Source organism: Lygodium microphyllum, chromosome 3, assembly GCF_053477565.2.
Source record: "Lygodium microphyllum isolate KBCC chromosome 3, Lygodium_microphyllum_v1.1.10, whole genome shotgun sequence".
Taxonomy (NCBI): domain Eukaryota; kingdom Viridiplantae; phylum Streptophyta; class Polypodiopsida; order Schizaeales; family Lygodiaceae; genus Lygodium; species Lygodium microphyllum.
The window spans coordinates 21795350-21939528 of record NC_141137.1 but is presented as its reverse complement, the minus strand read 5'-3'; the positions used below and the strand labels follow the sequence as shown (position 1 = coordinate 21939528).

At 38.7% G+C, this 144179-nt stretch overlaps 2 protein-coding genes across 6 annotated transcripts; both read left to right on the top strand.

Moving 5' to 3' along the window:
• Positions 1-86832: 86832 nt before the first annotated feature.
• On the top strand, positions 86833-139482 carry LOC148038142 (wall-associated receptor kinase 1-like). 5 transcript variants are annotated; one of them, XM_087669439.1, is made up of 4 exons: positions 86836-87155; positions 87289-88164; positions 88316-88513; positions 137067-139476. In XM_087669439.1, exons 2-4 carry the CDS (start codon positions 87363-87365, stop codon positions 138260-138262), a joined length of 2196 nt encoding a protein of 731 aa, XP_087525565.1. In that variant the 5' UTR covers positions 86836-87155; positions 87289-87362; the 3' UTR covers positions 138263-139476. The 5 variants fall into 5 exon arrangements, with proteins under 5 accessions (XP_087525579.1, XP_087525571.1, XP_087525559.1 ...); XM_087669453.1 differs by having other exon boundaries at positions 86833-88164; positions 88316-88426; positions 137304-139482; XM_087669445.1 differs by having other exon boundaries at positions 86833-88164; positions 137304-139481.
• On the top strand, positions 95798-120393 carry LOC148038143 (uncharacterized). Its single transcript, XM_087669464.1, has 2 exons — positions 95798-119463; positions 119582-120393. The coding sequence occupies exons 1-2, from the start codon at positions 119401-119403 to the stop codon at positions 120005-120007; spliced, it is 489 nt and encodes a 162-aa protein (XP_087525590.1). The 5' UTR covers positions 95798-119400; the 3' UTR covers positions 120008-120393.
• Positions 139483-144179: the final 4697 nt, after the last annotated feature.

Genomic DNA, 144179 nt, shown 5'->3' with positions numbered 1-144179 from the left:
ATGTATGAAATGTGAACTGGGCTTTTTGGATAAGAGAAACCTACACCTTCTCGTGTTTCGCACATCACTTTTTTTTTTGATACATTTTTCATCAAAGATCATTTATGTCATGAAGTTGTACAAGTCTCACAATAGAACAATGGACATCTAGCAAATCTCAAATCTTATTCTGAATGAGTTCAACCCTTGAGAGGAGACCTATCTAAATATTCAAATCCATAATATTTAAATCTTATCCACAATGAAATCAAATCTTGTGGGACTTTCAGTTTGAATGCCAACATCAATATCTAAATCTCAAACTGAATAATCCATTATTAATATAGTTGATGCACTCATAATTATTACCAACATCATTGGAACTAAAATTATCCTTCTATGTGATCAAGCTCTATTGATCCATGATTGTTTATGAGGAAACTTGGATTCCTCCTAACGTTTGAAACACGAGATGACTACTGTCTATGGGCAGAGCCATGACTAATTGTGTTTCATACATCAGGCTCTTTTTGGGAACATTTAGCAAGATTTGTTACACTGATACATAGCTAGCTTAGATTTGTCAAAAGACTTATATTTTTTAGGCCTTGACGCATATGCTAGGCGACGATGAAATCTTCCCAAGTCGCCTTGCGCTACGGAATAATTTTGAGTTGTGACCAACTTAGCCTTATGTTGGTGTTATTGAGCATAGAAAGAGCTTTATCTTTTTAAAAATCTTTTGTGATCCAGAAATTGGGTTTAAAAGGATCTTTGTTTACACATGTGGCTACTGTAATGCGTAGTTAACTTGACACATGCAATGGGTACACCATTTTTACCTCAAAACTTTTGCCATGTGTCACTAACATTTTTGGCATGATAATGCTTTAATGGCTCTAATTTTTCAAGGTAAAAGATACTTTCTAGTTTTTTCTTTTTCATTTTAAACACAACTCTTATGAATGAGTGGACAGTACTTCTCAAACAAACGTGCGGTGACCATTGGCATATATATACAACAACTTAGGGTCGAGTTTATGTTAATTTTTTTCCACACATTTTGTTTTTTCTTCCACAAAACATTTATTTCATGTGCATCGCAAGGCCAAATCGGGTGTATTCCTACAAAAACCCATTTATTCTTAGCAATGAATATAATTCTTAGGTATCAAACTTTTTCTTGTCACTTTTTCTCTCCAATCCTGAATTTTGAGGCATTAAAGATGATCAAAATTGTTAGTTTTCCTTTGAAACGATTCACTGTCATATGAAACGCGATCTTGCCATTTGCAAAGAGTGTTGGAATATTGTTATCGCATTTTATGAGTCTAAAATGTTAAAATTTTTTATCAATGAAATGCAAAATTGCATGCCTCCTCTGCTACTCAAATAGTCAACTTGCTTTTTAAAAGGCACTGCTATTGTATTTTGATCAATTTAACATGTGTGATATCTTAGGGATTTGGACATGCAAGATGAATGAAATAATGTGACATTGTTGGACATTGTTCTGTGTTTGTTGGTTTAAGAGGAGAAAGATACATCAGGAAGTTAGAAATTCCATAAAGGGTTTGACTAATTTTTTCTATCAATCATGGTTTAATCTTGTACATATGTTAAATAATGTGGTTTTGATGTTCTAGATGCATTATCTTATACAAATCCTTTGGATATGTGAAACACGATTTCGTCAAATTTTTTGGATTGACTGATGTATGAAACACGATTTTATCAACTATAAAGTGGTTTGGATCATTGTTGTCGTGTTTCATGAGTCTTAAATGAAAACAAAATTTGATCGATAAGAGGTGAAATTGTGTGCTTCCTCTATTTCTCAAAGAGCGAATTCGCTTGTTACAAGGCACTGCTATTGTATTTTGACCAATCTAACATGTGTGATATCTTAGGGATTTAGACATGCAAGATGAATAAAGTAAAGTATCATTATTGCATATTTTTCTTTCTTTGTTGGTTTAAGAGGAGAATGATAACATTGTTTTGTGTTTGTTGGTTTAAGAGGAGGAAGATAACATTGAACCCTTTCTCAGAATTTGTTAGTGAGCATGTCATATATAAGGAGTGTAAACTTTAAAGCTAAGAGTGAGTTGACAGAATATCAAGTAGTTAGAAATTCTATGAAGGGTTTGACTAAATTTTTCTAGCAATCTTTTTTTAATATTCTGGATGTGAGCAAATGTGGATTGGTATATTGTGTCCCTAAATTTACTTTGTTGTTTTTAGGATTTGGTTTTGTGAGTAATCAAGATGACTAAAAGGAAATTTTCTTTAGAGGGAATGGAGGAAGAGGATCTAGAGGATACCTGTGATGAAAAACTGTTTGATGTTGATTACATCAAAGATACGCTCAATGTTCCCTTTGATTTGCAAGAGCTCTTGAAGGATCTTGAAGACAAACTAAAGGATTTTAGGGAGTTTTATGATAGACATGTGGAAGGCTTAGAGATTGAGGGATTTGTCCATTATAGTGATGTAATGGAAGCTACCAATGCTACTAGAACAACTTTGCAAACAAGGTTTAGCCTTATTGATGAGGAATTCAAGAAGTGGAAAGCAAATTGCCATTTTCATCAGAATCAACATCAATGTCTTCTTGTACAAAAGGATATTGGATTTCTTGCATATCTTCAATATATGAATAGTTGCTCTTCAGGTACAACACAAGAGAAAAAGATAGAGAATATTGCAAGCAAAGATAAAGAGGTTGAAGAGAAGGGGAAAATTTTTCAGAAGGATATTGAGAACCAGTTTTTACTGTAGAGATTTGATGTTGCTTTGTTTAAAAGTGAGAACATTACAAAAGTGGAAGAAAAGGAGATAGAGTTGAGTGTAGAGATTGAAACATGTCCTCTTGAACGTGTCGCAACATTTCCCAGTTCTCTCATCAACAGAAAGAGATGTGTATTGCTGAATTATATTCAACACCTTTTTGATCTTAGAAAAGATTACTGCTTGGCAATCCTTGCAGTATGGGGTCAAAATGATAAGAATTTTATAGATTATGAAGAGGAATTGCTAGCAAGCCTTGATGTCAAGGGAGAGAATTTTCAAGACAGCTATGTAGCCTTTCATTCATGTATTAATCAAATCATGGAATATGAAAAGGGGGGATATCTACAGAGGAAGAGTTATTACAAATTCAACAGAGACTTGGATTGATAACATGGGATATGAAGAGAAACTGAAGTCTCCATTAGAGGAGAAACCAAAAAGTTCAATAAATCTTTGTGATGGTAGTCTTTTTGAGGAAGATGAAAACCCTAAGGTATGAAAGATAATTATAAGATATCCATTGTGGTTCATATTAGAGTATGTTATGCATTATAGACAAATATTATTGGATATCTATCTACTGACATCTTATACTATTGTGGTTTATTGTGCAGATAGAAATTGAAAATGCAAACTTTCTTGGAAGAGCCAAGGGCTCAAGGCCATTGAAGGTTTTGGCAAAAGTCAAGGCCTTGGTCATTATGTTGGAAGCTTAAATAATCAAACAATTGCAATTTATCATAGCAGGTTGTCAAGATCTCCAAGCTTGCCAATGATGGCTTTGAAAGCTATTTCCAAAGTGATTGGATTCCAAGTTTTCAATAAAGGTTCAAACAATATAATTTTGGTGGAGAAGGAAGAAATTGTAAGAGTTTTTGGCTTCATGCCTGGATATAGTGAATCTAGGGCACGATACTTTAGAGTTCTTGGCTCTTATTTTCTCTCCCATGTAGGAGATGCCAAGAGGTTGAAGCTCCTTCCAAGCTATAGGAAACAAGAGTTCCTGAAATGTAGAGGTCTCATTGAGTGGAATGAAACAAAAGATTCCTCTAGAGGACCTAGTGAATTGCTTGAAACTAAAGACTCTTCTGCATAACAGACTCAATCTAAAATATGTTAAGGGCTTCTTGAAACCCATCTTTTTCCATCTCTTTGTCTAGTTTGTAACCATTTTGAAAATCTTTGATTTACACAAGAGTTTAAATATTCCTCTTTTCTTCTTTGGGTAATAGTGGATATAGTCCTTGCCAAAGATGACGCATTACATGATGTGGTTGTATCTTTGAGCTTGAATTTGTGCGAAAGTTGTCTATAGAACCATTGAAAGAGCTCTAATAAATTATTTGCTTTGTATCTTCCACCTTCATGTCTTGTGTGTCTAAAGTATTTTGTTCTTGCTTGTGATAATGCGATTTTTCCATACCTTGGGTTGACCAAATAAATAGAGATCTATATTTCTTGATAAAATATGGAGTATAGTTATATAGAATATATTGCATAATTAATAAATAATGAAAGTCAATTAAAAAACCTTATATGAGTTAGACAATAAAGAGACATATATATGCAAATTTCTTATCATATAGTGAGTGAAGTGTTGATTATCCCAAGCTTCTGTCATTGTCCTTTTAAAAAGGTTCAATTGGTTTTTTAATTCTTGGAGATCATCATCATTCCACTCAGTTTTATCACGATAAAATAATACTTTGCCTAGTTTTTTCCAAACATTGGCTTTTCTATTCCGAGCTTGTCCATTATCAGCATGATCCGTAATTGCATTATGTAGGGACTTCCACTGATTGTATCTAATGGTTAAGTCACCATTCCTAGAGTTTATCTTACCCATGAAAGCATAGGAACCTTCTAGCCTTCACTTCACTAATACATGACTTTTTGGGGACACAATTGCCATCCTTAGACTTTTGAAGATCTAGTTCAATAACAACATTACCACCATGCAGACTAATTGCAGATAAGACTTTTTCAATCTTTGTTATAGCATGTGTTCTAGTTGATAATGGCTTCAGTTTCCATGCAAATCCTATATAAAGATGAACAAGCTTTTCAATTATCTTGCAAAGTGCATGAAGTGTATAGATATGAGCATTCATTAAAGGAATATCTAAGACTAGCTTAAACTGTGGATCCTTGTTGTGCCTAGAGGGAGCTCTATTCCAATTGCTTGAGTTCAACTCTATGGCTAGGGATATCCAATATGGCCAAGGAGATCTGGAGTTGGCTTCCTTTAATACATTGTACATACAGTTGAGTGTCTTTAAGTTACCAGCTATATGCCACTCAATCTTATAGTTTCCAAATCCTTCAACAAATAGTTATTCTCCTGTTTGTTGTCTCTTAATAATATCATGTATTGGTGCTCGATGAAAAACGCAACACAATATATCAAAACCCTCTATATCTACTTTGGATGCTCCTAACCACCAAATGTTGTGTTCTGATTGAACACTAAATGACATTGAGTGATTGCAATGATCTGATGAAAGTGCTCTATTCATCAAGGTAATAGAGACCCTCTCTAGTTTTGTGCATTTTAGAATCTCGCTTTCATCAAGTTTAACCACAAGTCTAGCCACTCTTTGTGCCTCTTTTAGTGAGAAGTCATAGAATCTAATCATTAAACAGGCGTTTAGATAACCCTAACATTTTCGAGAATGTGGGTAGGATCTTTGGGATCGAAAGTCTTAAATCGGCATCCCAAGTGCGATACTAGGCAGAATTTTAACGTATCTTAACCCTTCCTAGCACTTTGAGGTGATCTTCATATGCAATCTAATTGTACCTTTATAATTTTCATGTGAGCAACTCAACTGTACGCGAATTACTTAGTTGATTAACTAACCCACGATTAGAGACGATCATCCCTTTTAAAGATGCAAATACTTCCTTCTAAATTAGCAAGTACTTTTCTCTAAAAGATGCAAGTAACTGGAAGATAGGTGAGATGCATCATTCCATGCGAGTATGCAACTTCAAACCATAGACCTTCTACTTTTATGTGACTTCGAGAGCATTCTTTTCCTTACCTTATACTATAATGATTGACATTCAGAGCTAACTCGTATAACCCTACGTTTAATGCATTGATCTCAAGCTTTAATATGAAGATGCATCCTTTCCTAAATACAAACTTCAATAAAAGGACTCCATGCATGATCGAATGCCATGAGACCATTATTGATTTAATCCATCCTTTAGCACTTAACCTGACCCAAAGCGTAACTATCATCGCATGTAATTTGCAGGGTACATAAATCCTTTCCATGCATTTCAAGTATTCGGACATCATTTAATGTCCGTCCATGATTACCTTAATCGCGAGACACAACCAAGAACTAATTACATAAATGCGTTTCGAGTTATATGTCCTATCCTTTTCGAGGTGCGCCTTTGCACAATTCCGACTCTGCATCATGCGTTCAGGATTGCATCTTGACCACGGAAGTGCAACAATTGCAAATGCACGACATGCAACTAAATTTGAAAATCAGGCGAGCAAATAAAATTTCCAAATGTATTTAAACTTGCCTACGATAATTAAACATGCTTAATGCATCCTTTTCATGCAGGAAATTTATCAGAACCTGGGCGTTAAGATTTGAGGTGTTCACTCACGTACTCAAGGTGGGGGTCACTTTCGCGTATCGGATCCTCTCTATCCAAGATCTTATCTTTCGCACATGACATGGCCCTTGCAGATACGGTTTTAAGAAAACCCGGGGAAGGCACGGGAGAACAGGGCTTATGGAGGCTTTAATAGAAGCTTCCAAGCTTCTATCCCAAAGGGAATGACATGGAGAGAGAGAATGATGATTGGAAAAATGATGGGGATGGAGGTGAGGATGATGACAATAATGATTATGATGATGATGGTGGTGAGGACTGAGGCGGCAGCCTTGGCAGCGTGAAGGCAGCATGGCGGCGATGGCAGGCAACACAGCAGCACAGCCCATCCTTCCTCTCTCCTCCTCTCAAGCTTGAGAGGGGGAGGTCATATAGATTGAAGGGGGGGGGGGGGGGGGGGGGGATAGCCACACATGTGGCTAGTTGCATGCTTCCTCTCCCCCATGCTCTCCTACTCCACACCCACTCCTCTCACAGTCCCTCTCCCCGCCATGCATCGGCTGAAGGGGAGGGGAGTTTTTTTTTTTAATTGCCAAAAATTTATCCAATTGCTTTTCCCGTGAAGGGTGTTCCCACATGGAACTACGGCTTTTGAGCCACAGCCTCTTATGCACAACGCAGGTTGGAGTTTGCTAGTGCACACGGAGGGAGCACTTAGCCCAAAATTTTATTATTGCGGGAGATTACTTTAAGTTCCTCTTGCGCGGGATGTGTGGGGTCTAGGATCATTAATATTTTGTGTGGAAATATTACATTCTCTCCCCCTTAGAGGAATCGAGAAGTCCTCATCTCAAGAAGATCTGGGGGTATTGTTGGTTGAGAGTACTTTCTTCCATCCAAGTGGCATCCTCTTCGGGGTAATCTTTCCACTGGACGAGGTATTCTCTCAAGGTTCTGGATCTCAAATGCCTCTCCCTAACATCTAAGATCCTGTCAAGCCGTAGCTCAAGGACTCCTTGGCTAGGCATTACAACTTGTTGATCGTCAAGCATGTGACTAGGGTTAGGCACATACTTTTTCAATAGACTGATATGGAATACATTATGAACTTTTAGGTTTTTGGGGAGTTGTAATCTGTAAGCATTAGGGCCCAGGCACTTGAGAATCTTGTAGGGTCCACAATACCTTGGACTTATCTTTTTGCATTCACCCAAGGATAGGGAACTCTTCTTTGGGCGTACACGAATGAAGACCATATCACCTTCAACAAAGGATCTATCTTGCCGTTTTAGGTCCGCATAAGCCTTCTGTCTGTCCTTGGCAGCTTGGATGTCCTGTCTTATTGACTTGATTTGGTCATCCATTTCTTCCAGCATCTGCTTTGAAGCTTCAACCCTCAAGGTGGATCCGAAAAGTTTAAAGGACTACGATAATCGTGCCCATACAATGCTTGAAAATGGGTCATTTGAATGCTTTGTTGGTAAGAAGCATTGTAGGCAAACTCAACCAGTGGCAAATATTGAATCCACTTTTTGGGTTCGTGACAGCAGTGTGCCCTAAGCATATCTTCAATGACTTGGTTAACTCGTTCTATTTTACCATCAGTTTGGGGATGATAAGCTGTACTGAAACAAAGCTGAGTCTCAATGGCCTCCAAGATAGCCCTCCAGAAGTGTGAGGTGAAGAGAGAGTCATGATCACTAATGATTCTTCTGGGTAATCCATGCAGTTTGAATATTTTCTTGATGAATAACCTTGCAATGTCTGAGGCTTTATAGTTTGTCTTAACAGGGATAAGATGTGCAACCTTGGTGAGCATATCCACCACAACCATAATGGAGTTGTATCCTCCCTGAACCTGGGGCAGGCCAACAACAAAGTCCATGCTAATGAATTCCCATTTCATTTGGAAAATGTCAAGTGGTTGCAATTTCTTTGGCATTTTGACATGTTCAGTCTTAATGCGTTGACAAGATAAACATTCCGTGACATATTTGAGAACGTCACCTTTGAGCCTATCCCAATAATAGCTCTTCCTGACTGCATTAAGGGTCTTAGCATAGCCAGGATGTCCTGAGAAAGGGGAGTCATGGGCTTCCCAAAGTACCTTCTACTTAAGTGATTGGCTTGCTGGTATACATAATCTCGTCCTATAGTAGACAAGTCCACTATTGATAGAGAATTCTTGATACTTTGCATATAGCTTCGGGTCTTGATCCTTCATGGGGATCTCCCTTAGCAATTTCTGATAGGTTGGGTCATGGCATGCCTCTTCTCTAGCTAGCTCAAGATTTGGGTTGTTTGGCATGGATACCTTTGTGGCTAGAGATCTTGCTGTTGATGGATCTTGCAAAATCAGAGATTTCAGAAATGCCTTGCAACTGAGTGTGTCGTTTGGACGATCCTTCCCTTACCATCGAATTCAGGTGGTTTGATCTACTTGAGAAGGAACTTCTTCTCTTGGATTACAACTGTACTTGGTGTAGGGGTCGGACTAGGAATCTGCACTTGAGGTTGTGCCTGGGCATTAAGATTCTTTACATTAAAAACTTGCTAAGCATTTCTCACATTACATTAACATGCCCAGTTCAGCTTTTAGCCAAGTGACCTAATCACTTAACTCCTTTATCAACACTTATAGCCAAGACAGATAGTGATAAAAATCTTATTCATTTGTGTGGGCATAGCCCTTTTGAGTACATTTATTTAGGAGGGTAGAACAAGCTGATACATTAATTTGGGGAGAATAAGATTGTGTTACATTCAGCTACGGGAACTGAGTAATAATATGGAGTGGGGTCATGGATTTTCAGGAATCAATAGGTCATAGGAAGCGCTTAGGGTATCCCTTCCTTTGATACCCGTTCTTCTCATAACGTCCCAACACCTTGATTCTGTTGGCAGGGATTATTCGAGTCACTTCCTCGTACACATACTTGTTCTGCTTGACCTTTCGTCTACCAACATGTAGGGTAGCATTTGCGTGAGCCTCGACAAAGATGAACAGCTTCACGATCTTTAAGTCCTCCATCCACTTGATTCTCTTCAAGTTGGTCTGAAGGTACGCAAGTCGGTGGGCAGCTATGTAATAAATTCCTGAATCACCCGTCCATCTCCGTTCCACATACAGAGGTGAAGGATTGTAGATGCGGTCTAGGATATTCATCATACCTAGCCTTCATCGATAATCCGAAGCACGCATTGCAGTCATAAACATAACCTGGAACACGAAGAATTTGTTCCATGCTTCGCGACTTTGCAGGCCAACATCCATAACTAAATAAGAAAATGTTATTAATGGCAACATTGCTCTACTTTCCCTCATTAAGTTCCCTTGTAAATATTAGATCCTCGTCGGTTTGCTCTGATACCAACTGTAACGTGTCCCCCTGTCCATTTGCAGGACACGTCTTAGCAGCCCATCAGGAAGAGAGTCTAGAAAGCGCCGCCTGGCACTCCCAAGGAATGTCACGGGGTTTGGAATTTAGGTCTTCCCGAGTCTACCACGAAGCGGAAGCATTCCGGCTGTTCCCACTTAGGATCAACCTGAATTAGGGCTTCCTTAATGGTCAAGTTCTGAGAATGGTAGCTGGTGTCGAACCCCATACAAACTACTTTATGTAGAAACATCAAGGTCGAAGCGGATTTATACTACACTTGGTTTAAGGAGAATGGGAAACGAGAGGGATGCGAAGCTCAACCTCTCTGCCCGTAAGGCATAGTCCAATTTTGTTCCCCTAAAACAGCACAAATCGGGACTCTAGCTCTAAAGATTCTAGATCATCGTTTACCTTGCTGCCAATTCCTTTGAGAAAAGTTTCCGGCCAACTGGGACCACCCTTCCGTAGGACGGACCCAGGGTCACATCCACCGCACTTTCCTAAGGTTGCTTTAGTTATCTAATTACCTACCACATTTAGTTTGACAAGCAAAAACAACTTCCTTAATTAACCAATTAGTCACTGGTTCCTTCATGTAAATTAGGCACTCACATAGAAAAACAATGTCAAGCAAGTTCATTTTCAACATTTGATCTTTATTTATCAGTTTTTGGAATATATCATATAATCCACCCAAAGGCTAATCCATAATTCGCCCGAAGGCAATTCCAGCAATCCTCAGGGATCGCTATTCCAAGTTCCACCCGTTAACTAGTATGTGGGCCTCGAGATCCAATCTTGAGTCACGTCGGCCTCTTGTGTAGGATCCGGAGGCAAGGGATTTATGACCAGAGCCCCCCCTGGCACCCAAGCATCCTCCTGCTCCAAGTAGCACCCACGGAGAGACCTCTCGCGGCAGGTTCGATCCACGTACCCGACGCAGCTAACAACCCCCTTGGATAGGGTCAGGCAGACAGTCGGGGGTAATTGATGCTGCCTCTCCCTCCAGGCTTTCAACCTGAAGCATTAGTTATTTTCTAGCATTAGTTCCTTGAGCAAAGAAGAACAAACAGTGCTCCTAAGTGTACAAACACAAGCACTCTAGTGGTCGTTTATACGGCCAACTACTAAGGTGTGAATCCTTCTCTCCAAATACATCCAGCATTCGATCCAGGATCAATTGCAACTTGGCAAGATCCCAAGGGTTTCGTAAGCTGAGTTGCTTGTTTACCCTTTTTCCTTGGGTTAGGGTTTATACCCTGTTAACCCAAATTGTCAATACTTTAGGCTTCCATATATTATGGTCAATAAATCCTGGACAACCCCGTTGTCCTCACTTGATTTGTCAATTGCTTGCTAGGCAATTCATAATTACCCTAACTTGGCAAATCAGCCCCAAGGAGGGGTGATGTAGCAGGATGACTACTCATCCTCTAGAAAATTAGACTTCTACTTAGAACTCGCCAACCTTGTTCTAAGGAGTGGCAATACTATTTTGATTTAGGCACAAAATCATGCGACGTTGCAACTTGTTGCGCGAGATAGGTGTTGCACCTAACTTGTGGGATTATTTCTCCCATCACATGGTATCCCTTCGTCAAGAATACCTTTGATCGAGATATAGGGTTTGGGAGTCCTATTGACCCAATCCAACCCTAACCCTACTAGGCCGATAACGCTTTGGCCCTAGGGTTCCTAAATTCATAGGAGGTTTAGTATTTGGTCAATTTATCCCTAGGGTGAGAACCCTAGATCATTCTTGCATGGGCGTTTAAATAAACCTAACATTTTCGAGAATGTGGGTACTATCTTTGGGATCAAAAGTCTTAAATCGGCATCCCAAGTGTGATACTAGGCAGAATTTTAATGTATCTTAACCCTTCCTAGCAGTTTGAGGTGATCGTCATATGCAATCTAATTGTACCTTTATAATTTTCATAAGAGCAACTCAACTATACGCGAATTACTTAGTTGATTAACTAACCCACGATTAGAGACAATCATCCCTTTTAAAGATGCAAATACTTCCTTCTAAATTAGCAAGTACTTTTCCCTAAAAGATGCAAGTAACTGGAAGATAGGTGAGATGCATCATTCGATGTGAGTATGCAACTTCAAACCATAGACCTTCTGCTTTTATGCAACTTCAAGAGCATTCTTTTCCTTACCTTATAATAATGGTTGACATTCATAGCTAACTCGTATAACCCTACGTTTAATGCATTGATCTCAAGCTTTAATATGAAGATGCATCCTTTCCTAAATACAAACTTCGATAAAAGAACTCCATGCATGAGCGAATGCCATGAGACCATTATTGATTTAATCCGTCCTTTAGCACTTAACCCGACCCAAAGCATAACTATCATCGCATGCAATTTGCAAGGTACATAAATCCTTTCCATGCATTTCAACTATTCGGACATCATTTAATGTCCACCCATGATTACCTTAATCACCAGACACAACCAAGAACTAATTACATAAATGTGTTTCGAGTTATATGTCCTATCCCTTTCGAGGTGCGCCTTTGCACAATTCCGACTCTGCATCATGCGTTTAGGATTGCATCTTGACCAGGAAGTGCAGCAATTGCAAATGCATGACATGCAACTAAATTTGAAAATCGGGCGAGCAAATAAAATTTCCAAATGTATTTAAACTTGCCTACGAGAATTAAACATGCTTAATGCATCCTTTTCATGCAGGAAATTTATCGCTAGGCAGTAAGATTCGAGGTGTTGTCCACTCGCGTACTCAAGGTGGAAGCTCCCGCGTATGCTCCTCTCGCCTTTTGTTTAGGAGCCATTGACATAGTAATTTCATTTCAGCAACTCACCCTTGGGTCACTTTCACGTATTGGATCCTCTCTGTCCAAGATCTTATCTTCCGCGCAGGTCACGGCCCTTGCAGATACGGTTTTAAGAAAACCCGGGGAAGGCACAGGAGAACAGGGCTTATGGAGGCTTTAATAGAATCTTCCAAGCTTCTGTCCCACAGGGAATGACGTGGAGAGAGAGAATGATGATTGGAAAAATGATGGGGATGGAGGTGAGGATGATGACGATAATGATTATGATGATGGTGGTGGTGAGGACGGAGGTGGCAGCCCTGGTAGCGTGAAGGCAGTGTGGCAGCGATGGCGGGCAGCACAGCAGCACAGGTGATCCTTCCTCTCTCCTCCTCTCAAGCTTGCGAGGGGGGGGGGGGGGGATAGCCACACATGTGGCTAGTTGCATGCTTCCTCTCACCCATGCTCTCCTACTCCACACCCACTCCTCTCACACTCCCTCTCCCCGCCATGCATCGGCTGAAGGGGAGGGGAGTTTTTTTTTTTAATTGCCAAAAATTTATCCAATTGCTTTTCCCGTGAAGGGTGTTCCTGTGTGGAACTACGGCTTTTGAGCCACGGCCTCTTATGCACAACGCGGGCTAGAGTTTGCTAGTGCACGCGGAGGGAGCACTTAGCCCAAAATTTTATTGTTGCGGGAGATTACTTTAAGTTGCTCTTGCACGGGATGTGTGGGGTCTAGGATCATTAATATTTCGTGCGGAAATATTACACCATTAGTGCTACCAATTCTCTTTGTAGGGTGTACATGTCCATGTGTGCTTGTTTTATGTCAGATGTGAAGGTTTCCTTTTCCTTCTCAACTCCATCTTTTGCTATCTTTTGTTCTTTATCTTGTTTGTCCCATTGCTCTTCTCATTCCTTTAATATGCCTTCAAAGTATTCCAATGGACCTTGGGTGAGAAGAGGCATAGAGGTGGATGGACCTTCTATTCTTGGCATTTTCTCTATTCTCTTCTCTAATTCTACCTCCCAAGCTACTATTTTTTTAACTCCAGAAATCACCAAGTCTTCTAATCTACAAATTGTGCTTCTAACTTATGTAATCTATCCTCTAGCTCACTTCTACTGCTACTTTCCATTATAGTTGCCTCAATTGGGGGAGTGATTGTCATCATGGATGGGGGTAGTAGTAGAGCCTTGGCTTTGACAATTATCGTGGATACACTACCATGCTAGTTATACTCAAGCTTGGTCTCCCACTAGTTCCAACTTCTATTGTGGCTTGGATACTAGGAACCATGAGTGCCAATACTTTAGCTCTACTTGGTTGCTCTATTGATCTCAGGATGGCTAAGGCCATCGTTTCCTTTTCCTTCCTTCTAAGCTCCTCCTCTTCGTCCCTCTACCTTTGCATCCTTTGATCTAGTTGTTCATAGATGTGAGCACATAGGATGAAGTTGTTATCAAGCTATTTAATATACATGATAATATTTTTGCTCATGTTGATAGCAATATTTGCCACCACTAGTTCCAAGATAGAAGGTCTTTTATAAGAGGATCATAGTCCTAGAGATAGATTCAATTTAGTAGTACATACTTGGTTGATAGGACTATCAAATTTCATAGGGAGTTCACTTAAGATTCTATTTATACATCCTCCTAAATAGATGAGCTCCTTGTTTTCTTCAATTATCATTCGGCCTGATTGGCTATTATAGATGAAATGTTAACCCTTAGTGATTGTGCATTGGGGCCAATATAGGAAAGTTTTCAATGATTAAAATGATTTGGGGCAACAAGGAATCATTGAGTTTTCTTCATGTCTCTTCTTGTCTTTCTTAGCCTTTGTTATCTATGTTTGCTAAAGCTTCAAGCTTTGTCTTATAATTCACTACTTGCATGAGAGTACCTAGTGAGGTGTAATGAAGGATATGTGCTAATGGAAAATGGTTTCAAGATTCCTTTTTATTAATTTTGGAGAAGACAACTATTGGAGAAGATAGGAGCGATGTAAGTGAATGTAGAGAGAAGTATAAAAGGGCACTTGGTGTTGTTATAATGAGCTTTTACTCATTTTTCAAGCAATTAAGAACTCATTCACCTTTATCATTAGTTACTTCTCTTGTATTTCATATACCACTCATGGCTTCATTGTGCTATGATTAAGATGAATTTTTCCATGCCATGACCATGCTTCACCATTTCATTGTTCAGTTTGTTGCTTTCTAAGAGTAGATACTAGATGAAATCTTGTTAGAACAAGTCTTCTTTACATTGGTATCAAAGCAATAGGTAAGATCATGTCAAGAGTCATTTTCAATCTTTGGATTTAGTTTTAAAGCATTCAATTGGCTAGGAACCGAGTGTATCATGCATGGACCAAATACATAGAGGTCCATTACCATTTTGTTTGGGAGTGAGTTCTAGTAGGTTATATTGACTTGGTTTTATGTTAGCACAAAGGATCAAGCTACTCATATTTTCACCAAGGCCTTAAGAGTTCTAGTAGGTTATATTGACTTGGTTTATGTTAGCACAAAGGATTAAGCTACTGATATTTTCACCAAGGCCTTAAGAGCTAAGAAGCTTCAACGTTTTACCAATAGTTGGGTGGTCCCAATTAGCTGGGAGATTTTCTAAATCAACGACAAAAATAGAAAAACGATAAATTGATCAACTAGTTGCAAAGTAGAACCAACTTGCATTGTTTTAGGGGGCCAGAATGGGATTTTGCCTTATGGGCATGAGGGTTGACGTACCGCACTCCCCTCCATCTCCCATTCTCTTTGAACCAAGTGCAATGGCAAGTCCGCTTCAGTTTCCAGTGATCATCTAAGAAGTGGGAGCTCAAATTACTGATGTTAGCTGGTTTTTAGGAGACCTGACTGATTTTAGAAACCCAAAATTCAACTCAATCCTAGTGGTTTCAATCAAAACTCTTCCGTTGCGATGTAGACTCAATAGGATCTAAGTGACAACCCTCATGATACTCCAAAGGAGCACCGAGCGCGGTGTCACTTGGAAAACCTACAAATGGACCACTAAAGGTGCCACACCTTGGAATGAGCTTGACATGCACCTTATAGGAATCTACCTAGTGTTGTAGGTGGCTGAATTCTTACCCCTGGAGGATTCAATGCATGAATGCTCAATATTAGCTCTTTATTTCTAAATGATGTTTTTCCTATTGCATAAGTGGTATGAGTATTCATTTCTTTCCTATAATCCCAAGCTATAGGTTAAGGTTACAAGGTCAAAATGACTATTTTAATTTAGATCTATCTCTATTTTCTTTATTAGCTATTTGTGTTATCCCAAGCTATGGGTTAAGATTACAAGGCTGAAGTGACTATTTTAATTTAGATCTATCCCTATTTTCTTTATTAGCTATTTGTGTTATCACAAGCTGTGAGATTTGGGCAGTGAGCTTGTCCAATGATTCCTTTGTAGAAGCACTGAACTTATCCAATGAATCTTTGGTAAAGTGAGCCATTTGCTCCATTGCTTCCTTGTTTTAGGCATTAGATTGTACCATCTACTCAAGTACCTCTTCCAATTTTGAAATAACCTCCATATGCCTAATTGAATGCCTAGGCCCATGATTATATAGAGTAGCATTTAATTACTATACACCCCATATTCTTGAGAATATTCTTTCTCATGCTATGGCTCAATCATTGTATCTCTAGATTCCTTGATCTGTTGCTAAGCATCCTCATTTTCCTTGTTCTTTTCCATGTTCCTTGTATGTTGTTGTTCAAACAACCCACCTGTCAGAAAAATGGCTATAATTTTTAACTCCAACATGAAAACAATCTATTTAAGCCAAGGATGGGCTCTTTGAGATTAGCTATCAATAACTTTGCTAGACTTAGGATATTGTGGGAATATTCTTTTGTGGTTGTATTAAACTACCCAGTAACCTAAAAATGCCTTGTTTTAGTGTTCCAACCACATGTAGGTTCAAAATAAGATGTCTAAACTCCGTAGCAACCTCTATATGACCTGTGGGAATTCAGTACAACCTATAATGATCTGTAATAAACCTGTATATGCCATGTAATAACCTATAACACCTACAAATGGATGGGAATCACCCCCAAAATAGCATCTTATCCCCTATTTCATGTGTAGGCTCTTGCAACATGTTTTTAAATATCAAAATAACCTATAAACCCTGTACGCTAATCAATAAGCACCTTATTTTTCTACTCTTCAGCTAAAGTCTTCAATATCTTCAATGCTCCACTCGTGGTACTTATGTGAGGTATAAAGTCGTATGACAAGCTCTCTACATGGGCTCCGAATCATTGGGAGATAGACAATATTCACCATGGGTCATTTGATTGCACCCCTTCGAGATCTTTGATAGTGAGAGAGGGTCACCTCTCTTTTGTCCCACTATCTCACTTGACATCCACCTTTTTCCTTAGTGGAAATATTCTTCATGGCAAGAGCATGCTAACCTAAGAAATCATGGATGATATTCATTTTAGGAATTGAAGTTTTCAACCTTTAATGAAGTTCATGGATCAATTGGAAAATGGAATTGAAATGGAAGATGAGATGAGGGTCTTATTGTTGCAACTCAATGATTCAACGATTGCATTAGCTTACCTTTTGACAATATATTTTAGGCAAATGAAGATCCAAGAACAAATTAGGGTTATTCAATGAAAGCAATGAAAAGATTAAAATATAATTGCAATTCAATGGAATTTAATGCTGATAGTTGATCAAGAAGATTAAATCAATATAAAAGAGGCATCTATCTCTAATTCATGGTACATTAGAAGCCTAATACCATAATCTCCCATCAACAAGTGGATAAGCTTCAACATTTGATAGCTTTAAGAGATTTAGATGAGTGAATCATCTCTTTTAAAGACTGAGAAGATTGATGATTCAATATGAATCAAGCCTTGGCCTCAAGGTAAAATGAAAACCCCAAATTGCTCCATAATGCCCCATAGCCACAATGCCCATTGATCGGTCCAATCCAATGCTTGTAGAGTATAAAAGCCTTGAAATAGAAGAGTTTTAAATCCTTTTGAAAGCATATTGATAAGAAATTTGAGCTCTAAGCATGAAATCCCCAAAATCTTGGTCCATAATATCCTCTTGATAGTCAATGACTTCAATTATTGCAATCTTCAAGGTATCCCTCCTCATTATCTTCTTAAGTTGTGTCCTTTGCCTTTAATTGTAAGTCTTCTTGAAAATCTTCAAGTATTTATGAGAAATTCAACAATGCTTTGTAGTCCATGAACATTGGAAGAAGAAGGCTCATGGAAGAGGGGAAATGACTTAATCTTGGTAGATAAGGAAGCCCATGGATAATAGTTATACCTCATGAACAAGAATATGTAAAATACATTTGTATTCTTCTAGATTTTTCACAAGAAGAGTTGACGCCCTATTTTTGCCATAGTTAGGGTTTGCAAAGGTGAAGAAGAATACTCAAAGGATGAAGAAAAAGGTTCAATACATTCCAAGAATGATAGCCATGGCAATGGACAAGTATCAAAGCAAGATGGAGCAGTCAAATCATGCAAAAGATGTGGCCATGACCTACAGTGTGCAACACAAAATGCACGAAAAATTATGTTGAAATACTTGCCTTCTTCTCAAGCTAGTATCTACAATAATTTTCTCCTCTTGCTAAGCATCTCACAAAGATTGTTTTCCCCAAGGTTAGATGATGAAGAGAAAGGATTGAATATTGGCCACCATGGAAGTGTGGAAAAGAACTTGAAGAAAGAAGAGATAGAGAGAGTCTTTTCAAAAAGTAACTAAGACTTAAATAATGACTAACTCTAGTAACCTCTTCTTTAGCTAAAATACATTCCAAAATGGCATGCATATTGATGATGACCTGCTAATTTGTTTGTCGTGCCTCCAACTTTGCCTTCTAGAATAAGTTTCAACTGAGCTATCTTCCTCACTTGAAGGACCTTTGGTCATTGCAGCAATGGATCAAGAGTTGTACAACTTGTATCTTTGTGATCTTAGATTGACTATTTGAAAATGGAAAAATTTTGGTTAGGATGTGACTAAAAAATGGGATCAAAGACAAGTGCTCTGATACCACTTATCAAGGAGGAGACTAGGGAGGAGAGAGAAGAGTGTAGATGAGAGAGAAAAGAGGAGAGAGAAGCTATGAAAGCTTAGAGAAGAAGATGAGATGAAGAGACTATTCTTGTGTATTACTAAATAATGAAAAATTTACAAGTCTCTACATCTTAATATCTATGTTAGTGTGACATGTCATTATTTCACAAACACACTAACAATAAAAAAAATTAGTTTCTTTAAAAAAATAATCTTTATTTAAAAATAAATATGTATATAATAAAAAAGAAAAGAAAAAAATAAAAAAATAAAAAGAAATAAAAAACATTTGATTAAGGCTTACAAGGAAGCCTAAGGGGGGGGCAAGAGAGCCTTCCTCCTCCCCCCCTATCTTCTCTTCTTTTCTTTTTTTTGGAGAAAAATAAGAACAATGAGCATTAGAACTATCTTATATCCACCTCCCAAATAAAATAAAATCCCCTTTTTTCAAAAAAAAATAGGATTGACTCTTGAAATGAACTTAGGCTATATCTTGAAGTAAAATACCAAGAAGATCAAGAAAACACATCTGAATCAACAAGCTATAGTCATGCCATAGTTGGAACTTTGTATTAAACTACAATACAAGATAGTCACATCTGAATTATATCAATGAACAATGAGAATCAAGATGAAAGACTGTAGCAAGAAATCCACCCCTTACTATGGTGGGCATTGAGTATCCACCCTCAATGTTGGTGGGGAAGGTATGAAACCCTTAAGCTCCAAGAATAGAGAAGTTTACAAATGTGCAAAGGATATGTTACATTGACACCCTCTTTCCTTTTATACTCTAGTCTAAAATAAGTTGATTCCCTAAACTAAGGATATGAAATTTGCTTTATTACAATCCATCCCTACTCAAAAGTTTTGTTCTTAAAACTTTAAAGAATGAAATGGTAAATATATGGTAAAATGAGAATCCAATACTAATGTAGCCTTTGTAATATTTTCATTAAATTAAAAGTTAGTTGGTTAGTTCGAAAGTAAAGTTTGTTAAGAGTTAGTAAGTAAGTAAGTTAAACAATAAGTTAGTTAAGTCAGTAAGTTAGTAAGTTAGTAGAGTTACTAACTAAAGACTAACTAAGTCTAAAAACTAATAACTAACTAAAACTAACGTTAGAAAAAAACACAAACGATTTAAAACTAACATTTTAAATAAACAGGGGGTGGCCATCAAATTGACATAAATTCGAGTAACAAGCTTTGTAAGGCATAAATTCGAGTAATACGAGTGCTTGTTCATACGAACAACCCCGAATTCGATCTGATACCCGTCGGACCTTATTAGCTGACATACGAATATTTCTTAACGAAGCTTTTGCTTCTATTTCTGATTTGTACTTGGTTTCCATAAGAAAAAATTCCTCTATTATCGACGAGATCCTCTATCATTCTTGGAATGACCTCGAAAGCTTCTAGTAGGTACAAATTCTCCCAATTTGTGACCTACCATTCGGTCAGTTACATAAATGGGCAGATGTTCCTTCCCGTTGTGAACGGCAATAGTATGACCAATCGTTGTAGGTACCACTGAAGAAGCGCGGGACCAGGTTATTATAACCCTCTTTTCCCTCCGCAGATTCAGATTCTTAATGGTTCTTATTGAATGATTAGCTACAAAAGGGCCTTTTTTTAGCGAGCGTACCATAAAAAATTACCTCTTCCTATATCCCATTATCAATCAATGAATTTTACGTCGACGAAGAATAAGTGGATTACTATATTTCTTAACTTTTCTGCTTTTTTTCCCTAGTGCAGCGCAACCCCAGGGTGTTAACGGTTTCTTTCTACCAATGGGTGTTCTACCCTCCCCCCCTCCATGGGGATGATCTGTGGGATTCATGGCCGTGCCCCTCACGGTTGGCCGTTTACCTAGCCAACGCTTAGACCCGGCTTTTCCTAAGCTTTCGTTATTAGTATCAATGTTTCCAACTCGACCAATAGTTGCTAGACAATTTTGAGATATTGAACGAACTTCTCCAGAGGGCAATCTTAATGTAGCCAACGAACCTTCCTTTGCAATTATTTTTGCTACAGCACCGGCTGCCCTGACTAATCGTCCGCCTCTGCCGGGTATGGTTTCCACATTATGAATAATAGTCCCCAAAGGGATTTTGGATGAAGTAGGTTTCTTTTCTTGAATAAAAAACTATAAGAAATCGAAAGCCTCTTCCCAAACTGTACAAGCTCCTTTCGAAGCATACAGCTTTCTGGATACAAAGTACGAGATTCTTTGTATTTTTCCAAATACATTGGAAAGTTGTGGACTAAATGAAATCCCCAGATAAGAATCGTCTTTGTTTGCATGTACCCTCGGTTTTTTTTACCGGCACCTGGCTTTCTTTTTCATTTGGTTTAGCAACAGGTTAATGAATTTATGGACTCGCGCCAACATTACTAAATGTTATGGATAACTTAGGAGATGTTTTTTACATATATTTGACAAACAAATATTTCATCAATGACATCATCTTCTCCATCATCGACATCCTCATCATTGTTATCATCATATTCATTTTTTTTAATATCCTTTATCATAAAATAAAATCTTCTTTATCTCCATAAACATGCATCGATAGCCTCTCAACACCCCTCTTTTTTTCTTTAAAAAAATAAAATAAAATAATAAAATAAAAAGAGAAAGAAGCTTCCCACTCTAAGTGGAGGAGCTGTCTTTGCCCAAAAAGGGCAGAAAGGGAGGGAAAGGGAGAGGCAGCTTGCACTCTCTTCAACCTGTAAAAAGGCATACCCTGTACTGAGTTGTTTAGGGAGGCACAAGGAGACCCCAAGAGGCTGCGAGAGGAAGGTAGAGAGAGGGAGGTAGAAGGATACCCCTCCAAGAGGCTAGAGAGGGAGCTACAGAGAGAGAGAGAGAGATTGGAGTTATGCTGAGAGGCTGCGAGGGAGAGAATTAGCTCAAACCCCCTCCTATCTCAGTCTTTGACTAAGCCATTTTCTCTTACGCTCTCCCATCCCAAATTCATTCCTCCTTTATCTCTCGAATCCACTTGCAAACAATTGCTCCAAAGTGACAAGGTTGAAAGAGAACGGGTATTGGTGGAGATATAGGAGTCCTCGAGGATATCAGAGGTTGAAAGACCATGAGAACCACCACAACTGGTCAAAGAACGGGTATTGGTGGAGATATAGGAGTCCTCGAAGTTATCGGAGTTGCCACTACCAACAGAACATCGAGTATGGCAAATGCCAATGCGACCAAAGATGAAATTCCCAATGTCTGCGTGCTGACCAGGTTACTCACAACTCAGAAATAGGCTAACATTTTCATATCGCCACATAAAATAATAAGATTTTTGCTAAAATTTTACCTAAAATGTTAGCTTTTCCATTAAATGGTACAAGATCTACTTGTTAGATCGCATCAGCATCCATATAAGAATTAAGTACATAAAATATTAACTTCCATATTTTTCACTTACACGAATTAACAGTTTCATCTAGAGAGTGTATTAATACTTGCATAAATAGTTAACTACTACCTATGATTTGTAGTTAGATTAATTAAGATTATAATTTGTAAGATCATGATGGAAATAGTTGTAGGAGGATATTGCACGAAATGAGTAAAAGACTATATGCACACTCGAGATTAATAAAACAACTCGATATATTGTCAACGTGATAAGGTTAAGGTTGATTAACACTTGTTATGAAAAGTGAATGTCTATTTAACAATCTTGTAAATCATCTTGTTAAATTATTGTCACAATATTTTTTCTAAAGAAAATTTGCTTATGTTGTGTAAGCTAGCCCCAAACGAGAAATTCATGTCTTGCTTAACATGTTGTAAGAGATGTACTCAACAATTCTATATGGGGAGAAGAATCCTCGTTAGAATGTAAGGTTACCTTAGGATAAGGTCTACCTTGGCTATATGAAGCTCTAAACGATAGTGTGATTGTCATTGTTTGAAAGGATTTTTTGTGTTTGCTAGAATCTAGATCTCTGATTGAAAACATTAGCTAGCTACGAGACCCTACTCCAAGGGGGTCATGGTTATTGCTTCGAGAGGCTTAGACCGACTCCATAGAAAAAGGTCTGTCTGTAGGGATATCCTCAAGAAGTAGGAAATGTGGATGCCAGGGGGGCTCTGGCCGTAACTCCTAGAATCTGACAAGCCCCTTGGTGACCTAGGATGAGATCTTGGAACCCTAAATACTAGTTACAAGGGTGGAATCTTGGTGGGCAGAGTACCCTCGTGGAATTCTGTATATCTTCCATGTCATGAAGGAAAATACAACATTAATATTTGCACCTTGGATTAATTCCAGCTTTTGTAAATTCAGCCCTAGCCTATGTGTACATGTGTGAACAACCCTTAAGTTTGGAAAGAGGGTTAGAACAAAAGGGACTAGAGGCCAAAGGCAAGACATCTTTTGATCATTCAATAATCTTGGCTTTACCATCTTCTTGGAGTTAGCTTCTTCTTAGCCTATGAAGCACTCAGCCATGGCCGTCATGTATTCTTGAATCCCCAACCATTAATACATGATGAGGATGTCTTGGTGCAATAGACTTGTTAATTCTTTGTTGTTGCTTAGTTAATTTTCAATTTCAGTTAGATTTCATTCCATGGTTGATTGCTTTCTTACATTGGTATTAGAGCAGTAGCTTAGATCCTTGCAGAAGTCATTTTCAAGTACTAGATTCAGTTTCTTAGGCTAGGGAGAGCAAACCATAGTTAGGAATTTGAGTGACAGGACTTGACAGGACATGAAGGCTTCAAACCGGAGTTACATGTGAAGGTCTGCTACAAACAGGGATAAAGATGGTGATTCTTGGCATTACTAATGGAAGAAATGGCGGGCTCCAGCCAAAATAGTAGGTCGTGACCAAGATTTGAGCCAAAAATTGGGGTAAGTGGACAAATTAATGGTTATAGGACTTAGAGGAGGGAAAAGTTAGAGTTACTTTTCATGAAACAAGGGTTTCTTCTCTTTTCCTTCAAGCTGTCCACAAGAATCCATGGCCAAGACAAGATCAGATCTTCTCTCTCTCACTCCTATCATGAGAATGGATTACATGACCTTCTTCCCTGCTTCAGGAGCTTCATTTGGAGTAGCTAATATAGCTACTTAGCATTGTCTTGGACTTTTCATACATGAGTATGTCCTCACGCTGTTTGCGCCGCCTGCACACACTCCCCTACTGCATGGAAAATTCAGAAATATGATGGCCTTTGAGCATTGCTAATGATCCTCTAACCCTGGGCAAGAGGTCTCTCACAAGCTTCTTCAAGATTCTTACCATTTTGGAGTTTTTCCTCTTCTTCAAAACCCTAGCTATGACAGTTTGGGACAGCATCAAAGATTCCTGAAATTTTTGAAGCAAATCATGGGGCTTTTGTGGGCAAAGCATCTCTGAAGCTTCCTCAACCATTTCCCCTCAAGAATCCATCAACATTGAACCGACATTGAAGGAGATTGAAGCCAATGGAGGTCTAGGTATTCAATGGACAGCATGAAGCTTTTATGCCATTAAATTTTGGCATTCCCTCTCAAATTTCGGGATCTCTTGGACACATTGAAGCCCTCTCTATTACCTATTGCAACCTACTTCAAGTAGAGAAGGTAATCGGTCTTCATCAACCCTCATTTGGAGCAAATTGGAGCATTCATGGAGTCATGGAGCTTTCATGGGATTAATGAAGCTGAAGCTTATTAAGGAAGGGATTATTCTTGAAGATTGAATATCTCTTGGATTAATTTTAGAAGGATTATCAAGCTCAACTCACCTATGTCAAGCATTATGGATTGAAGGTCATTCCATCAACAATGCTCTTCTCCAATCAATCAAATGAGGTACTCTAGTCACTCTTAATTTCTCTTTACATCCAATTGCTGATCTCATTTCCAATTGTTGAAGAGAAATAAGAGGATTAATAAAGCTTTCATTCATAGCCTAATGCATTACATGAAGCCTATAGGTTATTCAGTCATTGTCTTTACTAAACCTCTTCAATTTACTGAAATGGCCATCTCTAAATGTCTCAAACTCTTCCATAATGAATGAGCATTACCCATCTACTTTCATTCACTGAAATCAGTAATTTCTTGAGCTTCATTACTCAATCTTTATTGCCTAACCCTAACATGAAATTGATTGCCTATTTTGCCTCTTGATCATAAGAAAATCATTATCCAATTGGTAAGTGAGAAAAGCTTTGTAAGCAGTGAGTCACTGCTGAGGTAAATACCTCTCCATTTCTCATTTACATTTCAGCCTTTTCAACCCAAAAAATACAAGAATAGACGTGATAATAATTCCATCGCATATTCGCTCTCCCCCCCCCCTTGGGATCAAAGAGCGATTCTATGCAAAATTTTCTTAATACTTGTATGCACAATTCTTAATGGCATTCTTTTTACGATTATGCTATTCATAACCCCTGACCAATTGCTCTATCAACGAATAAGCCATACGCAACTAAGGGCAATTAACATCCCTTGATACATGCATTTTGCAAACTCTATCTTTCAAATATATGCAAAGAAGCCTATTCCTTCCCATGATCTATTCTCGTACATCATAATATGGAGCCTAATGCATCTCATGCGAGAATCAAAGCAAACATCTATCAATTTAGAAATCCATTACTTACGATCGGAACCACATTTGGATTGACAGTGATGCCTTTACCTGAAGCTTCATTATTGGTTGTAGGATTGTCATCCGCACATGACATTCTTCGCTGGAAGCCATCGTCCGCAAGTAGACTCAAAAGATTAAGAAGGCGGAATAGATTCGAGATGGAAGAGAGTAAGAGAAGATGGCTAAGTCAAGGATCGAGATAGAGGGAATTGAGCTAACTCTCTCCCTTGCAGCCTCTTGAGATAGCTATTCTCTCTCTCTCACTCACTCACTCACTCACTCACTCACTCACTCTCTCTCTCTCTCTCTCTCTCTCTCTCTCTCTCTCTCTCTCTCTCTCTCTCTCTCTCTCTCTCTCTCTCTCTCTCTCTCTCTCTTGGAGGGGTGTCCTTCTCTCTACCTCTCTCTCGTAACCTCTCGGGGTCTCCTTATACTCTCTTGTGCCTCCCCATGCCTCATATTTATAATGAATTAGAGAAGAGGGGATGAGGCTGAGAACAAGAGTTCTTGGTAGAGGGACTCTTAGAAAACTCAGTGATCTGATGCTTAACTCATGACTCTCTTTATCTTTTTCTTTTTATAAAATCTCCAAAACTAACTAAAACATCACTTGTCTTTTCTTTTAAATGACATCCAATTCTATCTTTTTAGGATAATATCTAAAATATGCTAGTTTTTTTGCCCAAAAATCTAATAATTTTTTTACCATCCATACTATACATATTAACACTAGTGATTAATATGGCTCATAACTCTCATTCATGTTGTAACTTCCGGGAAGGGTGGTTATGGTCCTTGTTAATCCGAGAAAAATGTCAAATTACAACTCTTGGTTTTTCTTTTAATATATATTTTATTTAAATTAAAAAATTAGCTATTAACGTTAGTTAGTCTTTATCTTAGTTAGTCTTTAGTTAGTAATCTTACTAACTTATTAATTGACTAACTAACTTTCAAACTAATCAACTTTTATTGCGTGGAAATATTACACTTAGGCTAAGAACTATAATATGATTGTTCGTGAAAATGTTGATGAGAAAAAAATTGAAGATCAAAATGTGATTGGACATGCTGATATGGAAGATCTTGATAAGGATCTTGAGCAGCAAGATCAATTTTATGATCCGTTAGATGGCCTTTCTTTTTATCCAAGTAGAAATGTACTTGTAATATTTCCCCCCTTCACATAAGAACCCCCTTATAATTTCTATTAAAAGTAGTTGAAATTTTTTTATCCCCCCTGTCATCGCCCAACAGGTGGCAGGGGGAGGAAGAAGGAGTGGATGACATCGATGAGGGAGAAGGTGATGATGACAAGGAAGATGAGGACAATGACACGATGATGTCGATGGGAGGAGGGGCACACATGTGCCACCTCCCTCCCCCCCAACGTCGACTGTATGGCAGTGAGCCAAATCTGGCTGCCCAGGTTTGGAGGAGAGGGCCTACATCACGCCCCCCAATAATACCCCTCCTTCTCCCAATAAAACCCCCCCTTAAGAATGATGTATACCACTTCTTTCCCCTTGTTGCCAATGGAGAGAGAGGCGGAACAAAACTCTACACAGAGTGAGAGAGAGAGAGAAAGCTCTAGAAGATTCCTTTTTTCCTCTCCTTAGAGGGTGACCACATGCAAGTACCCTTTCCCTCTTCTCCATGAACTTATTCCCCCCCCCCATCAAAGGAACGAGAGGCCTTGGCACGCTGATGGGCAAAGAGAGAGAGAGAGAGAGAGAGAGAGAGAGAGAGAGAGAGAGAGAGAGAGAGAGAGAGAGAGAGAGAGAGAGAGAGATCTTGTTCCCCACGAGGGCTTGCTATCTAAGAGAAAGCCTGTCAAGCCATTCTAGGTGGTCCATTGAAGAACCACATACTGCCATGGCACAAAGAAGACATAACTCTAACTTTGTGGGAGTTGCAACGAACTCAAGGGAAGGTGTGACAAGAGCCGATGGAACTACGAACAACACCCTAATAAAGTATTAAGCATCGATAAGTCTTCGATTAGTCTTTACTTAGGACAATATTGTTTAAGGCTCACAAGGTTACCTTTAGTGTTATACACATAGATGGTACGTGCATGGGAAAGATTATATAAAACATACATCAATGGTACATGAAATGATCTTGCATTAAAAGTCTTGCATCCATCCTATGAAGGTTTCGCATTAAATAATGGTTAAAGAATTTACCTTGTGCTGCCAAACCATGAATTGATTACAACTTGCATAATAATTCGGGAATTGTTTTACATTGAAAGATAGTCTTGCATCGTATAAGAGCTTATAATTGTTACAAATTTTTCTCGCATTCTTTGCCTTAGGATAAAGGAAGATAAAGTTAAGTTAAAATGATGTATAGTATTGCACTAGGGAAAGGCTAAGAGACAAATGTCACTTAGAGAGGAGGCATAAATGCTCTTGCCATATTGATTATCTCACATTGAAATGATAGGACTTACATGTTGTACAGTTGTAGGAGACCTCATCATATGCCTTAGCGAAGGGAGTGTTAAGTAAAATTTTGCATAGTATCACTCTTAGATCCCAAGGGGGAGAGCGAATATGCTATTGAAAATGTTATCGCATCTATTCTTGCATTGTTTGGAAAAATACAATTGGTTTTGTTGGTCGATCAAGCAACATCCTAAATGCTTTTACATTCAATTAATTGTTGGAATGTCATTTGGATGATTATTCCAAGTGCTTGTGATTGATGGTAAATTCATGGTAGGAGTCTGTGATGAAAAATTATCATGGGAATAAAGGAATGTTTTCTTGGAAGATGATATTTGGGCTGACTGCCTTGACTGTGCTTGATTCTTAAATGAATTTATTAAGGAAAGGTTCTTTGCATGGGTGGATCACCTCCAAGATCGCACCGCGGATCAACCCGAAAAGGGCACTGCTTGATTCATGGGCTGAAGGTCGAGTGGTAAAAAGGCCAACCCCACAGAAATGGTGTTTCACTCCTATGTAGCTTGTGGGTCAGGTAGAGCTAAGCTTTGGATAACCCTTGTCAAGTCCGAAACAAAGTTAAGGACCTCTGTGGCCCCAACGTCTATGGTATTGGAAGATCCTATTCTAGATAAAGGATGGAATTTGTGGTGCCACGTGATTTGGACCATTACTTCTGCAAGGTAGAAGGGACATATAATTTCTCATGTATGGGCAGGAGACAAAGATTAACTTGTAGATAAGTTAAGGAACTTGTTTGTCAAAAGGACTACTTGCTCTGTATTTGTGTCTGTGCTATAAATTGCGCAAATGAACCTTGGTTCCTAAAAGGCTTAACTAAGGAAGTTGATTTTAAATGTCACACATAAATGTGATAGGACCTAATTAAATAACTAAAGAACGCCTATTGAGGGAAATGGATGAGCGAAACATCTGACGGGTCTGTCCTACGACAGGGTGGTCCCAGAGAACTGGGAGCCTTCTCACAAGGTTCTACCGACGACCAATCCTTAGTAACTGTTAGGTTAGAACCTCGATTCATGCCGTTTTAGGGGACCATAATGGGACTGTGCCCTATGGGTAGAAAGGTTGAGTGGTGCATCCCTCTCGTTTCCCATTCTCTTTGAACCAAGTGTGGCATGGATCTGCTTCAGTTTGGGTATCTCTGCGTAAAGTAGGATGTCCAGGACCCGGCACTAGAATGTTGTCAAAAAACCTCGACCACTAGGAACCCAAATTTCAAGTCGATCCCAATGGGTTCGACCATGAATGTTCCATTGCGAGGTGGACTCGAGAAACCCTAAGCAACAAACCCCGTAATATTCCATGGGAGTACAGAGCAGCATCGCTTAGATTCATCTCTTAATGGACCGCTAAAAACATGCCTAGGTAGTCGACAAGTGGGTACGTTATAGTATCATTTGATCCAAGTGGGACTAATCTACACACTGCTACCACTACACTTTGCTCTATCTCTATAGATTCCTAGATAGGTTCTAAGAGCCCCATTACACTTTATATGTAGGGTACCATCCATGAACAGTTGTTGATAGGCTTAATTATATTTTCATAGATTTACAATAGCCCATTAAGATGCAAGTAGCCAATGGTGAAGAGAAAATTAGCACCCAACTGTGTTCACAAGTTCATATATAGTTGGCTAAAAGTGAACTTGATCACTTTAGAAATAGGAGCCATAGATGTTGTACTTGGGTGTGATTGATTGATGACATTGGGCATGATTGCTATGGATTTTTTGTAGTTGTACATAAAGTTTGTCATTGATGGATAGCCTATCCATTTAGAGGGAATCCATAGAAAATGTAATTTTTAGCTTATCACTATTAAAGAACTCAAGAAGGAGTACAAAAGCATTGTCTGATATTTTCATGACATGTGAGTAAAGAGGTAGCAGATTAGTCCAAAGACTTAGTGGATAATTCAATATTGAACGCTCACCTTGAGGAGTACTCAGGTGCCTACATTACTACCTTCCAAGAGAGTAGTTGACCACTCTATTTATTTTGAGCCTCACTTCAAGCCAATCAATAAGACACCCTATACATTGTCAAAATGTGAGTATGTAGAGGTTGCCAAGAAAATCAAATAGCTATTAGAGATGGGTTTCATTGAACCTAGTTTTTCACCGTATGCATCACTAATCTTGTCAGTAAAGTTAGGTGCATTCTATACCAATAGAATAAGGATAGCACTCATAAGCCATGTGGTTTGTTGTAGCCTTTACCCATTCTTGAAGAAAAGTGAATGCATATAACAATGTATTTTACTATAGGCTTGCTTACAACTAAGAATAGATGGAATAGTATCTATGTGGTGGTGAATAGACTCACCAAGGTAGCCCATTTTATTTCCATGAAGACACAATTTACTACATCATAGGTGGCTAGTCAATTCATGGAGCACATCTTCAAGTTCCATAGATCACCTTTGATTATTGTACATGATAGGGACTCTAAGTTTATGAGTAACTTTTGGCAAACAATATCCAACTCCATGGGTACAAAGTTGGCAACCCTTCACAGCCTATCTATCATCCACAGATTGATGGCTAGATGAAAAGGGTCAACATATGGTTGGAGACCTGGCTTAGATACTTCTGCCATGATGTGAAACATGGTTGGATACCTACCTTAGACACTTCTATCATGATGTGCAACATGGTTGGAGACCTATCTTATACACTTATGTCATGATGTGCAACATGTGTGGGACTCTTAGCTACACTTGGCTGAGTTTGCCTACAATAATTCTACCCATTCTAGTATTGGATTTTCTCCCTTTGAAGCCTTGTATGGCTATAAAGTGCCCCTTCCCAAAGTTCTCTTCAATGAGAAGATTAACTCTCATTGAAACAAAGAGTTAGAGGGGATGCAAACCCTTCTTCAACAATGTAAAGTGAATCTTGGAAAATATCATGAGTGGGTAAAGTTATATACTGATGAGAAGAGGCATTCTATGGATTTCCAAGAAGGAGAGTTGGTTTTGTTGAAAATGCCCACGTCTCGCTACTCCACTTTGAAAGATGACTCTAGCAATAAGCTTGCTCATAGGTTTGATGGGCCATAGGATTCTTAAGCGCATAGGAAATTGGAACTTCCCCTTTCCACTAGGATTCAAATATTATTTCATATGAGTTAGCTCAATGCTTTCTTTGGCACCCACAAAGAAAGAGCTACCTCTCCCAATGATGAAGAAGATCTTATACAATATGTCCCTAAGAAGATAAAAAAGAAGCTTCGCTACTCGAGGTCCATTATTGAGTATTTACTTGATTAAGTGGAGAGGATTACCACTTTAAGAAGCTTCTTGGAGGCTAGCATATATTATGGATGAGTTTCTTTACCTTCAAGATGTGTTGTGAAGTATAGTCATAGTTTGATAGGCCAAATTTATTACAGATAGTACCCAAACAACAGTTTATTTTAGACCAGGTTTTATTCTACCTAGTTTTTAGCCTCTTTTTAGCAAAGTCCCACTTACATAGGGTGAAAGTACTCTTTGAGAGTTTCATATTAATGTGTGGCATGCCCCGTTTGGACCAACCCTTGAAGGGTCATGGCAATTTTTTTGTTGTAGAGTATGTTATTACAACAAGCTATTTACTTAACTATAGAAATCTTTCCATGAAGATTTTAAGGCTCAAAATCTTTCTCGAAGAAATCTGGATGTTGTACACTATAGAGACTACTCTACCCTAGTTTTCATCTTAGCCAAAGACATAGCGTGTTTGAGAAATAATGCCATGTCATATTGACATATGTATTAAGATGTAGAGACTTGTAAAATTTTCATCATTTAGTAATATACAAGAACAATGTCTTTATCTCACCTGCTTCTCCGACCTTTCATGGCTTTTCTCACCTCTTTCCTTGCATTCTAGTATTTCTCTCCTCTCATTAGTCTTTCTTTCTCCTCTTTTCTCTCTCTTATGCACTCTTTTTTCTCCTCCTTGGTCTCTGCCTTCACAATTTTAGTTTAAATAAAACTAAAAATTAAGACTAAATCCAAGGCATTTTGAGAGTATTTGTGGTAAAAATTTTGAATACTTCTCCTAAAATTAAAAGAATTTTTATTAATTCTAAAAATATTTATAAATTAAAATAAGCTACCATCCTACAAGTGCCTATTACAAAGCATCAAGGTAAATCTTTCCAATTTCTCATTGATTGTGGTGCTAATGATTGCTTTATATCTCTTAAGTATATAAAGAAATCACATCTAGAATCCAAACCTATTAGGGAATTGACAATCAAACTCGAAAGATTATCTTTAATAATATGAGAGGGATCTTAATCCAGGCTCATGGAAAGGCATGAAAACCTAGATTGTAGTTATCCAAAGCTAACCTACTGCTTAAAAGTCTAAGGAAAGGACTATCTATCTATCTGATCAAATTAAATAAGGTAGAACCACCCACGGACCCTAAAGAACCTTCATAGCTTAGTAAATATACCAATGTGTCTCCATAAGATATAATGGAACTAGCCCCTAATAGTAGCTATGAAGTAGATCTGGTACCATGTGCTAGATTCACAAATAGAATCCCAAAATCACTAATAAACATATTTTTTAAATTAAAGAGGAGGATGAATGCTCATTATCTTTAAAGTCGTCCATCTTTGTTGACTACAATTCATCCATCTCTTCTGGTTGTCCATTGATCTCTTTGCATCTTGCATATGATAGGATGTGTGGGCATGGTGTAGCATCATTTCCATAAATAGAACCCCAAAATCACTATCAACATATTTTGTCAACAATCAAAGAGGGAGTTCATATTCTCCTTTTCTAAACAAGTAATCATAGGTGACTTTTTGGGATTCCATTCTCCATACATGCTAATATAATCCATTGTAATTCAATGTGCTTGACGCATACACCCTCAAGCATGATCACACAAATATTTATTTTTTTGCTCTGACCACATCGAGTAATGATGTCTAGTAAGGTTTCATCATCCATATCACTAGAGGGGGAGGCTCGTGATACTAGTGTAATATTTCCCCCCCTCGCATAGGAACCCCCTTATAATTTTTAAAATTAGTTGAATTTTTTTATATCCCCCTCCCCCCTTGTCGTCACCAAGCAGGTGGCGGGGGGAGGAAGACGTCATTGATGACTAGGAAGAAGTAGATGGATGACAATAAAGAGGAAGAGGAAGTGAAGAAGAGGATGATGATGATGTTGATGGAGGGGGAGGCCATGTGGCCTACCATATCCCCCCTGGCTACCACTACTCCACTTGTCCCCACCTCTCCTACTATAAACCCCCCCATCATATGTAGAAGCTGAGGAACGGCACGTTGCATGGCACAGAGAGAGAGAGAGAGAGAGAGAGAAGGTTCTAGAAGATTCTTTCTTTTTCCCTCCTTAGAGGGTGACCACATGCATTTACCCTTTTCCTCTTCTCTGTGAGCTTATCCCCCCCCTCCCCCATCGCAATAGAAGAGAGTCGCCCCGACACCCTATCTCTCTAACAAGAGAGAGAGAGAGAGAGAGAGAGATTCATAAGTTGGAAGTATGACTCCAAAACGAAGGGTGACACGCACCAACGGTAATCCCGCATCCAACAATAGAGCCACTAGCTAGGGCGTTCAGTTAATACGAATACAACATTGGGTATGGATAATTCATCTCCGAATACCCAGGTATATGTTGTAGCTTGCTTGCACACCTGATGGATTGCATGGTAAGCAGTCTAGCCTAAAGGAAATTCATGTTAAGAAACTCTAGGTCATTGCCCAAGATCTTGCTAATGTCATGAATTGATAGCCCAAGTTGATAGTTTGGAATCTTGATGATGTGCATAGTTAGTACAAGCATTGATCATAAGCATTAAAACTAAGATGCCTTGAGATCTGTCTATTAATTACTAGGTTCATCAATCCAATTCAGAGTTAGGTTAGGTACAAACAACAACTCTAGGCCTCAAAGGCAAGTGGAGAGTTCAAGGATTAGGAAACCCTAAGTCAAAGGAAATGTTGCTACTTTTACACTTGTTTGGGAAGAAGGTTGGGTTATCGATCAATGTAAGTGATCAATAGAACTTACATAGTTGTAGGAGACCTCATCATGCGCCTTAGCCAAAGGAAGGGAGTGTTAAGTAAAATTTTGCATAGTATTGCTCTTAGATCCCAAGGGGGAGAGTGAATACGCAGATGGAAATGTTATCGCGTCTAATCTTGCATTGTTTTGAAAAATACAATTGGTTTTGTGGGTTAATCAAACAACATCCTAAATACTTTTACATTCAACTGATTGTTGATTTATCATTTGGATGATTATTCCAAGTGCTTGTGATTGTTGATAAATTCATGGCAAGGGTTTTTAATGCCAAATTGCCATGAGGATAAAGGAATATTTTCTTGGAAGATGATATTAGGGTTGATTGCCTTGACTGTGCTTGATTCTTAAAGGAATTGATTGAGGAAAGGTTCTTTGCATGGGTGGATCACCTCCAAGATCCCTCAACCCGAAAAGGGCAATGCTTGATTCATGGGCTGAAGGTCGAGTGGTGAAAAGGCCAACCATGGAAATGCTGTTTGACTCCTAGGCAGCTTGTGTGGATCAAATGGAGCTCTGGACACCCCTTGCCAAGTCTGGAATGGAGTTGAGGACCTCTGTGGCCCCAATGTTTGTGGCATTGGAAGATCCTATCCTAGATAAAGGATGGAATTTGTGGTGCCATGTGATTTGGACCATTACTTCTACAGGACAAAAGGGACACATAATTTCTCCTATATGGACAGGGGACAAAGATTAACTTGAAGATAAGTTAAGAAAATTGTTTGAACTTATTTGTCAAAAGGACTACTTGCTTTGTTTTTGTGTAGGTGCTACTGTAAATTATGCAAACAAACCCTGTTTCCTAAAAGGCTTAATTAAAGAAGCTAATTTTAAATGTCACACATAAATGTGATAGGACCTAATTAAATAACTAAAGAATGCCTATTGAGAGAAGCGGATGGGTGGAACCCAACGGGTCTAACCTATAGGAGGGTGGTCCCAGAGAACTGGGAGGCTTCTCACCAGGTTTTGCCGATACATCGACTCTTAGGAATTGTTAGGTTAGAACCCCGATTCATGCTGTTTTAGGGGACTGGAATGGGACTATGCCCTACAGTAGAAAGGTTGAGCAGCGCATCCCTCTCGTTTCCCATTCTCCTTGAACCAAGTGCGGCATGGATCTACTTCGGCTTGGGTATCTCTGCGTAAAGTAGGATGTCCAGGACCCTACGCTAGAATGTCGTTAGGAGACCTTGACCACTAGGAACCCAAATTTCAAGTCGATCCAGTGGGTTCGGCCACGAATGTTCCATTGTGAGGCAAACTCGAGAAACCCTAGGTGACAAACCCTGTAACATTCCATGGGAGTGTCGGGCAGCGATGCTTAGATTCGTCTCTTGATGGACCACTAAAAATGTGCCTAGTGTTAGGCAGGCACGTTACAACTAGGGACCTATTTCATAAGGTTATGGACATCTTCCTTATAAAACCAATGTTCATTGCTAAATTATAGTTTAGAACAAACTCTATTACTTTATATCAAATTCACCAACGTGTTAAGCTACTTGTTCCTTTATTGTGCATCCATGTTTAAATCTACATGCAACATTGCATTTAATTGCCCCATAAAACACAAAGTTAAACATTGTGCATTTAAAAACCTCTTTCTCTAGGAACAATATCGAAGCTCATTTTTGCTATACTACATGGGAGAGTAGAAGACAAGAAGAAAGAAAGATGCACATGGGAAAAAGCCTTACCTTTTGCAATCTACACATGTGAAGAGCCCTTCCTCTTCTTCTTTTCCTTCTCTCCATCTTTGAAAGATACACAAGTTGTGCTTTTTAATGATTTTCTTCTCTTTAGCAATGATACATGAAGCTTTGTCACTCAATGACTTGTTTGTTATTGTTTCTCCTCCACTGTTGTCTTTCTTGTTTTTGTCCTTAGTTAAAAATAAAAATTGTACTCATATCTAAACTTTATAGTTGAACATGGCATGATTTCTTATCCGTGATTAGATAGGAATTTGGTTTTTTTCATTGCAGAGTAAACTTCAAAATGTAGAAACAATTGTATACATGCTTGCCCTATAATTTTCATGTAGAGTTAAATAAGTCAGTAAACTCTTGTTTAAATAGTATTGTAACCATGTCGTTCAACATGCTAAAAAACATATTGTTCAACTTAGTTTTTCACATGCTAAAAGAATGTGTCTACAAATTCTCTTTTTATTATAGGTTATCCAATCTTTTAAATGTGCACATAAGCATACTTTGCAACAGAATCAAAATTATTGTTACAAAGCTCAATAATAGTATTTCAAAGACGAATAGTGTTTCCATGTACATGATGGTTACAAATAAGTAATGATAATTGTACATTCTTATGTGAATTGTTTTACTTATGTTTTATATTTGTTGAGTAATGCATGTGTGTTTGCTTGTGCATCATCTTGTTCTTCAAGCACATGACAATGTATGATTCGGTCTCCTCTACGTTTCTTCCATTCACATATACAAAAAATTAGTAGTATTTGTAGTTCTACTTTACATTACACATTACAAAGTATCTTATGCATGTTTATTCATAAATGCATGTTTTTTTGTTTATTGTAACATATAGATACCATTAGTTTCATCATTCCAGAATTTCAATTGGGAAGAGATGATGGTAGAGATGTAACGTTACTTTGGGTGCCTTCCCACCTCTAAGGAGGTGTTTGACAGAGTGCATAACATCTATTTCACAGACTGTCGCAAATCTTGAAGGGCTTACATCTAGATCTTCTAGATCTTAGCAAAGCCACAATGATTGCTCATGTGTATCCTTGACTATCTTGATCAGGGATAGTTGTAAGGCCTTTCCCATGAATGCCTTGAGCATGTACATCATAGACAACCACATAAATTTGTGTTGTAGGTCCTCCTATCACATAAACTCCTCTATCCACAATGCATGTGTCTTCACCCACTCCTTGAGGATGTCACACTAGGAGAGTGAAATAGGTGAAGGATCCTCAAGGATTGTAGGGAGATCAGATATCTCTTTAGAGCCAATTGAACCCCCTAAGGAAGGTCACACATTCTATGACCTAGATGCAAATGGTAGCATCAAATTGGATGTGCAGGAAGGGAGATAGTAGCTTACCTTCATGGTGTCATATGTGCCACATACAAAGATTATTTCTTATTCTTCAACCAGAAAAAACCAAGATTATTGGTAGAAATCATAAATGTTATGCATAAGAGATTTTCCAATCCTAAGGATAAAAGGTTTATAGATAGACGGGGGCTAGAAATAGGGTGCCAAGCGTTACAGGCAATCAAAGATCATTGATGCACCATGCAAATGCCATTAGAGAATGATAGAGCAAGGGATTCCTTGACTAGAACAACCTACTAGTCCATGGGGGGGAGTGGAAGTGAAGAGATTGGCAATGGAAGAGATTACCTGATGTTAGTAATGTAAAGAGGCACAATACTTTCAAATGGAACAATACAGATCTTCACACTATGGATTGGGAGGATGAGCATCATCAGAGGCTGATTTTGTAAGTATAATCATTTTGATTCATTAACGTTATGTGTTTATGAAATTAATTGCATCTTCTAATACATGTATATGTTACTTTACAGTTGGATATTGTGGAATGACTTTCTGATCAAGTTGGAGACAATATATCATCATTGACATAATGGGTGAAATATATGCAATAAGCTCTTTACAAAGGTGTGTGTGATTGCCTCTTTAGAGAGGGAATAGTCAATGAGAAACAAAATTCTAATATAACAAGAACATCAATATAGAAAGAGGTATTTGTAATCTATTATATCCTTTATTATGATTCAGCATTGTTATCCTCCTTTCCATTATCACATACATACATACATACATACACGTGTGTGTGTGTGTGTGTGTGTGTGTGTGTGTGTGTGTGTGTGTGTGTGTGTGTGTGTGTGTGTGTGTGTGTGTGTGTGTGTGTGTGTGTGTGTGTGTGTGTGTGTGTGTGTGTGTGTGTGTGTGTGTGTGTGTGTGTGTGTGTGTGTGTGTGTGTGTGTGTGTGTGTGTGTGTGTGTGTGTGTGTGTGTGTGTGTGATACAATATGTTATGATTTGTTATGTTAAGATTGCGATCACTTTCCTATTGTAGTATGCTCTTTTATATAGAGACAAGAAAATCAAGAGGTATAAGGGAAAGCAAGATCAACCAAGTTTAATGCTTCAGCCAAGGGCAATGGAACTAATGATAGTGGATCTCAGGAGGGTTTACCAATGCATCAAATGCACCGTCTTAGATTTGAGTTGTTATGTATAAAAGATACAATATGTTATGATTTGTTATGTTAACATTGCGATCACTTTCCTATTGTAATAGTATGCTCTTTTATATAGAGACAAGATAATCAAGAGAGATAAGGGAAAGCAAGATCAAGCAAGCCTAATGCTTCAGTCAAGGGCAGTGGAACTAATGATAGTGGATCTAAGGAGGGTTTACCAATGCATCAAATGCACCATCTTAGATTTGAGTTGTTCAAGTTTGTATTGCAAGACAAAAAAATTAATTCTCTTATCTCATGATTCAAAAAAAATTGTGATATTCTTTTAGTTTCAAAAAGCCTTTTTGAATCAAAAGAGTTCTTTTGATTCATAAAAGGCTATCAAAAACGTTCATGAAATTTTTTGCAAGCTTCAAATCCTCTTATCTTATGATTCAAGGAAAATTTTGGCTTCCTAATCTTTATGAAACCTTTTTATTTTGTGATAATTCAATAAGATCTACCGTTTAGATGTTCACAATCCTTCTTTTATATTCGAAGTGTACATTTTCTCATTCTTCTCTTATATTCACATTGTACATTTTCATGCATCAAGCTACATTCTTGCTTGTAGGTTCTTTTGAGGGGGTTTAGTTTTGGTTTACTTTTTATAAAAGTAATTCTTACTTTAGTTGGGAGGGGGAAAAAACAAGGACCTACATGATTTCTTTTTGCCTACATGTAGTGCATTTATAAGAGCATGTATAATCATGTTAGAGCTGTAAATACACAAAGTTTAAATTTGTGTTTAGACTTATACTTAAGGACACATGAAATCTTGAATAAAAGGCAATTTCAATTCAAATTTCATGTCATGCTTATTTCTCATTAAATGTGCATGAAACTATATGTATGTCTCTTGATACAATCTTATATATGAGTATAGAAATGTATGTAAGAGTTTTTAAAGTTCACAAAATGCATGTTTACCCCACTATAAGGTTGAAATCTTGTAGTGGAGGACAAGAAGCTTATGTGTATCCATTGACATAAATGAGAGGCTAGTTTCCTCATATATCTGGCCATTTTTTGGACATGTGACATGTAGTCAACAAGAGGATTAGTGGGATGATGATGATGATGTGGAGATATATATAGGTAGTGATGCTTTTGATGATTAGTGAGGATGTTACCCTTATGGATGGATGTGTGTGTGTGTGTGTGTGTGTGTGTGTGTGTGTGTGTGTGTGTGTGTGTGTGTGTGTGTGTGTGTGTGTGTGTGTGTGTGTGTGTGTGTGTGTGTGTGTGAATACTTTTGACGATTAGTGAGAATGTTATGGATTTATAAATGAGTATGTTTTAAAAGTAAGAAGCATTGCAAATGCCTTAGCAGCTATTAATGCAATGCCTAATGATGATGATTTGGTTTCATCTACTTTGAGTGGCCTTAATGAGAAGGCTTGGAAATCATTTGTTACTTTTTTGTATATATGAAAGCCATTTTCTACTTTTGATGAGTTGGTCTCTCTCATGATCATAGAAGAGATCAATATGCAAGGTGAATTATCTGAAAGAAGTGGTGAATATATCAAAGAATTTTACTCGAGTTCAAGAAGAGGACGTGGCTAGTCCTCTTCAAAGAGACCATGGCATGGAACATATTGGTGATAACCACAAAACATGTTAAATCAATAGTTCGGTGAAATGTAGGTTTAAGGAGGCTGTGGCAACTTTAGAGGCGGAGGGAGCTCTAGAGGAAGAGTTGAATGGCAAAATAGAGGTTCTAACAATTCTAGTATTGTTTGTCATTATTGTGGCAAAATAGGTCATATTGTAGCCCAGTGTTATGCACAAAAGGATTATATCTACAATGGTAAATTGTAGCAAGGAACTATGCATCATCTTCATCCCGACAGAATGAAGATAAAAATGAGCATCTATTTATTATGCAACATATGATAAATATTGCTATAAGAAAGGAGACACGTGATGATGTATGATATACTGATTTAGATGCATCTAACCATATGACTAGCCATGCTGAATGGTTCACAGAGATGCAAGATTTACAAAATTAGTTATGTATAGGTTGAGATAATTCATGCCACCCAATTTTTCACATTGGAAAAGTTTGCTTGTCCTTGCATAATGGTTAGCCAAACAAAGAGTTTATCACATGTATTGTATATCCTATCTATCACAAAGAATTTAGTGTCTTTTACCCAGATGATAGAGTAAGGGTTGTAGGTTTAATTTAATACCGAAAGTTATTTTGTGGAAGACTTTAATGATAATTACAGGTTGGTGAGAAAAGGAAGTAGAGTTGGTTGCACATTTACTGCCTACTTTTAGAGTTGTAGAATTTCATAAAGTACATGAAACATGTTAGTTTGTAAGCAAGCAAGGCAACTTTTTCATATGATAGAGATGTGAGTAGGAATGTACTTGATGTTGTGCATATAGATGTTGAAGGGTTGACATAGAATATATCTCTTGGTGACAGTAAATATTTTGTCATGTTTATTGATAATTGTTTATGAAAACTATGGGTGTATTTCATGAAGGAAAATAGTGATGTGTTTGAGTAGTTCAAAACTTTCAAGACTTATGTTAAAAGAGAAATAGGCTTAAAAGTTAAGTGCTTGAGGTCAAATGGAGGGGAAGAATACTTCTCTAATGAGTTCAGTGACTTATTGAGGTCTCATGGGATAAAGAAATACTTTACTTACAGGTATACCTCACAGCAAAATGGGGTTGTAGAGAGGAAAATTACACATATTAGAGAAGTTGCACAAGCATTTATGGCTGAAAAAATTTTGCTAAAATGATTTTGGTCTAAAGCTATTCATATTTCCAGCTATATTATGAATGGGTAACCCATACATGCAGTTCATGAAATGATTCCTAAAGAATGCAAGAAAATAGTCTGATGTATCACACTTGAAAATGTTTTGTTGTATTGCATATGTTCATGTGCCAAATGAGCTACGAAAGAAGCTTGATCCAAAGGCTTAAAAATGTATTTTATTTGAAACTTTTTACAGAAAAAATGGTATCTTATTATAACCTTGTCACATGTGAGTTTAGAGTGAGCAGAGATATTATTGTTAATGAAATGAGCAGTTGGTATACATCTAACAATGATGCATTGGATAGTGATGATGATCATGATAGTTATTTGTAGATAGAAAAGCAAGAATCACAAAGCCTTAGTTGAACAAAAACGTCATGTGGTACGACATCTATAATTAGCCCTTGGTCTAGGAGACTAAGGAGCAACCTCACTTATTTAGGTGCATAATAAAGTGTTTGATGGTAATGATGAACTAAAGCTAATTGAGCCATTAGACCCTTCATGTGGGAAATGAACTTTCCCAGGTCTTCTCCTTGCTTGTATTCCAAGTTGAAGAGCTTTGTTTTTAGGAAGCTTTTGGATTATTGCGATAAAGACATTTTGACACATGGATGTTGACTTTATGATAATTAGATCTTTCACTCTCCATAAGTGGAATTTTTTACTTTATTTTTCCTTATGGCTTTCAAGAGTATTGCAATGGCATGTTCTTCAACAAACTAGAGCTTGAATTGAAGTTAATTGAGCCCTCTGACCCTTCATGTGGGAAATGAACTTTCCCATGTCTTCTCCTTGCTTGTATTCCAAGTTGAAGAGCTCCTTTTTTAGGAAAATTTTGGAATTCTTTCCTCTTGCACCATACAATTTCTCGAGCTCATCCCACTTCTCTTTTGCAATTGCAAGCTGGTCAATATGATACATTGAGGATTCATCCAGATCTAACATTATTATAGCTTGGACTCTTTCATCATCCTCAGCATACATAGGGTTGGATGGATCAATGGCTTTGGTCCCTTTGATGAAAGCTAGTCCATCATTTTATATTTTACAAACACCTACCATGGGTGGAAGTCTCTTCCATCAAACTTGCATATTTGAGGCTTCACATCAACATAGACCGTGATAGGAAGGTCTTACTAATTGCACAAGGTAATGGTAGTGTCTAATCTTTTACAAGCTAGGCAATACAAGAGGACACAATTAAAATGATGTTGTAATCCAAGTGAATAGCAATTTGAAAATAACTAATGTGTAGTTAGACAAATAGATTAGATGAAGAGAAAGAAATGTTCTATGGGTTTATTGTTGGCACGTAGCCTTGACATGATCAACAATGAGATTATCAGAGTTAAGCACTTAATGGAGATGCTTAGGTCCTAAAAATCTTCAGTTTGTTGAGCTTAACCAACAAGCAATGATTAGTAGTTTAATCAATAGTATTTTAAAACACTAGTTTCCAAGCTTAGGTCCCAAAAACCTTCAAATTGTTACACTTAACTAGTAAGCAATTATTACTAGTTTGATCAGTAGTATTTAAAAACACTAGTTTCCAAGCTTAGTGAAGTGCTTGTTCCACCAATTGAATGTCAGCTTGGGAGTCACCTTTGGGGCAAGAAGCTTTGAGTTTTGAGCTTCCAGGTTTGCAATGAACTTGAACCTTGCTTGGTTAGTGATTCGAATCATAGTTCATGACTTCAGTGTGAGAAGAAAATTGAAGAAAACCAAGCTTCAAGCTTTTTGGCTATGGCTACTAGCAGGGTATACAGTTAGGGTTTTCTCTATGTGAGAAGTTGAGAAGAAATTTCAGGAAATTATTTTAGGATTGAGTAGCCCACATTGGGGGCTACCAAAGCCCTATGGTAGCTGCCATGGTTATGCCGTCTACAGGTCATGTCATTTCTTCAAACTCCACATTGTCCAAAACTGTGCCAATTTGGGGAAAATGGCAATGTTGAGCCCCTACATGCCCAATATCAACCCTCATGTGCCACATTGATGCATGCTAAGGTAAGGAAGAGATTCCTATAAGAAACTAGGGCCTAACATGCTCTCTTTTTCTCTCTCCCCAAGTCCTCCAATAGAGGTAGGTATGGCAAACAACTATAGAGATTAAGAGATATGATGAAGAAATGAAACTCTCATGTACACTTAGTGTGAGATGGAGTTGAAGGGAGCTTGTTGGGACATTCTTTTAAACATTTGAACGCTATTATGGTACTATATTTGTGAGGAAGCATCGATATTATAATATCATATTTTAACTCTACATAGTGATTTTTATAACATTTTGATAGTGGTATATGCATTATTGTTGAGCAATGGCTCATTTTCTATCTTCTCTCAACTTTGGTTATATTGACTATGTGTTATAAAAAATTGATTAATTTTGTGTTGGAGTTTGTTGATTTTTTTGTTATTATCACTTGATAGTTAGTTATTGTTTTATGAAATTAATTGCATCATTTGCAATGGATAGGGAACTTTATAACGTCATAAATTTTGATGGTACTAAATTCAATTTGTGGAAGGAGTATATCCAAGATGTCTTATTCAGAAGAAGCAGTTAAGGCCCATAAAAGGCATAGATACAAAAACAATAGACATGTCTAAAGACGATTGGTCAATGCTTGATACATTGGCCAAATTTACTATTAGGTTGCACTTGTCAAAATATGTGCATTTTATAGTTGAGAATGAGGCCACTACACATGACTTATGGAAGAAGCTATGTGACACTTATGAGAAGAAAACCACATTAATGAGGTGTATCTCACAAAAAAGTTGTTTGAGTTCTAGATAAAGAACCGTTCCATCCTCACCTCCCATCTAATGAATTCAACATCATATTCATTTAAATGCAAGCTCAAAAGTTAAAATTTGAAGATGAGGTCAAGATAATATTTTTGTTGTGTTCCTTATCTATATCACATGACACCTTTAGAACAACTATTAATAATTTATCTCCAAATGGTGTGTTCAATTTTAATAATGTTGTGAGCAATTCATTGATTAAAGAAATAGACAAAAAATCTATGGACTGAGATAGAAATGATCATGCATAAGTAACTTTGGAAGAAAGAGACAAAAAATAGTACAATGATAAAAACCAGGACTATGGATGGTCATGCAACAAATCCAAGTTCAAGAAAAACATTGAATGCTTTCATTGTGGTAAAACAAGCTATATTAAGAAGGATTGTTACAAGTGGAAGCAAGAGAAAAAAGATAAGAAGAAGGAGAACAATGATATTGATAGGAAAGAATGCAAAGAAAAGTTAAAGATTGAAGAAATCAATGTAGTGATTGTGTATAATGATGATAGTGAAGCGCTATTTACTTCTACTCTTCTTGCAAGATGTAATAAACCAGTTCTCACAGCAAATCAAATAATTGGAAATTCATGAAATATACCATTCTTAAAAAGAATTACAAGAAATACACCATGTTTGTAAAGTAGCCATAGCCAAGGTAGCTAAGCTTGAAATAATATTGCCATGGAAGGTTGAGAATCAAATATGTAAGCTGCAACATGAATATTCACCTCATGTCAACGTGGGACATGGTATGCACCCCATATCTTGGTGGCTAAGAGCATGCACCCTCTTAGTTGGTGGGAGGAAGGAGCCTCAAAACATGTATTGTTTGAAAATGGCAAAAAAATCCCTCACAAGTTACGTCTCCACCTTTTATACTTAACCCTAGCCTACTCTAGACTAAGGTGACTTATGCTTTATTACAAGCCATCCTGGCCTAAAAGAGCTTTGTCCTCAAAGCTAAATTGGGAACAAATTACAAGGATGATTATAAAGATAGCTTGAAGCATTTGGAATTCATGCTGAAATAAAGCTCCATGTTGATGAAGATCATAGAAGTTGATGAAGATGGACCACATAAATGGAACAGGCTGATGTAAACTATCCAAAACATGCTGTAGTACAAAATGGGTCATATCTTGAGCTAGAAGTGGCCGATTTTCATGTATGAGATATAGAAATGTAGAGAACAACATGTAATATCCAGCCATGCCTTCAAAATTGAAGTTTGAAGCCTATAAGACAATTTACTTTGTCACAAAAATTTAATACAGCAAGATGTTTACTGCTCTGCTTACGAACTGTCCTCTTGCTGAAGCCATGGAAATTGTTCCAAATATGATGTTTGTTTCCATGAAGACTCTTCGATAGGAAAACCCTTCCATTTGATCAGGTATTCAACAAGAATACGATTCCTTAGAACCTTCTCCCACTTGCCAATAATCTTCTCGGGCTCATAAATGATTAAACCATCATCATCCAAGGGAGGTAGTTCTTCAAGAATTTGAATTTGAGGTCCCACATACTTTTTAAGTTGAGACACATGAAAGACATTATGGATTCTTGTGTTGGAAGGTAAGTCTAGTTGATAAGCAAGATCCCCAACTCGCTTAATAATACGATAAGGAACATAAAACCTATGAGCAAGTTTGTTGTGTCCTCCTTTAAGAGAAGCATAACGTGACTTGGGAACCTTCAAAAATACCCATTCATCTTCCTCAAACTCCACATGTCTTCTTTTCTCATCCGCATAGACCTTCATTGTCTCTTAAGCTTTATGAATGTTCTCCTTGCATTGCTTCATAAGGACCTCCATCTTTTCCAACTCCTCACGGGCTTGTGGATTTACATCTTCATGAAATAATGCGGAGGAGGGTACTTGTACTTTGTAGCAATATAAAGCTTCAAAAGGAGACATTCCGATGCTCATATAGTAAGTATTGTTGTAACAAAACTCCGCAAGATGGAGCCATTGGTCCCATGCATTTTGTGTCTCATGGCAAAAGTGCCTCAAATAAACCTCTAGCCATTTGTTAACTCTTTCAGTTTGCCCATCCGTTTATAGGTCATATAAAGTACTAGGAGTCAAAAGAGTCCCCATTGAAGAGAACAAATTTTTCCAAAAGCTACCCGTAAACTTAGTGTCACAATCGGACACAATCTTCATCGGCAAACCATGAAGCTTGAAAATACATTCCATGAATTGTTGAGCCACTTGCTTTGCTATAAATTGGGCCTTTGTAGGGATGAAATGGGTTGCTTTAGTCAATCGATCAACTACTACATTAATGCTATTTCACCTATGCTTAGTTGTAGGAAATCCCACAATGAAATCCATAGAGATATCAATCCACTTGCCTTGAGGAATAGAAAGTGGATGAAGTAAGCCACCAGGTAGAAGAGATGAGTCTTTATTTTTTTATATGGAAGACATTGCATTACATAATCCTTTGCATCCCATCAAATTCCCTTCCAATAGAAGCTCTTATGGATGTTGTCAAATGTTTTGAACAGCCCATGATGACCCGCTAAAGGTGAAGAATGCATCTCATGCAAAATACGATCTTTGAAAGAGGATTGTGGTGTCAAGTAGACTCTACCATGATACCATAAAAGACCATTTTGCCAATTAAAATTGGGATACTCTTCTCCTTTTCCTTGTTGAAATTTCTTCATCATCTTTGATGCTTGCTCATGAACCAAATATTCTTCTTGGATGTCATGAATGCAATCCTTATGTATGATTGAAATTGAGGATAAAGAACATGCATAAAGCATCTGCCACAACATTATCTTTTCCAGCCATGTAAGATATTTCAAAATCATAGCTTTGAAGAGTAGCTAACCACCTCCTTTGTTTAGGGGATAAATTTGGCTGGGAAAGGAAGTATTTCAACACACGATGATCTCTCTTCACTTTTAAATGGCTGCCATATATATAGTGATGCCACTTTTTGATAGCATGCAAAATTGCCAATATTTCTTGTTCATAGACATGTAGTTGATGTTCCTTGTCATCAAGCTTGTGACTTTCATAGGCTATAACTCCATGGTCTTGATATAAAATAGTCCCAACTCCTCGTCCACTAGCATCTGCACATATAATGAATTCCTTAGAGAAATCCGGGCATACAAGAATAGGTGCTGAAACTAATAGAGATTTCAGCTCATTGAAACTCTTGTCGGCTATGGAGTCCCAAAAGAAAGCTTCTTTTTTCAGCCTATTGGTCTTTATAAACCTCCTATAGAATGAAGATAATCCAAGGAAATTCCTTAAGGTAGTAGAATTTGTAGGAGTAGGCCACTCTTTGACACATTTCACCTTGTTAAGATCCACACGAATGCCTTGCTCTACCACAATGTGACCCAAGTATTCCACTTCATCTTTCATGAAAGAACACTTTGACATTTTGGCAAAGAGTGTATGACTTCTTAATGTGTCAAAGACCTCTCAAACATGCATCAAATGCTCAACCTTGGATTTACTATAAATGAGGATATCATCAAAGAATACAATGACTATTTTGAACAAGAAGGGCTGCAATATCTTATTCATGAGTGCTTGAAAAGTAACAGGCGCATTTGAAAGCCCAAATGGCATAACCAAGAAGTAATATAGCCCTCTTTCAGTCCTAAAGGCTATTTTATATTCATCCCCTTCCTTCATTCGAATCTGATGATAACCCAAATGAAGATTAATCTTAGTGAAGACTTTGCATCTTTGAGCTCATCCAAAAGGTCATCAATGCGAGGAATCAGGTATCTATTCTTCACCGTGGACTTGTTAGGCTCCCTATAATCAATGCACATGCGAAAAGTTCCATCTTTCTTCTTTACCAAGAGCACAGGAGAGGCAAACGGAGATTGACTTGGCTGAATTAAACCCATTTGTAGCAACTCTTTAACTTGTCTTTCCACTTCTCCCCTTTCAAACTTTGACAGGTGATAGGGAGGTTTGTTGATGGGTTTTGTGTTGGGTAGCAAAGTCAATAGGGTGGCCTACCGCAAAGATGATGGTTGCTGAAATAAATCTTTGTATTCTTCCAATAGCTTTTCCATTTTTGGATCCTTTTGCTTTGAAGAAGATGATGGCTTATTTGGTAACTGCTCTTCATCCACTTTCACAAGCAAAAGAGTGAATATGCATGACCGTGCATTGATTTCTTTATGTATCTTCTTCCTAGAAATGAGTTCCATTTTCTTTTGACCAATGCCCTTCAATATCATAGGCTGTCCATTCCATTGGAATTCCATTAGCATGTTTTGCAAATCCAAAGAAAACTTTCCAATGGTTTTCAATCAATCGCAGCCAATGACAATATTTATGGGACCCATTTCCAAAGTGATCAAGTCCACTTCCATAACACATGAAGGAGATAGGGTAATAGGATTGTGTAGGCATACTTCATTACTTGATTCATAAGCTCCATTAGCAACTTGAATCTTCAACGGCACTTGCATTTGTTGAGGAAGCAATCTCAACCCATGTAAAGATTTGGTATTAATGAAGCTATGGGTGTTGCCCGTATCAATCAAAAGATGAACTTTTCTGCCTATTGATTAGCCCTTCAAGTCTAAGGGTATTTTCTCCTTTACAACCAATCCAAGCATCATGAAAAATTGCACATAAAGAACCACCCGGATTAAAAGGAAAGCTGTCCACAATATCATAAAATTCATCATTATTTCCTTCCTCTTTGTCATGCATTTCTTCAACCATAGGGTTCGCTTCTACCTGAAATACATTCCCCTCTTCACTTTCATCATCATCCGACTCATCAATGATGACAAAGTTAAGCTTGCTATTTTTGGATTTGCATTTCAACCTATGGTCTTGTGTCCACTTTTCTCCACACTTGAAGCATAACCCTTTTGCCCTCATGTTTCTAATTTGTTCATTTGAAAGAACTTTGCTATAAGTGCTGTTCTGAAATCACTTTTGTGCATTTTCAACCCTTGCAAAGCTTTGTTTTGCTTCAGCTATTGGTCTATAACCATTTTCTCCACTTGGTTTTGATACATAGACCGTTGGATATGTAGGTAACTTGCTGTAATTACTATTGTAGTTACTAGTTTCCTTGCTTTCTTGCCTATAAACATCCCTTTGCTAGCTGAAATGTGCTCCAGCATTTGAAGGTTGATTAGGTAATGAATACCCTACACTTTTTGGCTGAACTCCCATTGAATCTCTTCTATATTCTTGCCCATACCTTTCAGCATATAAAATGGCTTTATGAATTGTCTTGGGCTGCATTGCACCTACTTCCAAAGAAAGGGCTGAATCTAAACCAAAGATTTATTTGTTTAATTTGGCCAAATCATCAATCCCTTCAATGTACATAGAAATATTAAGGAACATGTTATAGTAATCACGAACGGACATGCCCCTTTGTTGAAGACCATACCATCTTCTTTGCAATCTTTCTTTTTCCAGTGGAGAGAAAAACACTTCCAACATTGCCTTCTCAAAATCCTCCCAAGAATCAAAATTGTGACCAACTCTTTGCATATATATCCACCATGTATGTGCGTAGCCTTCAAGATGGAGTGCTGCAAAATAGATCTTGGCTTCATCATGGCGAGAAAAAAGTGTGAAGTAAATCTTCAATTTGTTTACCCATTCTTCCCACTCCGTTGGAGATGCATTATCCCCCTTGAAGTTTAATGGCATAAAATGACTTATCTTTGTTGGTGATATCATAAAATGATCTTCTTTTGTCAAATCTTCCACCATGATTCGGTTGTCCCAATCCAAAATAATGATGCTGTCCATTAGTGGCCTGACCATAAAATGACTTATCTTTGTTGGTGATATCATAAAATGACCTTCTTTTGTCAAATCTTCCACTCTTATCATGAAACTCCAATTCTTTTTGTTTAATAGCAGATTGAGAAGGAAAAGATTTATAGAAGGGGTCACATCCATGAAACTCCTCATTCTCCTCTCTTCTTATATCCTCCTCTTCTTCATAAATAGCTTCACGTCTTGGGTTGAATTGAGGATGAGCATGGTACTTTGATTATATTGGTGGTAATGAGTACTCCTCATTGTAGATGGCTCTCCTTTCTCAACGGTTGATATAATAGGCTGATCAATTCCCTTTCCTTTCATATTAGATGGTTGAACTAAAGTACTTTCAATATAAATAATGGGTTCATTTGGTGTAGAGATGTGGGTTGAGTCTTCAAATCCTTAATAGCTCCTACTACATCCTCAAATCCACTCTTCATGAACTTGGCCAACTGTTGAAGTCCTTCATCCACTTTGTTGGATGTATTCTCAATCTTCCCCAAGGATTTGGACAGTTGCTCATATTGATTATGCATCCCAATGTTCAACATACGCATCTCTCTTGAAAACAAGTGCTATTCAAAAAGTTCTTGAGACAAAGGATTTCCATCATTACCCAACCATGCACTATGGGCATTACCAACACTTACATCATCATCTTGTTGGTCATGATTGAGGGCTTCATTAGTATTGTTTTGATCTTTGATGTATTCTTTGATATCTTCTTGAATGGTCTCCATGACTTGATCTTTTCTCTTGTGTTTGGCCATTAAGAATAGGTGCTATCAAAATGACTGTGGAGAAGAAAACTGTCAATAACCTGCTTAGTATTGCAACAATTCCAATGGTTTATTGACCCAAACAAATCTTATATATCATGGATATTCCAGATTTAGTAATATCTCAGCTTGCGATAAGGTATATGGGTAGAATTGCATCCAAGTCAGCCTGTCTAGGTGCAGTCCGCTAGACCCCTGTCAGTAAATTGGCCATAACTTTTGCTTCCGAAGTCCGATTGCTAAAATTTTTTATTCAAATGAAATCTTAGCATCCCATCTTCAAATCAAGCCATCAAGATCCCAAATCAGATCATGATAGAATTTTCTATAATAGGAATTGTGTACCTGTCCAAAAAATTCATGCAACCTGTTAACACCCTATAGGAATCCTATTTGACCCTGAAATGAATCCTGTAGAACTTGTAGACCTTCAAAGCAATTAATAGACCTGTGATGGGCTATAAGGCACTTATGAGTGTCCAGTAAACACCTGCAACTAATAGGTATCTATGTGGAAAGACTTGTAAATCTGCCCAAGGATGTCACAAACTGCCCTATTCGGTATCCCTAGTCTTCAAATCTTCATCCACTCTTTCCCAAGTGGTCTTCCGTGGTCCACCACCTGTGGTGAGGGATAAAATGGCAAGACGGGCACCTAAATGGGCTCTAAAACTTCGGAAGTGTGCAAAGCTCCTTTTGGGCCAAGTTATGCACCCCTACGGAGTCTTAAATAGCAAGGGAGGGTCACCTCTCTTTTGTCTTGCTATCTCATCCCACTTCAACATTTTTCCTCGGTCATAATATACATGGCAGATCTAGTATTCTATCAGTTAAAGTATGATATGCATAGCTGAATCAAGATCTTTCCATTTCATGATATGCAAGAACAAAATGGAATAGGACTAAATTGAAATGGATATGGGTAAGGAATACCTACAGCAATGACTCACTACTTTACAATTCTATTCCACTTACCGATTGATTCTTATTTCCAGTCATATTGCATTCCATCACAACAAGCAATTCAAGGTTAGGATTAACACAAATTTTTCAACAAATGGAAGGGATTAACTATTTTAACAATTGGCTATTGATTTTTATTAGGTAAAATTAAAAGAATTCAGCATGAAATCATTCAGCCCTAAGTTGGGTCTACATACAATCAAATGGTAATTCTTAGATGAGATTACTCTTAATTATCCCTTTTCAACAAATGGATGGCTTAAGCAATTGGATTTTCATTCAGCATGACATCATTCAGCCCTAAGTTGGGTCTATGTACAATCAAATGGTAATTCTTAGATGAGATTACTCTTAATTATCCCTTTTCAACAAATGGATGGCTTAAGCAATTGGATTTTCAAGGGATTAAGAGCAAAATTAAAAAATACCTCTTGTATTGTTGTAGTAGACGATTATGGAAGCTCCAATACCCGTATGAGACTTGAAATTCTTGAACTTCTGCTTGATGTAGCCAAGAATACATTCAAATTGCAATTCCCATGATGAAATTGTAGCTTATAGACTCCAATTTTTTCTTCAAGAGAGCTCCAATATCCAAAAGTTTGATATAAGTGATCCTTCTAGCCCAAATGTAGCTAGAATTTTGGAAAGAAATCAATGATGAGCATCCACAAAGGTATAAGACTTCAATCCCTAATAAAGAACTCTTCCATTGAAGCTTTGAAGCTTGCATATGCTTTCCATATACTTGCAATGACAAGAAGAAGCCCTATTCTTGCAATATTGATGCAAGACCATGAATTCTTGATATAATCCCGTGCATAGAAGCTTTAGGATGCATCAAGAACCAAAACCCCCATGATACTATCCTCCAAAGTCCAAGAATTCTGAAAATTCAAGTGGCTGCCCTGTTTAGACTCATTTCAAGAGAAGAAATGCTCTAATCTTGCAAGAAATCTTCAATGTCAAATCAATGAGTGCTGAAGAAGCGCAAGGATGCTTGTTAGAACAAAAGCCCTTTGACATTTTGAAGAAATTTCAAAAAAAACTCACTATTGTCCTGAATCTGCCATAGCTAGGGTTTGAAAGCTCAAGAATAGTCAAGAGAATGAAAATAGAATTGAATACTTGTTGGAATGCTTGAATAATCCTTGTTAAAGCTTGCAATAATCACATACAAGCTTCATGGCTGGAATTTTCGTGGAGTAGAAGAGGCTGAAATCAGTGCAATTTGTGCAAACTGCTCCTCCTGTCCTGGACGATCAAGCTCATCAAGTTTAAGTGAGATGCTACTCTACCTGAAGCTCATTGCACAAGGAGTCAAGCTCTGATGTCTACTCAGTGGGAAATAGTCATTGGAAGAAGATTGAAGAAGTAAAATCCATGGATTCTTGGAGAAAAGCTTGAGAGGAAGAAGAGAGAGAAACTAGTCCCCAAAAAGTAATCTCGAATTAATCTCTGTAACCCCACTTAGACTTCAATTAAGGTCAAAAACCTTCAAAATGGACCTCCGTTAGACCACGTCCTGCTATTTTGGCCAAGAACCTCCATCTTCCTCAAGATCTTCTTCAAGAAACCTCCAAAATTAATCCCAATTTGTTGCAGAGATCTCTGACTAGTCATGGTTTGAACTGCACCACACCCTGTGACCAAATCTTGGTACTCTAATTAAATGGTTCCTATCCCTTTGACTAAATTCTCCAAGAAAATGACTCTTCCCATGGATCAAAGTCCATGCTCTAATACTAATGTAATAAACCAGTTCTCACAGCAAATCAAATAATTGGAAATTTATGAAATATACCATTCTTACAAAGAATTACAAGAAATACACCATGTTTGTAAAGTAGCCATAGCCAAGGTAGCTAAGTTTGAAATAATATTGCCATGGAAGACTAAGAATCAAAGATGTAAGCTGCAACATAAATATTCACCTCATGTCAAGGTGGGACATGGTATGCACCCCATATCTCGGTGGCTAAGAGCATGCACCCTCTTAGTTGGTGGAAGGAAGGAGCCTCAAAACATGTATTGTTTGAAAATGGCAAAAAGATCCCTCACAAGTTATATATCCACCTTTTATACTTAACCCTAGCCTACTCTAGACTAAGGTGACTTATGCTTTATTACACAAGAGTAGAATGGGATTGCTAGGGATAGAAACAAGACTTGTGAGGCTTCCTTCCCTTGAAGGGTCTTTGATGAGTAGGGCATTTAGGAAGGCTTTGCAAGATTGAGAGCATCACCCACAACATTTTTCTTTCTAGGGCAATATTTGATCTTGAAGTCAAATTCTTATAGGACTTTGATCTGTCGTCTTCTTTGCCTCATGTTGGGATTTGGCTAAGTGAAAATCCACTTGAGGCTCCAATGAGAAGTAAACCTAGCTTTATGAATACTTAATACATTGTATTCCTTTACTAAATTTATTTTGAAGATTTAACTATATGTTATAAGTATGTACAATTCAAGAACTTGCTACTTTACTAATAAATGAGAGCATGGATCTATATAGTACTTGATAGAGCATTCAAATTTCTCCTATAGTATAATAAAAAGACTTCTTCAATTTATTATCCAATATATAGACTACCATCAAATTCAGCTCACAACAACCCTTCATAGAGCATGGTTCTTTAGACCTAAACTTATGGGAAATCAATAAAAAGTGATGGCACAATTACAAGAATGTGAATAATGCACCAAGATATCATAATTGCCATAGTAGTCACCAAGTTTCAATGGAAGAAATTTACAGCACCATAAATAACCATCCAATTCTACATTTTTAGAGATAAGAATATCAAAATCATATAAAACACCTAAGGATTGTCTCAAAATGAGTAGAGCACATAGCTCCCACATAACTTTATTTTCCTCCCTCTCATTTTTTCTACATGCACCGTCATTCTCAATCTAGTGATCATGATGCTCCCACACCATTGCAAAGCAAGCTTCTTCATGCGAGTCCTTTTGATTAGCTAGCAAGGTTTGATATTGATTGTCTCTCATTTACCTCAAGAAGTGATCCATTAGCTTCTTTTTATCTCCTCCAAATATCTTCCTAGGGTAGTACAATTTGGTTTGCATCTCTTGTGGCCAGCAGATATAGCAGAGTTGTGGGCTGGAGCTCACTCCTCTATAGCATGTTTCTCTCCTTCTTTGGATATTGATGTATTGTTCTCAATGATGTTCACATTTTTGTGCCTTGCTAGAGGTGCTTAAAAAGTCATTGAAATTTTTTAAAAAATAAAATCTCAAGAAAGGTTAAACCAATTAACATCGCACATTTGTGAAAAATAAAGAGTTGACACTTGGATCATTCACCCTGCAAAAGTGTCCATTATCTCATCTCCTAGGTCCATTATGTTGGCCACTTAAATGGATCTTAATGGCATCATCAATAGCCATATCAAATGAAATCAATAGCTTCTTGGACTTCTTCTTCTTCTTTTTTATCATGTATCATTACGATGGAAGATTAGAGGGAATTTTTGATTCATATAATCAAAAAATTTCTTCCACTCCTTGTTATCTCGATTCCATTGGGATTTGCCAGTATCCTATGAACATTTAACTTTACACATTTCTCAGTCACAAAGTCCCAACTCTAGTTCTCATGTCTGCAAAAGCAACCTGTCGCTCTCAATCATATCTTCTAAATATAGCTTCACAATTATCAAAATCTTAGTATCTCAAGCATCCCATGGATATATGTTGGTAGTTTGGGAGCTATCTATGGTTTGGAGGATAGGTTTCATTGATAGGCCCACTAGTTCTTGGTAGGATTTCTTTGGATACAAAGTTGGTGTATTTGCATGCCATTGTATCCAGGCATATCTCTTGCATGGTGTTGTGTCCATTCTAATTCTATCCTAATTATTGCAGTTTGCCTAGATTTAGTGCTAACAATGTTGAGTGCTTGCCTATGCACACCAATATATGATCTCCAATCATACATTGTGTTGGAATCACCATTGTTGAGGACAACCTAAGATAAAATAACATAGAAATGAATATTTTGACATTAGTTTTATTATATTTAATATTTAAATATTATAAATATTCAAATTAAATTTTAAATATTGTGATCTCACATAGACAACAATGTCAATTTAAAAAGCATATTACAGCATTGTCCAAGAGTACATCAATCCAAATCATTTGGATTTGTTCAAATCCAATAGAAAGAAGATTTATATTGGACAATGCTTTAACAAAGTTTTGGAGAAATTACATATATCGAGTAAACTATGGATTTGATGATGGACCTATTACGTGCTCACTTGAGGCATCCTTGGTGGCATGATTTAGTGGTCTATCGATTTTTCTAGGCAATGCCACTTGATACTCTTCCGAATAACATGAGGTTTGCTACCTAGACTCTCTCGAAAATGCTTCAAAAATTGCACTTGTAAGAAAATTATTAAGTTGCTAATTAGTTGAGATTTTGAAAGAATGAAACCACCAAATTTGGTTGCCCATATGTGATTTATGAGAGAATATTTAATTCATTGAAGGGGTTAGCCATTAATTGCCCCTCATCTTTAATTTATGTCACTGTCACCTTTTCGACCGTTTTTGTCTTGAAACTTTGGAGGATTTGTATTTTTGAGATATATCCACCAAAATTGTGTTTTTCTACCCGTGTCTTCTTTTCACACACCAACCACTCTTTCGCCATTCTCTTCTTTGTGCTCACTTTCTTATCACTGTGAGATTCATTTGTCTTTAATATACTAAAATGTTTAGCAATACCTCTGCAAGTAATACAGATGTGAGCACATGCAAGTTCAAACTTACCATCCAACTAGATCCAACTTATTCATCTTGGAGAAGTATACATCGTCAAGTACTAACAAATGAGATGGAGGCTAATAGATTGCAAACTTGAGGAAAGAAACATATAGATTTGTGGATGGATGGAAATATTTATCCCAAGGATCCTTCCACATGTAAAGCTCCTAATTTTTTTATATTCATGACTACGTGAGATATGTTCGGGAAGGTTATAACAGGATGCTTTGCTATTGTACAAGATTATACTCTGCATCTTACACATACATGGCTCAAATAAATGAAATAAAAAAAGAATTATTAATTGTACATACAAGCATTTCTGAGCCTACAAATAAAATTGACGTTCTGGAAAATGCTAATAAGCCATTACAAAACAAGCTAGCACACTTAAAGGAAACTCTAATAGGATTCAATGAGAGAAAGAGACCATTAAAAAATATAACTAGCTTGTGTGAGAGAGTAAAGAAAAGAAGATTAAATCTTGCAAAGAAATGTGTCTCTAACATATCTCAAGCATTAATATTTGAGAGAGTGTGGAGAGAATCAATCTTTTAAAAGACACCATGAATGAGAATAATATTTTGAGGATTCTTAAGTCACCTCAGAACGTGGATTTAAGAAGCCCAACTCTCACAGAATTGGTAAAGGACATAAAGGACACAGTAAAACCAAAAAAAATTGTAGAGACATGTGATACTGTGGGTATTAGTCGAAAAGGTTATCATGCTATCTCTAGATTATGGTTTAAAAATCTTAAATGTAATAGAATAATTACATTTGGGTTGCCTTGAGCCCTTGTAGTATCAGTTGTAAGGACTGCCATGAATCATAAGATTCCACATGTTTTTGGGGAATACATTCATACTGAAGCATCTATGCCACCACACGAAAAGAGAAAAAGAAAATCTAGTTTTGAATACAATGCTTTTAATAATATATGGGTTGATCTAAGAAGAGTGCAGATTGCAATGGTTCACGTGTATAGACTCACATTAGAGGAATGTCACAATGTTTTGAAGTTTTCCTTGAAGTTAGATGAAGCACATATTCAAAAAGGACAAAAGATAGAAAGAGTTAGCATTTGCATCATGAATAGGGTATTGAACTACAGCATTGGTGGGGGTCAAGCACCAATGCATAAGTTCTAGTCTGAGATGGAGATTTGATGGATTGGTGCAGCTCATGTACCAATTGAGAATCATCAAACACTGAAATGGTTGTTCACTTATACAGGTATTCGAAACATTATTAAGTCTCAAAGTGAAGGAGAAATGTTGATAGTTGATGGGGTTGGTAATTTTAATGTGAAATGGCACATGAGCACTGACTTAAAAACAATCAAATGTATGCTTGGAATATGTAATGGAGCAAATGCAAAATATCCTTATATTTATTGTATGGAAAGTATTGGGTCTAAAGATTGGAGCAACTTGTGCCTTCTACAAGAAGAACCCCAATTAGAGGCTCTTTAGATCTGAATAAATTTTAAAACAAAGAAGATATACGGGATCCCATTCTTTCAATTCCTCTTAGAAATGTTCATATATGTACTTTACACATGTAGAGATTAGAATAATTGACAAACTTCTCAGATTGCATCTCGACTATGCATACTCGATTAAGCCCTTGCCTTTATCATATGAGTGTATTGACAAGTGTGAGGCATTACTCTCCAAAATGGGTTTTCATGGAGGTCAAGTTCACTTAACAAAAGATCCAACACTTTTAGGGAAAACAAGAGATGTCTTGGTAGTGGTGGATGATGTCTCAATGGGAGGCTCAAAAGCTAAACACTTTTTAGGAAACCATACAAGAAAATAAGTGAGCAATACTTGGGACCATTGGAGAGAGCTGTATGGGACAATGAAAAACATTGCAAGCACACCACGACTTTCATTTCTAAGAATGGAGGTTTGGAGACACCTTGGTGTCTTCCTGAAGCTCCTCAAGCAACAAAAGACAACCTACACATATCTAGAAGAGTTCAAATGTTCGATTACAAATCTTATTCAAGAAATAAAGGAGGCATGGGAAGAAAAAGATATCACATTTTATTTGGTAAAAGAGAATATTTAATCCAAGCTTTCTTTGATAAAATTTCCAATGGCATAAAATGATTGTTACTCTCTTGTATTTGCACCATATCCTTCATATCCATATGCCTTACTTTGTGGAGGAGCAAGGCCCCCTAGCAACTTATAGCAGCCAAGGCATGGAAAAATCTCACTATCAAGCATGTACAAGTTTTTTTAGAAACACTAGAGATGAATGAGGAGTTACAAAAAGCAATGCTCTTGAGTAGCTATTCAATTGGTTTTTTCAATGATAGCTTCAAAGAATGAATACTAAAGATGACAATGAAACTTGAGAATTCATAGTATTTTTCAAAATAGAAAAGTACAAAGCTAGCTCTCAAGAGAGCCTTTACATTTTCCTCCCCCTCAGGGATCTTTCCTCTATAATGTAGATTTTTTTTTCTCTTGTAGCCAACTATTGATTTTATATCACTTTGATTTGCTACCAAAGCATAAGATGAGAGGGCCAAAAAGTATCTTGCTCTAGAAATAGAGAAACCAAGACCATAACCAAAAATCCTAATTGCTATTATCTTCTCCAAAAACATCACCTTATGTGCATTGTATTGTAACCTAGAGAAACCAAGTAGCCATGTAAGTGCCTCGATATATAGTATAGGCCACGTTGCTTCCTCTGAGAAGATGTTATGAAATACCAAGAAAACATGGGGATCAATCCTTGCTAAGTAATGGCCAAGTGCAACATCTTTGAATGAACTAATACCAGCTCTCGACCCTTTTCCCCATCCCAAGAAGTTATCAAAATCTTCAATCTCAAACTTCAAAAAAGATGAATGTCAAATGAATGTTGAAATCAAACATATTAATGTATCTTACAAAATTGGAGATAATAGTACCAATTGATTTTCATCATTCTCTAGCTTAGTTGGATTCCATATATTAATTGATGATTGTAGCTCGATGGTATCTTCCAATTCTTTAACATACTCCGACTCCTCTCTTCCAAAATTGGAAATTCCAAGTCAGTCTTGAAGGTAGTTGAACTCCTCATCAGTAATCCAATACTCTTTCTTAGCATCATTTGCCTTGTTGAAACCAAGAGAAAGGGCATCCCATGCATCAATGAACTTGTCATCTGTAATTTCGGTATCTAGTTTAAGTAACTCTTTTTTTTATTCATATTTGACATCAACAGTGTCATTTGCAGCAATAATAATCCTCCCTAAGCTTGAAGAGCCTTCGGATGTCTGATAGTAATATGTATTCCTTGTCCTTAATAGGGAAAATTGGAAGAGAAAGAACAGTATAAAAAGAAGAGGAGTCACATACAATATCTACATTTACATGGTTTTCTTCAATTATGGTCTGCTTTGAATTGGGCAACATCTAGTTTGTCATTAGCAATATAAGCTTCTTGCTTGAGGTCCAAACATTCCTTTGCATCCTTCTCATTTTCCACCTCATCCAAAAGGCAAATGCTGGAACATTTTGGTTCCTCCAATTGTTGTTCTCATAAGATCTGACAAGATATTTAACAAGAGTATATACAATGAATGCAACTGCTTTTGAGATAAGCCTATATTTCCTAGAATGAGCATAACAAAACAAATCCGGTGCACAAAACCTGTCAAGAGAATGAGATGTACACTTCCTTGTGAATAGTGCCTTCTCTAAAGCTAAGCTCCCAATAGAAATATGAACATATTCCTTTACATCCTTTTCAACCATGGAAAATGCAAGACTTTCAAACTCAGCAAACTCTTCCATAAAAAAATTACGTGATTTGAGACAATCCAAGAACCCTCAATGGTGACTTACCTTTGACTGGAGACTTCCTAGGCATTCCCACACTTGTTGTTGTGAGCAAGGAGAAGAAGTAATGGGAATTTCAAGAGAAAAGGCAGGACAACCAGAGCCCCTTGACCCTATAGACAATCTTCTTCTTTTCCTATTTGGGTGAACCACATCTTGGGAGCCTACAAAATCTTTTGGTTCAAACATCGAAGGATGCACTATATGGCACGAAAGACAGACCTAACAACACAGTGAATCCTTGCTCACTTCGTATCATAGGATGCATGATGCAACGCGAAAAGATGAACCCCACCACACAACAAATGAATGCTTGCTTGCTTCATATCGTAGGATGCATGATACGGCATGAATAGATAGATCCAACCTGATGGAAAATGGCTTCTCACTTTGTATCATTGAATGTTAATATGATACTAAAACAAACTCCACCGATTGATGAACACCAATTCTCACTTCATATCGTGATTCACACAACTGATGAAATTGCACCCAAAACAACACGAGAAACTCAAAAATAGCTTAGGTGGACTAAAACAATTCAAGTACATAATTTGCTAAAAAAGCCAAAATATGGCTGGTAACACATATTTATAAACAATAGGAGGGATTTGCCACGTGGACATCCATGTCAATAGCCACATGGATGCCCGTGGCAAACCCTAGATAATAAAACAATACCATGTGTCACCTGCCACACAAGTATAAAAGACTGATATTGGCTTACATGGCTCAATTTTTACATCCACAATACAACATGAACAACAATCCCTCCCAGATTGACTCTCTTGCCTTTCATGCTATATCTACTTTTCTTTTGCCCTTGCTTGCTTGCTTTACAATGATATAGAGCGAGGAGACCTCTTATAATGCTAATGTTCTTCCACCATCGCCTCATATTGATTACTCAGGTTATAAGGCAAGACCACCTCCAGCAAGGCTTATACTTTTGAGATACTTGCAATCACACCTACTCTAGTCCCTTTGTATAGGACAGCTAGGCTAGGAAGATGCAGTCCATTCTAGGAAGAGAGACAAAATTCCATATGCACAATGGATGTTAAGTGCTACCAAAGAACTCTATATAGTGATGTACTTGAACTATCACTTTCATATGATGATAATGCAATAGTACTTATCTCTTATGTCAAGTGTCTGTGTCATTGTTGTCCATACACAAGATTGTGTTTATGAGTTCAAGTCTCAATCTTGAAACCTAATTCACTTGTGTAACAGTTGTCTACATTGTCATGTCAACATGAGTTGTGGCTTTATCTTCCATCCTCCATAGCTACCGCCTGTGTCATGCTCTAGATCCCGCATCATTAACATGGTATCAGAGCTCAACTGAGCATGTCTTAGCTCTCATCTACTATCTCTCAGCTCATCCTAACCGTAGGTCAACTCAAGTCCAGCTCATGGTTCCATTTCTCACCTTCATCTCTACTTGACCTTCCTTGGTAGCCATAGCCAGCCTGCACCCTGCCTACTTCAAGCTCTTGGATCTCTCTCCATAAGTCATATCTCACTGCAATTCCTTCTGGGAAAATGTTCCTCTACTTCCAGAGCTCCTCCCTGGCACCTCATACCTAAGTATTGCACACCCTGGAGCTCAGCATTGTCAATCTTCTCAACTTGTGCCTTGGGTGTCCTCCATAGCCAACAGGACCTAGCTCACTTGTAGTCATTGGATCTCTCAATATAAAGCATATCTACTGATGATTCCTTCTAAAGACCTCTTCCTCTAGTTAAGGCGTAGTAGCCCAGCATCATAGCCACTGACATTAGCCACCTCAGCCCCTAGCATTGTCAAAATCGTCGAAATCTGCCCGAACTGCGCCTATCTGCATTTCGTCGTCCTGCGCGCCTACTGCTCGACCTGATGCTGACAGTGGTTATGGGTAATGAAAGCCCATGAGTTAAGCTTTCTTTCCATAAAAAAAGTTTGGGAAATGATCAAGTATTCAGCCCACACAGAGCAAAAAACTAGGTCCCTGTCTGAAACCCTAAACTGTCAGCCATAGCCATTTTCATCAAAGCTCCAAAATCTCATCATTTTTTGTCTCCTACTAGTTGGAGCAACCCTCTGCCACTCTGATCTACTACCCCAGCATCAAATCAAGGAGGAGAAGGACCTGGAAAGATCGAAGACCCGAACGGGAAGATTTAAGCTCAACATCAAGTCAGACATAGTGTGTTTTTCACACTACCATTACTTATGTCTCTTGACACATTGTAATATGCTCTTTCACTTGTAAAATCTAAGAATCTTGGAACTAATTTGCTGCTGTTCCAGCTCTTCAGCATGGGAAAAGACTCACCGACAACTCGATTCAAGGGAGTTGGATTTCACACCTGGCAAACCCGCATCAAGCTCATCTTGATAAAGAAGGGTCTCTGGGCCATCACAAATGGCAAAGAGAAGAAACCTTGGGATGCGGACCTTGCAGCTACTTGGCAAAAGAATGATGACAAAGCCTAGGCCATTATCAAACTGGAGCTAGACGACAGCTATATCCCACCATGTGGATAACTGTGAGACCTCACATGATACATGGAAGAGACTTGACACCTTGTTCGGTGCACAATCTAAATCATCAAAATATGGTCTCCTGATTGAGTTTTTCAGGCTTGAAATGAAGTCCAGCACATCACTTGCCACACATCTAAATTACATGCAAACTACCTTTTTTTTTTTACATAAAAAAGGTATGCAATTTTACAAAGGGATTAATGTATACTTCTTTGTTGTATTCATTACTTACTAACATTTCACTTTGCAAAGACTATTGGAGCCTCGTATATATTGATATACTCACCAGAGAAATTATCCTCATGAACTTTCTTAGTGGTATCCATGGCTAAGCAAAAATGTGTGTTGAATAGAATATTGATTGCTTTTTGGTTAATTGTTTATTTTATTTGATTGTCTATTTTAGTAACATGTTTACTGTTAGTCGTTGGCTTGACACTACATTTACCCTTAGAATAGTGTATTACCTTAGTTATTACTATTTTCTATGTGAAGCAGCCTTTATATGTCTTATGAAGTTTACTGCCTCATGAAGTGCAGTTTTGGGACAGTTGAAAAACGTGACCTGATGAGGCATTTTGTGTGTTCTTCTTGTCTATCTGATCACTGATGATGATCATGCCTGATATATGATGTTTCTACCTAATTATGAAGAGGATCTGGCAGTTGGCGCCATCATGGCTGGAATCTTGATCTCGTTTGTAGCATGTCTTGTGTGATTCATTCTCTATTTTCTGATTAGTAGTGCTGAATGTAGTGTATCTATGCTTTCATATGGTTAGTTCTGAATTCCTATGATTTCTGGTGTGAGATTAGGTAGTTGCTTCATGAAGTATTTCTCTGTTCTTTTATGTATTCTGCATAGAAAGGGCAGCAACACTTTGGCAATCCTGCCATTGCCTTCTTGGAACCTCTATGTCGAAACATTATTCAGAATGATGAAGGTTAAGCCCAGATGTTCGAAGTTGCTGCATGGAGCAACAGTTTTCTGCGTGAAGCAGAAGTTTTCTGCATGAAGAAGCAGAACCAGAATCAAGACAATTCAACTCTATTTATGTAGTTTTTATTTCTGGATGTTGAACCATAGTCGAAATACTTTTCTTTGATGGTATATATCTGAAAATCTAGTTGCTTCTTGGGGCAGTGGTATATTGCTTCAAGCAGCATGATGCAGATTACAGGTTTAACTTTGCATTTCTGCATATATGTCAGCGAATTACCCATACCGATCAAATGTTATTCTAACCCGAAGCAAATCCAGAGAATTACGGGAGTTATTGGCAGGACAACAGAGGGAGTTATTGCAGAATGACAGCCGAGAAGCAAGAGGAATTGACACCCTGGATGAGGGGAAGTTTCCATCTTTTGGAGAGGAGTTCCAGGATGTTGGTACCTCTGCTGGTACCGCTACTGTGTATCATTCCCCTACGTCGTCTATTGAATCTCCCTCAAGTTCTCCTGATGAAGCAAAAGGAGTGCTTAACTTACAAGATCTTTCAACTCCTCCGGATCGTGCAGCACATCGATTACAGCATTTGGTGTTAGGAAGTGCAGTCCTGTTAAGGAGATCAGTGGGTACTACTAGGAAGTCTTTAACTTTTGATCCCTTACCCCCATTGAAGAAGAAGAAGTTCCGAATTATGAATCCTAATCCACCACTTAACCCTAAGGTTAGGGCATCTAAATTCTCAAGGAGGAGGAAAGAAGACCCGGATTGTCATGTCGCTCAGTTCAAGACAAGGTGGGTGGCCAGTGGCTTCAACAATATGTTTGGGGATCAAGTTAAATTACAGCAGTTTGCTGCAACTTTCAAGGGTAAGGCTATGGATTGGTATAGTACTTATGATGTTGGATACTTTACCACATATGTTGACCTTAAAATAGCTTTCTTAAGTAGGTTTAGAAAGCATAAGACAGCTACTGATGTATTGAAAAGGTTGAAGCAGATCAAGCAGAAGACAATGTTAGTGCAGGATTATGCACAGAGATTTAAAAATCTATTAAACAGGTTGAATCAGGAAGATAGACCTTCTATGGAGTTACAATACTCTTATTTTGTTAAGGGTTTGGACAAAGCTATTGCAGCGGCAATTGCTAATGCAGAAATTGGAAACAATAATAGTATAGATCAGCTGGTTGAAGTAGCGCAGCGGGTGGAAAAGAGACTTGGTAAGAGTAGATCCAAGAAGAAGAGTAAACATGACTCTTCAGACTCTGGCTCTGATGGTTCTGATTCAGAGGATAGTAGTGAGGAGGTAGATACTTCATCAGGCTCTGAGTCGAAAACCGAATCAAGTGACTCAGATGATGATCGAAGTAAGTGTAAACAGAAGAGATACAAAAAGAAATCCAGGAAAGACAAAACCTCTTCTATGGATAGCAAGAAGGGGAAAGAGAAAGAGGAAAAAAATAGCCTTGGAAAAAAGGTTGGAAAAGAAAATTAAGAAGCAACTGTTGGAGATGGGAGTATTGACAACTTCCAGAAGTGTAAAGTCATGTACCATTTGTCAGAAAGTGGATCATGAGGCTAGAGAATGTTGGTATAATCCAATTGTACGGAATGCAAGGCAGCAAACAGCATCTCCGGCGGCACCAGTTAACCAAATTGCACCTGAATTGGCATAGCAAAGAGGATTTAGAGGCTTTGTTAGGAAGGGTCAGCCACCTAAGCAATGGGGCACTGACCAGCCAAGGCAGTGGAATAGTGTTCAGCAGAGGCAGCGAGGACCTTGCTATTACTGTGGCAGGCAGGGACACATGTCTGGACCTAACTGTGAGTTATGGGTAGGCCATAGGGCTGAAAGGGGAATGCAGACCGGGGAGCAGCAAGAAATGCAACCGGCAGGAATACCCCGTGGACAGCAACCATCAGCACCCGCAGCAGTAGTCCTAGTAGAGTTACCTGCAGAAGTCATGGAAAGTGAGGCAGTAAGTTATCAAAAGAACCAGCAAGTTTGTGAAGCTATACAAAAAGAAGTGCTATGTAAGGGTGTGTTAAATGTTACTAAGCATGGTTTGGAGCCGCAGGTGAGCTGTGACTGTTCAAATTGCATAGTTGTGGAAGATTGTCCGGATGAGACAACAGTTTTGGCCATTACCAGAGCAAAAGCTAAGCAAAAGATTAATTGGGAAGATCAAGAAAAGGCTAGGGAAGTGGCTTCCAATGAAGTTATGAAGTTGCAGAAAAAACAGTCTTCAAAACAGCTTAAAGTTGCAGAATTGCCTTATGAAGTTCAAGACAGTTAGCTGCTTCATGAGGAAAATTAGAAGGATATGTTTGTGTCAGGAATGCAGTTCAGTAAACACTCACAAAGTTTGAAGCCTTATGAGGCATTGCAATGGTTCTCATGAGTTGTTTGCTGCACTAGCCAAATCTTCATTACAGTTGACTTTGGAACAAATTCTTGATTTAATTCCAGGGTTTAAAGAAAAGCTTTTAGCTAAGATTATGTCAAATCAGGATGAAGTGTTTAAGCATTATGCTATGGATCGAGAGCAAACTTCAGATTGTCAAGCGGTGATTCCCACATAGATGGAGGTGGTAGACTATAAAGTTCCGACTATTCAAGTTGACTATTTGGGTAGCACGTTTGATGATGTTCTTCTAGATGGAGATTCTGGAGTTAATATTTTGCCTGAAGAGATGTATTTGGCACATAAGTTGCAAGGACTTGTGGCAGCACCATTTCAGGTTAAAATGGCAGATCAAAGAAGAATTCAGCCATTGGGAATATTAAAGAATCAGCTTATTCGGATAGCCAGGTTGAAGTTCAAGGTTAGTTTTGTTGTTCTTCGTATGGAAGGTTTAGGAGATTCATATAATATGCTGTTGGGAAGACCGTGGATTAGACTAGCCAAGTTGAAGCAGGATTGGGGCTCAGATACAACGACTATTCCTCATGGAAGTAAGGGGGTCAAGTTATCCACAAGTAATCGGGTAATTTTGGAACCTAATTACCGTCCATTAGTTGCTCAGACAATTAATGTTGCACCTGAGATTGAGGATGATGAGGAGGAACTTTTTATGCAAGCTAACCCCACATTTGTGCCAGTTTTTGAAGTGGATGTTCAGAAAATTTTTGCTCAATATAGGGTATTTCCAGCGGTATTATCATCAAAAGTGGTTTTATCTTCCAAACAGAACAGTTACCCCATGCATCAGCAAAGTAATTTGATGCAGCAAACTGTTTGCCCCATGAAGCAGGACAGTGACTTCATGGAGCAGAGTAGTGATTTCATGCAACAGAATAGTAATTTGATGGTGGAAAGTAATGTTACTTTTGAGGGAAGTAAAAACACTGATTTGGGAACACTTAAAGACCAAAAGAAGCCTTCTTTGGATGCATAGGAGGATTTAGACAAAGGGAGTTAGCAAGCTATTATAGATGCAGAGCTGAAATATGAGCATACTATGCATAAGTCAGCTAGAGTCTTTGAGAATGATGTCCAAGAAGTGTATTTGGAAGCTGAAATAGGCTCTAAGCCGATAAAGGTGAGTATTTTCATTGAGGAAGATTTCAAACAGCAATTAATTAAGTTGTGTAAGGACTTTCAGGATATTTTTGCCTGGGAATATATGGATATGAAGGGCTTTGATCCAAAGGTGTGTCAGCATAGAATTAATTTAAAGGCAGATGCAAAGCCGATTATGCAGAAACGGTATCGTATGAATCCTAATTATGCTAAACAGGTGAAGGAAGAGATTGACAAACTTCTTCGAGTGGGTTTTATTCGCCCTGTTAATGAAGTGACTTGGTTGTCACCAATTGTGGTGGTGCCTAAGAAGAATGGCAAAATACGGGTTTGTGTGGATTATAGAAAGTTGAATGCAGCAACTATTACTGACCCATTCCCTCTTCCATTCACGGATTCTTTATTGGATGATGTGGCGGGCCATGAGATTTATAGTTTTTTGGATGGTTTCTCTGGCTATAATCAGATTCGTATGCATTCGGAAGATATGGATAAGACAGCTTTTGTAACCGAATGGGGTGTCTTTGTGAGTACTGTCATGAATTTTGGTTTGAAGAATGGACCCCCAAAATTTCAGGGTGCAGCTCATAAAACCTTTGATCCTTATCTTACATCTTTTATGAGGGTCTTCATAGATGATTTTTGTGTATTTGGTAAGAAAGTGGATCATTTGAAGCATCTTAGACTTTGTTTTGAAAGATGCCGTCAATTTGGCATGTCCCTTAACCCTTTCAAATTTATTTTTGCTGCTAAAAGAGGAGTTTTGTTGGGGCATATTATTTCAGAAGAGGGTATGGCTATTGATTCAAGGAAGATTCAAGCAGTTCAGAAGGTTGTAGTACCTACAACAGTTCAAGAAGTGATGCACTTTGTGGGGCAAGTCAAATGGCATAACAGGTATTTGAGGTATCTAGCTCATATTTGTGCTCCACTAACATTGTTAACCAAGAAAGGGGTTCAGTTTGTGTGGAGGCATGACTAGGATAAAGCTTTTGCTATATTGAAAAATATGCTAGTTGTAGCACCAATTTTGCAACCACCACAATCGTATATTCCATTTCATGTATTTGTCGATGCATCTGATATTGCAGTAGGTGCAGTCTTGATGCAGGAAAGGGTTGTTGGTTGGTTCAGACCTGTCTATTATGCAAGCAGACGGCTTACAACAGCTGAGAAGGATTATATTGTTACTGAACGGGAAGCTTTGGGGATGATATTTGCATTGCAAAAATTTAGACATTACTTGTTGGGGAACCAAGTTATTTTTCATGTGGATCATCAAGCTTTGTTGTATCTTATTAACAAGCCGCAGCTTACAGGAAGATTGGCAAGGTGGATGTTATTATTGCAAGAGTTTGATTACAAAATAATACATACACCAGGTAAAGAGCATGCAGTGGTTGATTTTCTGAGTAGAATTGAGTCAGTGGACCCTGTATTGGGGGTGAATGATCAGTTGCCTGATGGAGAATTATTCAATGTTCAAGTAAGTCAATTCAATTCCTTCTATGATCAAATGTTACAGTTTTTGCTTCATGGAGTGATGCCTCCAGATTTGTCTAGAGACCACCGTAGAAGATTGGCATTACAAAGCAGGAGTTATCAAGTTATTTTGGGAGTTCTTTACAGGAGAGACATTGATAATGTGCTAAGAAGGTGTGTAACTGTTCAAGAGCAGCCTGCAGTTCTCCATGAAGCACATGCAGGAATAACTGGAGGGCATTTCTCTGGTCAGATTACAACTAGAAAGGTTCTTCAAGCGGGATTGTGGTGGCCAACTGTGCTCAAAGATGCTCATCAATATGCTAAAGAATGCATTACTTGTATGAAGGAGGGTCAACCTCAATCTCGAGATCGAATGCAAGATCATCCAGTTTTACCTTTGGAACCATTTAAAAAATGGGGTATTGATTTTGTGGGCCCCATCAAGCCTGCTGCTCATCAGAGTAGGAATCAATATATTCTGGTTTGTACCGATTATTGCACTAAGTAGGTTGAAGCCAAAGCATTACAGGATAATAAAGCAGCAAGTGTAGCTCAGTTTTTGTACTCTAATATCATGACCCGTTTTAGATGCCCCATAGAGTTGGTAAGTGATCGGGGTAAACATTTTCTGAATGAAGTAATCAAAGAGCTTACTGCTAAGCATATGATCCTTCATAAGAAGTCTACACCTTATCACCCTCAGGCAAATGGACAAGTTGAAAGTTCAAATAAGATTTTACTCCGAATTCTTAAGAAAATTGTGGCTGATAACCGTAAGGATTGGGATACAAAGTTAGATTCGGTGTTATGGTCCTTTCGTACAGCATATAAGGTGTCAACAGGCTTGACTCCTTTTAAGTTGGTTTATGGACTTGAGATAGTTGTCCCCATGGAATTCTTGGTGCCTAGTTTGAGGATAGCGGTTGCTTATAGGTTGTGTCCGGAAGAATCACTTCATGATAGGCTCCTGAAGTTGTTTCAGTTAGAGGAAGATCGGATTATAGCTCACTACCTTTAAGGGGTGGTGCAGTCAAGAAGACAGGCATGGGTTAATAGGCATATTAAAAAGAAGATAATCAAAGAAGGGGATTTGGTTATGGTGTATAATTCACGGCTTGGGAAGCACCCAGGGAAGTTAAAGTTAAGGTACACCGGTCCCTATGAAGTTTTGAAATATGTTGGTCAAGGCACTTTTGTGTTGACTACTTTACAGGGTGAATTTATTAAGCCTGCAGTGAATGGATTTAGATTAAGAAGGTTAGTTCAACCAGATTATGATAAGGTACTTTATGAAGTTGAACAAGAACCAGTTGCACTAAATTTGGTTCAAATTCCAGCACCGTTACCTCATGGAGTAATCTGTGGCATTTTACCTCATGGAGCACTTTATGATTCTATGACTCTCATTATTGTTTTTAGGGTGTCTTGGCTTGGTTTTTGGCAAAAATAACTACTCTTTTATGGTGAGCTATTAGCTGATAATGTTATCTTGTATATCACTTGTGGTGAACATGAAGAAGTGAGGCAAACTTCAGTAGTGCTCTATGAAGTGCAATCTATTTGCCAATTGTTCTATCTCATTGTAAAGGTTCAATGGTACTACATGAAGTGGTGGCAATATATGACATTCAAAGTTGGCATTTTAAATTTCTTTGTCCTACAATCATGATTGGGAAAAGTGGTATCATGGTTATGGAAAATTGTGCTTTGAAAAGATATCTACCTTTCAACTTGGGATGTTTATGTGATGGTTTAAAAGATCAACTGTCTTTAACTCCAGTTCTGTTGGTATTTTCATTGTGTGAACGTATCAAGTTTCAGTTGCATGAGGTGGGTTTGAAGCAACAAGACTCTCATGTTCAACTTAGAGGAAGTACAAGTGGCAATCAGTATGTTACCATGTCTCTGTTTTCAAGGAGTTTAACTCATGGTCAGGTAAGGCAAGTGGAAAAAGGGCAAATTATGGCTAAGAAGACTCGTGTGTTGTCACTTGCGCCAATTCAGCAGCGTCTCTCTGCGACTTTACGCCATCAAGCTTCATCGTTTTCTTCATCTCTTTTCATTCCTAATCCGTAGCAGGTCGTCGCTGATGCAGCCATGGTGAAGACAAGACAAAAGAAGAATTCGAAGCTCCCTGTTAAGAGGGCATGACAGCCAGTCGAGAGCAGTCCAGGACCAGGATGATGACTCTAGTGATAGTCCACCTGACACAACGTCATCGAAAGTCAAGAACTCCACACCAAAAACGCCTTCTGTCATGTCGAGTGAAGATGACGGTGAGTTGCCTACTCCTATGCTTGATTGCTCTATACTCATGGATACCAAAGAACCCAATACCAGGGGCTGGTTAATGCAAATTGGGTTGCTTGATTATGCGGAGCTACCATGGGAGGCTTGGGGAAATAATATACATGCTCAACAGTAGTTACTTATGATTCGAGAAAGTGGCAAAGTTGGTGGAAGATTGGAGCTTACTCCTACTTTACTAGCACATGTTTTCTCTCTTGCGCTTAATGATCAGCTAAAGCATTGGTGGTGCACAGATGAAGCTATGCAGCAAGAGTTTGGGCTTCCTACAAGTGTTAGAAATCAGTATCTGTTAAGGCATGCAAATGCAAAGAGGAGGTTTTTCATCAAATGGCTCACGCAGCGGTTTTTATTGTTCATAAAGGCTGATGTAATAACAAAGGACACCTTTGGTATTTTATGGTATGCAGAAAATGTTGGGATTCCAAATTGGTCAGAAACTTTATATGACAAATTGATGTAGGAAGTTCATGTGCCAACAATTCGTAAGCAGCAACAGAAAAGTAGACTTGGACCTATGTTGGTTGGTTTATATGCTCATTTGCAGATTGTATGTCCAACATTGCATCCGTCACTTTGGGAATCTCCGAGTATGGACAAGGTTACTGCATTTAAAAGGCAGAAATTAGTGGATGGGATAATGGTTGATTGTTATGATAAAGATTTGTCTCATGATCATGCATTGAATGATCTTGAGAATGTTAAGTCAAAGGAGTTTGTGGATCCTTTGTTTATGACTTTTTCATCTCCTGAAGCTTCACATGCTAGTACTTTGGGATGCACTGTGCCTTTAGATATATCAACATGGTTAAATAATGATGTCAAGAATGACAATGTTCGTGAAGATGTGCTCATTACAGGGGTTAAGAAGAAGGTTAGATTCTCCAAGTTGAACATGGAGACTGTGCCTATACCAAAGCACAGTGATGCTATGCAGCAGCATATGGGTTTGTCTTATGACAGGGAAGTGGTTCATGATGGATATGTTCCTCAAAGTCTTGGTGAAGCTTGCTCTTTGGTTGCAGGGTTACATCGGTTCATGAAGGATATGCATGCTAATGGTGCCGTTAAGTTAAGTGTGGTTAGAGTCTGTGAAAACTAAAAGAGATTCTATGCAAGTTGAAATGGGAAAAATGAAGGAATTACATGAGAATGAGGTGGATGCTTTGAAAAGGCAAATTGATGAGTATGCCGATATGTTGCTTAAATGTAAATTGTCTTCTATTGCATTTAAGGAATGGACAGCTAATATGTAGGATAAGTTTGGTGGTGAATTGGATTTGTTGGCTAAAGAAAATGCTAAGTTGAAGGCTGAGAGGGTATTATTGGATGCTCGTTTACAACCTCTTCTTAAAGTGGAAAAGCAAATCTTGAGAGATATGGAGGTTGATCTTGATGGCTTTGTTTTTATGCAGCAATATTTGACATCAATGAGAGCTACATTGACTTCCTTTATGCATGATCAGTGGGTTGGCATAGCTGCTAGAATGTCTCAAGTTATTTCTCGGCCATATGCAGTTTTGCAGCAGACATTTGTGTCTGAAAACATGGAGAAATTGATTCATGAGAAAGATATGTTAAAGGAAAAGTTGGATGGTATGCAGGCTGACTATCATAGGATGATGGATGTAGTGTCTGGGTTGCAGAATGTTAATCAAATTCAAGGTTCTGAAAATCTATCTGTGGATGGAGTAGACATGGTCAAAGCTGATATTAATAATGTTTTGCAGGATATAAATCAGCAGATTAAGATTCAATCTGTTACGGATTGCAATGATGCTCATGAGCCTCATAATTCATAAGTTCTTTTGGTGTAGAACTGTCAAATCTGATTCTCTTTTTGTTCATCATACTTACATCATACTTGATATGTATGCCTCTAGGATTATGCCTTTATGTTTTCTTTTGACTATCTTTTGAGGGGCTTATGCAACTGCAGTAGAGGGCTATAAGTATCCTACTAGAGAGGCTCTACTTATGGTTGCTCTTTGTGGCTTACTTCATGGTGAAAGGCTGTGGGTAAGGCATAATCTTTTTCACTAGATATGTCGGGTTTTGGATAAGGCATTTTGACTTCATCGATCATTCAAGGGTTCGAGTCATGGCTGTGCTAGCCATCCACCAGGCTGTGCCAGGTGTTAGCCGTTGGCTTGACACTACATTTACCCTTAGAATAGTGTATTACCTTAGTTATTACTATTTTCTATGTGAAGCAGCCTTTATATGTCTTATGAAGTTTACTGCCTCATGAAGTGTAGTTTTGGGGGCAGTTGAAAAACATGACCTGATGAGGCATTTTGTGTGTTCTTCTTGTCTATCTAATCACTGATGATGATCACGCCTGATGTATGATGTTTCTACCTAAATATGAAGAGGATCTGGCAGTTGGCGCCATCATGGCTGGAATCTTGATCTCGTTTGTAGCATGTCTTGTGTGATTCATTCTCTGTTTTCTGATTAGTAGTGCTGAATGTAGTGTATCTATGCTTTCATATGGTTAGTTATGAATTCCTATGATTTCTGGTGTGAGATTAGGTAGTTGCTTCATGAAGTATTTCTCTGTTCTTTTATGTATTCTGCATAGAAAGGGCAGCAACATTTCCATTTGCAGTGCTGACAGGCTCGTTACTACCTTGGAACACCACATATGAGGATATTGTTGATCCTCAAAAACCATATAACTTTCTCCAACAAGAAGTACCCTTGCAAAGTAATATGCATTCTTGATGGAGAGTGATTTCAAATGTTTGTAGGGCAATAGATTCAAATATACTCAAGATAGATTGGGTGAATGTAAGTATTTTTCATATTTTTTGTTTCTTGAGGAACCCTTCTTTGAGTTTTCCAACTTGTTACATTTTTTCTCGTAGTGCCAAGATTATCACGATTCATACATGTGGTTTGAGTTGATTTTGGATAGGGTAATCACACCAGTCGACTCCCCTCCACAAAAATATTCAACTAAGAGTAAGGGCAAGGGCAAGTCATCTAGAAAGACTAGTAAGGTGAACTCCAAAAAGAAAAGAATGCCAACACTTTCTCCTATGGAGTCTTATCCATCTCCTCTTCAACCTGAAGAGAAGAGGGCCCTTATCAAAGTCAAATTCTTCTAGCAACCAAAGAAAAAGCAATTGTAAGAAGACTAGAGATCTTTGCAAAAAGCGACGAAGAAGTTACAAAGCCAAAAGAAGATAAATAAATGCAAACAGAAACTAGGAGGAATCTCCATTCTTATTTTGCATCCTTGTATATTTTCACTTCAATTTTGTAACTCTTGATTCAATGAAAAGTTTTTTATCCTATGTAAATGTAATAAATGTTTTCATATTTATGGCTCAAAACTTAAAATTGTGGGAGGCAAACAACTCATATAAGAGAAAGAGCATTCAACTCTTTTCCCAATTGTTTTACCATTAACTTTGAACTTATATCTAGGGAATGTACTGTCTAGCAACTCCAAGATATTCGTTACATCTTTAAGACTCCAATTGGAAGTGACATTTATCTTATTTTCTGATTCCATTTAAGCTTTCCACAGGTTGCCATTCAGTACTTGTTGACAAAAATATATCCACAACCAAGAATTCAATATTAGTACTTACTTAAATGAAAAAAAATATCATATATGTTATCAACTCAAAAGTTACAATGTGTCTGCTCTGTTGGGAAACACATTCGTTTTGAGGCAAGTGCATATCCTTGGTCATGTAAACATGTTGCACTTTGACAAATCACCATTCATGTGTAATTTTGAAAGCAATGACATATCCCTTTGAGTGATGTTTTATATCCTCTCGTTTTCTTCTTTTCACCTTGTGAGAGCCCTTGTAAGAGGGCAAAATGATAACCCAATCATTTATGCAAAAGGTTTTGGGCTCCCAATTTCCATTTGCTCCTAGCTATAGATGGTGCAGAAATTTACTAAATAAGAAGAGCGCCTTCTAGATGCCATACTTAGATTGAATTCACAGAGAAAGAAGCTCATTGAGAAAGGTGAATGACCAGAGAAAGAAGCTCACCGAGAAAGGTAAATGAACTAAAAATGAATATTAATAAGACTAATGAAAATATATTGGGTGCCAAAAAGCTCTCAATTTTCAAAAAAATCATTATTAACTTCATAACATCTTTATCATGTCCTTTGTCAAATTTTATAAGTAAATGAGGATTTCAGGACTACTAAAACATATCAGACTTTGGAGATTTTGGCTAAAAAGAAGGAGAGAATCATGAAGTGGACTCTACTATCTCCAAAAAGGAGGAGACAAGAATACCACGCTCTTGCACATGCGATAAACTCTCTATGGCCCTTTCCTTAATCTTGTGATGAACAAAAGTGTCTTTTCTAAAGCGTTTTTTGTCCTAATGATAACATAGAAATGAATATTTTGATATTAATTTTATTATATTTAATATTTAAATATTATAATAATAGTAAAAATAATCTTAATATAATTTTTATATTTTCTAATATTCACATAATTATAAATCTAAAAAGATTTATTATTCATGTGACTTTTATTTTTTGAATATTTACATGATTCATAAATGTAAAAATTTATTCTTAATGCAACTTTCACCTTTCTTAACATTTATATAATTTATAAATGTGAAAAAAATCTTAATGTAATTATTTATTTATAAGAAACTCAAGATAATTTACTCAATGCAATGTTATGCATTTTAACCTAACTTCAAATTATACAATTTTAATTTAATAGTCTTTACTTGTTCTATCATTACATTCCTAGCCATGTATTGAGTGAACATTAATTTGTGAAGGAACCCGGTCTTGTGCCTCATGTGATGGTGTGTCAACCATGTTTGCGACCATGTTGGTAGCTTCCATGCTCCTCGCTCCAGAATATCTCCTCTTTGGGGCCATCACGAGAAGACGTCTGTGGCAACTCTAGACGGTTTGGCGGTTCCTTGCAACTCAAGACTTTCCTAGGGCCTGGCTTGTGTCGAAGTATGAAGGATATGAAGGTAGGTGAGATTATTACATGCAGAGTGATGCTCCTCTTCACAATTAGGGATGATCTTCTCTTGCTCCTTCGTCTCACTCTCTCTCTTTCTTCACTCTCTTCCTCTCTATTCTTCTCTCCTTCTTATATAATCCTTTCTTTCTTCCTCTCTACTTTCTCTCTTTTCTCCTTCTTGTCCCTTCTTCCTCTCTACTCTCTCTCTCTTCCCCTTCTTTTCTCTTCTTTCTTCTTCACCTCTTCTATCCTCTTCCTCTCTTCTTCTCTTCTCTTCTCCCTTCTCTGCTCTTCTCTTCTTCTTCACCTCCTCTCCTCTCCTCTCTCTCTCTCTCTCTCTCTCTCTCTCTCTCTCTCTCTCTCTCTCTCTCTCTCTCTCTCTCTCTCTCTCTCTCTCTCTCTCTCTCTCTCTCTCTCTCTCTCTCTCTCTCTCTCTCTCTCTCTCTCAACAATTGGTGCACAAGGTAAGTAGCATTAGCCTAATGCTAAGCTAAGGCTAGCTTATATAGCCTTTGGCCTTCTTGGGTTTAACGAGGTGTTCCCTCTACTAGTGTTATGGTGTAGTTCGCAACGATTTGACAATGTGGGAGAGATCAATGATTGCAAGGGAGATTAGCCGATGATATTTTCGAGAGGGTGGCAGTGCGATAATCTGTCAACAAATTTTGTGTAAAGCTTTTCCCAAAAAAAAAATCCTAAGGTTTTTCAACCTTTAAAATTCATTTCTCCCCTTAATTCCCCTTCATGCATGGGTATTAGGTCGATGGGGTGTTACAAGACCCATGCATCAAATCTTTTGGGTAAATATTGCATTAAATCTATGAAAGCACGCTTTAAAATAGGTGACTTATACATCAAAAGCAATGCTTTCAATGCAAGCATGATCTCATTCTTTGAGCTACTAACTCACGCACTTATCCTCAATGCGACTACTACTCCTAGTAAGTTATTGTAGCTTGTCTTTTTATGATCTTCCAAATATCCTCATGGTTAGTATTTTTGAATTTGTTTTGATGTGTTTCTCTTATGTAGCCCTTTATTTCATCTAACTCGCTCTACACACAAACACACACACACACACACACACACACACACACACACTATAACAATGCTTAATAAATTCTATTTTCCCATTGATGTGTTTCTCTTACCTTTATTTCATCTAACTCGCTCTACACACACACACACCAACAATGCTTAATAAAATACCACTTCTATGTTTCCATTAGAGAAATTTAATAAAATAATAATGTTTTAATGTATCATAATGTTGAGAGAGACAGAGAGAGATTAATGACAAAACATAAATAATAAAATAACTAATAAAGTGTAACAATCCATGACATTCAACAATGCTTAACGCAACCACCAATTCTATTTTGGCATGAGAGAATTTTGATTTTAATAAGAATAAAATAACCTCTTTATGCATTACAATGTTTCTCTCTGTGTTGTCTGAGCATGCACACACGTGTGTGTGTGAGCGAGATTAATGACAAAACATAAATAATAAAAGAATCTCATAAAACATAATAATCCATGATATTCAACAATGATCAATGCTAACACCAATTCTGTTTATCCTTTAAAGAAATTAAAAATTTTGTAAATAAAAGGTGTACCATACATAAAGGTAAAGATAACCTTCTCCAGCTCATAACACCCATACATATGGATGAATCATGGGTAGAGAGAGAGAGAGAGAGAGAGAGAGAGAGAAGGTTTGTGTGGGGGTTGGGTTGGTGGGGTGGAGAGAGCAAGGGGGTGTTTGGGGGACTAGGTTGGTAGAGTAGGGGGTGGCAAGGGGGGGGACACACACACACAGAGAGAGAGAGAGAGAGAGAGAGAGAGAGAGAGAGAGATGTGTTGCAATAGGATTGGGGCACTAGCGAGACAGGAGAGAGAGAGAGAGAGAGAGAGAGAGAGAGAGAGAGAGAGAGAGAGAGATGTGTTGCAATAGGATTGGGGCACTAGCAAGACAGGGGGAGAGAGAGAGAGAGAGAGAGAGAGAGAGCGAGAGAGTATGTACTAATATCGACATGTAACTTTGATTGTGCCTAGGGTTCTTAGTAGAAGCAACGCTACTTATAGGCGGCTGCTGCTATCTGTGAAAAATAGGTTTGCAGTTCTAGTAGGTGTTGACTCGAGTTGCACAACTAGAGGTGCACAACTTGAGGTGTAGAACTCAATATGTGCAAGGATCGAGGGGGGCAACAATGGAGCTTAGGGGACAATGGATGCACGCATGCATGATATCTTCTGGGCAGACAATCAATGGGTGGATGGCCCTTATCATGGGTAGGCATGGGTATGTGGGTGCAACCATCACATTTGGAATCACGGGTGGGCTATCGAGCCCTATTGCCAAGCAAGCTCAAAAGGCTGTGATTTGTCAGGGAACAACACATGCCCCCCTTCCTAAAAGCTTGCTATAATATATAGAAGAGACATTACCCTTTTAAAAACCCCCTCTTTATTTCTTAAATATCAAACCTCTCCACATAGGCTTGAAAACATTCTCACTAGTTCAGGATCCCTAGGGCAAAGCTCTATATAATATATAGAATAGAATATAGCTAGTCTTGTAGGCCTTTGTATTGGGCATTATCATCATTTAGCTACTATCCTTATTAATATTTTTATTACTCATGCAATAGCTATTATTACAATTTATTTACTAATTTCATCAATGTGAAAGTTGTTATTACAATAGTCACTATTATCCTCAAAACATTAAACATCTTTGTTGCCTAGGTCACTATCCAATTATATCTTTCTCAAGGTATTTGTCTCATCGCCGTTTAAGATGCAATGTCCTCTTCGGTCTTAACATCACATCTTTGAGGAGTCGACTTATTTTTGGTGTCTAAGGGTATTGCCTTATTAGACACATAACATGATGTTTTGATTGCCTTGTAGTTTGGTAGTTGCAAATTTTTTTGAGTACTTGCATTCAATGTCATTCAAGGATTACAACAAGAGTTGAGCTTTGAGAGAGCTATGTTATTTTTAATGAGAAAAATTGACACATTATACATAGATTGAGAGTCAACACCTTGCTTTTGTAAGGTCCTTTTTGCCTCATTAGAAGTGTCTAGCTCTATGTTGAGTACTGGCAAAATGTAACTTTATAATAACTTGAATATATAAATTGATAGCATTATAATCATGAATGACCATAGGACATATGCTACAAACCCTAAACCGTGTACATTGACATCACTCTATCCATGAGGGTATTGTAAGCTTAACAATGATAAAGACACCTACTAGTGTACTGGACTCCTCCTTAAAAGCATCAAACAAGGTTATTGTGATCAAGGAGGTATTTGTGAATGGGTCCTCGTCTCTTGCTACAGCCTATCACCTTTGAGTGTGTTTCACTAGTTGAAATTTGATGATTCTTTCTAAGAACTCCTCACCTTATTGCACACATATTTGGCTGTAGTTGTTGATTAAGTACGGAACAAGGTTGATGGTATGAATAGAGCCTACAATTGCATTGAAAATGATCTATATGTTGCATGAGTTGATCAACATGGGAGAGATTGTATCCAAAAGAACATGAATATGAGACGGAGACCAAATATTTGTGCTTTTTCTTTTTTTGTCAATTAACTACTCTATTGGTGTGGCATACACCATGCTTGAAGTCATAGCGGAAGGTCACACTCTTGGATGATTAACATCTTATGATGAGGTGTCTTTGAGGGGTTTTGACTCAAGGAGGAGTAGATAGCATACATTGACTATAAATTACAAGAGAGAGCAGTCATATAGATGATCCTAGAGTTGGCTCCATGATAGTTTGATGCATTGACCACTTAAAGAAAGATCCAAGCAACAGAAGTAAAGTCATGGAGAGCTAGATATTCTCCACATAGTCATTATGAAAAAGCATCAAGGAGTACTATGACTGAAGTTCACTCTCCTCCACATCAATGGAAGAAGCAATATGACTCCTAAAGGATGGAGATAATGGTGCACAAAAAGGTCTAAGGCACAAGGATAGAATAGTGGATTTTGTCTTCATGTGGACAAGTTGTACTTGTTAAATTTTTATTATGTTTGTGCTTTTATCCTAAAATTTAAGAAATGTTAAATGTTAATTTACATTTGTAAACTAGGCAATACCACGATTGGCAAGGCACAAAGATAGACTTGCATTACTTTAGAATTTGTTTAAAAAGGAAACCTTGAACCTATAGGCATCATGAAAAACCCTCTCACATGAGTTTTTATATTAAGTGTGGTTGAGATCTTGCACAATGAAGAACTTGAATTTGAATAGTAACTACTAGAAATAGGAAACCCTAAACCAAACATTAGGATGAACCACTTGGCATGGAGTTCTCTAGAATTTCACCATGTCATTGTACTTAATAAACCAATGGCATCAAACATAGTGTATTTAATACATAAAATGATAGTGCAAGCCCTTTGATAACTCCAATGAGCATGCAAGGGACAAGGCAGTTTATTGTTTGTAAATATTGTCATTGTCTATTGTGTTGATAGTATTATTCATGGAGCATAATAATATAACTTGTGCACTTGCAGACTATGCAATTGGTCTAGGACTATATTTTGACACATACGACATGCTCTTGACTATGCATTCAATGCAATGATTGCAAACCATAATCGTGTTTAAAGCTACAAATGACATTTCACTCAATGACTATGAAATCTATAATCATGTGTAAAGCAAAGCACCTTGTGATGATCAATGCTTTGCAAATGTTGCAAACTACATTCGATGCAATGACAACAAACTATAATCGTGTGTGAGGCAGCATCTAATCGATACTATACAAATTATGTGAATGGCATTTGACGAAGTGATTATTCAAATTGTTATCGATAAATCGACTGGCATGATCATTATTGGTAGGCTAAGATACTTTGTCAAGCAACATCTCCATTTGCTCCCTGTATATTGTCCAAATTTGCCCCATGTGCTTTATGCTAGGTTGGTTCAGTCATCACATGTTACTTGAATTACATTTTGTTCTCTTTATTAAGTTACTTTAGAGAGCAAGGGTGACTAGTTTTACGCTTGATGCCCATTGGTAGGCTAGTTCAAAAGTCTTAGGTTTGTTACTCTCACTGATGGGGCCCCTCAAGTTGCAAGGGTTACCAAGTTTGACACACACTCTTTTCTAAGCTAGTTTTTTCAGAGTTTAACAAGGTAGTTTAACAAGATATCAAGTTTGACCCTTCACTCTCATCAGGTGAACACAAGAAACAGGTGTTACTCTGGCACCATTGCCAATAAGGCAATAGATCTAAGCAAAGAAACTTGCATGTATAGCAAAAGCAATTGTGAAGCTTTCAAATTCATGGTCATCAAATGCAATGTCACACATATGAAAGGGATTTGTGAATATTGCTTTGCTCATGAGAATACAATCATGGAGGGCAATACCCAACGAATCCTACATCACAATCATGGCAACATGGCACTAGGGATTTTGCATCGTAATATTGTGGTTGACACTTTGACATTTGAGATATCTCCATTAGAGAGGGATGCATCAAAGCTCTGCTCCTTGTCATCATCCTAGTGGTGGTAGGGCATAATTGTTCCACGAGTGCTCCTAAATTGACACCCTGCATAGTCTTCCTACATCATGCTCCCGCCACCCTGCCTAGTTGAGGAGCCCACTGCGAGGAGTGCTGCATGGGAGATTGCTGAGAAGCCCATCATGGAGCACCACCCTGTTGAGGAGCACTATTGAGGAGCCCATCACATTCGAATAATGAAAGCCATGCCACACACACACACACACACACTCTCTCTCTCTCTCTCTCTCTCTCTCTCTCTCTCTCTCTCTCTCTCTCTCTCTCTCTCTCTTAAGGCTCCTATTCATCAATGTTGTGTTCTCAACTTTGTCAATGTTGTCCTATCCATCATTTTATGTGTTGTCACAAGCTTTTGGTCATCCATTAGGGAGATTGCAAGAGGTGCATGGATTATTGAATCATGCATGGCTATCCACCACAAAAATGGTAGATAATGATTGTCTTTGTTGGTTGCTAGTGGTCCTCGTGGAATCTATGGAAGATGTTGCTTGTCAAGTTTGTCGATGCTCTCTTGTCTGTCGTTCTCTATGTTGGGGAGATCATAGGTTCAAGGGTCATTCAACCTAAAGGGCTAGCCATAAAAATGAAAGATTATGGGTGGAGAGATCACAAGTTGTAGGGGTTTGTGAACCATTCAAGGGTTACCTTGGGAGACCATATTATGGTTGGTAAGATGGCATGTTCAAGGATTCTTGAACCCTATTGGGCTACTTGCAAAAATGAGAGATTTATGGTTGGGTATATCACAAGTTGTAGGGGCTCTTGAACTGTGTAGGGGTTACCTTGTGAGACCAAAATTAGGGTATGGCGAGTTACAAGGTTTGCATGGAATATCAAAGATAAGCTTCATGCACAGGAAACTATCACCATTTGTCTAGGATTTCCCAACTTGCTAGGGCCAAAATGGCATTGTGGAGATTACTGGGTTACCTTAAGTTGTAGGGTTACCCATTGATGTCAAGGTCAATGTTATAGTGAGGTAACATAGGATGACTTAGAGGGGTTCTCATGTGCTTATGTTAGCTTCTATTGAAGTTTCCTTATCCACATGGGCCTTATGTTGTACATGCCTTGTGCAAAGGATAGATTGTAATGGTGCCACTAAAGAGATTGCATAGTTGAAAAGGTCAGCAAGGCATGTGGTTTCCACTTAGTGATGCCATGTGTTTCATAGCATATGGTGCTAAAATTGTTGTTATGGTGTATTGCGAGTTGTGTCCATTGAGTGGCAAACGCATGAGATTGATGTTGAGCCCACCCATCAGGCATGTGGGATCGAGCCCCATCATGTAATTGTGTGGCAAAGACTCATTCTCCACCTAATGAGAGTGCATCGCAACCCATGGAGAATGCCGAGACCATTGCAGTGGATAATCATGCCGATACTAATGAGGGTGGCTTGGATGATGCTCTTGTACCATTGGCATGTAAACTCTTTGGTTTCAATTTGTCTTTGCAAGAGCAAGGCATGAATAAGCTATCTCATTCATGCTTGTGATGCCCCTAATGTTTGACTTGGAACTGTCCTGGATGAGTGCCCCTACAAGGAGTATTATGATGAAGTTGGTAGGTCTACCTAAAGGTGCATTGTGGACATATATTGTCCAAGAAGGCATGTCCCATTCTATAAATCGAAATCCTTGGTCTAACGAAATCCTTGGTCTAACACCTCAAGAAGGAGCACATGATAATGTTGATATCCCCTATAGGCAACTTGGTGTGAAGAGGGGCCCTCTTATGAAGGGAGAGTGGATGAAGTTTGTTGCATATAAGAGGGATCGCATCATAGCACGCTTCCATAATGTGCATTGTAAGTTTCAAATCCATTATAGAAAAGTATGAGTAGGTGCAATGGAAAAAGGCCGCACTCATGTGGGATGTGCTATTAGATGAGGATCATATTATGATGAGGGAGGGATGAGACAGTGGGTGTTGCTACCATGTAGATGGGGGATGGCCTATGTGATGGGAGGAGAGGTGATGAGGGGCAAGGGAGTTTGAGCACGGATGAGAAGACAAGTTGGCTATGAGGGTACTGTGGTCCCACCGACACAAAAGTTGGGGACTTGTGGCCTTTAGACATCAAATCCCATTTTCATCACCTCCCTATTCGAATTCAATGTTGCCTCCCTAAGCACGACCATTGAGGTCCTATACGGGCAATGCAATATGACTAGGCCACTCATTATCCATGCTCGCACTTGGAAGACTGGCAACACAACACATGTCTTAAAATGGAGGTAACACTTAAGTGGGTTTTTTGCATTTTTTGTATTTCCAATGCTCATGCTCCACTCTCACTCTAAGTGCAACTTACTAATGTAGGGTGGAGGTGGTGTGTGTGTGGTCCAGTTTAGGGGCCCATGCCTGTGAGCTTGATGTTGCTCTTATGGACTCATTACTATCATGTGCTAAGGCAAACATGAGTTACATGGCCTTGTTTGCACTATGGTTGGAGTCCAGGCTCCCTGAGGATGTGCTACATCAAAATTTCATTGTGGACTCGATGTGGGGCCTTTTAGCTATGAGGGAGCATACAAATTGCTTGCATACACACTAGTCATGATGAATTTATTTGCCAGTCTTGATGCTTAGATGGATTTGTCTTTTTGCCACTCACACATAAGTGTAACTTGTACACATGCCTTTCAATTATATAAGCCACACATGCCATTGCATTGTAGTTCTCATCCATTTTCCTAATCTACATGTGCTGGGTAAATTGGAGCTTTTTTGTCATCATGAATTGAGGTGTGGCACATGTGTCATGTGAAAGCCACCATCATACCCATCACAAGGGTATGTGTGTAGCTCTAGTGGCAATAAACACATTTGTGTTTGGGGAAATGCACATGTTTGATGTGTCGATGCTTGTGCCTAAGTGCACCAGTTTGGTGGTGTGGCGTAAATATGGTAGCCATTCTTTTACATTCAACTTTCTAGTGTGTGCCTAAAGTCGAACTCATCAAAGCAGGGATGGTCCTTTGTGTTTGGCGCATCCAATGAAGTGTATAGGCCCTCTTTGCATGGCCAAGCCATGTCTCAATCACATTTCTTGGATCCTATGAATGCTCCCCTCTTATGGGCATGCCACTTTCCATTGATGAGACCAGATTGCCAATGACATCATTGCATTTGACCATATGTGTGTCTTGCTTTGTGTTAAGTGATTGGAGATATCGCTCCATCATTTCAAGATCGTGCTTTGTCTTTTGGATCAAATGAAGGACACGTGGGAGTGCATTGCCATCACAATGCTAGGAGGAAAGGGCAACAATGGACATCTCATCATCATCCAAAGGTGATGAGTGCAAGGCTGATGCATTGTCTATCACTAAAAGGATCACACTTAAATGTGCAAAATGTCTTTGGGTGGTTATTGGCTACAAGCTATAGAGGTATTTGCATTTAGTGGCCCAATCTTGGCAATCACAATAAGTAGAGTGCATGTTGACATGATACCATGTGCTTGGACTCAACATACTGTGCATCTCAAACAACAATGCACTCATTCAAGTTCTATATAGAGGTGGGATCATTCTAATATCTCTCTAGAATCCATTTTCCTTGTGCCAAAATCTTGGTGTGCGCTTTGTTAGAGCTATGGCTACTATATCACCTCTAATCGACTGCATAAAAAGGCATGTCAACACAATATACACATTCAAAACAACCAAATGCATATAATGTAGCCCTATATTATCAATCTCTTGCATCTGGTTGAAGGAATCTAGCATTGTTCCCCCCCCATTTTTGCTCCAAATTTTAAGTCCCTAATGAGGCAATGGAGTAGATTCAAGATAGAGCATTTGATCAGGCAATCAAGCAATGTGTACTTTATGTACTGCCATAGTCTTTACACTAGATTTGTATGTGTCTAGGTTGCCATGCTGAAAGAAATGACCAAACCTGGGCCAATGCTTCCTCCAAATGCAAGCTGCACTACACCATCCATTGATAATGCGCCTTTGAACATTGGGATGATCAACAAGCTCCTATAAGAGAGCTTAGTACTTGGCATCAAGCTTGCCCTCTATGCTCGAGTGCATCAAGTTTGACATAGATTCGTAGACCGTGTGACGAGAATGTGCTAGCACCTATAGAAGGAGAGAAAACAATAAGATAACAAAAGTACTATATCTTATATTGACAAGTATGTTTCTTGAAAAGGCAATCAACCATGACGAAGTGCCTGTGGCAATAGATTCTTGACCCATGCCTTCATTGCATGGAACTGACACAATAAAATGTGGCATGCAACCTGATGCCTCCCTACTTGGTGGTCTAGAATCCAATAGTAAGGATCATTGTGACCTTTGAGAACTCCTTGAGCTCTAGAAGGCACTTGTTAATAACAATTGTTGATGGTTGTAGATTTTGCATATGGGAGAAACGTTTTGGAGAGTCATCAGTGGAGTCTCCCTCTCTTGATTAGAGCTAGGGTCACCATACACATCATAAACCATAGGGGGGTTGGCAAGCCCCCAATTGCAACACGGCTGCATAGAGAGAAAGCTCGTACGCATATGCATTGCTCAAAGACAAACACATCACCATCTTGAGCACATATGCATTGCTTGAAGACAAACACATCACCATCTCGAGTATCCACTCATCTTGAATGGTTAAAATGAATGGTCTCTTCATCTCATTAGTTGCCACAAGATTGTATGGTTGGAAGTATAGCACTTTGCCTTGGGTGAGAAGCTCCTTTGCCGCTATCACATGGTCTTCATGTGCACATATATCAAGATATCATTTTGCATTGCCACACCAAAGCCTCCATTCATGCTATACATACGATACAATTCTTATTGTTTTTTGACCTATTAACTATTTTTAGAAGGAAAAACAAAGCGAAGTTCAATAAGCTACTAATTATCAACTTTAAATTTTGAGGTGCACCCTTATAAAAGCTACAACCGTTGCAAATAATGGTTCTTATGGGAGATCACATACCCTCTTTGCTGGTAATCTGCAAGCCATCAATCAAAAAAATTGAATAGCAATCGAAATGAATATGCAAACCATACAATATGCAAGCCTATGGCCATATAAGCGGCCAAAACTAGAGATCAATAGAGGAAAGGTTGGAATAATGCTAATAGAATAGTAGTCATTACGTGAATGTTATTGGCAAAGCAAGCAATCCAAAAGTAGTTGTATAGCCAAAGAATTGCTAGCTCAAGTGGTAGCGAAATAGTGTAATAAACTCAAGGTCACGGGTTCCATTATCACAGGCAGCAGTGTGGCACCTTGTATGATGTATGATGTAAGAAGTTGATTATGACTCCACTTGGTTGGTCACTAAGATGGTCATTGTAATGAGACTACTTGTAAACTGCGTGGTCAAGGGTTTGGGCATCGCCCGTTAACCACAAGTATCAATGTAAACTCCAATATTTAATTAATACAAAATCATTTCGCATCTAAGGTGGTATCGTGTATCGGTCGTTATAGAAGAAGAGAGCAACTATCAATGTAGGTGAAGGGAGTAAAGCAACGAAGGGAGTATTCAATATAGAAGATGGGAATAAGCAATAGTCCATGGATGCTTTAAGAGTGGTAGTTGATTTGCAGCATATGTAGCAGCGATGGGCCACAAATTGTCAAAACGATGCAATCGGAAACTAGGTCATGATTTTCCTTTGCATGGATTATCACCATCAAACCGGGATTCACTTGCTTTAACACGGACTCTCCCAAGTCCCTGACGTCCAGTTCAACCAGATTCTCCCGTATATCCCGAGCCACGTTGACCACGGACTTCCGAAGCACACTTGATCTGCACATGACCACGGTTGGTTCTGCGACGCTTGGTCATGTGCAGGGGCTTTTAGACATCAGATGGATGCCGCCAATGTCGACAAGCGATTAGATATTGGGAGCCGAGAGATGTCGGGGGGCGCTGGCGCTTCGAATATCCAAGCGCAGAGACGCGCGGCCGCCCAGGTGGGAGAAGAGGACCGGCTTTTGGTATATGCTGATGTTTCCTATCACACACACAGAGTAGCAGGGAACAAATCACGACCTGTGTAAGCCATGACCATGATCTTGCTGTTCATTATACTGTCGTTCCCTGCAGCTGCCTTGGTCTCCAGCGGCTGCGACTATGCAGCACAGACATGTGGTGGCATCTCAGTCCCGTACCCGTTCGGCATGTCTCCCGAATGTGGGCTTCCAGACTTTCGAGTCTTCTGCCATGCGGATCATCATAGCCACAGTTACCCTTACATCATAGCAGATAATGACATGGCCATGGAGGTTTTAAGCTTCTCAACTAGCCACCTTATCGTCAATTCATACAACCTCAGGACTACTATATGCCAAGGGCCCCACATCTCCACGGCCAATGCATCCAGTCAGATGTATTTTGGCTTAAACTCGCAGAAGGGCATTGCCCTCTCATCAGAGAACACGTTTCTTGTCAGTGGATGTAGCTTTGCTGGAGTGTTTGAGGTCTATCCAACAGTTTATGTAGGAAAAATGTCTGCGGGCATTTATGGCAGCTGCACTGACCCTTGTGGTTATCAAGATGGATGGGATGGTCGTGGTAGTTGCAAAGTGCAGTTTCCCACCATGGGTGCTAAGGCGATTCTGCTTGAATCTGCTCCTGCAGCATGGTCTATAAATGTTCCATTCAACCAGACCTTGTGTGGATATTCTGTCATATATTCTGAGAGCATCTTGCAAGGCCAGGACTATGCCTTCAACCTCAATGAGACCTCTGCACAAAACTATGGGTTGAAGCTCACTTGGGGGCTTCCAATTGATGGTCCAAGTTACAACTGTAGCAATCTTCCTGACCATCCCGACTATGCCTGTGCTCCTCACTCCGAATGTGTGGATGTGCCCAACATTGTCCTTCTGCCTGGCGTACAGACACTGGCGAATGCTTATGCTTGTAACTGCACCCAAGGTTATAGAGGAGATGGCTACAGGAATGGCACTCAATGCAAAGGTGGGTTTTATTGGTGGCATGAATTCAGTCAGCTCATCTGCAAGTCTGCGGTGGCGCTTTTAAAAAGTCCTGCAATGCCGTGTTGGTACTTTTGACACTGTAGTACATCAATCAAATGGTGTATTGAATCGTAGTCTATTACTTCTGACAGATATAGATGAATGCTTGGAAGGCCTGGATGATTGTGTCAAAGATCCATCACTTCGTGTTTGCACCAATACACCAGGAAGCTTTGTATGTGGCTGTTTGGCAGGTGCTGAAGGTAATGGGATTGATATGCACAATCATTTTGGCACAGGTTGCACAGTGAAGAGGAAAAACGTCACAGTAATTGCTTACATGTTAGAAGGTATGTTTGCTTTGTACCTGGGTTCTGGGTGGGTGGTTGGTTGGTTGAGAGAGAGAGAGAGAGAGAGAGAGAGAGAGAGAGAGAGAGAGAGTGTGTGTGTTTTTTATATTAACATCCTGTGGAAGCCAAAACTGACCTAAGGGACAAAATCAAGTACATCAATCATCATTTGTACATTCCACTTCGGGTGCCAAAAAGGCATAATCAACTGGAAATCAAAATAGCAATAAAAGTAAACTCTAAGATCAGCCTAAACATTTTTAGATGGTCACTTCCTTTCTGCCCTGAGTGTCTGGAACTATGCAATGACTGCTCTACTGTGTTTGTAGACTGCCCATTTTCTCTGTCATCAGGCTTCATGTACTTTAGCTAGTTCTTGTTTCCCGTTCTTGAGCTGGGTGGGTGTGAGCTCATCTGCCATCCATATCTTGGTTCCTTACAAGGATCCAGTCTGCTTCATTACTTCTTTTTTTAAATTTTAAAAACATGGTTGTGTATCTTAGAATCACATGTTTACCTTTGACTGTGATTGAAGGATCCCCAATATTACTGAAAGGGATGGCATTACACAGCTTTCTTTGTATGATTTTGTGTTTTGGAACAAATGTTTTTCTTGATCTCTTCATCTTCCAAGACCTTTACCTTGCCCTATCCATCATCCAAGCCTCCTACCCTGATTTCCTTGGTGACCCAATCTTGGTGCTGTTTTTCTTCAATCTGTGTGATGACTTCCTTTACTAGAATCTTTCTGTGGTTCATATTATTGTACCTGATGGATGGTCTTGACTTCACATTTCTTCATCTGGATGATGTGCTCTTCCAATTTTTGAACTTTCTTCCTTGTTCCCTTTAGATCCTCCTTTACTGTTTTGTTTTCCTGTTGCAGCTGTTGGACCATATCGAGTAGGTATTGCTCTCAGGGGGAAGGCCTCATTGCTGGTTTCGATAGTGGGGCAGCCAATACCTCAGAAAAGTTCGGTTTGGATGGCATCTATGCATGTAGATGGGGATGTAGATGGGACTGAGGGGCTATTATTATTGCTTTGCCGTGGCCATTTGAGGGGCCATTTGAGGGACAGCCCTTAGATGGCAGGACTAGGTCTGGAATAGGTGTCAACTGAGCCAGAACAGAATAATGGTAGAGCTTACAAGAAGATAGTGATGGGGCGGAACAGATCAGATCAAGCTGCGGGACTGGGGCAGAAAAGAGCAACGTCTGGGCTGAGAAAAGAAAAGGCAGGACAGCAAGGGCAGGGCAAGGTGGGTGGGGGTAGAGAGAGAGAGAGAGAGAGAGAGAGAGAGAGAGAGAGAAATGCTTTAAACATAGAAAACACATAACCAATCATAAGACAAAGCACATTCTAATAACATAGAACATAGTCAGGGTCAGGGTAACTCGGAGACAGTGAACACAATGAATAATGAAGTGAATGACTACTGAATAAACGATGCTCATGCGTCAAACACACTATGCAATGAATACTGAACCTCGAACTCTTGTATCTCTAGGATCAAGATAGAGGTTATGAGTAGGAGAGTTTGTCGTACTTTGAAATGAATCTTGAAATGTAGCAAAGCAGCCTTTGTGTTTCGAATACTAGCAAACATAGTCAGTGAGGCTGGATCTGATGTAGATAGGCAGTGAGGAGAGAGAAAGACTATAAACGTAGGTACATGAGGAGAGAGAAAAACTGGGCGACAATAGATGAGTACAAATGCAGCCACTAGGAGTCAGGCGACAAGCAGATGAGAGAAAAAACACTAAACACAAATGCCAAATGACTAGGCGATAGTTGGAAAGTGATGGAGATAGCTCCAATAGGTGGCGTCAATAGTAAACATAGCTCCAATAGGTGGTGATAGCTCCAGAGTAGTTAGGGTATCAGGTAAAGACTTAACGTCGGTTGCTCAGTGATCTACTAAGGCTACAGAGGTGATGGTTATCTTACCAAGAGAGCCTAAGTGATCGTCCCAAAGAGGCTAGAGCATTAGACCAAGGGTGCTCGTTGGTTGCCTAGGGGCCTACCAAGTCCTACAAAGGCGGATGGAATCAACAATAGACTTGTTTTGTTTTTTGTTTTTTTTTAGAGGGCTTTATATTAGTTTGTCACAAGATTTAACATTAAGTGACCGTTTCAAATTAGTGTTCGTCCCATCGAGTCAGTGTGCTTGAAGGTACGGGTTATAAGGATGGGAAGCTCCACTACCTTCAAAAAACAAGTAAAACAATTCCATATACTACTAGGATAAGTGCCTAGGGATTCCTAAAGATGTGTACGTGCCAATCATATGGAGAATATGTGGAGAGACAAGTTTGACGACGTGGAGGAAGTAAGACAAGCAAAGCTAGTATGCAAAAATAGAAAAAAACTAATTTTGGAGACTTCTATATGTAATGCCTTGAGTATGGTGGATCCAGAGTCGACCACTCCAAGGGTGACTGAAAAGGGATAAATGCACACAGATGTATGTTTACATGAATAAAAGCAATGGCACTCTGGTTGTCGCAGTAGACAATTGTGGATGCGTCACAAGGAAATTGAAGCGCATCCAATAAATTTCTTAGATAGATGGTTTTAGTGGTACCACCGAAGAGAGGTTGATACTTTGCCTTGGTTGTGGAAGCTGCTATCGTCTCCTCATGTGTATCTGGCACGCTAGGAGCACTAGATGCATTAGAAAATATTCCTGTTTGCATACTTGGGACTAGTGTAATGTGACTATACATGAGAATTTGCATACTACTAGCCATACAAGTACATTTTTCCATACATTGCTTGCATTGCTAGTTGCATTTTTTCTCATGACCAACACTATATAGAGCATTTGCATGACTAGCATTCATACCATGAGTCCCAAACACAGTGGGCTACATATATGCATTATCAAACTTGCCACTTAGTGTCCCAACATCATGCCAACATTGTTATACATGAGGTTATGCATATTACCAGATATACTAGGATACATTGGGCCTTACACACCATACATTAGTTATTGCATGTGATAAGGAGTTGTGTCATACATCCTCGTATGCTGTCCCTGGCCCATCATAGCATGGAAACTAGTGCCATCACCCAAAGTACCTTGGCTGCTCCATCATTGCATGCATGCCATGTTGTCCAAGAAGCATTGGATTAGCACTTTCAAGTTGGCCTTGCTATGCATAAATTGCTACTCATTATCCACCGTTGGAACATCATGCTATTGTATGGGCTCTTCCTTTAGTGTGTCTTGCTATCTTGAACCTCTTGAAGACGATTTCCTCTTCTTGCCTTTACTGCTCTCCTGAAAGGGGTACAAAAAAACGCATGAATTGAGAATCAACTGCCAATTGCATAAACATTTTAGTTGCCGTTCTTAGCTGAACTTTAAATTGGTCTTCCTTGCTTACAGCTAGCCCAAGAGATGGGTGCTATGTCCAAGGTATAGAGGTAGCTGCTATGGAAATGCTAGTTGTCAGAATCTTCTGCCTAGTCAAAATTAGTGTACCTTTGCAGGTATATGTTGAGCTAAAATATGCATTACTTGTTGATTAGCCTCTTAAACAGCCCCAAAACACACTAAAAATGCTCTTATAGAGTAAAACCCTAAAACGGGGAGCAGTTCGAGAAAGTTTAGTGGAAACCCTAATTTTTGGAGCGCCCTTCCACATCTATAAATAGACAGGCTGCCCCCATTTAGCCATCATCCTTGTTTGCAAGTTACACCAGTCCACACACCCTCTGCTGCTGTTGGCGCCTAGTTTTCAGCCTGCAGCCTGCCTCCATCTCCTGTCCAGCCATCATTGACTGCAGCCACATCATCTTCAGCCTGTCCATTGCTGTAGGCGACAGCTCTCAGCTGTTGGCGACTGCTCCAAATTGTCCTAGACTGCTGTCCATCATCTCCAGGGTCAGCCAGCCTGCGTTTTCAGCATTGCAGGCCCTGACACTCTCAGACACTGTTTCAGCGTGCTGTATACAGCAGACTGTACACAGTTTCCAGCCCTCGATCGGTGGTACATTGCTGCGTTTACCAGTTTCCAGCCTCGAGACTACTGCGTTTTGGTGACCAGCCTATTGCCATTCACTATTCAGCACTCCTACACTCCGACTGGTGGTCACAGACTTGGGATCCGTCTTCGATGGACGTCACACTCCGACATTGCTTTGCCCTTGAGCACACTGTACACTCTTACATTCATTTACAGCATTCATTCACTTCAGAGTTGTGTTCTCTCTCTCCCTTCTTCTGTTTTGAGTTTTGAGTTTTTGTGTTTGAGTTTTGAGTTTTGCGTTTAGGGTTTGAGTTTTTGAGTTTTGCGTTTAGGGTTTGAGTTTTGCCCTATGTGTCTGTGTTTGTGTCTTTGTGTTTCTGTCGTGGTCATATACTCTGTGTATCCTCAATGCAAACCCTAGCTGTCTTTTTAACATGGTATCAGAGCCGGTGCTCTTGTAAAGAGTATCCTGCAAATATTGTTGAGAGCTAGTCTTTGTGCGAGGCACACAGTACGACTCGTAACCGAAGCACAATGTCCCAGACATCTTTTTCTCCAGTTCCTATGATGTCTTATTAGGCTTCTCCATCATTGGAGGCATTGAGACGGCATTATGGACTCGGTGAGGAGGATGACACTCCACCTTCACGAGATTTCACTAACATGACAGAGGAGGACTTTGAGGAGTACTATCGCAACAAGTACGGTGATGTTTACATCTCTCTTACCAGTTTTACTACCACATCCGGACCGGTTGGTAAGGCTGGCCACCTCTCTGATCATGGAGGACATACGACATTCGGAACGTCTGGCGATCCATCTTCATTATCTTAGCCAGGTCCAATGTCAGGTTTGTATAATTCTTTTGTGTTGCATGAATCAAAACCCTTGCCTGTTTCTTCTTTTGAGGTACAGGATCCGGATGGCTTTGCGTATGTGAACTTCAATAGAGGGGGCTCACGAAGCAGATGGAATTCAGGTACATCTACAGCTTGTGTTTCATTTGAGCATATTACACACACTTCTCACTTGCCTCCCATCCCACCCTCTTCTATATCACACCTTGATCATCTCTCATCATCTTTCCAAAATCTTAGATTATACTCCACATCTGCATCACACACCCTAGGGGTTGGATCTACCATCTCCGCTCCTAGCACCTTTTCCTTCTCCACCCCATTCTCTACCTCTTTGCACCATGGTACTTTGTTAGGGGGAATGCCACCCTTTAACACAATGCCTCTCACCTTTCAGCAAATGAGTGCGGTTTTCGTGCTTGTCTCGCCTCGTCGGCATTCGTGGCATTTCAAGTCCGTCGCCGTGGCATGGATTCTACGACTCGGATCTTTTGTGCGTCGCCTCCACGTGCGTGGGGTTCTCTTCTTCACGTGGACATGCGCCCTCCGCGACGTGGATTCTATGACTTGATCTTTTGTACCTTGTTGCCTTTATGTGCGCGAGGTTCTCTTCGCGTGGATGCTCGCCCACGGTGTCATAAAGGGTACCCCCCATCACTCCTGGGTCGACTGTGATGGGCATCCCCCTTACTATCCCTAGCTTTACATCTCCCATGACCACTCATACGCAGGGGTTTCCATCCTCAGCTTATGGTGTGCCTTCACACTCTCCTTGGGTTACACCTACGCAGGGATTCCCATATTTTGCTCCCCGTGTTCCCATCCCACCTACTTGGGTTCCTTATGTGGCTACCATGCCCATGCCTAGTTAGCCCATCCCTACCTATGGATCCACCTTGCACACTACCCACATCCCTGGTGGGCACTTGGGGCCCATTTCCAAGTGTACTCCACTCCCCCATCCTACCTCCACTACACTTTTTCACACTATCCATCTCTGAGCACTACTACTCCTGTTGCAACGGCCAAGAATGCCTTCACATATAAGACACGTCTTAACGGGTTAAATTTCACTACTTGGTCGAATTTCATACAAGTGCTTGAGTCTCAGGGTCTTTGGGACCTTGTCATTGGTCTAGAGCCGATGTCGGACCCTCGACTAGCTCACCCTGACTACATCCGTCAATGGAGAGTCCGTAATGCTACAGTCAATGTTGAGCTGATGTAGGGATTGCTTCTTGAGTTTCACTCTCAGTTGCAGCACTTCCCGCTCACATCAGAGCGTTGGAGTTACCTTCTCGACCGCTATGCGGCTCGTGATCACACTCGGTGCATCAATCTCGACTTTGAGCTTCAAGAGTTGTCTCTTAAGGAAGGGGATGATCTCTGGTTACTTTCCGAGTTCGCCACTACTGGCTCTCCAAAGTCAGATGATGATCAGGTTACATTCTTCTTGAATAAGTTGCCCAAAATACTTCAATTTCATTCAATACATCATCTCCCAACCTTGATTGCCAACCTTCTACGAGTTTGAGTGCCAGTTCTTGCGTTACGCAAGGCTGCATGATCAAGTCCACAAGAAATCCTCATCACAGCCTTATTCAGAGCAGAGGGGGTTGGTTGCTTCTTCTTCGTCTTATTGGGGAGGGAAACCCACCAGTGCCAAGAACTCACTAGATGCGAAGGCAAGCCAATCAAAGGGTAACTCCTCTTTCTCCGATGGAACCAAAGAATTAAGACCTATCTGGCAGCAACTCCCTAAGAAAAACTGGTTTTGCACACACTGCTAGAGAGCAGGCCATGTGGACGAGGAGTGTCGCTGTGGACGAGGAGTGTCGCTCTGAGGCCCAAGGTCTTCCACCTAAAAAGCCTTAGCAGACTGCTGCGACTTCACAATCCAGTGGGGCTACGCCTTCCGTTGCTGCCCCATCTGCTCCTCCAGTCCCCACAGCGACTGTTGGACATGTGGCATCTGGACAGCCTCAGCGGCCATCCTTCTCTACTCCTGAAGGATTGGTTGATTGGTCTGCAGGTTTCGATCCCGTTGCACTTCATGCATCTATCTCACCTTTCTCCCCATCTCGTTAGGCGTTCCCTTGGCAGAGCCCAACTATTGGATGTACGCGATGGTGGCCACCTTCTTAGATTAGCATGTCTCTAGGTCCTTTCGGATACCCTAGGTCAGTCTAGCATTCATTTTTCGCACTCTTAAGAGTCGGGCCCATAGGATTTTTGTCTCTACATTTTAAGTCTTCTGCTGTATTTACTCACACACATATACACATTTGCATCTTTGCACTTGTTGCTTCAGTTAGCTTTTCATTTTAGTTTAGTTTTGTTTTTGGAGCATCTCACTACTGACCTCTGTGATTGCAGACTTTGATCTTCTTTGCAGGTTTTGTTTTCAGTGTAGGGCTAACATGCAGGTTCGCCCAATTCTACCTGGGCTAGAGACTTGGGATGTGCGCCGTTCCTTCATGGTTTCATCATCCTTGGAGTTTTGCTCTTCTACCAGCATGGAGGCTTTCCCTCCGGAGGCGGATCGTGCAACATCTCTCTTGATGCTATCATGGCGGTGACTTCTACCTAGCTCTTCCAGCTAGGATGCTTTCTTCTCCTCTTCATTCCTTATGGTTCTCGGCACCACACGAAGACAGACATCAGGCTCCTCTTCTTCGACATCTACATCCAGGTTGAGAGGGGGTTGCTACCCTTCTTGGTATTCTACAGGCTTCAGCACTTTGTCTTTGACATCGGCTTCTCCCCCCTGTTGTACCTTACCCTTTGCATTGCATGATTTCATAATCTTTGTACTAGGGCGCTTGGGCAAGTGAACAATTTTCCCATGAGGAACACTGTCCAAGTGGCACCTGCTGCATGAGCATTCTTTAGCATGTAGCATACTTTGCATCTCATTGTGCAAAGCACCACTTGCGTGGATCCTAAGCTGTTTCCACCGGCGGTTGTTGTTATCTCACCACCATCCTTCTTCATCACATGGATACCTCATTACCTACTTTTCCTCGTCATTGACACCCTGAGTGGATGGGTTAGCTTGTACTGTTTTGTAATGTGTTGGGTGTACCCTCCCTACTCCCGTCTTTTGGGTCACTATTCCTCAATCGGCCGCATCCCATAAAATTTACCACACTTTTTAAAAAAAAAAAACACACAAAAGTTCCATGTAGTTCCATCCGCCTTTGTAGGGCTTGGTAGGCCACTGGGCAGCCAACGTGCATCCTTTGTCCGATGCCCTATCCTCTCTGGGGTGACTACTTGGATTCCCTTGGTAAGATAACCATTGTCTCTGTAGTCTTGGTAGGCCACTGGGCAGCCGACGTGCACCCTTTGTCGTATGCCTTGGCTGCTTTAGGGTGGGATGCCTTGGGATACATCAACATCACAATGGCTGGCCTAACCTTTCGGCTCAGTTTTGGGCCTCTGAGAGAGTGTTGAGCTAAAATATGCATTACTTGCTGATTAGCCTCTTAAACTACCCCAAAACACACTAAAAATGCTCTTTTAGAGTAAAACCCTAAATCGGGGAGCGGTTCAAGAGAGTTTAGTGGAAACCCTAAAACGGGGATCGGTTCGAGAAAGTTGTGGAAACCCTAATTTTTGGGGCGCCCTTCCACATCTATAAATAGACAGGCTGCCCCCATTCAGGCATCATCCTTGTTTGCAGGTTGCACCAGCCCACACACCCTCTGCTGCTGTTGGCGCCTAGTTTCCAGCTTGCAGCCTGCCTCCATCTGCTGTCCAGCCATCATCGACTACAGCCACATCATCTTCAGCCTGTCCATTGCTGTAGGCGACAGCTCTCAGCTGCTAGCGACTGCTCCAAACTGTCCCAGACTGCTATTTAGCCTGTTGTCCATCATCTCTAGGGTCAGGCAGCCTGCATTTTCAGCATTGCAGGTCCTAACACTCTTAGACATTGTTTCAGCCTGCTGTTTATAGCAGACTGTACACAGCTTCTAGCCCCCGATCGGTGGTACACTGCTGCGTTTACTCGTTTCCAGCCTCGAGACTACTGCGTTTTGGTGACCAGCCGGCTACCATTCACTATTTGGTACTCCTACACTCCGATTGGTGGTCACAGACTTGGGATCCACCTTTGGTGGACGTCACACTCCGACATTGCTCTGCCCTTGAGTACACTGTACACTCTTACATTCATTTACAGCATTCATTCACTTAAGAGTTGTGTTCTCTCTCTCTCCCTTCTTTTGTTTTGAGTTTGAGTTTTTGTGTTTGAGTTTTGCGTTTAGGATTTGAGTTTTTGAGTTTTGCGTTTAGGGTTTGAGTTTTGCCCTATGTGTCTGTGTCTGTGTCTTTGTGTTTCTGTTGTGGTCGTACACTCTGTGTATCCTCAGTGCAAACCCTAGCAGTCTTCTTAACAGTATAAACCATGACCATAAGTGAGTCTATAATTATAAGTACACCTTAAATATCTTAATACATGAAGACAAGCAATCCAATGTTCTAGGTGCATTAAATTAAAATAATGAGTAAGCAAACTAACTGAGCATGCAAGATCTGGCCTAGTATGTATCGACCAAAGTAATCTGTCTACAACAGAGTGGTAGATGCGAGTTTCAAAGGTTGACTTGAGGTATCCTCATGTAAATGGATACTGGGATCTAGAGGTGTGACCACGGGCCGTATCTAATTGGTGCAATATTGTTCCACCAGCTATAGGGTATACTTTTGTTGTGGTAGATATTTCCCTCGGATCTCCATCCCCAAGAAATAAGACAACAGACCTAAGTCGGTCATCTCAAATGCAACACAAAGCTTGGCCTTGATTTTTGCTATGGTTGTTGAATCAGAGCTAGTGAGAAGTATATCATTAATATACATCATGATGTACATAGAGATTTGGATTAGAGGGGGTAGAATGGTATCCATGAATCCGTAAGAACTTGTCCATTTTGTGGTACCAAGACCTCAGCGCTTGCTTCAGCCCATAAATTGCTTTTCGCAAGTAAAATACTAGTCATTCCGGTCATCGGAAGAAAAGCAAGGAGGCTTCTTCACATAGATTTCCTCCTCCAAATAACCATTCTGAAAGGCATTTTTGACATCCATTTGATAGATTGGTTAATTGTGGTGAGTGGCAAGCGCTACTATAGACGAAATGATGTCAACCGAGTGGTAGGAGCAAAAGTTTCTTTGTAGCCAATGCCGTGCTTTTGCGTGAAACCTTGCACTACAAGGTGAGCCTTGTATTTATTTGAAGTACTGTTAGCCTTTAGCATGGTCCTAAAAATCCACTTCGTCTAGATGACTAGCTTGTGAGGAGGACGATCCACCAAGGTTCAAGTCCCATTTTGATTGATACTATCCAGTTTCTTTTCCATGGTCTTAGGCCACAAAGGGTCTTGGAGATCCTCTTGCCAACTATTTGGCTTGGAATGTGCAATGTAATCAGCTGTAAACAATGATGTATATGAAGCCTAAGAGGTGAGCTAAGTAGACCTTCTAGGACTCTTCAAAGTGGAATCTAGTGAAAGGATTCTTGAATCCCACTTGGTTTGTCGGTACTAGCGAGGTAATGGGTCTAGTGAAGGGGGCTTGGGAGCTGAAGTGTTTGCAGGAAGGTTAGGACTAGGTAGTAGACTTGGCTTAGAAGGCACGATCTCATGCAATGTAAGCAGAGGTGAGGACGTAGAGCTTGGTATAGAAGATTGTACTTTGTCCCTCTCATCAAAGATGACATTCCCCCTAATGATCATCTTGTTCGTCCGAGGATCAAAACGATAGGCTTTCGCTTCGAAAGAATAGCCCATAAAGTTAAAGAGATGAGCTTGAGGGGTGAGCTTTTCTATCTTGTCATTTGGGAAATGCATACAAGCATGACTACCAAAGACTCTGAAGTGAGAAACAATAGGCTGAGAGCTAAAAAATGCCTCGTACAGAGTCTTTTTAGGGACCGCCATAGTTGAGCATTGGTTAAGTATATATACTTCCTGAAGTATTAGCAGCCTCAACCCAAAGGTGCTCATGGAGCTTTCCTTAGCACGGATGATAGACTGTTGAGGAAAGAGTGTACGATGTTGCTTACCTCATTGACATTCTTTACAAACCTCTTGAGATAGTTTTAGATGTGGAAGGCTCTCAACCATTCCTTGATGTCATAGCTCATAAAGAGAGTGGTAGCCAAGATATCCTAAGCGAAAAAAAATTCCAAAGATGCTGAGAGTCCGTGGATTCTTGTGTGGTTGCTAAGGCTTGGAAGCGGCGGAACTCCGAATCATCGGCAGTCAACTCAATAAGAAAATGGATCATGTGGTTAAGGTTATTAGATTGTGCCTTGCCGCGAGCAATCATTAAACTAGTTTGAGAGTCTAGGACCTCTACCGTGGTCACTATGAAGAAAATTGCTCGCCCTAATTGCCAAAGTTGTTGAACGGACAAGTTCACCCCAAGATGGGGGACATAATAGACATCGTCTAGTGTCGAGTAGTAAAACTGATGCGACCCTAGGCGTGAATCTTGACCGAGGAGCTATTTCCTATGTGGACTCCCGGTTGTAGGGGCTCTAGAAATGAAAAATGTCCTCTATAGGAGTCAGGTGATGAGTGGCCTTATTGTCCACATACCAAATAGGTGCGAATGTGCTTGGCTGTGTTGAGTCGGCTTTTGCAGACACCTTGTTGGGAGGCAACTCGCAGATGTGAATAAGATTCGCATTCGATGTCTCTAAGGAGATGATGTGGTCTCTCGAGACCAGTCAGACAAATTCTCTAAAGTTGAGTAGTTTACTGACTATGATGATTGACTAGTGGCAGTGTAGGTTTGGCCTTGCCACTATCTGTGCTGGGGATTACCACCACTATGCTTTCCTTGCTAGGGTTTACCCGACTAGGGTGTAGGGGTTTGATTCTTGGATTTTGGTTATGTGTACCTTGCCTTAGATTGATACTCGTTGCATAATGGCCAGTCTTTTGACAATGTTAACAATTTTAATTCTTCTTAGGTATATTTTTCCATCCAGGTTTGAGAGTTGATTGTGTGGTTGTTTGGATTCACTAGTCTTGTTTTGATTTTGATTTTGATTTGAGTTTGAATTTCATTTGCCCTTGTGTTGTTGTCCTTTTTGAGAAGATGCAAAAGAGGTCCCTCTATTAAGGACATGTTATATGAAATTGATCGAACAACCATACGTAATGTAATATTTGATATTCAAACTCATAAAATGTGGGTATCTGAGGTTGTGAAATCACCTACCACACAAAATGGAAATATTTTCTTGGTAGCTTGTTAAGAAACACCTGATTGTCAGAGGACTTACGAGCCCTAGTGATTGAGAACTTAGCGAGGAGTGTTGATACTCAGCCAACTTTACTTTCGAGTCATCCTTGCGTGTGATTTAAACATTTTGGAGCTTATGATCCAAATTGATGCAACAAGTCCTATCTTGAGCCACATAGTGGTTAGTCAAGTGTGCCCAAAGCTCGGATGCTAAGCTAAAATGTTGAAGTTAAGAGTGAAACTCAAGCAATAAGCCCTATATAAGCTCGATAATAGTGGAGGCATTACAAGCCTTTCACGAGCGGACGACCTCGTTTGGAAAAGGTGGAAGATCAGGTTGGGGTTTCAACCCTTGCACTAGATCCCACAGGTTCTGACAGTCTAAGATATGCCTCATCAAGTTTGACCAAGTTGTATAGTTTGATCCATTGAAATGATTCTTGCCATTAAAAGTATGCTTGGTAAATGAGGAACTAGAACCATGAGGCGTTTGTGAAGATGGATAGGTGGGGTAGAGTGGAGGATAAGATGGTGGTGGTGGTGGTGGATAAGAAGTTGAAAGAGGTAATGGTGGATAGACAAAAATAGACTGTCAAAGTCCAATGAGAGCCGATTGATGCGGAGGTACTAAAACTTTTTGTGCCAAAAGTGATGTATGGTTTAACACTAGTAACTTTTAGTTTAATTCAAAAAATGATTGAAGACTCCAATATAGCTTATAAGTTTGTTTAATAATAGAAGCAATATTAGTTGCTTTCATTAAAATAAATTACCCGTTGCAAGATGGAAACAAATTAGCTATTATTTTCACCTGTCTTCTAGCCTTTAAATGTAAATGGGCATTGCTTAGATCTTATCACATGATCTAGTGTCTTTTTATTGGTTTTAAAAAAAATAGAAATTAATCTTTTTGTGTCTTATGTAAACCATAGTATTGCGATTAATTTACTAGGCAACGCATGCATAGTTACTGGGCAAAGAATCATCTTCACTAGCCAATACATTAACTATTTGTTCCTCCTCATGAGATTCAGACATTTGGAGCAAAGGGCTTATGGTACCATAGGTGGAGGCGGAGGCATTGGGACACAATAGCCATTTCCAAATGTTGGCTGGGACACAACATAATGACTAGATGGTCTACTAGGTAATGCCATAGAGGCAAACTATGGTACCAAACGATCCATAGTTGGGTATCTCTAGGATGCACTCCCAGAGGGATAATCCAAAAGTGTGTGTGGGAGGTCTAGTCTCCGTCACAGGTACACTAGTCGGAAATAGGTATATAGAGGTTCTACAGACTCTGCCTAAGTGTGTAGAACCTTGATGTAGTGTGTGGTAGTAAATGTGGTGTACTAAATGGAAGTGGAAAGGAAGGTATAGCAAAAGATGAGGGAGGAATGGGTGGGAGCCTAAATGGATTAGTGATAGATATTATTGTGGAAAACATGGGGTTGGTTTCTTTTGTCCATTAAATGCATTGGATGAAGATGCGCCTACTTCAAATTGACCACGAGAAACAAAATTGTTTGAAGGAAAAGAAACGGAACGAATACTTATAAGTTCTTCTTTTAACTTCTTGCCTAGTTTTGAGTTCATAAAGAAATACCTATCTTTCTTATGACTCAGAAACCAAAGGCTATTTTGAAGAGTCCCTTCTTGACGAGCATCCCTCGGTCTAATAGAAAATACAGAATTAGTTGGCATAGAATTTGACATGATAGGGTTCATACTTGGCATTGAAAAAAAGAAGTATTATGGAAGTGGAGTGTAATCCAAGCTAGATTCCACTTGTGGATGGCCAGTTTGTAGTGGAGATTTTGAGGGTCTTGCAAGACCATTAGTTCTGTGCATCGAATCTAAAGGAGATAACTCAAGCTTACCTTCAACCTCTTGCTGAGCCCTATGCATAAGGATGAGACCATTGTAACAAACCTTTTATATATTCATTGTTACCAAGACATATTGGCTCAATGATTCCAAATTAATTTGATGCTCATGTACTTTGAAAGGTGACTTGTATTATTTAAGTGTTTCAAAATATGATTAAATAGTAATCATTCTATTTAAGGGTGGCCAATGGCCAGAACACCCTATAATTATACTTGGATCGTCATTGACGAGATGCCCAAGAGAAATTAAAAATTTAGTCGGACGGTCAGATTGATCAGAAAGCTCAGATAACTAAGACTTTTACACTTAGATAGTTGCATTGACTAGAAGTCCATATAATGAGTGGTTTTAAAAAGTGAAACCAAATGCTCATAATCAAAGAAATAAACCATGAACCGGTGAATCTATATAATGAAGCTCTCCATAAGTTAAATTTAGCGACTCCTAAAATTTAGGAGGTTACTATTTTTGAAAGTTGCTTAAAATGAAATTTTGTTTGTGTTAAAGGCTCCAGAATTTTGCAAGGAACAATTTTGTCTTCAGCAGCTATCTCAAATTCTTAACCATTTGAGAGATTTTTAGAGTAGAAGGTTTGGAAGTTTCTTTCTTTAGAAATGTGACATGTGGCATCTAGAAGAGGACATATGTCATTTTGAAGAGACAAGTGTCTCTACACTAGTTATTTTCAATAAACACCTCATTTGTAGCCTTTACTTTCCACTTTTGAGCACCCAAGCTCCACATCTATATATTGGAGATCTCTTTTTTCATTTGGAATAAGCTTTCATACTGAAATTTTAGCCACATGCTTTATATTTTCTTATCTAGCTCTCATCCAAGAAGCACTTTCTACTTAGTTTGATCTAATCCAAGCACTAAAGAAAAAAATTAGCTTGTTGCTTGAGTTTGTAAAAATTAGGGTTTCAAAATCCTAATTTTCAGAATTGTAACAAATTAGCTCTTTTGTATATGGTTCAAACACTTTGCGCCTGTGGTTTTACATCAATAAATTCCTATAAAGAGGGAGGGACTAGTTTCCCTCTCAACGTGGTGTCGACTCCTCTCTCTCTCTCTCTCTCTCTATTTTCTAATTTTCATGGTGATAATTGATTGAGTTGGCTAAGTTTAAAGTATTGTCATTCTCACATTTTCCCGCGTGCTTATATCATGCTTAGGAGCAGAAATCTGATATGGTCTTTGGACTCCATGGTAGTGTGATGGTTCTTTGCCGCCCACTCCTAATCGTTTCTGTCCAAATTTTGTTGTGGAGATTGGAGTGGTGGTGTGAATGCGTTCAAGTCATTTGACCCTTCTATTATTCTTGCTTTTGCGGTGGATGATCTTTCCCATCCAAGGCCAAGGTTTCTTAGAGAGTACCTAGCTCTAATACCATGTGAAGAAATGCTCTAAGCACAAGAAATACAAAACACAATGAATAATGAAGTGAATGAGAACAAAAAGAGGGGTTACTTTTTTGGTATCATGTGGTTGAGTTGTCCCTCTTCTGTCGCCATTGAAGCCGAGGGAATAAAGTGTTCTGGTCCAAGTGGTGTAGTGTTTGGCTTCTTTGAAAATGAATGGCCCCAAGCCTAGACCCTACCATACTATCTTAGTTGTGGTTGAGGACCTTGTGAATGGGGCACACCTGCTTTGAATAGATCTCTAGAGCTGGATCTAGTATCACCCCCCTCAAGGCCTATATTGCTGTTAAAGTGTGAAGGAGTGTGGAATAGCTTGCTGGCTGTCCTCTATGGGTGGTGCTGCTGGACGTCTTAACAAGGACTTAATAGAAAGGGCCCAAGACATCTCTTGTTAGGGAACCCCATTATCTGAGAGAGTAGGAAAAAATCATCTCAGAAGAGGCAGTTGAAGCTTCCGTGAGCTCTCAAATAAGGCATCTGCAAAACTTAGTACATTTCTATCTTGGGCTCTAGATGTCATAGCTGACACGTATGATCTGCTGGGGTTTGTTGTTCCATATGTGGCTATGTCTGTTAGCGATGCTATCACAGATCTTAGGGTTAAGGTTTCTGCAGTATGACAGCACTGTGCTAGGGTTTACTGGTCTGTTGCTAGGTGACACATTTCTGCCTAGGGGGCACTTTTTAGACATGTCTGACCTGATTCATCATCGGACATGTTGCTGGACAACCTGCCTCTTTTCAAGGATTACTTTTGGCTATTATGGCCTGCTCCTCTTTTCCTTTAGTTATTCACTTGTGGAGATTGGGTGAGATATCTGGAGCACTGCTGCCGGTCACTCTAACATTGTACCCTTGGTATTGGATTTCATTCTCATCCTTTATGATGGATTTTGTTGCGTGTTCTGGATCATCTCTGAGTTCTTTGATCTCTGCTTTCATTGTTCATTGTTGATGCGTCTATGTTTAATGCTTTTGCCTCCATTGCACACTCTTGAGTCTCACATTGTATCAGATGTCTAGTTTATGCTAGATCTTGGTGCTGGTTGCCTGCATTTTGTTGTTGGAGGTGGTTTTAAAGCTGCATTTGAGGATTTTGGTGACAGCTGTTCATGTTTTGCTGCTCTTTGAGTCTGATCTTCTTGAGAGCAGATTGTTTTGAAGCTGTGGACTGCAACATGCACTCATCTCGTGCTTTGTACAGCCCTGTGTCACTAGGTGGTGATAGTTTTTGCAGTTGCTGTCCTTATTTACTTATATAAATATTTTATTTTTCTTTTCTTTAGTTGCTGTTGCTTTTTACCCCCAGAGTTCTCTTGGATTAAGCCGGGATCTTTGCATGGCTAGAAGAGGCAGCCATTGGGACAAATCAGACTGTCCATATTGAATGGGCACTGAAGAATAGAATGCCAATGGTTTGGGATTGTGTGCTTAGCCACTAGAGATGGTGCAGGACAATGAGCTTGGCCAACACAAAAGATGCACATGTAAGAATGCTCACGGAATAAAAGTCACCATAATTGAGCCACATTACACTTTTTGATGTGGTTGCAATGATAAAGTTACTTAGAACCACTTGAGGAATGCAGGGGTCACCATCCCTAAAATTTAGGGAGTTACTATTTTTGGACCCCAGAATCTGCTTGCGTCATTATCTTCGTTTTTGCATGAGGATTAATTCTTTGGTTTGTGCCGAGGTCAAATTTTGCACTGATCATGGAGAATTTTAGACCGGAAGGTTTAAATGGGAAAATTGTTATATGTATGCCATGTGGCACAAATTTCCGAGAGAGAGAGAGAGAGAGAGAGAGAGAGAGAGAGAGAGAGAGAGCATTTAAAAAAAAGTGTAATAGGCATAAGGGGGAGATCTGAGAATGAATTTTTGAGGAGCTAAGGGCAGATTGTTGCAAGAACATTAGCTATGGAGAGTACTTCTTCGACTCTGACTCATGTACGGAGGTAGAGCTTGCTCCCTCTGGTCAACTCTCTCTCTATTCTCAGAGGAAATGCTCTGCATGATGGGCTGATTCCATCAAAGGGTTTTTCAGCTCTGATTTTGTGCTGTTTGTGGGACTGTTTTACTGTTGGAATGATGTCAGGGTAAAAGGAATGCTGTTCTGGACAGTAAGAACAATGAATTCAGAGATCTGCAGACTGCAATTCTACACATGAAACATTGAGTTTTGATCACAGAAAATGCTTTCCTAAAAGGAATGTTATTCTGGACATGCTGGACAGTAAGAACAGTGAATTTAGAGATCTGGACAGTAAGAATAGTGAATTTAGAGATCTGCGAATTGCAATTTTGTACACGAATCATTGAATTTTGGTCATAGAAAATGCTTTTCTAAAAGGGATTCTATTCTAGACATGCTGGACAGTAAGAACAGTGAATTCAAGGATCTGTAGACTGTAATTCTGCACATGAATCATTGAGTTATGGTTACAGAAAATGCTTTCCTAAAAGAGATGTTGATTTGGTCATGCTGTACTGTCCTTATGCAGCTGAGATTTACTCATAAAAGATAAAAACCAATTGTTTACAGGTTATGTATTTTGGAACATTTCATTTTTGTAACTTTCCATCTTTTAATTGATAAAGAAATACCGAGAGGGGTGCCGGTCTTTGGGGCTAATCTGGTGTTGAGCGAGGGAGTGAGGTCTCTGTTTGTGTGTGTGTGTGAAAAGACCAGGTATTAATTGAAGGAACTACTGCTTTATGTGAGTCATAGACCAGTTTCATCCTGCCTTGCATTTGTTTGTGTGTGTGTGTGAAAAGACTAAGTATTAATTTAAGGAACTACCGCCATTGAAGGAACTGCCGCTTTATGTGAGTCATAGACCGGTTTCACCCTGTTTTGGATTTGTTAGTTGTGTGGGTTCCTTTCCCCCTGTTGTACTTATTCTTGGGCTGCTAGTTTTTGCTGCTGCTGTGGTAACCACAGGTATTTCCTCTTTTCTAACTGTTCTACTTGTGCTTTATCCTTCAAGGAGGGTTCTTTTGTGTTGCTTTGGTGTTTCTCCACCACTAAACTCTATTCATTGTTGCACCTGTTCCTTGGTACATGTGTGGTGGTGAGATCCTTGAATGGAGAACTTTTAGCTGTTGAAACTTAAACCTTGTGTTGTTTCTTGGGCTCTTGAACGCTCAATTGTAAAGAAATGCTAGAGTAAACAAGGAGTAATGCTGAAAGTAGAACAACACCGATGAACACAATCTGATGAATGCTCAATGAAGATGAGTATATAGGAACGTAAATGATACAATAGGGCTTTGGACCTTTGTGTCTCAAGGATCAGGGTAGAGGTATGCTGAGACTTGAAAGTTGTATCGAAGATGCTTGCAACATCTTTTGAGAGTATGTTATAGTTGTCACGGATGGCAAATGCAGTGGCAACAGTCCATTGGGATTGATAATGATGTGGCTAGTAGTGGAGCGAGTGAAATGCAATCCTCTTGATCAGTAGCATGTCGTGAATGACTCTAGGCAGCAAAACATAGTGTGCAGTCTGAAAAATGGAAGCCCGGCTGGTAGCAGATGGTGGTGATGTGGTGTTGTCAGCTGGCTCTCCTCTAGATGCAGCAAATACAGGTTGAGGTGATGAAAATGCAGCTGTAAGATTTATGGAGATGGCAACATTCTCTAGGTGATGGTGACAAGCTAGGGGCAATAAGATGATGTTGTCTAGATGCTAATGATGCCCTCTAGGGAGGGCAGCAAAACGCAGCAAGGCAGCAACTCCTAATGGGGCATGGGCAACAAAGGAGATGGATGAGCTTGTGGAAGTGAAGAGGGAGACCTCCAATATCTATATAGATGTGAGTCTTGGGTCCTCAAAAGTGGAAAGTCAAGGCTACAAAAGACAAGTGTATGTTGAAAATGACGAGTGTTAAGAAAAATGAACCTTCTACTCTAGAAATATATCAAATGGTTGCGAACATGAAGTAGCTACTCAAGTCAAAATTATTCATTGCAAAAATTCTGGAGCCTTCGGGTAGCTTCCAAAACTAGTAACCTCCTAAATTTTAGAAATGCCAAATTTGGATACTAGAGAGCTTCATTGTATAGGTTCACTGATTCATAGCTTATTTCTTTGATCATGAGCATTTGCTTTCGCCTTTTGAAACCAATCATTATGTAGGATTTTGGTCAATTTGACCACCCAAGTGTAAAAAGTCTTAGTCATTTGGGCTTTTTGGTCAATTTAACCACTTGACGAAACTTTTAGTTGTTCTTGGGCACCTCATCCATGACAATCTAATTGCAATTACAAGGCGTTTTGGCCATTGGCCACCCTTGAATGAAAAGATGAGTATTTAACTGCATTTTTAAGTACTCAAAAGAAAAAACAAATTATGTTTCAAACTCTATGAGCATCAAATTTATATGACATATTGAGTCAATATATCTAGAGAATAGTTGATGTATAAAAATTTGGTTACATTCCATTCCTTTTGAGAGTTGTCTTGTCCTCAAGATACTGTTTAAAGTACTTCTAGTCTTACAACTTCTTCATAAGTTGCAAGTTCCTAATCATTTGAAAAACTATTTGTTCTAGTTGAAGTATCTCTTCTTGTTCATCTACTTTAGGATCCAGGTGGATCATCTACTATAGGTTTCAATGGTAGAGATCCTTCATAAGGCTTTGAAAGATGAATATAAACAACATTGTGAATTTTTCAATGCTCTAGAAGTTGTGACCAATAACAAAGATCATTAATATTTTCATGAATTTGAAATGGCCCATAATTTCTTCTTTGCCAACTTAGTGTCTTTTGATAAAGGCTTATTAGAGTTTCTTCAATGAGCTTTGTCATTCAGCCACATTCAATCTCCTTTTTGAAAAACAAAGTGTATTCTATACTTATTCGCTTCTTTCTTTTGTTTTTCTTAAGATCTTTGAATTGCTCATTTGACTGGGGTAAAATTTGTATCCAATCATCCATAAACTTGTAGGTATGATATGTCTTTTTCTTTGTTTTGACAATAGGTAGTAAGAGTGGCTTAGCATAGATGATCTCAAAGGATGCTTTTCTTGTAGAAGTATGAACTATGTAGTTGTAGACTCTACCAAAGTTATACACTTTTCCCATTGTTGATTGGTTTCATGGCAATAACACTTCAATATATTCAATATCGTGAAATTGACTATTGTACCTTGACCATCTGGTTGAGGATCATAAGAGGAAGAAAAATAAGTTTTGTATCCAAATTTTTAAGAAGAGCTCACCAAAAGAGGTTATTGGTTCGTGGATCTCTATTGCCCACGATGAATTGTGGTAATCCATGATACTTGAAGATTGTTGAATAAATAATTTAGTCATTTATCGAGACCTAATATTTTTTTTGACTGGAATGAAATGAGCTTGTATACTAAACTTGTTAATAGTAGTCTATATGCCATTGTTGCTACTTATTGATTTTGATAAGCCAAAGATAAAATCTATCGCAATGCCTTTTCAAGGTTGGCTCAGAATTAATAATGACAATCAAGCTTTATCTTTTGACACACAAACATTATTGAATAATTGTTCAATATTTCTTCAAAAGCTTAGCTTGAGGAAATATATTTTAAGCACCTTGGTTGTGGCCAAAATATTGTGATGAGCCATGTAAGGAGCAACATGACATTCTTTAATTTCTTTAGGCCAAAAAACCTCGGTGACTCATAAATAGAGAAATACATACTTGATAACATAATAGTTTATCTTTTTATCAAGTCATAAACTCTCCCAAATGACTTTAAAATCTTTGTCAGAAGTATACATGTTTATCATATTAGTAAAATTTGTATGATTAATCATGGACATTACATGAATTTGAGGTCTTTCTTGATAGGGCATGAAATATCTTGTTTTACTTTCCAAGAATATGTAATATCTGAAAGTTGAATTGAGCGAAAGAGTTAGCCTATCAAATATGATTTTTAGAAAGTTGAATTAAGATATTCTTGATAAGGCATCAAATATCTTGTTTTACTTTCTATCATCTAAGAATATACAATATGTGAAAGTTGAATTGAGCTAAATAGTTAGCCTATCAAATATGCTTTTTAGAAAGCTTTGCTTGATTGAGAAAACGTCTCAAACTATCATGGTTAGTTTTAATGAAAAATTCTCCACTTAAGAATAGTATCAAATCTTTAAAAGCCTGAATTATGCCATCAACTCCTTTTCATATGTAGTAGTATTCTTATATGTATTTTGCAACCTTTTACTTGTATATGCAATTGCATGCTCTTCTTGGTTTAAGACTACACCAATGCAATCTCTTGAAGCGTCACATTCCATAAAGAAAAATTTTGATACATTTGTTATTATCAAATCACGTTCTTTGTTGATATAGAATTCCAAAGCTTTAAAAGCTTCCTTCTCCAATTTGGTCCAAGAACTTGAATGTTAGGGCCAATATACTTCTTGAGTTGAGGGACATGAAAAACATTGTGAATGTGTGTGGCTGAAGGCAAATCAAGTTTGTAAGTAAGATCTCTAACTTTCTTTGTAATTTGAAATGGATCAAAATAGCAATGAGCAAGCTTATTATGTCCTCCCTTAAGAGATACATAACGAGATTTGGATACATTCAAGAAAACCCATTCTTCTTCTTTGAAATCCACGTCTTTTTTTATCATCTGCATAAGATTTTATAGTCTCTTGTGCCTTTCGAATGTTTTCCTTGCATTGTTTCGTTCTAACTCTTCTCAAGTAAGGGGATTCACTTCACTGTGAAACAATGCTGAAGGTACTTGGACCTTGTATCCATACAATACCTCAAATGTTGATATACGTGTACTCATACAATATGTATTATTGTAACAAAAAAGTAAGATGAATCCACTAATCCCATGTATTTTGTGTGCTATAGCAAAAATGTCTCAAATAGGCTTCTAGCCATTTATTGACCCTTTCAGTTTGTCCATCTGTTTATGGATGATAGACAATACTTAGAGTTAATTTGGTTCCCATGGAAGTGAAGGGACTTTTTAAAAAATTCCCTATGAACTTTGTATCCCTATTAGAAATAATCTTCATAGGTAACCCATGAAGTTTGAAAATTTCTTCCATAAATTGATTTGTTACTTGTTTGGTTGAATATTGGACTTTGGTAGATATGAAATGGGCTGATTTGGTAAGATGATCAACCCACAACAAAAATACTATTTCAACCTTGCTTAGTGGTAGGTAATCTTGGAATAAAACCCATGCTTATGTTAGTCCATTTACTATGTGGAATAGGTAATGGCTCAAGTAAACCATTAGGCAACAAATTTGAATTTGTATTCTGTTGACATGGTAAGTATTGCATAACATAATCTTTGACATCTTTCTAACATAATCTTTGACATCTTTCTAAAGTTCTTTCCAATAAAAGCATTTATGAATCTTATCAAAGGTTTTGAATAATCCAGTATGTCGTGCCAAAGGAAAATAATGCATCTCTTGTAAGATGCATTGTTTAAATGATGTTTGAGGAGTCAAATACATTTTTTCTTTGAATCAAAGAAGTCCATTTTGCCACTTGAAATTAGGAAATTCAGATTCATTGCCTTGCTGTAATTTTTTCATTATATTGCCAGTGTGCTCATCCAACAAATATTCCTCTTGAATATCTTGGATCCAATCTTTATGAAGGATAGAAATAGTAGAAATGGAACATGCCCACATCCTAGATAATGTATTTGCCACTATATTGTTCTTGCTTGCCATATAGGAAATCCCAAAGTTGTAGCCTTGTAGAGTAGCTAACCACCATCTTTGCTTAGGAGAAAGATTAGGCTATGCAATAAAATATTTCAATATATGGTGATCACTCTTGACTTTGAAATGGCTACCATACCATCTTTGCTTAGGAGAAAGATTAGGCTATGCAATAAAATATTTCAATATATGGTGATCACTCTTGACTTTGAAATGGCTACCATAAATGTATTGGTGCCATTTTTTTATGGAATGAAGTATAGCTAACATTTACTACTCATAGACGTGGAGTTCCCTTTCTTTATCATCTAGCTTTTTACTTTCATAAGCAATAACGCCATGATCTTGGTATAAAACAGTTCCAATATCGTGACCACTAGCATTGGCATATATTGTAAACTCCTTGGAAAAAAATAATCTGTTCACACTACATAGGTGCTGAAATAAGAAGACTCTTTAGCTCATTGAAGCTCTTTGTGGTTGTAGTATCCAAAAGAAAGCTTCTTTCTTTTATCTATTAGTGAGAGGAGTTGCTACATGAGGATACTTTTTGATGAATCTCCTATAGAAAGAGAACAGTCCTATAAATCCTCGTAATGAAGTAGAATTTTGTGATATGGGCCAATCCTTGATGCATTATACCTTCTTTGGATTCACCATGATCCCTTTTTCACCCATAATGTGACCCGAATATTCTACCTCATTGGCCACAAAAGTACACTTGCTTTCCTATGCAAAAGCTTATGTCTTTTCAATGCGGAGAACTTCACGGATATGTTGTAAATGATCATCCCTATTCTTACTGTATATAAGGATATCATTGAATAATACCAAGATAAATTTACATAGGAATGGTTGTAAGACCTCATCCATGAGAGCTTGAAAAGTAGTAGGTGTATTGGAAAGCCCAAATGGCATAACCAAGAAATGATAGAGACCTCTTTCTATCCTAAAAGCCGTCTTGTACTCATCACCTTCCTTTATCTTAATTTGGTGGTATCTTGATCTTAAATCAAGCTTGGTAAACACCTTTGCATCCTTGACTTCATTCAACAAATTATCAATGCGGGGGATTGGATACCTATTCTTTATGGTGCTCTTGTTAAGATCTTCATATTCAATGCATATCTTGTAGGAGCCATCTTTCTTCTTGACAATTAATATAGAAGAAGCAAAAGGTGATTGACTAGGTTGAATGAACGTAATTTCTAGCAAGTCCTTAACCTGTTTCTTCACTTTTTCTATTTCATACTTTGATAACTTGTAAGGTGGTTTGTTGATAGGTTTAGTATCAGGTGCGAAGTCGAAGTCAATAGGATGGTCCACTTCTCTCTTAGGAGACAATGATGTAGGAGGCCAAAGTATATCCTTAAACTCTTCCAAAAGTTTACATAGACATAGATTATACTCCTTGGATGAAGAAGATTATTGATCCGTCTTTGAAAGAAGAAGTGTGAAAATACAAGAGATAGCATTGATTTCCTTCTTTTGTCTTTTTGTCAATTATTTTTACTTGTTTTTTTTCTATGCTATTAAGTGTTACTTGCTACCCATTTCAAGTAAACTCCATAAACGTATGATTGAGATTCAAGGAAAATTTACCAAGCTTTTTGAGCGAATCACAGCTAGTAATGATGTCAATGAGACCCATATCTAAGACAATCAAGTCCATCATAATGGTGCAATACTAAGATAACTTAATGGGAGCTTGTAGGCATATCTCCTTAACTCTTGAGCTCCATTTGCAACATGTACATTTAGTGGAAAGTCCATTTCTTGAGGCACTAACTTGAGCTCATACAATGATTTGGCATTGACAAAGCTATTCGTGTTGCCCGTATCTATGAGAATATGAGCAACCTTAGAATTGATAGTGCGTTTGAGCTGAAGTGTTTTATCTTCTTTGCAACCCATTTAAGCATCTTGGGATATGGAACATAAAATGGGTGGACAAGTAAAAGTCGAAGAATCATCCATTTCTAATCCACGTGGATCAACTAAACCAACTGGATCAAAGGGAAACTTGTTAACGAGTTTTAAATCCTCATGTGTGTATTGATCATCATGATCATGCATCTCATCATAAGTAGGATCTGCCTCCGCTTGTAATAGTCTTTCCTCATGTAGCTCATTTTCATTAGTCTTCTATGATCACTATGTTAAAGTTGGCATTGTTGGCCTTGCATTTCTATTTACGATCATGTGACCATTTCTCACCACACTTGAAACATAAATCTTTTAGCTTATCATTACAAAAGGGCTTGCTACTGATGTTATTAAGTGATTGTTTAGTTCGATTTTCAGCTCTCTTGAAATCCCCTTTTGGTTTAGCATTATATCTAAAGTTGTTGCCTTGTTTAAAAGTATATGCTGTAGGATAAGTGAAAATGTTGTTGAAAGTATTTGGAGCTCTGTTCTCTCATCTATAACCCTCTCTTTGTTAGCTGAATTGTTGTCCAATTTTCATTGGTTGATTTGAATGATAAGTGACTCCTGTTTTGGGCTAAAAAGAGTTCAAAGCTCTTGTATATTTTGACTATAGTGTTCATTATATTGTATGGCTGCATACACATTTGTAGGCTTTGCTGCTCCAGCCTTTGTTGAAAGGTTTGGATCAATATGAAAAATGCACTTGTTCAATTTTGCTGAATCATATATACCCTCAACATACTTGGAAATGTTTAAAAACTGGCTAGAATACTCTCTAATTGTAGAGTGTCTTGGCCTAAGATCTTACCATATTCTTTTTAATGTTTACTTTTTCATTGGAGATACGAAAACTTAAGTCATGGGTAATTTAAAATCTTCCTAAGTCTGAAAATTTTGCTCAATTTTGCTCATGTATCTCCATCATGTGTATGCATAATCCTTTAGGTGTAGGGTTGTATAACATATCTTTACTTCATCATTGCGTGGGTAGAGGGTAAAGTACATTTCTAGCTTTTTGATCCATTCTTCTAATTCTGTTGGTGAGGGGTTATCTCCTTTGAACTGAGGTATGCTAATCTTCTCCTTGTATTCCTTGTCATAGTGATAATGCTATCCATTGTTATTGGGTAGACCAATTGACTGTTGTCTACGAGAGAAATTACTAATGTTTGCTGTCTATGTTTATTGTTAAAGGGATGCTGTCCATTTTTCTTGCTACCAAAAGAATAATGACCAAGTGAATTAGTCTCCTGTGGCTGATGATTTTGGTTGGGATGAACATGGGACATCATGTCATCAAGGTCTTCATCATGTTGAAATTTGCCATATCTTCTTGGTTCCTCATGAATAGGCTGATCTTGTCCATTCCTTGCATTAGGTACTTGAGTATTTTGTGTCTAAAACTGTTTATAGAAGGAATCACATCCATGAATGTCATCATCTCTATGAGCCTATTGAAAATTCTTTTGCTGTCCATGATTCTTTGAAGAGTTAAAATTGGGTCTTCCTCTATTCCATGAATGTCATCATATCTATGATGCTATTGAAAATTCTTTTGTTGTCCATGATTATTTGAAGAGTTAAAATTGGGTCTTCCTTGCATTAGGTGCTTGAGTATTTTGTGTTTAAAAGTGTTCGTAGAAGGAATCACATCCATGAATGTCATAATCTCTATGAGGCTATTGAAAATTCTTTTGCTGTCCATGATTCTTTGAAGAGTTAAAATTGGGTCTTCCTCTCTTCCATGAATTGGAAGGGGGTTGAACTGTTTCTTTGACTCTTGAAGGACCACCATACTCATAAGTTGAGTATACAAACTGATTAGTTGCTTTAGACTTCACATTATCATTTGGAAGTGGTACAGAATGGCAATCATTTGATCACACGTTGTATCCAATATATGATTGTGCTGTTCAAACTTCTCACAATGAGTGATCTTTTGACCAAACTTGTCACCTATCGTATGATTTAATTGAATGATATCTTTATTCATGTTATCAATCCTTTGTGAGAGTTGTCAGTATTCATTTGAATCATAAGGTACATTTGCTTCAGCCATATGTTCCACACATCATGCTGATCTCTTGGTCAATGTGACTTATCATTTGTGTTGCTATTGCCCATAACATTTTGCCCTTGGTTTGTTGCTCTCATGGATGGGTTAATCTTTGCATGGTAATCAGCCAAGTCCTCATTCATATTCTTAAGTACTTGCTTCTTTTTCTTGTTTCTAGCCATTGGAATAGGTGTAGTATAGGAGGACTACTTGTTAGTAAATGTGTGATATCTTGAGTTGTACTCTTCCAATTCTTTTTATTATTGGCTCCAAATGAAGCTTGTAATGTGGGGGTAAGGTAGATTTGCTGAAATACAAAGTTGGAGTTAGGTAGGGAGTAGATTCGGGTCAAAACAATAGATCTTGTCTAGTTGTCTAAGAGGTGTCTACAATGACAACCTGTTAGTAAAATAGCCATATCTTTTGATTCACAACTCTGTTTGCTAAACTTTTGGGCTAGGATTGAAGCTAATTTGTCCTCTTCGAATGGAAAAATGAGACAATAACTTGTATACATATTTCTACTGATGGGACAACACTACATATGGCTTGACCCTAGTATAGTCCCAGTGTATAGTTATTCTTAGCATGGTTTCATAAGCCACCCACTTATTTTTAATATTATCTTTACCTTACTGATGAGATGACATTAGACATGAATGTACTTTGGATTTTGTCTCATAAGCCACATTGGCCTTACATAGACGTTAATAGATCTTTCTTTCTTTGTTTCTTTCTCTCTCTTTCTCTCTCTCCCTCCCCTAATTCATGGTGATAAATGATTGAGTTGGTTAAGTTTAAAGTGTTGTCATTTTCACGTTCTTCCTTGCGCTTACATTGATATTAGAGCAAGGAACTCTCCTTTGTAAGAACTTTTCTAGGTGATGATCTTTGGGCCCAACTTTCTCATCGTGTCAAGAGGCGAAGAGGAGAAGTTATGTGAATAACCAGAAGGCTCCCGACACTCTGTATATGTATGCTTCTCTGATTATGAGAAGACGCAATGATATAAGGAGCTAGAAGCTGATCCAGAAATTCAAGCTTTGATGGAGAGAAAGGCTAAAGCATGGGCTGAAGTGCAGGTCTTTGAAGATTTTCTTATCGAGAAGGCTCTTTAGATAGATGATATTATGGCTACAAAGGTGTATCTCAGCATGAAAGGTATCAATGTTATTGATGCAACTAAGTCTACAAAGGGTAACATATCACCTATCATTCGAGGATCCACCCAAGCTGTGACTTCAAATTTTTCATCATACACAAGCTGTCTTTTCTTGTCCCAAGAATCCCTCCATGGAGAAGGGCATGGAGAAAGTCAAAGAACTGGCTATTTCCATGGTAGCTGAATCTCCAAAGATACTTTTAGCAAAGGAAAACGATACTAAAAGAGACTTCAAGCCTAGAGAGAAGAGCGTCAAGTTTGACATTTTCTATGGTAAGAGAGATTCTTAGAAAGCGGTATCTTTTACTAGATAGTTTGATGTTGCTTTTGGTGGTGAAGATAATACAAAAAAATAAAAAATTAGAATGGTTAAAATGCATCTAAAAGATGCCACTTTGAATTGGTGGCTCAAAGTTGTTCAAGAGGGAAAGGAACCCAAATCTTGAAAAGAGTTTAAGGATATGTTTAACAAATTTTTTTTGTCTTTATTCTCTGAAGCCGATGTGCAGTAAGAATGGGATGAGCTGAAGCAAAGCCATGGAGACAATGTTGAAACATATATCAACAGGTTTGGAGCTGTTTCTCTTAAATGTACTTCTTTGGAAGCATCCCAAGATGCTGCCTTAGAAGTTGAAGGATTGTATATGCTAGGGATGCTTGGTAAAGCCTCAAAAGAAGAAGCACAAAGGAAGAAGACCAAGATGCTTGACCAAGAGAAGTCAGATAAATAAGAAGCAAAGTATAAGGATGGAGGTAGACTACCTTTGCCATAAAAAAGAAGCTAATATATGAGCAGTTAGTAGAATATACAAGAGAAGGACAATGTTTCTCTTGTGGAAAAAAAGGACACATGATTGGTCAATGTTCTAATAAAGCAAAGAAGGAAAACGGACCCCAAAAGACATCTCAAGTAAATGTTGTATGTGAGGAATTCTTGCAATAAGATGAAACTCCATCAGAGAAAAGGAAGCTTTTTATGGCTTTGGGTAAGATTGCTAATCAATCTGTTCTCACTCATTTTAATACAGAGGCTACATATCATTATATCCATCCTTGGATTGTTGAAGCTCTAAATCTACCCATAGTTGCCTCCGTACGTGGTATGGAACAGTCTGTATGGTACGGTACCGTACGGTACGAATTCGTACATTAAAACATGCTTGTTTAGGCCACTTGGTCTGCGCGTCCTCATTCCACGTTTCTTGCGCCCTCGCATCCCGCGTTTCCCGCGTTTCATGCACTGTTGCGCTTTTTGGGGGAGGGGTGGGAAGCCTTGGATATCTCACCCCACCCCCTTTTTCAAATTCCAGCCATGCAAAAGGTGCTCCTCTTTGGATTCCTTCTAGCTGCAGCCCTCTCTTTGGATTCCTTCTCTCTTTGATTGTTTGAACTTTGAACTTTGACCCTTCTCTCATCTACAAAAGGTGCTCCTCTCCTCCAAGGCTCCATGCTTCCACACCAATTCAACAAGTACTTACAAGTTACTATTCTCATCTTCCTCTCTTGGATCTTGATTCTTGAATGGACTTGTGATTTGTCATTCTCGAATCTCACCTTCCATCCCCTCTTTCTCGCACCCTATCGAAGCATTTGCCATTCTCAAATCTCGTCTCCCATCCCCTCTATTCCGCACCCTATCAAAGCATTTGCCATTCTCATCTCCCATTCCCTCTCGCTCACTCTTGCTCTTTCAACTTTACCCCAACTCTCGGATCTCTCGAGTCTCCCTCCCTTTCAACTTTCAAGACTCAAGTTTTAAGAGTTGAGACTCAAGCATCTCTCTCTCTCTCGGGCCTCTTTATTCGTCATCGGTACCATGACTCGTGCGATCAATTTGCTTGCGATCCATGTCGAGAGGGACACAAAGAAGTCCAACTCCCACCATTGGACATGCATGTATTGTGGAAAGCGCTATACAAGTGGTGTAACTCGGCTTCTCCAACATCTTTCCAAGACGGGGAGGCAAGTTGCTCCATGCAAGGAGATCCCTCAAAACATTGCGGAGGAGATTCTCGCCAAGATGAGAGGGGGATCCACAAGAGGAGGAAGTGGCTTATCAGCACCAACTCCTATGCCTACTAATGAGGAAGCATCCAATGTGGGCGTATTTTCAACCGATGTGGGAGAGGCCTCTACCATTGGTGGTGGGGGCTTCACCTCCCTATCTGGCTTCAGTAAAAGACAAAGAGTGGAGGCTCATACGGTGGATCGGTTGTCTTTCTTAGAGAAAGGCAACATCTTGCGGACATTGAAATTGCATGCATGGTGATTGAGTGCAATCTTACATTCAATGTCCTAAAGCAAGAGCAATGGAAAAAGATGGTAAAAGCCATTGCCAATGTGGGTCCATGTGAAGGATGGACCGGTATCACATACAATGACATGAGGACGAGAAAGATTGATGAAGAGAAGGGAGGATGGACCAGTGTCACATACGATGACATGAGGACGAGAAAGATTGATGAAGAGAAGGAGAGGATTGATAGAGTTCTTGATCCTTCTCGGGCCGCATGGATAAAATATGGTTGCTCCATTTTCACCAACGGATAGAGTGATCGTAAGAAACGCGGCATCGTCAACATACTCATCTCATGTCCACTCGGCACTTACTTTTTGCGGGCCGTAGATACCAGCATGAGGGGGAGAAAAACAACGGGCGTATTCATCTACCACCACATTCGACAAGCTATCATTGAGGTATACATTGCAATTTGCGTTTTAAATTTGTTTCACTTTCTTTCATTATGATAATATTATGATTCATAATTGAAATTTGATTTATACATAACTTGTAATTTGTAAATTGTGATTGTAGGTGGGCCCCTCAAATGTGGTACAAGTTATTACCGACAATGCATCGAATTGTTGGTGCATGGGCCGTTTGCTTGAGGCCGAGTTTCCTATGACTCCATGTGCAAGTCATTGTTTGGACTTGCTCATGGAGGACATTGGGAAGCTTAAGTGGGTGAAGAGGGTGGTTCGCAAAGCTACATCAATTGTCACATTCTTCACGGTAAAGGTAAAGGTGCTTGTGATGTATCGTGAGCATAGCACATTGAAGTTGAAGATGCTCTCCTCAACTCGCTTTGCTTACATGTGGTTATTGCTGGAGCGTCTTTATGAGGTGCGGTCCACCTTGCAGCAGACGGTGGTGTCTACTCTATGGAATGAGTGGGATGAGCATGAGATAGAGGAGGCTAAAGCCACGCAATGCTTGTGCCTTAATGAGCAGTTTTGGTAAAAAGTCCGTGTTGTTGTCATTGTCTTGACTCCCTTTTATAGGGTGTTACGTATGAGTGATTGCGAGGGGTCCACCATGGGCCTTCTCGTTCACTTTTTCAGAGCGGCATTGGTGGAGGCATGTGCTTATACAGTGATCATAGAGACACAATGTGCACATGTTTTAGAGATAGCAGAGAGGAGATGGGCATGGATGCATAAACCCATCCATGGTTTTGCTGCATTGGTACATCCGGTCTATAAGTCACCGGTGGTCATGGATGATAGAGAGTTCGTTTAGACCAGCTTGCTTATTTGACTCGTGTGGTCCTTATTGATGACCACAATGCAGTGCTAGAGGAGCTAGGATGCTATGCAGATGAGAGAGGGCATGTGGCTTTTGCTTCTTCCACTTGTTGGAGGAGAGAGTCACTTGTGAAGCCTTTATTTTGGTGGCAAAACTTTGGATACACACTGGAGACCCTTCAGCCCTTAGCCATGAGGGTCCTTATCCAGGATTGCTCTTCCGATGCATGTGAGAGAAACTGGAGTGCCTATTCTCTCATTCACACAAAGATTCGCAATTGGCTTAGCATACGATAGTTAGAGCGGCTAGTATATTGCCGCACTAACTTACGCATGATGAGAGCTATGATGAGCATGGGTATTTCGAAGCAGGTAAAGTTTAAATACTTAACCATAACATTTAAAGTTTGTTGTTTAACTTTTAAACTTTAAACTTTGAAGTTTAAACTTTATACTTTACAATTTAGCTTTAGTATTTACAATGATCAATCTTTCGTGCATCACTGTATTGTGTAGGTGAATATTGATACATTCAAGTTGACGGGCGACACTCTTTCGAGTATACATAAGGAGGTGGACAAGGAGGAGATGATTTTTGCAGAGCTCTATAGAGAGCTTATAGCAGTAGATACTCGTGACACTCGCATTCAACGTGCTCGTAGGCGAGGAGTTCGAGTAGGTGGTCATTCGATGCCCTCCATCATTGAGGAGGGGTGGTTCGAGTGACTTGCAGACATATATAAGGCGGGGCTCTAGTAGCTCACATCCTGTGCCTCATAATGACATCCCTCCCTTACCTACACAGCCACTACCTAAGGAGCCATCATTTGATGATGATGGTAACCTCATCAGTGAGGATAAGTATGAGTGTGTCTCACCATCGGATGCCGAGGAGTCATCTTTAGACTCTCTTGATGAGCACTCAGATGGTTTTGATGATGATGATGATAATGATGATGATGATAGTGATGCCTTATCATAGATTCATCATTCATATGATATAGGTCTTTTTTTTTTTGTATTAGATATACTAGACTATAGTTGTATCGCATGCTTTGCATAGCCCATGCGACCGCGATGGTCACCCTCATGTATTCATCTTATTATGTAATGAAATGGCTATTTTCACTTTAAACATGTATTCTATGATCTATCATTTAATGATTTATGGTTTTTGTTATTTAAAAAATCATCTTAATTTTTTTTCGTACTAATATCGTACCGTATCTTATAAAATCATAAGGTACCAATTAGTACCGTTTTTTATTGTACCGTACCGTATCGTATCTTTTGTACCTGACAACTATGCATCTACCAAAGGAGAGGTTTGGAGCACCAGAAATGTTAGGTGTTGCTTTTCAAGGAATGGAGTCTTAAGTTACTTCCATTCTTAGGAAACTACGAATTGAGATAGGAGATCATGTAGATCATGAGAGTTTTGTCATGGGAGATCTTGGTCATTGTGATGTTGTATTAGGAATACTTTGGCATAGAAGAATAGATCTAACCATTGATTGGAATCAAAATAAGTTTAGATTTCCTTTCAAGGTAAAAATGTATCTTTTGATGTGGGAGTGGAAGGAAACTCTATCCCCATATTATCCAATGTACAAATTTGTTAAGCAATGAAAAAGTCTATTTTCTTGTACTTGATTTTTGTCAAAGATTCTAACAAAGAGTCTAGAGTTCAAAAGTCCATCTTAGATATGAACAAGGACCGAATGAGTTTCTTAAAGGAGTATGGAGATTGTTTTGCAGACACTTTTACCTGACAAGTTATCACCAAAGAGGCAAGAAGATTATCACATCGATCTCATTCCTAGGAGCTTACCTCTAAATAGGCCACCTATTGTGTGAGTCCAACACAACAAGAGGAGATCATGAAGCAAGTGAATGAGCTCTTGGAGAAGGGTCTAATAAGATGCAGTTCCTCACCTTTTTGCTCTCAAATCCTCTTAGTGCAGAAGAGAGAGGAGAGGGATCATGGTGCATGTGTGTGGACTACAGGGCCCTCAACAAGATTATAATTTGGAATAGGTTTCCATTCCAAGAATTGATGATATCTTGGATAGATTGGACGGATCCATAGTATTCAGCCGGATCGACATGAAGAGTGGCTACCATCAGATAAGGATTGCTTCTCAAGATATTCATAAAACAACATTCAAGGCAACTTTTGGTTTGTATGAGTTTCTTGTGCTACCATTTGGTCTCACCAATGCTCTTGCAACCTTTAATAGAATGATAGAAAGAATCTTTAGTGCACATCGAAAGTTTACGTGCACTTTCTTTGATGATATTTTGGTTGATTTAAAAGATAAAAAAGAGCATAAACAATACTTGAAAGTAGTGCTTTAAGAACTCCACAAACACATACTTTATGTGAATGGCAAAAATAGTGAATTTTTCTTAGAAGAGATTCACTACTTGGGCCATATTGTATCCAAAGATGGGATTCCGATGTATTCAGAAAAAGTCAAGGATATTGTAGAATTACCAGAATTGACTAGTGTTTATGAAGTTCAAAGTTTCTTGGGATTATACTCTTATTATAGGAGATTCATTGGTTTGTAGTGGATGCTAGAACATTGAATGATTTAACCAAGAAAATAGTGGATTTCTGATGGACCAAACTAGAGAAGGAAGCTTTTGAGGCTCTAAAGTTCTATATTAGCAAAGGATCAATTTTAATTATACCTAATTTATTGAAACCTTTCTTTGTGGAATGTGATGCTTCAAGAGACTACATCGGTGTAGTCTTAAACCAAGAAGGGCATGCAATTGCTTATGCAAGTAGAAGGTTGCAAAATGTAGATAAGAATACTACTATCTATAAAAAGGAATTAATAGCCATAATTCAAGTGTTAAAGATTGGAGACACTATCTTTTAGATGGAGAATTTTTCATGAAGATGGACCATGATAGTTTGAGTCATTTTCTCAACTAACCAAAGATTTTTGAAAAGTTCGATGTGCCAATTAATTTAACTTTCAAATACTATATATTTCTGGGAAGCAAAACAAGGTAGCTAATACCTTGCCAAGAAGACCTTAGATTCATGCAGTGTCCATGATTCATCGTATAGATTTTACTAATATAAGAGACATATATGCTTCTGATGAAGATTTTAAAATCATCTAGAAGAGTTTACAACAAAACTTCTACATTATCAAAGATAGATTTCTTTTGATGGAGAATAAGCTATGTGTTACTAAAGATCTCAGGCCTAATGTAATGGAAGAATGTCATGTAACTCATTACATGGCTCATCGTGGTATATTGGCCATAACCAAGACACTTGAAATGTATTTTTATTTGCCAATTCTTTGATAAGACATTAAATAATTTATCAAATAATGTATTATGTGTCAAAAGATTAAGTTTGATTGTTAAAAGTCTATAGGGCTTTTGCAACCATTATCAATTCTAAGCCAACCTTGGGAAAGTATTGCTATGGATTTTGATTTTAACTTGCCAAAATCAGCAAATGAAAATGATGGTATATGGACTATTATTGACAGGTTTAGGAAATAGGCTCATTTTATTCCAGTTAAAAAGACTATCAAGTCTTAACGTATGGTTAGAATATTTATTCAACAAATCTTTAAGTATCATGGGTTGCCACAATCTATCATAGGTGATAGAGATCCACAAACCATTAGTCTCTTTTGGCAAGTTTTTTTTGAAAATATGGGTACAAAGCTTATCTTTTTTTCTTTTTATCATCCTCAAATAGATAGTCAAAGTAAAATAGCCAATCTCACAATATTGGATATTGTAAAGTGTTATTGTCATGAAGTAAACCAACAATGGGAAAAGTATTTGCCTTTGGTAAAATATACCTATAATAACATTGTTCATACTTTTATAGGTAAAGCACCGTTTGACATCATATATGGAAAACGACTCTTATTACCTATTCTCAAAACCAAGGAGGAGATATTTAATACTGATGAGTTTGCGCGTGATATGGATATAGCTTTCACTCAAGTTAGATGAGCTATCCAAAGATCTTAAGAAAAACAAAAGAAAGCAAGAGATAAGCATCAAAGACAATTGATTTTACAAGGAGATTGGGTGTGGCTGAAATGTGACAAAGCTTGTGTAAGAGACTCTAACAAGTCTTCATTCCAAGTCACTAAGCTCACAGTAAGAAATTACAGGCCATTTCAAGTCATTGAAAAGATTAATGATGTTTGTTATAGGTTACAAGTTTCAAAGCATTGGAGAATTTATAATGCTTTTTATATTCAGCTTTTGAAGCTTTCTGAAGAGCCTCTACCATTGGAACCTCTAATAGAGGATCCACTTAAAGTAAATGAATAGGATGAAATATTTTAACCAAAGAAAATAGTCTTTCATATGATTAGAAAACGAGGAAGAAACATTTCTATAAAATTTCTTTTGAAATTTAAAAATTGCTCTCATTTAGATTCTAAATGGATTCTAGAAGAGCATTTTAAAGACTATCCAAAAATACTTATAGCTTATGAAGAAGCTGTAGGATTAAAAATACTTCAAACAATGTCTTGAGGACAAGACGGATTTCAAGAGGGAGGGATGTAACAAACCTTTTATATATCAATTGTTACTAAGACATATTGACTCAATGATTCCGAATTAATTTGCTGCTCATGTACATTGAAAGGAAATTTGTATTATTTAAGTGTTTCAAAATATGATTAAATGTCCATATTTCTATTTAAGGGTGGCCAATTATTGAAACGCCCTATAATTATACTTGGATTATCATTGATGAGATGCCCAAGAGAAATTAAAAGTTTAGTCGGGTGGTTGGATTGACTAAAAAGCTCAGATGACTAAAGACTTTTATACTCAGATAGTCACACTAACTAGAAGCCCATATAGTGAGTGATCTTAGAAAGTGAAACTAGATGCTCATGATTGAAGAAACAAACCATGGACCGGTGAGCCTATATAATGAGCTCTCTAAAAGCTAAATTTGGTGACTCCTAAAATTTAGGAGTACTATTTTTGGAAGGCTTTGAAATTTCACAAAGAACAATTTTGTCTTCAGTAGCTATCTCAAATTCTTAATTGTTTGAGAGATTTTTAGAGTAGAAGGTTTGGAAGCTTCTCTCTCTAGAAAAGTGACGTGTGGCATTTAGAAGAGAATGTGTCATTTTGAAGAGACACCTATATATTAGAGATTTCTCTCCTTATTTGAAACAAGCTCTCATAATGAAATTTCAGTCGCATGCTTTGTACTCTCCTATCCATCGCTCATCCAAGAAGCACTTTCTATTTAGCTTGATCTAATCCAAGCACTAAGGAAGAGAATCAACTTGTTGCTCGGAGATCGCAGTAATTAGAGTTTCAAAAACTCTAATTTTCAAAATTGAAGCAAATCAGCCTTTTTTATGTATGGTTTAGGCACTTGGTGCCTATGGTTTTGTTTCAATAAATTCCTATAAAGGGGAACGAGCCGGTTCCCCTCTCAATGTGGTGTCAACTCCTCTCTCTCTCTCTTCTAATTTTCATGGTGATAATTGATCAAGTTGGTCAAGTTCAAGGTATTGTCATTCCCATGTTCTTTCCCCCGCTTACAAACCATTAAGTTTATATAAATGCTTGATATCTATCGGTCAACCATGATCCAGATTGCATCTTTGATTCATATAGGGTAATCCTACTACAAAATCCATAGAAATACTACTCTACTTTTTATTGGAAATTTGAAAAGGGTATAATATTCTTGCTTGTTTGTGCCATTCAGTTTTATTAAGGTAACATAGGAGGCACTAATGTATGTAAGACTCAACGAAAGTTTGTTGAGAAATTAAGTCATTTAGTACATTTTTGCTCCTTTATTTCTATTTTTGGTTTCCATTTACAGCCCCAAAAAGCCTTTTTGCACGCCTCCCGAGAGATTAGGGCACCACCTGAGAGACTTCAATGGGTGACACTCAAGACTGTTTGTGCCTATATATATGACACAGGCTCCATCCATTCACCCATTCCACATTCATTCCTTCTGATGTTCTATCATTCTCTTCCATCTCTCCATTGCTACTCACACCCCACCCTAAGGACATTTTAGTTTGTGGTCTCCATCTTCGCTTGCACTAAGTGGCCTGCCTTCTATACCTTCTAGGCTGCTTTTTGGGGTGCAAACATTCTCTCCACAAGGTGGCATTATCCATCACTTGGCGATTGGACTTCTTGTGTTGGTGCCAGAGCCTTTTTGCTGGTGGTGGCAGCCTCCACATGCTCCAAACATTTGTGTTTGACAGATTGTGGTCTCTATAGGCTGTGTTTATCTGTCTGGAGGTTGCTCCATCATTAGGCGACTATCCCCATCACTAGGTGCCATCATCCTTAGCTATGTTTTGCAGTCTCGGCCTACCCCATTATCGGATCTACCTCCAACAGGCAGTTGCTATTTCATCTAGGCTGCATTTTGCAATTTGTGGCTCATCTGGGATCATATTCCCTCATTTGGCAGGCTGCTTTGTGATTTCTCTTTCTCTGAAGTTCTCATCCATAGTTGGTGATCTTCTTCCTCGATTTTGATCGCACTAGAGGATTGTGTTTTGCTCCCTCAACAATTGTCCTTGATTTTCAGCATTATCTTCTATACCCTATTGCTTGGAGGACTGTGTTTTGCTTTCTCTATACTACAGATTGCCTTTAGATGTTGTTACCTAATCAAACTGGATAGTGCAATCATCTTCAAAGCTTCGGCTCCGTTGTATCAACTTGATTCACTTAGCATGATTTAGTAAATCATCATCATCATCATCATCTTCTTCTTTGTGTTTTTTTTTTTTTTTTTTGGTTTATTCTTTTTTTGAGTGTTTGCCTTAAACTTTGTGTTTCTCCCCACAAACCCTATTGTCTCCCTGATATGATATGAGTGCATACTGTTATGTTACACTATTTCGATATAATATTATAGCATACATGTTATTAAGACGTGGTATCAGAGCTGAGGAGTTGAGAGAGCTCAAGATCCTCTTTATCAGAGAAGGCAAAGATAGGTTGTGAATTCGGCATGACCTTCACTTTATCACCTATTTCCGTTGCATCATTGGGAGATACCTTTATCTTTTTCTCCCTCCTATCCTCTCTTTATAAGATTACCACTTTGGTGCTATGGTCTCTACATAGATAGAGGGACCAACTATTGGGTGCATCTCTTGCAGTAAAAATGGTAATTTCACCAAAGATTATTGTCATCAATCTTTGCTTCCTATCTCACTGGTGTATAGGCATCTTTCCCTCAGCACTCATGCCACCTCACCTTTTTGGGTCACATAGATTATTCTACATCGGCCCTTAGGTTTTTATGCTCTAGGCCACAAGATGCGTACAATGCATACTAAGTCCTTATAGCAAAAGGAGGTTCTCAGATCTCATCTGATGATATGACCTCTTGGAGACCACCGCAATGCACTACAGAGGTTTCCCCCATCAAATTTTGGGTGCGGTGCTTTCTTGGTCATTGGTTCTATAGTCTGCTCCATTGAGAGACAGTGGTTGTGGGTATTGTCTCGTCAATCCACTCCTTTGAGAGACAAAGGCTACTCAACTCCTTCCTCTTCTTTGGCTTTGCAGTCTGCCACAATGAGAGACAGTGACTGTTGTCTACCCCTACCTCCCTAGGAGCTATTCATTTTCTTACCTCCCTTGTCTTGCTCCATGGACAACGATTCCAATGTGGGCATCAAGGAGATTCTGTGTGATACGCTTCCCTCCACTCCCTCTTCTACTGAGGTTTGAGAAGCTACTTTGGGGGACTATCTAGTCTCTATTCCATATGAGCCCAAGATACCTATGTTTTGCAAATTATTGGCCCATCTGGGGTCAGATTCTCTCATTTGGCAGGCCGCCCTGTGATTCCTCATCCTCTGAAGTTCTCATCTATAGCTGGTAATCTTCTTCCTTGACTTCAATGTCACTACAGGATTTTGTTCTGCTCCCTTGATAGTTGTCCTTCATTTTCAACATTATCTTCTATACCCTACTACCTAGAGGATTGTGTATCGTACCCTCTATAGTGCAAATTCCCTTCAGGTGTTGCCGTCTGATCCGAGTGGAAAATATGGTTATCTTTAGAGCTTCAGCTTCATTGTATCAGCTTGATTGACTTAGCATGATTTAGTAATTCATCATCATCATCATCATCATCTTTTGTATTTTTCTTTGGGTTTCTTCTTATCCCAATGTTTGTTGCACACTTTGTGTTTTTCCCTACAAATCTTGCTGTCTCTCTCATATGGTATGAGTGCATACCATCTTTTCACACTATTTTGACATGGTATCATACTATACCTATTATTTTGACAAAATCTTCATATGTGGCCAATAGAAATATTGAGAAATCAGGGCTAAAGTCTAGAGTATGCTAGGGTGTCCCATACTCGGCTTGTCATGAGACTCATATCAAATCTTTTTCTAGATATCCTCATAATCCGGTACACATACTTTGTCTTGTCTAAATACTATTCAATTATCAATGGAATACTTTTTTACCATCTTTCTCTAAGTGGCCAGCTTTCGGGCGTTTGGACCACCAAAGCTTGTTGGATTACTAGGTCCATCCTTAATTAATTGCTAGATCCTACCAAAGTGAGGATCACTTTGGCAATGCCCCTTGAGAGAGATGGAAATTAGTCAAAATTTTAGAGAAAGACAAGGCATTGACTTAAAGGATCCAACTAAAGGCATTGACAACCATATTAGTTGGGTCCTTGCGGTAATGGATCTCAAAATCAAACTCTTGCATGAGCTTCTCTCATCTTGCCTTACGGCCATAGAGATCGGGCTAATTACAGGGGTATTTTAATGAATGGTAGTTAGTCCAAATAATATATTAGTCATTGTAAATGATGATGCTAAATTTTAAGCATATGGATAGTCACAAATAATTCATTTTCTTGAGTGGTGTAATGTGTTTGGGCATCGATGAACTTATGGCTCTCGAATATGATAAACGAGCCTTCCTAATAAAGAATAGTATCTATAGTACATAGTTGCCATTGTATGTAATACAGATCAGTTCATTCTATACAATCCATACCATATGGATTTGTACACAAAAAGGGGCCAATTTGGGCCACCCCATGTGGCACGTTCTCACATGGCAAAAACACATTCTAATAGTGTGTTTGTGCAATGGTGATGTCTTGTTTGGCTCTTTAGGGGGTGGTGAAGCCTTGGATACTATAGCCCACCCCACCCCCTTTTCCAATTGTGTACTCCTCCCCTAGCCCCTTAGATTTCAGCTAGCTCTCATTGATTGTTTGACCCTTTTGGATCCTCTTTTCTCCCACACTCTTCTCTCATCTACAAAAGATGCTCCTCTCCATTCTTTCACACCAAATCAGCAAGCATTTGCCATTCTCAACTCCCTTTCCTAAGCATCACTTGGATCTTGATTCTTGTCCACTGGTGAAGCTCTCACTCTCTCCTTTTCCTCGCCCCCTCCTTGTTCAAGCATTAATCTCTCAAGATTCAAGCCTCTCCGACCCTCTCTTCGTCACTCTTCTACTTTCAAGTTTTCCCTAACCTCCTTCCTCTCTCACAAGAATCAAGGACTCAAGCCTCTCAATCTCCTTCTCTCCCTGTCCCTCTCCATCAATATCATGGCATGTGAGAAGCATGAGGCCTTCAATTTGCATGCCATCCATGTAAAGGACACAAGAAGTCCAACTCCCACCATTGGACATACAAGTATTGTGGGAAGCACTACACAAGTGTTGTGACCCGACTTCTCCAACATCTTTTGAAGATGAGGAGGCAAGGTGCTCCATGCAATGAAATCCCTCAAAATATCATGAATGAGATTTTTGCCAAGATGAGAGGGGGATCACAAGAGGAGGAGGAAGTGGAAGTGGTGTATGCTAATCAACACTTATACCTACTCATGAGGAAGTATCGAATGTGGGCATATCTTCAACTGATGCGGGTGAGGCCTCCACCATTGGTGTTGTCGACTCTACATCAACATCCGGCTCTGATAGAAGACAAAGAGTGGAAGAGACTCATAGGATACTTAAGAGGCAATTCCGTCTTGCTCAAGCTATTAGTCATGTACTTAGATTGGTTGCCTTTCTTAAAGAAAGACAATGACTTGTGGACATTGAGATTACATAAATGTTGATTGAGTGCAATCTTGCATTCAATGTCTCAAAGCAAGAGCAATGGAAGAAGATGGTAAAAACCATTGCCAATGTGGATTCATGTGAATGATGGATTGGTGTCACCTATAATGATATGAGGATGACAAAGATTGATGAAGAGAAGAAGAGGATTGATAGAGTCCTTGATCCTATTTGGGTCCTAAGAACAAAATATGGTTGCTTTATTCTCACCGACGGATGCAATGATGGTAAGAAATGAGGCAACATCAACATACTCATCTCATGTCTACTCGACATTTACTTTTTGTGGTCAGTAGATACTTGCAAGAGGGGGAGGAAAACGATAGACGCATTCATCTACCGCTACATTCGGCAAGCTATCATTGAGGTATGCAATCTTTTTAAATTTATTTCTTTCATAATTTTGAGTTTTGGATTTAAATTATAATATGATCACAATTCGTGAAGCCTCTCTCTCTCTATCTCTCCCCACCCCAAGCCTCTCTCTCTCTCTCTCTCTCTCTCTCTCTCTCTCTCTCTCTCTCTCTCGATTCTTGAATGATGAATCTTTCGAAGCTCAACTCTCTCTTTTTCTCCCTAAGTATTGTAATTTGTGATTGTAGGTGGGCTTTCTCAAATGTAGTGCAAGTTGTTACCAACAATGCATCCAATTGTGGCACATGGGCCATTTGTTTGAGGCCGAGTTTCCTATGATTGCGTGGACTTCATGTGCAAGTCATTGTTTGGACTTGCTCATGGAGGACATAGGAAAGCTCAAGTGGGTGAAGAGAGCGGTCCAGGAAGCTATATTAGTTGTCACCTTCTTTATGGTGAAGATAAAGGTGCTTGCAATGTATCGCGAGCATAATGCACTTGAGTTGAAGAAGCCTTCTTAAACTCGGTTTGCTTACACGTGGTTGTTGTTATTGGAGTGTCTTTAAGAGGTGCGGTTTGCCCTACGCTAGATAGTGGTGTCCACCCTATGAAATGAGTGGGATGAGGATGAGACAGAGGAGACCAAAGAAATACAACGCTTGTGCCTTGAGGAGCAGTTTTGATAGTCCATGCCATTGTTATTGTTGTGACCCCCTTTCATAAGGTGCTACGTATGAGTGATTACAAGGGGTCCACCATGGGTCTTCTCATTGATAGAGGTGCAGGCTTGCACAATGATCATAGAGATACAACGTGCTCATGTTCTATAAATAGCAGAGAGGACATGGGCATGGGTGCATAAGCCCATCTATGGTTTTACATGATTGGTGTATCTAGCCTATAAGTCACCAGCAGTCATGGATGATAGAGAGCTTTGCTAGACCAGCTTGCATATTTGACTTGTGTCGTCCTTGTGGATGACCATAATGTAGTTCTACACAAATTAGAGAGGGCATGTGACATTTGCTTCTGCCACTTGTTGAACGAGAGAGTCACTTGTGAAGCCTCTCTTTTGGGTAGCAAAATTTTGGATACAAGTTGGAGACTCTTCAACCCTTAGCTGTGAGAGTCTCAGGATTGCTTTTCAGATATCTGTGAGAGAAATTGGAGTGTCTATTCTCTCATTCATAAGAGTATTCGCAATTCGCTTAGTACATGATAGTTAGAGCAGCTAGTTTTTTGCCGCACTAACTAACGTATGCTGAAGGCCATGATGAGTATGGGTAGCCCAAAGCAGATAAACACGTAACCATAAAATTTAAATCATAATTCATAAATTTAAAATGATTAGTCAAGTTTTAATTTGTTGTTTTAAACTTAAAACTTTACAATTTAGTATTTATAATCTTATATGCATTGTGTGGTGAATGTTGATATATTCAAGTTGATATGTGATACTCTTTCGAGTGTACATTAGAAGGTTGATGAGGAGGAGGAGATGATCTTTGTGAAGCTATATAGAGAGCTTATAGTAGTAGATACTCTTGATACTTGCAGTCAGCATGGTCATGGGCGAGGAGTTCGAGTAGATGGTAGTAGGGATGTGGTCATTTGGTGCCTTTCAATATCGAGGAGGGGTGGTTCGAGTGGCTTGTAAACATATGTAAGCAAGACTCTAGTAGCTCTCATCCATGCCTGATGATAACATTTTTCTCTTGCCTACACAACCATTGCCTAGGGAGCCATCATTTGTTGATGATGGTAATCTCATGAGTGAGGATGAGTCTAAGGGTATTCTACAATTTGATGCTGAGAAGTCATCCTTGGACTCTCTTGATGAGCACTTAGATGGTTTTGATGATGATAATAGTGATGCCTCATCATTGGACTCTCGAGTCTCTCTTTTTGTTATCATTGTATCTACTATGATCCATGTATGTAGTATGATATATATTGTTGTATCACATGTATTGCGAGGGCCTAGTATATGTCAATTTTGACTTTTAATCTCATGTATTCATCTTATTTTGTAATGGCATTATTTTCTTTTTAAATGTGTTTTATCGTTTATAGTTTTTTCAAAAATCAAGTAATTTTTTTTTCATAGTAATATCGTATTGTACCTTATGAAATCTTAAGGTACCATTTAGTATTGTATTTTATTGTACCATACTGTATCGTACATTTAGTATTTGATAACTATGTTGTAGCATAATCACTGGCATCCGTATGAACCTTGAAAGGTCTATTCGGATCAATAATATTGGTGCAATAGTAACCGGCCGTTTCAATGTTTGGAAATATTGATCAAGCTTACTAGTCTAAACAGTTGGGGGACTAACACGCTTATTTTTGCTTCAGATACCCTTATGCAAACGTGTCAAGGGGTTACTAATATGAGCATAATTCTTAATGAACTTTTGAAAGGAACCAGTAAAAACCAAAAAAGATATTACTTGCCTTATGGTCCTCAAAATAGGCCAATTGAGCACTACTCAAACCTTTTTAGGATCAATTTGAATGTCATTAACTAAGATGATGTGTATGAGATACAAATGCTCAATGTGAACTATTTACACTTTGATAGTTTTAGAAAGAAGCGTTCTCAACTTAAGAGACATACCATGTGGAGTCGAAGTCTTTACATCGATTGAGAAGAAAGAAAATTGTGAGTAGAGCTGTTGTCAAATAACATTGTAACCGATTGGTCATTGATACTGCCAGTGACCTTTAAAAGGTTGTGCGGACCAAACATAATTTTATATACATCCTTGGTAATTTCTCACATTAACAATGAAGTCCTCTGCTTTGATACCAATGAAACGCCTACCTAGGATCCTCGACTTGTACATGAGACATGGTATAAACCTTATCCACAAGCATAAGAGAAATTGACATTAAGCTCATCTCCCAACCACAGAGCCAAACAACTCACCCTTAAGCCTAGGAGCTAGCAGCAAGCCAGATCACGACCACGTCTTAAGAGGTAGTGTTCCATTTCACTAGCCCTCACTGTTATGAGGACATGTATTTTTAAAACCTCACTTAATATGTATATTAATTTTTAATCACATGGTTAAGTAAATGTTGCACATGTGAGGTCTAACTAGGGTTAGAGTAAATTTATGAGCCCCGGACCAGAGGAAATCACAAGATATCAAAGGAAAAAGTTGCTATAAGTTATGTCGCACAGGTATTTGTGATATTTGGTGTCAGTTGTTGGTCTAGGTCATTCATTTGGCCATAAGTGTCAATTGGTGACACTAGAGAAGTGGCATTTAATGGTATCTAACACCAATGTGATGGTCAAAGATGACCTAGAGATACTTGAAAATGGAACTTGCCTAGCCAATTTAATTATTTGTCAGTCAGATTATTTTTCAGGGCAGCGAAATAATTATTAGATTAATTTTCAGTATATAATGACTAAAAATTAATATTTAATTATGGACAATACTGAAAAAACCATTTGGGAAGGCTGCCACTTGTCAAAAATGCCCATGCAAGATTGAAAAACGTCTTTAGAGGTTAGAGAGGGATTTTTAGTGTATTTAGCTTGCTAGAGAGAGGGAGGAGATGTTGGTGGTTTGATTTGCAGCCATTGGAGGACCTTTTGAGGCAGCCAGGGGTAGGAGAAGACCAATCAACAGCAGTGACTGCATCTACAGGCTGTTGAGACAGGGCAGCAACAGTAAATGACATATTTTCTTCGGTTCTTCGTAAAGAAAGTCTGAATTTCTCTCTCCTCAACATTCTATCACATCTCCCAGCCTTTCTACAGCCTTTCTTTGAAGATTATAGCATTGAGATCACCAGAGGTGGAGAAATTGGAGATTTCTCTGTTGTAAATCCTAATCTACAGTAGAAATTAGGGTTTAGCAGCAGCCTCGAGAAGCTTGCTAGAAATTGGAAGCTCCAAGACTTGGATTCAACAAGAGTTGAGTATGAGATACTATGGGCCCTTCTAAGTATTGGAGAAGATGAACAATGTGGTATATCGGCTGAAATTACCTCCACATTGGCGAATACACAATGTCTTTCATATTAGTCTGTTGAGGCCTTTTCATGGTGATGTGCCAGAGGATATGTTTGCTGAAATTCAGCCCGAGGTTGAGAAGCTGGATGAGATTTTAGTACTCTAGCAAATTTTGGCATACAAGGAAAGAAATGTCAAAGGTAAAGTTTCCAGGAGATACTTGGTGAAATTTTAGAATTATTCACCAATGGATACCAAATGGATGGAAGAGGATGATTTGGCAGACCATCCTCGGTTGATGCAGTTTAACCTAGATGCCTTTGAGTTAGAGTTGACTTTAGTTCGGGCTTCGTCAGGTTTTGCAAAGCAAGGGTCCGGAGTATTGCCTGATGCTCAAGGGGAAGGTAGCACTTCTACTCCTTTAGTTATGGATAGCTCTCATATGTAGTGGATCTTGGATGTATTCAGCATGCATCCAAGGTACTGCGCTGACAATATGTTTGTCGTGAGGTCACTACTTAGTGTACTAGTCACTGTGAGATGTATGCAGATGAGTATGAGTTTCACCTGGGCACTGGAACTATACTTTTGTATAAGCTTATGATCAATTTGGCATGAATTTTTTCCTCTATTTTGAGACAAAATTCTGATCAGTTTAAGCTCAGTTTTTGATTAGTTTGAGAACCGTTTATGGTCACTTTTGGGATCAGTTTTGCATCAGTTTTTGCAATGAGTTTGTGATCAGTTTAGGGTCACATTTGTGGGAGTTTGTGATTAGTTCTCAGATCAGCAAGTGATCAATTTATGATCAGATTATGCTCAATTTTCAATGGTTTACATCGAGTTCCATGGGACAAGAACATATGTTATGATGCCATTGATGTTTTAGCCATGGTTTATACTTGGTTATGCTATGCTATGGTTTGGTTTTGCCAGATGAGTTGAGCTCATGAGAAATAGACATATCACATGATAATCTGGCAATGTTTTTTTTATAAGATTCTTTGTGAGCCTTATAGTATGTTATGATTTGGTTGGTAATTTTCAACATGTGTTGGGCATATGGAATGGTTGAGCAACAGTGGACAATGTTGTGTTAACTATGATGCCTTGTGGAAATTCCAATCCACTATTTTGCTTTTGATGTATTTGGCATGATTGGTTGGTAATTTTCAACATGAGTTGGGCATATGGAATGGTTGAGCAACAGTGGATAATGTTGTGTTAACTATGATGCCTTGTGGAAATTCCAATCCACTATTTTGCTTTTGATGCATTTGGCAGTGCAATCATGGACGATTACAAGGATTTTAAGGGGAAGGGCTGTCTTGAGGACGTATTTTTGAAACCTCACTTAACATGTGGATTAATTTTTAATCACATGGTAAGTAAATGTTGCACATGTGAGGTGTATCTGGGGTTAGAGTGAATTTACGAGCACAGGACTCCAGGAAATCATGGGATGTCAAAGGCAAAAGTTGCTATAAGTTATGTCGCACAGGTACTTGGCCTAGGTCATTCATTTAGCCATAAGTGTCAGTTGGTGACACTAGAGAAGTGGTGTTTAATGGTACCTAACACCAATTTGATGGTCAAAGATGGCATAGAGACACTCGGGAATGGAAGTTGATTACTGATATAACTCTATACAAAAGTGTATTGAATCAGATGAGTTCACTTTTCTATCTAGTTGGCCAATTTTGCTTGCAACGGCTCTATTATGGGTTCCTCCTTTGCTTTCTGTTGTTCCTTCCTTATGCCTTGCAGCTGTTCTTGTAATACTTTAATGCGTTCTTTTTGATCATTTCTTATTTCGTTGTTGCCAGCTCTCTTTGACCGTTTTTCAACTCCTGCAGCAGGTAGGACTCCCATGATGAAGGCCAGGCTGAGACTGTTGCAGCAATGGTCTTCTTTTTCTCCACTTGGACTGCTAAGACCCAGAGGGGAAGTTGTCTGAACAGTTCCCAAGGGATTCTCTGTCTCCCCTTGGGTCTGTCTTATAGTGACCCTACAGGAGACAAAGCAGTTGCAGGATGAGGCAGATGCAGTGAGGGCAGGGGTGGGCCAAGACAGCTGGGCAGAGGCAGGACAGTCAGGGTGGGGCATGACAGTCAAGGCGAGGGTGGGGCAGGTCAGGCACAGGGTGGACAGTGAGGGCAGGGTAGGGGTGCGGACCGGTGTGCTGGGAGTGGGGTAGAGGGCAGAGGGGTGCACACACACACACACACACAGAGAGAGAGAGAGAGAGAGAGAGAGAGAGAGAGAGAGAGAGTGTGTGTGTGTGCACGTGTTAAAAGCTCTTGTCACTTTTATGCAAGGTGTCTTGGGATGTATAGTTTTGGTTACTTCCACGTATATTCTTGCGAGACACTTGTGGAAATTGCATGATTTGAGGTGGAAAAAGGCACTGTTTTTAAAAATGAATGGTGGGTTGAAGTTGCAAGAGTTCATTTGCTCACCATCTACACTAGGCAAGAAAGCACCAAGACTCTTTTCACATGATGAGCTGAAAAAAGCTACTCGTAACTTTGCACCAGAGCTGAAATTGGGTGCAGGGGGTCATGGCACTGTTTATAAGGGTCACCTCAAGGATGGCACTATTGTGGCCATCAAAAGGCCTTTCCAGTACAACCCAGATTCAGTTCATCAGTTCATCAATGAGATCATCATTCTCTCCCAAATCAGTCACAGGAACATTGTTCCACTGCTCGGTTGTTGCTTGGAGACGGAAATACCACTTCTTGTATATGAATATGTGTCCAATGGTACTCTCTATGAACACTTGCATGGCAGTAACAGGGTGGACCTTCATCACTCGGCTTGCATTGATCCTCTGGGTTTAGGATGGGAGAACAGGCTATCAATAGCTATTGAATGTGCAGAAGCATTTGGATATTTGCACTCATCTCTGTCAACTCCAATCTTCCATAGAGACATTAAATCTTCTAACATACTGCTTGATAAGACATTGACCCCCAAGGTCTCTGATTTTGGCCTTTCTCGTTTGGTGCCGACCGATACTCACATGTCGACACTTTTCCAAGGAACCTTAGGATATCTTGATCCAGAGTATTTCAAGACCTCTCGATTTACTGACAAGAGTGACGTTTACAGCTTTGGGGTGCTCTTACTAGAGCTAATTACTGCACTAAAACCCAGCAGTTCAGAGGTTCAAGTGGAGCATGCCACCGCAAATGGGCAATCACCACAACTAGATTTCGTCACCCTTTGCACGAGCAGTATGGAATCAGGAAACTTCTGTAAACTTGTTGATCGTAGAATGAAGGCCGACGAGAACCCCTGTATCATGCTGTCCATATGCTGTGTTGCAAACATGGCAGCTTCCTGTGTACATGTGGAGGGCAGGAACAGGCCTACAATGAAGTCAGTTTACCAGAAATTGCTGATGATTAAGGCTTCAATGCCCCACGATGTGAGCACATGCATGGAGTTGATGGACAAGGATGCCACAAATAACAGTACTGAAACAGCATCATGGCAAACCAACCCTTGATGGAACTTGTACATAGAAAAAGCATCACAATATGTCGTATTTGTGATTTTCTCCTGCGTGAGAGATGGAGCGCATACATCTGCATCGATGGCCTGTGTTCAGATGAGCTTTTTCTGACCAGCGTATACCAGTAAATCGACTTCAGAATCGATATGCACTTTGAAACTACTCGTGGACAGTTAAAAGGTCAAACGGGAGAGATACTCCTCGGTGAACCTCGGAAGTCGCATCATGCAAGGCTTTCCATATTAAGCATATGGTCATTATGATAAGTGCTGTAATCTCAACATAAGCTTAAATTTCTCCCAGCATTATGTATTGATCGACTGCCCAACAACTACTAGTGTTCCTTGCTAGGTCGCTTCCCATAGCAACTTTGTTTCCGTCATTTTTTCCCTTGTCCTCTTACATATTTTTTCTTCTCTCTTTTTCCCTCTCCCCCTCCTATATCTTCTCTCTCTCTCTCTCTCTCTCTCTCTCTCTCTCTCTCTCCACTTTTTTGTTATTTCTTTATTTTTATTTTTTCTCTCGTCTCGTTTTCCTCTCCCCCTCTTCTCTCCTATCTTTTTTCCTCTCTCTCTCTCTCTCTCTCCTTCCTTTCTCTTATCTTTTCCTCTCTAAACTCTTCTATTTTTTCCCTCTTCCCTCTCTATGATTAATAGCAGTTTCTAGTATCTAGTACTATAACAATATAACATTAGCCTTTCTACTTATGATGGTGTTAAAACTTTATCATATGTTTATTGTGTGTGGAAAAGTTAAAAAAAAGTCAAGTAGGGCACAAGTGAGGTGTAACTAAGGTGACAAATGGAAGCTCACAATGTCGTATATCTACCCAAATGGAAAGGTTAGTAGTTATTGTATGAAGAATAAGTGAATATTCAATGAACTTAAAAACATTGCTCCAATGTCAATGCATCCTTTAACGTATCAAATTTCACAATTATAATGCTAGCATTGCTCGTCAAGCATCACGAGGATGTTGTATGGTAAGTCATTCTGTTCAACAATACTGTTTAATATCTACTATAACTAGCATGGTAAGTCATTTTGTTTAACAATACTCTCTAATGTCTACTATAACTAGCATGATGTAGGATTGACCTTTCAACTTCTTACTGTGTTCACACTTTAGCTCAGGGATTACCAAACATTTATTGTTTTAGCCCTTTTGTATATGCGGAGTGAGTGGAGAAGTGAAGAAAAAAGACAGGATTATATCATCCCTTAATTCTTAAGTTTCTCTCTTTTCCATTTTGTGTTGAGTGTTTGCATAACTCCGTATAATTATGTATTAAAGCTTGAGTTGCAAGAGAGGAGCACGAGGAGAACAAGAATCCACCAGCAAATAACAAGGAAAGAAGGCTACTTGAATTGTCTCCATTTTCTCCAATATTATGTATGCACATTCTTGAAGATATGTAATTCAACTAAAGCCATGGTCTCAGATAGAGACACCCTTGTAAGCAATTAAAGCCATGGTCTCAGATAGAGACACCCTTGTAAGCAAGGTGGGTGGAATGAGATTAATCCATTGTCTTAAATAGAGACACCCTTGTTGTAAGCAAGGTGGGTGGAATGAGATTAATCCATTGTCTTAAATAGAGACACCCTTGTTGTAAGCAAGGTGAGTGACAAGGAGATTCATCAATAGCTATTCTATTACCTATGATTATTGTGATGGGAGACCAAGGGTATAAAGAAGAAATGAGGCTATGATAAGGGATCAGAAATATTATACATGCATAAAGTTGATAGTGAGTCGATGTATAATGTTATAAGAGATATGTTCCATTTTCTAACATCCAATGTAATCAAATCTTGATTAAACCCCACTTCCAATCCTTGATCAACCATTTTCCAATAAAAGTATACTTGTTTTGATCCTTTTACATGTCATCTAATCATAGTTTTTTAAAATATCCTTATACATAAGGGCATATTCCCAACATGAGTAATAAAGCCACTAGAGTAAACTAATTTCAATAAACCCAAGTTCCTTACATCTTGCACGTGAATCACTAAAATTGGTTGGTTATGTCTTTTGATTACTTGAATCTTAATTAACTTCATAATTTAGTTGTTGAATCATGCGGTTTTCTAATGGTCAAAATCTATGCAATAGTATTGCATGTAATATGTTCAATTTGTTACTTTGAAAACAAATTCAAGCATCCATTTAGAAGTATCAAGATCTAATCATCAGGTTGTTGGATCTTAATCAACTTGAATGTGTGGGGATGTGCCAAAATAGCCTCTATGAAACGTTGAAAGTATTGTTTGACATTCATACATGACCAAAAAAAGAAGTGTGGAACTATTTTGTGAAATGAATTGGGAGGTGCTCACTTGTTTTCAACATTTTTAAGGGTGTAATTGAATAAGAAAAGACATTCATGTAGGATATGCAAGGTCAACAATTGAGTAGAATAGTTTCAAATAAGTTTAGGTATTTTAAAAGTTTTGTAAAAATAACGAGACTAAGTGGGAGTGTACATGTAGGTCATCACAACAAAATGGTGTTGCAAAAAAGAAAAAAATGAATATATCATTATGAGTTTATGTCAAATATGCTTGATTATTGTTGCAAGAAGCTATAAGTACAATTGAAAACATAATGTATAATCAACTACATTAATACATGGTATGACACTTAAGGAATACTATAGTTATAAAATGATTTTTTTTTTGTGCATACGTACAACCCGTAAGGAATATTGCAGTTTTTTATAGGTTTTTTTATTTTTTTTGGATTCTAAGGATCAATAACTCATCTTTGTTGGGCACTCACTTGGATAGAAAAATATATTGTTGGTTATATCCCTATCATGTAGGTTAGAAGAGAGCAAGAATGTAAACATTGATGAGTTGGGAAATTGGTATACACATACAATTGATATCATATAAAAAAATGGAAAGAATGACATGGATCTAAAAATATACAAAACTTACTTGGTTGATGGGATCTTGTATGTGTGGCAAAGATGGAAGTTCATGCACATCAAGATAAGGGCCACATGATAATGGTACAAGGTATAAACTATGGGAAAGAGAAGGTGAAACAACCATTTCTATTGACATTGAATTTCCTCTAATATGTTTTATTGTTTATGTGGATTATTGTGGTTCAAGAGCCTTCATGAGGAGTTTGGAGCTCTACTATGAATAAATGATACATCATGAAAGAACCCATATTTGATCTTGATATATATGTCCAATAGACTTAGATACCATGGGTATGAGTTTGACTTTTGATAATATAATAATTGTTATAGGTATACATGTTGCAAGTGATTTAGAATGAGGAGTCCACCTCCTTAGTCATTGGAGAAAGTTATATGATTGAGGAAATGGCTATATAAATGCTAATAAGAAATGAAAATGGTACCATAAATTGCTTATAAGTAGGTTCTTGATGTGACTTGTAACTCCAATGGATAAACTAGTAGATACAAGGCCAAGCTTGATATCCCTAGATATATGCAATCCATTATATGGTAAATTTTAGTTTAGTTGCATGGATGGCAAGCATGAGAGAAGCAATAGTTGGAACAGAATGGACCTTGAAAGTGTTAGAATATCAAGCTCTCGTTACTCTTTAGTCAGTCTATCTTTATGTGTGTGACCGACATTAGCTGGATACAATTGTATACGTGTGTGACATTCAATAAGTCAGTGTAGTCAGTGACTTAACCATAGTTAGTCTTGGTTAGTCATACCTATGTGTGTAAGTTTCTTTTAGTTAGTATGATGGAAGAATAATGAAAGAAGAACAACAATGAGCTGAGGCTCATCTTTCGCTTCACTCTGTCTCTCTTCCTCTCTTCCAACATGGTACTAGAGCTTGAACGCCTAAAGCTTGAAGGCTTGGCAGTGGCCATTTGACATCAAGACATTAGATCTGAAGAAAACGTCATCAAAGGAGACTGTGCATACAGTTCATTTTTTTTTTGTAGAAGCTATATCTTGCTACAAAAATGGTTTTTGGAGAAACGGCCCATGAATTCTGATCGTTTCGACGTGATCTACAACTTTGCAAAAGAAAGTTTTTTTAAATTCCTCAGATTTTGAGATATTCAGCACAGACCCGTGCAGACTGGTTGTTTACAACAGTAAACAACTGGTGATTACAGGGCATTGGTGGCTTTCATTTTAATAATGTATATGTTTTTATTATCATGCATTTGAGTATGATATTGTAGTGTTAAATGCTTAGTTTTGGAGTTTATTTGCAGACTGAAAACAATGAACCGGTTGTCTTGAATTTGAAAACAATATATCTACAGGGTTGAAGTATTTGTGATGCTTATTTGCTATTGATAAATGCTTAAATTATATCACTTAAGTGGTAGATGCTTTTTGAGATATTGTGAGTGTTGAAAGTTTAAAGTTTGAACTGATTTGTTGTTGGTTACACAAGGGTATTGACTAATTATTGTATTTAAGAATGATACTTATCATTTTCACTTGACATACATGCAATATATTTTGACCGGTTGGATATGTATCAACTTTTGCATAGAGTGGCAACTGAATGAGATGTTTTGGGGCTGTTTTGAGGTGTGAATACTCTTGTTTTAACAGAGAATATTGTTGGTTATAGTAGTGGGCTGGCTGTATTTGGTACTACTATTTGCATACATTACATTACAAACATTGATACTTGTATGGACATAGTTTGTTGTTGCTGGGATGTTTTGAATTGATTTGAGCTTGGCTTATACTTAGTTGACTGTGTTTTTTCATTATTGAAATACAGTTTATAGCAAGCAAGTTGTTAGAAAAACTATCTTGAATTGTAGAAAACTATCATGAATAGTAGGAAACTGGTTGTGAATTGTAGGAAAAGAAGTCAGATACTACATCATTGAATACCTAAGCTGTAACTATGGAAAATGCTCAAGGCATTGACAATATTACTCAAATTGTGGGAGAAAACCTGAACAACAAAAAATTTACTTTATAAAAGTATGAAGAATTTTTTGGTTGATAGAGGTTATTGGGACTTATGTACATGTAACGAGGTTGAATCTGAAATACATGAAAGGATTCCGACAAATGATCAGAAAATGGCTTATAAGCTATGGAGTGAGAGAGTATGCAAGATGTTACATTGATTCTTTTTAATGTATATGAGATGTTATGGTTATACAAATTACTGGATGTAGTTTTCCAAAGGATACATGAGACATACTCATGAAGAATTATGAAAATGTAACATATGCAAGAAAGATTCAGCTGATGCAACAGTTCAATAACATGTCTAGGAATGACAGAAGCATTTAGGCCTACACTACAAAGATTAAGAACATAGCGGATCAGCTTGCTACGATTGGATCTTCAGTATTTGAGGATGATATGATTACGGTGACGTTGAATGGACTCGGCAAAGAGTATAAAGCATTTGATACATCTGTTTCTGTGAGAGCTGAATCCTCTGATTGGGATAAGCTGATTGATTTGCTACTACATGAGGAAGTTAAGCTTGGGCTGAATACAGGTTCTACTACGTCTCAAAGCAAAGACACTGTTCTATACCCTAGCCAACGTGGTAGAGGCGACAGAGGCCGTGGCTCTTTTCGAGGTCGAGGAGACACTCGAAACACATAGGCAACATCAGCAGAATGTTTGGCATGGCACAAATACACATGGCCAACATGAATATGGTGGCTTTAGAGGCAGGGGGAGATCACCCCATGGTAGAGTTGGTGGATTTGGTTTATGACAGTCAAATGATCAGTCAAATAGAGACAGGGACTGTCATTACTGCGGTAGATATGGACACATTGCAAAGGATTGTTACAAGAAGTAGGGAGATATGAAGTCAAAGGGCAAACATCATGGATACTATGCATATTCTAGCAGTGCTCATGATGAGCAGGTTGACAGGTTATTTGTGATGCAACATGTGTCTAAG

What these genes read in the sequence shown, in the direction of transcription:
- LOC148038142 (XM_087669423.1), top strand. Translation starts at nt 87,246, where the DNA reads ATGACCATGATCTTGCTGTTCATTATACTGTCGTTCCCTGCAGCTGCC. An exon ending in GAATGGCACTCAATGCAAAG is followed by an intron (nt 88,165 to 88,315) that starts GTGGGTTTTATT and finishes TACTTCTGACAG; the next exon opens with ATATAGATGAATGCTTGGAA. An exon ending in AATTGCTTACATGTTAGAAG is followed by an intron (nt 88,514 to 137,066) that starts GTATGTTTGCTT and finishes CTTTTATGCAAG; the next exon opens with GTGTCTTGGGATGTATAGTT.
- LOC148038143 (XM_087669464.1), top strand. Translation starts at nt 119,401, where the DNA reads ATGAGGGGGAGAAAAACAACGGGCGTATTCATCTACCACCACATTCGA. An exon ending in TTCGACAAGCTATCATTGAG is followed by an intron (nt 119,464 to 119,581) that starts GTATACATTGCA and finishes TTGTGATTGTAG; the next exon opens with GTGGGCCCCTCAAATGTGGT.